Raw genomic sequence first — 144,179 nt, 5'->3', positions numbered from 1 at the left:
CGTACATGGACCTCTTTCTCCTTTTTAAGGCTGTTTGATGTTCACTGTACACTGATCTCGTCCATGTAGCACCTTTAAAAACATTTCACCTGTGCACAATGATTAGTAAGGAAGGAGGTCAGTGTTCCAGTGCTATGGTCCCCAACACCCTGGAGTTGCCCTAATTAAAGAGACAACAAACCCACAATATGGTTACACACGACGCGCTGAGTCAGCTGCATGGCCAGAATGTGGCAGGAGTTTCTCCTTCTGATGCCCCTGACACTCGCAGCCCCCAGGTGTGCTAGAGTCCAGATCCTCTTTCTACTGTGATAACCATACCTTCAGCTGTGAACACAAGGAAGAGCATCATTGTAGGGCAGTTGCTATGTAATCAAAACTACATTGAAATATTATATGATATTTTTCTCTGTCTGACTTACTTCACTCAGTAAGATGATCTCTAGGTCCATCCATGTTGCTGCAAATGGCATTATCTCACTCTTTTTAATGGCTGAGTAGTATTCCATCATATATATATATATATATATATATATATATATATATATATATCACATCTTCTTTATCCATTTATCTGTCAATGGACATTTAGGTTGCTTCCATGTCTTGGTAATTGTGAACAGTGCTGCTGTGAACACTGTGGTACATGACTCTTTTTGAATTATACTTTTCTGTGGATATATGCCCGGAGTGAAATTGCTGGATTATATGGTAACTCTACTTTTAGTTTTTTAAGGAACCTCCATACTGTTCTCCATGGTGGCTGTATCAATTTACATTCACAGACCCACAGATCTCGAAAGCAAACTTATGGTTACCAAAGGGGAAATGCAGGGTGGAAGGATAAATTAGGAGCTTGGGACTGACATATACACACTATTATGTATGAAATAGATAACCAACAAGGACCTACTATATAGCACAGGGAACTCTAGTCAATATCTTGTAATAACCTATAAGGGAAAAGAATCTGAAAAAGAATACATACATACATATATATACATATGCATGTTTGTATATATGTATGTGTATCTGAGTCACTTTGCTGTACACCAGAAACTAACACAACAGTGTAAATCAGCTATACTCCAGTAAAATTTTTAAAAAAGAAAAAAAAGAAAAAGAAAAAAACCTACATTGAACTAAAAACCTACCCAGAATCAGCACCTCTCAATGCACATTTAGGGAATTGCACACATTTTGTGGAATGGCACACCATGGAAGGACTGGCCCATGGAGAGGCAGGTGTGAAGCAGAGACCAGCACTATACATAAGCACATAAATCTTAGCCACTGAGCATCGCTGGGGTAGCACAGACGAGCCCCAGCTGTACTGCTGGAGGGCTCCATCCCCTTCCACACAAAAGCTATTTATTTAAGGGTGTCTTACTTAGGCTGCAGTTATGGTCACAAAGCCAAATGTATCTTATTAACCGAGACCTTTATATCATTTTAGTTTGAATTTGGCCATCACATTTTAAAGCACTCTAACTTATTAGCAATTCTAAGAAAAGAATTCATTTCCCCCTTGGCGTGCTGTCTTCCACTTAACATACTCAAATATCCCTTTTTAAGAGGGTGCGGAGTATGTTAGAACTTGTCTCAGACCCTTGTCAACAAATGAATATAAAATGCAGATCCCTACGCAAGACATCACAAAGGGCAATGATTTCCACGAGTTCTTATCTCAAGACTGTTTTTCTATCATTTTCATAAGACAAGCTCACACGTCAGCACTTCAGCACACCATGTACTTTCCATTGAGCTGCTTGCCCCGTGTTCACAAAATCAGTTACTTTTCAGTAAGATTCTTACTTGATCTGATTCTGCAGCTCTGAGTTTCCTTCCTGCTGCTTTTTGCTTTGCTTGCTTAAAAAAACTCTGCCATTTTTGGGTGATGTATCAGCAGGTTTTATCCTCACCACGGGTGAAACAAACATTTATCTGAGAAATGAATAGCAGCCTTGCTTCACACTTTGATTCTAGGGAATATGAGATGTTCTTGCGTAGTTGTTTTCATGCCAAGGATAAGCTTTAGTTTATGACAGATGTGAAACCCAATTACGCAATTCATAGTTTATTTTCATCAAGTACCTGATTCTGGACTTTCTTATAAATTAAGACTTCATAACCTTCAAACTCACCCCTTTTCCCCACTTGACATCCTATTTGTGAACTTACTATATTCACAGAATGCTTACATATAAAAATCATCCTTTCTCCTATTTACCAAGAAAGTGTATGGAGGTCACTGCTTCAATTCAAAAGTGACTTTTGCCTGTGTTGTTTGCCACTGGTCACAAGCGAATGTGAGAGACAATAAGACAGGAATAGAAGAACTGAAGGCACATCTACAACAACAACTCACCAGTGCCTGAGTTGCCCCACAGTTATGTCCACGTATCAGCCAGCCTTCCCCAGAGAAGCAGAACCAAATTCCTTCTTGAGAGCAGATTTAGTACAGGATTTGGCTCAGGTGATTACGAAGGCAGAGATGTCCCACAGTCTGCCGTCTGTAAGCTGCACGCCCTGGAAAGTGATGGGGGGGGGGTGTAGTTCAGTCTGAGTCTGAAATTCTGAGAACCAGGAACCCCAGTGTCTGAGGGCAAGAGAAGATGCGCGTCCCAGCCCAAGCAGCTTTACCCCTCCTCTGCCTTTGCGCTCTTCAGGCCCTGGAATGGCTGATACTCACCTACCTACACAAAAGCTCATCCCTTCCAGAAACGCCACACAAACATCCTCAGAGGTAATGTTTCCCCAGCTAGCTGGGCGCCCCTTTGCCCAGACAAGTTGACGCCTAAAATTAAGCATCACTGTCTAACTCTTGAGGTCTCTCCTACAGTAGAGGCTATTACTATTTCAGAAAATGCAAAAGAAGATCTTCAAACAAATGAATGCCTGTGAGAGATGAAGAGACGGGAGAGCATCCACTCTAACCCACCTCCTCATCTTCCTGGAACAAGAGCCACGTGTGTTGGGCCATCCTTTGGCCTCAGCAATGCATTCTGTGGTCAAGACATAAAGAGAGAACTAGGAGTGAAGCTCTTCTTGCTTTTAGATGAAGATGAAGTCTGTAGTGCCCTCTGGGGCAGTCTGTGTTCAAGCCCAGCGTGCTTTCACCTTGTATTGCTCTTTCTGTGAAGTAGTGAACAGGATTTCAGAGCCAGGATATCAGCCTGTTGGCCTAAAACGGCAACCAACATCACGGTTAATCATTCACACTTAGGGTAACCCTTTCAGAAAATTACTTCAATTGATTTTCTTAACAGCCTCGTAAGAGATGACAATACTATTTCACAACTGTGGAAATGGGATCACAAAGGTTAAAAAACCCACAAGTTTGTAACAGTCACATGATAAGCTGGTGGCATCATGACAGAAACTCAGGCCACCTGATTCCAACCACACAAGTGTCCTCTCTCCACCGCTGTCCCCACTGCAAGTGATGATGCCACTTCCTTTGAGAGGCGGTCCTGCCCTTTCCTTGTCTGGTTCTTCTAAGACACCTTGTACTTGTCATCATATCCATTAGAAATAGCAGTGGATTCTTTTTTTTTTTTAGACTTTAACTGGCTTTAATTATTGTAGCAAACCTATCAGGTAATTTATTTATTTATTTTTTTTTTTTCTGATCCATGAGTTCTTACATTTCAGAGCCTCAGTGATTACTTATTTCTATGCCTGACACCACCAGGCCACCCAGACGTTCTGAATCCAGAGCTCTCCCTCCAATTTAATAAGGGCAGCGAGGGCTTCCCTGGTGGCGCAGTGGTTGAGAGTCTGCCTGCCGATGCAGGGGACACGGGTTCGTGCCCCGGTCCGGGAGGATCCCACATGCCACGGAGCGGCTGGGCCCGTGAGCCATGGCCGCTGAGCCTGCGCGTCCGGAGCCTGTGCTCCACAACGGGAGAGGCCACAGCAGTGAGAGGCCCGCATACCGCAAAAAATAAATAAATAAATAAATAAAAATAAGGGAGGGCGGTGACCGCAGGTGGATGGGAGGATCCTTATCTTCTTGATAACTTCAAGGGGTTAGCCCTTGGGGAAATGTTACGTAATTAAGCTCCCTTCTGCTTTAGGAAACATTTTTTGAGATGTCTTTGATAACTGGCTGATTATTTGCCTGTGGGTCCTAGAGTTATATTTATAGAGGTAGGAGCAGGATCCTGTTTTGGAGTTCCGTACACTTTTAGTAGAGGAACAGGGCGGTCCTGCGAGCAGACGCAGGTGATGCTCACAGCCAGTGGGGCTGCTTGACACCAGAGTCCACAGTCTACGCTAGGACGCACCGTCCTTCCCAGCGTCCGCAGTGGTACAAGGCAGGGCCCCGCGGCTGAGGCTGGAGACAGAGCTGGCAGGGTGGAGCTACGACCCGACGGGGCCCCTGGTTCTCCCCACAATCTCACGCTGGTTTGTGGGCCTCGCACCAAACCTCACCTGGTGACTTCTTTATCTAATATCTTTTGTTATTAAAAATGTCTCTTGCCCTCGTTCAATTCGATGATAAACAATGTGAAATGGGTGGCCCTGGTAAATTGCATTAATGACTCAATTTAGGAAGCCCTTTCACTGCCCAGCCCTACTCCCCAACAGGCACACGTTTCCCCACGCTGTGCTTTAGCCCTGGGACCTGTTTCAGCCAAAAGGATGTGAGCAGATGTAACGTGAGAAGAAATTTGAAAAACTCTGGCTCGATCTGGCTTCCATCTCTGGCACCACCGCCATCCCCACAAGAACGTGTTCACTGACCACGGGAGATGAGAGACAGGTAGGGGACCCCTGCATCTCTCCCTGAGCCCAAACTAGATCAGCCAGACTCCAGACAACCCTCAGATTGATGACTAAAAGATGATTTTTGTCTTAAGCCACTGAGTTTGGGGTTGGTTTTCTTTTCTTTTTTAAAATAAATTTATATATTTATTTTTTTGGCTGCATCGGGTCTTCGTTGCTGCATGCGGGCTTTCTCTAGTTGTGGCAAGCAGGGGCTACTCTTCATTGTGGAGCACAGGCTCTAGGTGCATGGGATTCAGTAACTGTGGCTCGTGGACTCTAGAGTGCAGGCTTCAGTAGTTGTGGCACACAGGCTCAGTAGTTGTGGCACACGGGCTCAGTAGTTGTGGCTCACAGGCTCTAGAGCACAGGCTCAGTAGTTGTGGCACATGGGTTTAGTTGCTCCGCGGCATGTGGGATCTTCCTGGACCAGGGCTCGAACCCGGGGGCCCTGCACTGGCAGGCGGATTCCCAACCACTGTGCCACCAGGGAAGCCCTAGGGCTGGTTTTCTACGAAACATTTTTTTTGTGGTGTTCGCCAAATGGCACACAAGGTATTTAATTTCCTACTATTTTGTCACAGTTAAAAAGATGAATTTACCACCATTACCAAGAAAAATGTTGGATACGTTAGTTTTATACTAAGGTATAATATAGCACATTATGTAGCACCCACTCAAGTGCTGAGTTAATTATCTTGATTTTACTGATGAGGAAACTGAGACTCAGGAGGCTGCCACTCTTTCCAAAGCTAGAACAAGGATGAGATGGAACCATGACCAAGGCCTTTGGCAACACGGTATTTGTCTCTGGTACTGAAGGTGATTTGCCAACATTTAGGATTCTTGCCAGCCAAATGGTCCATCATAAAGAACATCATAAAATGTATAATTGTAATAAATCCATTTGAGCATTAGTCACACCCTTCAGGGCTCACACCTGTGATTATGACATAACCAGTCATTAAGTGTGCATGGTTTCCACTGTGATAATGGACATAGGGCTTTAGAAAAGTCACCGGGATGTCCTGTCAACACTCCATACACACACCCTCCTGGCTGGGCCACCTTCAGGTGAAGCACGTGGGAGAAGAGGATGCCCACTGCTGCTGCTCTCAGCAGGCTACCTGACCCAGGCCCGCCCTCCGGACCAGGGCCTTCGAGTTCATGGATCCAGGGGCCCGTGGAGACTTTACAGTGGGGGATGTCTGCCTGTGACCCCCTAACCTTGTATGTGGCATTATATTTGGGATAAATTACATATTTAGATGGAGAACGCAGACAGGGAAATGGTACATGCTTTGCTTGATACAAAACAGACAAGAACCCCCAAAATAATTTCCCAGGTAATATAATATAAAGATAAAAAATATCTCTTGTGTTTTCAAGGAATCTATCCTTATAGACAAAGTTTTATTTCAAACTCCTGTGAATTTAAGAGAGTCAAAAATCTCTCAAATACCACGGTGGATCTTTGAACTACCTCTATTCTACCAGCTCCAAACATCAAACAGAAGTATATCTCCACAGGAGGCCTGCAATGGAATCTACAATTAACCTACTTACAAGATCATTAATGTCATGCTAGGGTGAAATATTTGAGCATATTATAGCAATTTTTTTTAAGTTTCTAAAATCTTGCTGTTGATACAGAAAGAGAAGTAATTGAAATTCAGTTAGCCTCTACTTTTAGAAGTCTTTTAATTATCAAGTTGAAAACATGCACTGATTGAATCCTGTTCATTAGGGGCATGAATTTTCAGGACTCTCCCAAATTTAACAGGCACATAAAAAACCTTCAGGAAATACCATTCACAAATGGAAAATAACTGGGCAATATAAGTAGGCAATGTATAACTGTAGCAGTTTTAACACCGACACTGTGCCCACTCACCCTTCAGTTCTGGGATATCACTTGGTCCCATCACCTACACTGTCACAGGCTCTGGCTCTCAGGATCGGCTGTCTAGTCTGACAGAAGGAATGGGCGACCAGTCACTGCAGGCAACGCTGCTTCACACGTGGCCTGAGCCTTCGTGGATACAGACCATGAAGCGAAACATTTTCCATCTGACTCACAGCTTCTTTCCTTCACCAAGTTTCTCTTTCAAACAGAATCTCATAAAATACTATTTCCAAAATATCTAAGGAAACCCTAGGAATCAATTTTTAAAAGACAAGCAACCCAGTTTAAGAAGGTGAGCAAAAGATTGGACCAGGTGCTTCACAGATTTTATCAAAATGTGCAGTAAGAAAATATAGAAAAGAAAGTCATCACTAGTCATCAGCAGATGCAGATGCAAACCACAGGTGCACTCCACTGCCCTCTCACCCAAAAAGAAATATCTGGAAAGGATGGGAGCAGCTACACTTCTCATGCGATACAGGTTAACACAACCATGTGAAAAACCTCCTTAATAGCTTCTAATAAAGCTGGGTATAACGGGTACCCCCTACCACCCAGCCATGGGTGTATATGACCGGATTAGGCCTGATCTCCCTATTTCAAGGTCAGATGATTAGAATGCTAATTAAACCTGCAAAGCCCCCTTTACCCTGGGACATCATCATCTCATGGGGACAACACCAGGGTTCGAAGGTATGGGGGCCGACAGGCTGCCTATTACAGGGTTTTAGAAATAAAGAACTGAACGACTGGACAGTGACACGTGTAGGCTGGAGAGTTTACAAGACTTAAAACTCTAGGTGCTATGCAGTTGTGGCAGTGGTCAGTTATTAGTTAACTTTAAACTCGATTACCTGCAGTATTAAATATATGGAATGAGATTTCAAAGGTAAACAATAAAAGCAGCAAAAAAGAGGGAAAAGAACCAAACAAAAATCAAGTCTACCTTTTAAAAAGTAAAAAGAGAGCAAAAAAATGAGGGCATTTGTAAAGCACAAAATAAGATTTTAGAAATAGGTCACAATCGCAGACTCACCAATTAAAAGAAACTGTCGGGTGAATAAAAAGAACAATGTGGATATATATTATTTTCAAGAGATAAGCCTAAGACCTAAGGATACAGAAAATTTGAAAGTAAAAGACAGAAAAAGAAATTTCAGGCTAAACTAAAATCGTCTTTTGGGCTAATGATAAAAGCCTTCATTCACCAGGACAAGGCAGCAATTATAAATGTATATATACTAACAACATAATCTCATATTTTACAAAGGAAAAAAAGTGTTAAATCAAGGGAGAAACTGACAGATCTAACAGTAAAAGACTTCAAGACAACTTTCTTAGTAAGTGATAGTTAAAACACATAAAAAGTAATAAATATAAGGCTTGAAGTGAGAAGCAGATCCCTGGACCAAATAATTTTGAAACTAAACACTGTTCTTGAGAGCACATTTATAAAAACTGCACATGTATAGGGTCATAAAGCAAGGTGAAACAAATATCAAAAAGTCAAAGCAAAATATATTTTCTGCAATTAAGATATTAAATAATCATTTAAAATATCATTAATCTGCAAATCTGAAAACACACCTTTGAATAAATCAAAAGTTGAATATATGACAGTAGAAATGAATATGAATATCAATCTCAAATATTCTCAGAAACTTCTGCAAATTTCAGAAAATTACAGACTGTGGGGTATCATTTTTATGAAACTCAGACCCAAGAACACGAAATAACATACTGTGTAAAAAGCATAAAGCTGTGAAAGCAGAGGAAAGGTAACCAGGATGTACAGAAGAGTGTCTTCCTCTGTGGAGGAAGCAGGGTCAGTGGTGCTGGGAGCTTTACAGTCGGCCGTAACCTCCGTAACCTCGAGAAGGTTTTATTAGGATGTTTCTTTCACAACTCAAACATTCATGTTAAATATTTCTGTATTAAATAATAAGTTAAAATGACCAAAAATAGGGCTGCCCTGGTGGCACCGCGGTGAAGAATCCGCCTGCCAATGCAGGGGACATGGGTTCGAGCCCTGGTCCGGGAAGATCCCACATGCCGCGGAGCAACTAAGCCCGTGTGCCACAACTACTGAGCCTGCACTCTAGAGCCCGTGAGCCACAACTACTGAAGCCCGTGAGCCACAACTACTGAAGCCCGTGCGCCACAGCTACTGAATCCCGTGCACCTAGAGCCCGTGCTCCACAACAAGAGAAGCCACCGCAATGAGAAGCCCGCGCACCACAAAGAAGAGTAGCCCCCGCTCGCCGCACCTAGAGAAAGCCTGCACGCAGCAGCAAAGACCCAATGCAGTCAAAACTGAATAAATTTAAAAAATTAAAAAAACTTTTTTTAAATGACCAAATATATAAGAATTAATATTACCCAACAGAAATCATGAAGTTAAATAGATATTGCCACATGTGCTTTTAATGGAATTTGAAAAGCAAAAACGCGCCACAGAAACAGATGATGACAGGAGCTGCTTCAGAGCACTGTGCTCTGAGGGGTTCCCCTCCTGCGGAGACAGACCCCAGTCCCTCCACGGCCCATGTGGACAAGTGACAGCGAGTTTTCCATCCCATGACCTTGCTGCTCAGAAGAAAATGGACAGTGCCACACCCCCTGGTTATTCCAGGTCCTGGGGTTCCCATCCATACCTCCCAGTGGGGCGTGGGCTCTGTCAGGGAATCTAATGTATTTCCCCTGGGATTCCTGGTTTTTTCCTGTCCCCTGAAAGCTTCCTGCTTGCACCGCACCTCAGAGCAACGTCAGGGCACACAGGATCTTTCATGTTCAGGTGATTAAGCTCCATTTGTTGTTTGGCTTGTGTTTGCTTTCTGGAATGATGCCAGGTGCTGTTTTCTTCCCGTCTGTGGCTTTCTTGGGAGCGCTGTGTGGCTTGTATCAGAGCGGCTGACCTGACCCCCTGCGTCCTGGGTGTCCTTTCTCCGCCCGCCCCCTGTTCTGGCAGAGTCATCAGCATGGAGGTGGGTGACACTCACAAGTGGTCACCTGAGATAAAAGTCACCCCAGCACGAAGCAGGGTTCCCTCCTATGCTGGGGTCTGTCGGGCCCTTGATTAAAATGCTCTCTTGAAAGGAGGAGAAAGGAAAACCGGTTTGGGTGAAGCACAGACACACATACACGTCGGCTCACAGTCACACGGAAAAGTTTCCTAAAACACACACGCATTAGTTTCCTGTTTTTATGTGACAAACCACCACAATTTCAGTGGTTTAAGACGACGTGCATTTATCGCCTCACAGTTTCTGTCCAAGTCCAGGCCAGGGCCTCGCAAGGCTGTGCTTTCATCTGGAGGCCCAGCTGGGGGACCCAGTTCCATGCTCATGTACACGGTCGCCATAATTCACACCCTCACAGCTGACAGGCGAAGGCCTCGGCCTTCAGGTCTTAGGGGTCACCCTCGGGCACCTGCCTCGCGGCCTCCCCCACACAGCCTTGCAGCTCTCTTGGCTGAGATGGAATTTCACGTTATCACAGGAGTGACCTCCCCAGATCTCTGTCCTGTAACGTAACTAATCACCAAGAGACTTCTCATCCCCTTGCTGAACTCCACTGGTAAGAGCCAGTCTCAGGTTCCACTGCACTCAAGGTATGGATTACACACCAGGGGGTGGATTATACACCAGGAGGATGGGTCCTCTGGATAGACTTGCCCTAGGATCTGTCTGTCACTCCACAGATATTTAGTAAAACACTGCCTAACACCTAGGAGGTATGCTATGTGTTTAAAAAAAAATTTTTTTTAAAGGATGACCTATTCTAAGTCATCTAAGTGCAAATCAGAAAAGCGCTATTCTACTGAAATCACAATATGTGAGATTATTGTGCTTCCTTAAATTGCTGATTTCTCCCTTTATCTCCTTTGGAAGAATGTGACTATGATTTTTGTTATTTTCTTCACCACAAAAAAGGTTAATTATAGCAAATGCTTTATGTATCTTATTTAAAACACAGCCTTCACAAACTCACATCCTTGAAGGTATATCCCGAATTTTAAGTATCCCACTTTTATAAAACATTGAAAGAGCATTTCCAATAAATAAAATCTAATGAACAGACAATAATACTCCAGATGCTTTGGCCCTCTTCTGACTCTTTCAACATCCCTGGAGGTGTTCCATCGTGCGTCTGCTAAGATCTCATTTCCAAAAGGGTGACCCCAGGGCTCACCCAGACGTGAATCCGCCACGTGCATCCCGGGTCCAGGGGACCTTTACATCTTCCTCGTCCTTCTTACATAGTCCAGGTCTCCATGACAGTCCTGATCCGAGTGTGATTCTACTGTCGAAACAAAGACCACTGGACGATGCTGAATGTACCTCTATTTTCTATATGAGTCTCCGAGGGAGCGTGTTTCCCTCCTGGGCAAGCTGTGCCAAGGTCAGGACTGACCCCTGCCCGTAAATCAGCATTTCAGAAACAATACGTGTACTCGGTAGATGTGAGTTGTGGCTCAGATGCTAATTCCAGGGGTTTTACAGATAAACAGTTTGTTAAAGCAGACTTCCTGCGGAGAAGAGTCGCTCTGTTGAAGCAGCTCATTTCACTGTGAGGCCACTCCTCTTGCTTGTTTCCTCGTTGAAGCCTATTTCTTCACCCTGCTCAGATCCCAGAAAAGAAGGCTGTGAGCTGATATTAGAGTACCAGTGTAGGCAGAGGGGTAACTTTTTTCCAGTTGTTGCTGGTTTTGAGTATGTCACCTGGGAATAATAGTCAGGCTTCTTTGTGGGGTAGCTGCAAGGATTAAAGAAGTGTCACTACACAGAAAGCGGTGAGAATCCTGTTATCAAGTAAGCACTCAATAAATAATATCATTGTAAATCATGAATTTGGGAGTGCAAGTATTTTAAATATCGCAACATGCCAATTACAGAATCATAAGGAAAGGAACTCAAGTGACAATACATTTAAGTTGGTAGACGTGTTCCAGCAACACAAAAGGATTCCGTTCTACCCCCGTTGCTCGATTTTATTTTACGAGTGTCTCCATGTGGACGACTAGTGGTCAAAACAACCCAGGATCATTTCAAGAAGGAAAATATGCCCCAGGCTGTGCTCACAAATGGTTGCAACAGGGTTTTGGTCAATACACTTGTCAGTGGAAAGTGAGCTTCCCTCAACACCTGGTGTGCCGTCGGGTGAAAGCTCCCCCATCCCGGACAGATGAAGTCCTCTGTCTTTCCCGGGGCTGCTCAAGGTGACAAGAAAGTGACTTCCAGCAGGTGCACTCAGATCCCCAGAGAACGAGGGTCAGACTCAAGATCCAAGCAGTAAAAGAACGCTGTAGGAAAGTGAGGGCGGGCCTGGTACATGGACACAGCCTCTGAGGGATGGAGGAGAGAATAAAGCCACCCAAGTCCTATTGGATTGCCTGCAGGGGTCTGGATTCTACTGTCCGTGGCAGAGCCCTGGGGCGCTGGCTCTCACATCAAGGCGGTAAATGACTTTGATGCCGGGCCACTGTGGGTCTCCAGCTGCCAACCTAGGGAGCAAACATTCAAAGGAGTTAAACTGCTGGGAGTAAAATCCTTCACTGCATCTGCCCACCGTGTGTGTGTGTGTGTGTGTGTGTGTGTGTGTGTCCGTGTGCGTGCGTCTGTGTGTGTGTGTGTCCTTGTGCAAACTTTGACTCCTGAACAAATGTTTTCACTTCAAAGGGAGTTCATTTCCTGTGTAGATTTTTATTACTATTATTATTTAAGCAGTACAAATTAAACTGAGGAGAAAAACACTCACATTTCTTTTATTGTGGGAATTACTGTGATTTTATGTATATGTGTGTATTTCCAAGCTTATTTGGTCCTTTAGTATCTTTTCTCTTCACCACTAAAGGTCTTTTTTTGGAGGCAGGGGGCAGGGGGAATCCAAACCGTGTACAGGCTGCATCATATTCATTTACAAAAGCTGACTTTCTGGAAAATTCCATAAACCATTTCTACAGATGATTATCATGTGGAGATCAATGACAGTGCCTTTCTCATGACATAATGCCTGACACCACACTGTTCCAGAGGAGAAACCGTAGTTCCAGGTTGATGGGAGACTGCACTCCAGCCCAGCTTTACCACACAGATCTGCTTCTACAGTGACTCAAAGTCCCCAATGAGCCGTAGAGTGGAGCAAACTGTACAAGTAAAGGCGAACATCTCGTTAGTCCCTTGTTCAACTGCATCGACCTTGATCATGGATCTACTGTAAACATCTCCCTGTAGTGAAAGCTCAGCTTGCAGATGCTCTCATGTCTGTTTCAAGGAAGTGCTTCAGAGCAGACACAGCTCATCCTAGAAACAGTGTGCATTGCCATAAATTTTTCCTGACACACTGGCATTTCTTTCATCAATTACAGCTTCCGTGTTCTCAGTTTATATGCTCTCTTTATACAATAAAGTACACAAGAAGAATTTTCCTGCATGTGTTTAAGCACAAATGAAATCATCAAAGGAAATGATGCTTTATGACAGGACAAGTTTAAATAATTAGAAAACACCATAATAAAGCATATTATCACCAAATGCTTGACATATATGCTCTCTGAATTCATTTTTCACACATATATTTTGTTAATTGAAAATAACAATGCAACTTGTACATTGTCCTAAATAGTCTGCTTTTGTTTTACCCTAGACTTTTTATTGCCTGGCTCTGTTCCTACACTTAGAAGCTGAATAGGCTTTAAGACAATATTGATAATAAAACCCACCTCAATGAATTCACTTTCTATGGTGTTTATGAGTCTCCTTTTTTCACTTTAAACACCTTCCTGCCGTTCCTTCCTTCTCCAGTGTCCTGTCTATCACAATTCCACTTGTCATGCTTAAGGCTTCATGTAATGTCTTTCATTTGAAACCTGTCATTGACAAAGCATAGCTCGGGTGCCATCTGCCTTATGTGACAAATTTGAACCAAGCAGCTTCACTAAGGTATCACCTACCCCTGAACACTTATTATTTTCACCAGGTGACCTTGAAAATGTCCCAGGTGGCGTCTACACATTTCCACTAGCTATCCAAGTTGTGTGAATGAGTCTCCTCTTATGCTAAACCATCTCACACTAAACACAGGTGATAAATTGAATGAAAACACACTGCACCCCAAATAGCTTCATTCTCCATCGTATTCCCTAACCCTTTTGTGTGGGTAGGGTCTTGGGATGAGTCTGTCCAAAGGTCTGGCAGTAAAGCAGACAGGTGAAGCTTTTGGGCAGAGATATAAAAGCATCTCCCCAGCTATGTTGGCCCCTAAGTGGTTTCACTTTGAGATGGTGAAACCTCCACCATCCTGGAGCCCTGAGTGTCTGCTTGGAGTCAGGCCCCACTTGCCATATGGGCACGAGTGCGAAATAAATGTCTGTTCTTTCAAACAAAATAAAAACAGGTTATTAAGATTAACAAATACACTGTCAGTTAGTAATTCTCTGTTTCTTTGCATATATCTTTGGTAGGCATGTGGAGTGTGTATATATATGTAGGGTGTGTGTGTGTGTGTGTGTGTGTGTGTGTGTGTGTGTGTGTGTGTGTGTGTGTGTGTGAGAGATCTGGTAAGTAGGAGCTATTTACTTCTTGTACGGAAGAAGTTTAAGTATTTGAGCTTTATCACTTTATTCCTGAACTGAAGCAAAGGTCCTTTACTGCCATAAACAATATCAATAAAGAAAAAATAATAGAAGATTATTGTATTTAAATTCCAACTTTTTTCATTCAGTAAACGTTTATCAAGTGACCATCAGCAATGCACTGTCTAGAATACAGAAAGAACGAGAGAGAGGACAGTCTCCAGCTATAAGAACATATATCAAATACCAGATATATAAGCTACCACATAGAAATAAACGCCTCTCATAATCACCAGGAAACCGTAACTATAGAAGCAACACTTCTTAACAACTTTCTTCTCTAGACTAATTTAGTAAGAATATTTTCCACTAATTCTGTCTACACATGGAAATGGAGATGGAAACAGCAACAGAAGTAATCATGTTATATTAGAGAATTATTTTCTAGTTCTGACATGAGGCCCCAAATTCACTCCTATTTCTTTTTTCTTTTTTTTTTTTTTTCTTTTGCGGTACGCGGGCCTCTCACTGCTGTGGCCTCTCCCATTGCAGAGCACAGGCTCTGGACTCGCAGGCTCAGAGGCCATGGCTCACGGGCCCAGCTGCTCCGCGGCATGTGGGATCTTCCTGGACCAGGGCACAAACTCGTGTCCCCTGCATCAGCAGGTGGACTCTCAACCACTGCACCACCAGGGAAGCCCCACTCCTATTTCTAACTGTACCAAAAGTTATAATCGTGAAAAAACCCTATTAAATGGCACACAAAAGTGGGATAAAGTTAAAATTTGTTGGAGGAAAAAGCACCACGGCGAAGATAACAATGTGTGTGAAATTTTCCATTTTGACCAACCATCATTTGTAGAGAGGACACACTGAATCATTTCTCCCTTGACTGTGAACCCCAAAACACTAATTTTTGGAAGCTGGGTACAGACAGACATAGACATCTACAGTAAATGTTGGGAATATTGCAAACTGGACAGTTTCTTAAACAGTCACAGGGATACACTACAAGGGACTATATTTAGCTGTCTTTTTCAGTAATTATGTAATAATAGTATTTTAAAAATAGTCTCCCAGATGAATGGGATATTAAGCATACGGGTAAATGTAGAGGCTTATCATTTATTCCTCCATATTTAATATTAACTAAAGGTCTATATCCACCTTCCTCTTCCTGTAAAAGTAGTATAATGACAAGTACTTCACTGGGACTTTTTAAAAGTTCCTTGGAATAAATAAAAAATAATAGTAAATCAAAGTATTTAGAGTTTGATATTTTAGAGGAACTATTTCTCCAAAGGACTGAAGTATTCTTCAGTGCGCATTATGCTTCTCAAAACTATGAAATGGGACTTTCTGATTTATGTAAATATTGGGGAAGTACATAATTTGGAATAAATGTCCATTCTGCTAGACAAATCTGGAAAAATCAATATATTTACAATTTATATTTCTACTTTTTAAAGCTAAAATATGAGATTCCCGTTCTACTTTTAAGAAAACTAAGTTGACCACATAAACTGGGACGTATGGGAAAAGGAAAGCTATGGGTGGAGGATTAAACTATTCTAGGAAACAGACTCAGTCAGGGTGTGAGAAGAAGACTCGGATGGAGGGAGCACGACAGGCACAAATAAGAGGACTGAGTGTCAAGTGGACCCGGGAATGGATCCAGAAGAGGAAGCAAAGGAAGATGATACAGCCGAGGTTTCTGATAATTGAGGGACTAGAGGAAAACAGAAGGACTGAGTTTTTTAAAAGGAGATACAAAGGAAAAACTCGTTTATGGTGAAGATTAAAAAAAATGATTTTTAAAATGAAAAATGACAAGTAAATTCCTCAGGTTCAAACAGTCAGCAGGCCTTGAGAAATGTGGGACCAGAAGTTAGGATTCACTGCTAGAGGTGTGATATCCAGAGAACGGAGGGTTAATGACCAGAGATGGTGAGATTTTCCCAAAGATACTGGGGGGGCAGGGGGGAGGGGAGAGGAAGGGGGGAGGATGGGGGAGGGGAGAGGGGAGGGTATGGCAGTGCTTACATTATGCCCTGCAAATAGTGTGAGAGAAGGGACCCAAAACAGAAAAGGGTCCAGGAAGAATCCTTAGAAGTAGGGAGCAAATATGGGGCCATTTTGATCCTGACAAGGCAGAGGAAGACCTGTCAATACAGAGGGGCTGGTGAAGCTGAATTAAGAATGTAAAAATAAGACTGACAAAAGGATCTAAAAACTAGGAAAATATTTACAGCTGTTAAAAATGCAGTTTGGGGGGCCCTGGTGGCACAGTGGTTGAGAGTCCGCCTGCCAATGCAGGGGACACGGGTTCGTGCCCCGGTCTGGGAAGATCCCACGTGCCGCGGAGCGGCTGGGCCCGTGAGCCATGGCCGCTGAGCCTGCGCGTCCGGAGCCTGTGCTCTGCAACGGGAGAGGCCACAACAGTGAGAGGCCCACGTACCGAAAAAAAAAAAAAAAAAAAATGCAGTTTGGGGAGAAGGGCTAAGATTAAAAAAGAAAAGGCAAGGTGTCAGGAGTGAATAAAAGACAAATGATATAGAGTATAGAGTATCTTTTTGAGAAATTTAATAATAAAGAGAAGGAAATAATTACAAAAGTATCTATAAAACTCAGTAGAATTATAGGAAAACTTCATTTTTGGAAGAAGTTTTACATATTTTTACAGACAGAAATAAAAGATTAAAATTAAAAGTATCAATAATTGATGGCATAAGATCCAGGGGAACCCCCAAATTAACCTTTCCCTGGAGGACAAAAAATGGACAGGCTAGAATGGTTTACTGTGTATTGCCTGACTCTCCATCGTGAAACACTGGAAAAACTGAGAAAGTAATTGGTAGAAAGCAAGGACTAAAGTTTGCGACTTTGCGTTTAGCACTGTCACTGAGAATTTAAATCATACAAACACAAGCTGTGACTCCAGATAATTAATACCCTCCATTAAACATTTTTCTTAAAACAAAGAATAAATTATATCAGAATTTCTACCCAACTTTCATATATGAACCTTCTAGGAAAATCAGGGCTGATGAAAATACAATTTCTCTGATGTCGAACATTGTTATTTTTAAAGATAATGGTTGAGAAACTGTGTCCCTCCTGTCACAGCCACCTCCACACTGAAAGAAGCTTTCAAACATGACACTGAAATCCCTAGATTGAGTTTTTACTAAATTGGTAAGAACTGATGATTGTCTGGGGTTAACTGGCAATTACCACGGGCTATAAACTTACTCAGGAAATCATCAAAAGCAAGAAATTGCCTTGAGAATCGATCATTATTGTTTGGACATTGAAAAATCGTTTCTAGGTTAATGATCTTCGATATTTTTTAAAGCCTGAGAAAAAAAGGCAGTGAAGGTTAGGGAAAATACTTGGCAGATGGGCAATATCTGCCCCTGACCCAGAAGCAGAGATGCCAACCACACACAATTCCTGCAGCAGATACAGCAGCTCACTGGCCCTGGTTTTACCTCGCAGAGGAAAGCTGAGGGACAGGAAACGAGGGGACCACTGGCTTGAGGGGCTGACGCCACGGGAAATAAGAACAGCGAGAGGAGAAAACGCAGCAGAGACCCAGAGGGACTTCACACTTCGGTTCTGATTTCCTATTGGTGGAAGTATCTACTAGGTCATTTTTTTCCAATGCAGTTAAAGCTCTTATAAATTAATTCTGCATTTGTGCACCAGTAAAGTACATGTGAAAATGACAAACTTTATCCTGGAGCACCCTTGGTACCAGAAAATAGAAACTTATCTTTCCTAGATAGTAAAAAGAGCAAGATAAAGGAGGTTCTGTATCACCTAAGGTGCTGCAAAGCACATTTAAAGTAAGTTTCTCAACAGAACTGTTTTCCCTGAAAGAAATCCATGTCTTGAGCTTCAACTAACCATCATTGAGTGATGATAACCTAGTACGAAAGTATCTTTTTAATTTTTATTACCGCCTGAGTAATTAGCTATTACTTTTTAAGGTAACAATAACGTAATATCTTACAATGTATACTGAGGAGGGGGTTCCAGTGCATTATAAGTTAGGCAAGCAAATTATGTTTACTATTGCACGATCCAAAATATTCTGAAGTATCTCATAAGTACAAATATTTCTTTATCCAAGGCAACTAAATTATCAGATATATTTCTAGAGGCTGAGTTCATGTAACTGAACAGAAGAAACTAATTATAATTTTCTGCTTACATGAAATATGTAAAATAATCAACTAGAAATGTGAGATTAGATATCCACTTTAGTACTTGAATTATTTAATGTAATAAACTGAATGGAGGACCAAAGAGAAAATCTCTCTCCCGTTCAATCAGACGTTTCAGGTTGCTTTCTATGACCAAAATATCATTATGCACCACGTGAAGTGTACAGAAATAAGTAAACTGCTGTAACCTGCCGAACAAGGGCTCACTTATGTGCTAGAGAGACATGTGTACATCAAGAAAGGCAGTGAAAAATATGGTTAAGAGAACGAGCTCTGAACCATGCTTCCTGGATTCAAATACGGGCACAAAGCAGGTTCCAACGAATGTTCCTTGAATGAATGAATTACCTGAACTGTTGGAACGGAAAGGAGCGTATGTAACAGTTACTGGCTAGTACGTAGACATCAGTAAATATATATAATTTTGACATAAAGTTTGATTCACTGTTTTACCTGAGACATCTTGAGTCTGCCCCCGGTAACCAGTAGGTCCTTTTTTCCAACATCTTATACAAGACCAAAGAGTTCAATTTCCTCTTATTTGCTTCTCACTGACCTTTCTTTTACACTTTTGATCCTCGAGAGATGAGGAAAGATAATGAAAGTGAGACCGATGACCTTGTATTTAAGCATATGCTACAGAGCGGTATGGGGAATAGAAGAAAAAGAAATGAGCTTAACCTTAAAAAGATGAATCATCCCAGAATCCAAGGAGGACACTTTTGCGTGGACCCATCATCCAATCCTGGAAGTAATAAAAGTCTGCAGGCTGTGGGGTCAGAGCAAGACTGGGAAGATTTGAGCAAATAAACTGTTACTCATGAGAGTTATTTGCAGAGGAGATTTCCACTTCGGTCTGTAAACTACATTTTAGAAGTACCGGATGGTGTCCCATTTCGTGTTATCAAGTCTTTCTCGTTCCATTAATGCCGTTATTTTGTGGATTATTTTTTAGTTACTTCTATGGGATGTTCACCAAAATAGGTACAGAAACTGCTAGAGTGTTGTCTTCTCAATATACACCAATGGCATGCAAACATTTTACTATTAATGTTTATTTTTTACCCAAGATTTACCCTGGCTCCTGGGGATAATTAACAAATACGTTTTACCTCATCAGGACAAGGATCATTTACCAGCATGAAATGTCAAAAAAATCTATAATGTTCCAGAAAGAGAGAAAAGAGGAGAGAACTCTTCAGCACCAGTAATCAGACCATCACACATCTGGCAGCCAGGTAAACACCCTTCCAGGGGGAGGGGCAGCACTGATGAACCACCTTCACTGAGCAGAGACTTTGTGTCTGTCATTCCACCGAGTAATTTCATGGATTATCCATTTTAAACATGACAACAGCCCTGTGAGGGAATTTGTACCAGATTTCCCATTTAAAGGAGAAAATATTTGCAAATGACACAACAGACAAGGGAATAATCTCCAAAATATACAAACAGCTCATACAACTCAACAACAACAAAAATAAACAAACAACCCAGTTGAAAAATGGGCAGAAGGCCTTAATAGACATTTCTCCAAAGAAGACATACAGATGGCCAGCAGGCACATGAAAAGATGCTCCACATCTGTAATTATCAGAGAAATGCAAGTCAAAACCACAATGAGGTGTCACCTCACACCAGTCAAAATGGCCATCATCAAAAAAATCCACAAACAATAAGTGCTAGAGAGGGTCTGGAGAAAAGGGAACCCTCCTACACTGTTGGTGGGAATGTAAGTTGGTGCAGCCACTATGGAAAACAGTATGGAGGTTCCTTAAAAAACTACAAATAGAACTACCGGGATGGGGAGGGTGGGAGGGAGGGAGATGCAAGAGGGAAGGGATGTGGGAACAGATGTATATGTATGACTGATTCACTTTGTTATAAAGCAGAAACTAATTTAAAAAAAAAAGAACTACCATACGACACAGCAATCCCACTCCTGAGCATATACCCTGACAAAACTATAATTCAAAAAGACACATGCACCCCAATGTTCACTGCAGCACTATTTACAATAGCCAAAACATGGAAACAACATAAGTGTCCATCAACAGAGGAATAGATAAAGAAGATGTGGTACATATACACAATGGAATACTACTCAGCCATAAAATAGAATGAAATAATGCCATTTGCAGCAACAGGGATGCAGCTAGAGATTATCATACTAAGTGAAGTCAGAGAGAGAAAGACAAATACCATATGATATCACTTATACGTGGAATCTAACATATGGCACAAATGAACCTATCTACAAGACAGAAACAGACTCACATAGAGATCAGACTTATGGTTCCAAGGGTGGGTTGGGGGAGCGGAGAGAGGGATGGAGTGGGAGTTCGGGGTTGGTAGATGCAAACTATTACATTTAGAATGGATATAAACAACAAGGTCCTACTGTAGAGCACAGGGAACTTATTCATTACCCTGGGATAAACCATAATGGAAAAGAATATTAAAAAAGAATGTACATATATGTATAACTGAGTCACTTTGTTGTACAGCAGAAATTAACACATTGTAAATCAACTATACCTCAATAAGGAAAAATTTCCCATTTTACATCTGAAGAATCAGAGGTTCTGACATGGTAACTGATTTGCTGAAGGTCTCACATTCTGCAAGTAACAAAGACTAATACCTGTTATTAAAAATAAAAGCAGTAAGAATGGCAATACTGTTATTAGTTGCATGAATGTCTCCAATTTAGAGTTTCCTATGAGACCAGGATGTGTCACGCCTTCACACACAGTGTCTATTTAATCCTAAAATGACAGTGGGAAACAGTGATTTAAATAAATAAACAAAGCATTAGGTACATAAGCAGGGACTTACTGTGATCCCTGGAGCTGACAACTAATGGCAAATACTTCCATATGTGGGCCAACTGGATTGATCTTCCCCTCAAAAACAGTTCTCAAATGAATACTCGGAGAAATTGGTCTGCATCATCCAGTATAGTTAGAAAAACACGGTCAGTAAAGCCAGGCACAGTGGTCTAAAATCCCAGATACACCAATTACCAATTTTTAAATTCTGAGGAAATAAGTTAAATTTTCAGCACCAATTTCACACCTTTTTGAAACAGAGATATTATCTCTTAAATTCTCAGTTATTTATTTAGGTTAAATAACTAAATTTGTAATATATCCTGATATAGCACCTGTGATACACAACAGTAAATGGTAGCCTTTAGTGTCACCAAGCTGCCTGAAACAGCAAAGGCATTCATCCCTCGGTTCCCATTTGGAGGGGAGGGGAAAGAGTGAGTACAAAACACTAAATACACTTCACTGGGAAGCAGGGTCAAAAGGGTTCACTGAAGCCAAATGTATATGAGTATATAGATTATGCCCAGTTAAAAACATTAAGTAAATGCAGGGTATTAAAAGCTTTTAATTATATTTAATTATGTAAAACCTCACACACCTCACACCAGTCAGAATGGCCATCATCAAAAAATCTACAAACAATAAATCCTCGAGAGGGTGTGGAGAAAAGGGAACCCTCGTGCACTGTTGGTGGGAATGTAAACTGGTGCAGCCACTATGCAGAACACTATGAAGCTGCCTTAAAAAACTAACAATAGGGCTTCCCTGGTGGCGCAGTGGTTGAGAGTCCGCCTGCCGATGCAGGGGACACGGGTTCGTGCCCCGGTCCGGGAGGATCCCACGTGCCGCGGAGCGGCTGGGCCCGTGAGCCATGGCCACTGGGCCTGCGCGTCCGGAGCCTGTGCTCCGCAACGGGAGAGGCCACAGCAGTGAGGGGCCCGCGTACTGCAAAAAAAAAAAAAAAAAAAAAACACGGAATAAGCTATCGACCCCCACCCCTCCAAAACAGGGGCTACTCTTCATCGCAGTGCAGGGGCTTCTCATTGCGGTGGCTTCTCTTGTTGCGGAGCACAGGCTCTAGGCGCACGGGCTCAGTAGTTGTGACTCGTGGGCTCTAGAGCGCAGGCTCAGTAGCTGTGGCACACGGGCTTAGTTGCTCTGTGGCATGTGGGATCTTCCCAGACCAGGGCTCGAACCCATGTCCCCTGCATTGGCAGGCAGATTCTTAACCACTGCACCACCAGGGAAGTCCCTACAATATAAATGGTATTTTAAATCTCCGTGAAAGGACCTGGGAGGGCCCCGGTGCCATGGTCCCCTCTGAGAGATCAAAGGCGCATCAGTATATTAAACACTGGGAAGACCTGAAGGGAAGAAACATGTTTGAGTCCCATGTTCCCTGGCTTTTTATTATTGAACTCCACTTTCTAACAATAATATCTATCAACAAGCTGCACGGCACATTTTAGGAGAGGCTGGACTGGACGTCTGAAGGTCCCCTTAAACTGCCTTCCAAAGAGCGTCTCCCCTGTGTGCATCTAAACCCACTCAAGCGAAGGAAAATTATCACCCGGGCTCTCCACTCCCCAGACTACGCTCACGACGGAACCCGCAGCTGTCTTCCTCACCAGCCCTCCTTTGAAAGAAGGACTGGAATCAGCATCGACCCTCCTATGCTGAATGAGAAAGTCTCCTTCTAGCTTCAGTGACCGGTTTCTCCTCCCGTGCTCTAGCCCTCTGTTTGCCCTGATTTTCCTCCCAGCTCCGGGGCAGCTCTTTCTCCGCATCCTTTACCAACCCTCCTGTGTTCAGCCTTCGACTGTCGAAAATACTCAGAGCTTTGTGATAAGCTCCCTTACCCTCACTATCTCACTGTATCCTTTCACGTAAGTCATCTTGCACACGTTCATAGCTTTTCTTACAACAGCTCTGTCCGCGGCATCCAAATACCCCTCCAGGCCCCTCAAACCCAAGACGTGCAAAGAAATTCTAATGAACTTCACCTCTACACGTGGTTCTTCTCCAGGGACTCCTCCTTCAGCAAATGCTCCCACCGTTTCTCGAGTTGCATAAGTGAAACCCAGAACACTGGGAGTCGTGCTCCATACCTCCCCCCGTGGCCCTGTCCAGGGCTCTGTGCTTCTTACTCACCCTCCCACCCACTGCTCCTGTGAAGCCCCTCCCCTGCCACCCTAATCCCAGGGAACGCCCCCATTTTTCTCTGGCTTTTACGCCGTAGCTTCCTAACAGGTCTTTAGGAATTCTAACCCCAACCTTCACACTTCACAAACTAGTCTTTTAAAAACATACACTTGAACAAATAAACTCTCTTTAAAACATGCATCCTGTACTTTTTCTCAGACTTGCTAATGACTCATTTATGATTATCTGATTAATGTTCTTTTCACCATTAGAATCCATCCGAAAAGGGTACATATAGCATTTGATATGTTTACCTTGCTTAAAGCAGAGTTGCCCGGCTCCCAGTATGTTTGCAGTTAATATCCAATGAATTAATTAATAAAAATATACTCTTTAAATTCAGTACATATGTGTGTACCCATCAACTTGAGAAATAAGACTGGTTTCAAAAGGGCCCACCAATGTGTAGGCAAAGAGCCGAAGCTAAACTAGTAACTATCCTCTCGATAAAGCTGGAAAGAGCAGGCCAACCGCACAAGCATTAGAAAAAACGAAGAACCTAGGTAGGAAAATCACAGGTATTTAAGTGCCAGAAGGTAAAACAGGCCTCCTTCCTTTTCTGCAGATATCTCTGGTAGCATAAGATATTTATAACAGCCGATAACGACTGAAGACTACAGCATCAGTACAGGGGTGGTAATAATAGCAGCGGACGCGGAAGGCTGTTGCAAGGATTAAATCATCACACGTAAAGCACTTAGAACACTGCCTGTCAAACAAAACGCCTGCGCCACAGAGGAGTGGCATTAGAAGGGTCCCTGACAGCAGGGAGGCCACTACACCGCTTTCACCGCAACCTCAGGAAGCTAACTTTACTCACAAAACAAGAGGACGGAGACATCTGCAGGAAGAAACATATCTGGCATGAATAACGAAGTGCGCTTTAGATGTTTTCCTTTAACCAACCCGTAATCCTGCGAGGTAGTCTAGCCATCCCCAGTTTTCAGGTGAGGAAACTGAGAGTGAATCCAAAGATTAATTATTTTCCCCCAATTCAGGAAAGCAGTGAGCGGAGGAGCTCCACCAAATAGAAAATGTATGTTTCTGCTCCAGAGCCCAGGTTTCCACCTTGGGAACGAGCCCTCCGGTCTGAGGGGCCCCCTTCCCACTGGTGGGTTTCTTTGGCCACATGACTGCCACCCACAGAGTGAACACTGGGAGGATTTGCAGATCTGAGACCAGTTTATTTCCTCCAGGATTTCTGTTTCCTGATGAAGAAAATGGATGTTACGTTATCAGGACTTAAGCCGAAGGCATTCTCTCCTCATTATTAATGCGGCAACGAACTAAATGGTCTTGGAGAGAGAAGAGGCCAGAATCTCTCTTAGCATTTAACATAAAGCCACGTTTTGCTCCTAGATGAAAAACCAAGACTCTAGGACGGGTCTACCTGCACTCACGTCCCAGCTGTCATACCAGGCTGTGCGATACTGAATGTTTAAGATATAAATAGCAAGTTCTCATAAGTATTAGCAGGTATCAATGTTATATTGAGCACATGTCACGTTTTCCTGACAGCACGACCTTCTTAAAAGGGACAGAATCTGGATGCTGAGGCAAAGCCGGTGGCTACCATCCAGGTTGCTTTGTAAAAGGTAAAAATAACTGGTTAAAAGGGGAAATCCATGTAAAAGGGCATTTTCCTTTGGCAGATGTAACCCTTTTCATTCTCCCAGTCCCGTCACATACTCCCCCCAAAGGGACACATACTCCCCCCCCAAAATGACACTTTATTGCTTAGCGCACATGCATCAGCTTATCTTTTTAAAATGCTTTGACCAAGTGAGTATCCATGCTTCCCTAAGATGTAACTCAATTTACATTTGGGAAAAAGTGAGAATTGTGGGACTGAATTCTGAAAACGATGCTCACCCTTCTGCTGATCAACTCATGTAATATTTAATTATATGCTAGTTAATATATCAATGAACTGAAAAATACTTCCTCCTCTGAAATCTGAAAATACAATAAAAATTAGATATACTCTAATAAAAAATGTTGTGTTAAACAGTTAAAAACCTCGATATTTATTATTAATTTTCTGCTTTACCCAACAAGTATTATCCTAATGAAATAAATTGGTACAAGACTGTCATGTGTTCTTCAATGATTTTTTGATTAATGATAATTAATGCATCATTAAAACCTGTAATATCAATTTGAGATAAATTGTCAGATATTAATTAATCTAGTATTCATTACACTTGCATTAGTCATGTTATTTTGTTTTTTTTTTTTTTTTGTGGTATGTGGGCCTCTCACTGTTGTGGCCTCTCCCGTTGCGAAGCACAGGCTCCGGACGCGCAGGCTCAGCAGCCATGGTTCACGGGCCCAGCCGCTCCGCGGCATGTGGGATCTTCCCAGACCGGGGCACGAACCCGTGTCCCCTGCCTTGGCAGGCGGACTCTCAACCACTGCGCCACCAGGGAAGCCCAGTCATGTTATTTTGGATGTAAAATGTTCTTTTGGAGATAATCATTGGTAAATCTGAATTACTTGAAATACTTTAAAATCTCCATTCTATAAAGGTTCATAATTAACAGTTTTTCTTCTTTTGGATACATATGCACATCAGTGAATGAGCATGTATCTTTTATTACACTGTATCTCTCTAAGTAGTCTTAGAACAGTAGAGCTAATGTCATTAACAAGCAGTCATTCTTTGTAACGTCCTGCTGAGAAGGAAACTTTCCTTCATACATTTTAGATGGAATTTGCTATTCTTTCTTTGGAAGATGCAAGTGCTCCCTAAGTGTGTTTTCAGCACTTCATCGTGACTGGCAATAAGCATAAAGCCATGCTTAAAATGTGTTACATGTGGCTTCACTATCCTTCTATGTATGCGTTTTTGTACTTCGTGATGTTTTTAATCATTATAATAGGAGATGATTTTTTTGTGTCCACAAATTTGGAGGTTAAACCACAACATGATTTCAACCCTATAGCTTTGTGAAATTTTTATTTCAAATTTATTTTTTACATCAGAAACTCAGCATCAACTTACATTGTATAATTATTATTGAAAGAAACTATGTGAATGTATTTGTATTATAAATTATTAAATTTATTTAAACTAAAAAAATTAAAGAACAGTTCACCCGTTTCTCCCACCCTCATTCCCTGCTTTTGGCAATCACCAAACTGTTCTCTGTGTCTATGAGCTTGGGTTTTTGTTTATTTGCGTCTCGGTTTTTTTGATACACATATAAGAGATACCGTACGGTACTTGTTTTTCTCGGCTGACTTATTTTATTTAGCTTAATACCCTCTAGGTCCATCCATGGTGTCGCGAATGGCAATATTTCATTTTTTATGGCTAATATTTCATTATATATATACACACACCACATGGACACTTAGGTGGCTTCCACATCTTGGCTACTGTACGTAATGCTGCTATGAACATTGGGGGTGTAGGTATCTCTTCTGGTTAGTGCTTTCATTTGCCTTGGATAAACACCCAAAGTAAGATTGCTGGATCACATGGTAGTCCTATTTTTAATTTCTTGAGGAACCTCCATACTGTTCTCCATAGTGGTTCCTCCAATTTACATTCCCACCAGCAGTGTAGAAGGGCTCCCTTTTCTCCACATCCTGGCCAACACTTGTTATTTCTTATCTTTTTGATAATAGCCATTCTAACGTGGCTGTGCAATTGTAAATGGGATTCTTTTCTTAAATTCTCTTCCTGACAGCTCTCTAGTAGTATGTAGAAATGCAACAGAGTTTTGTTTGACTTTGTATCCTGCAACTTCACTGAATTCATTTATTAGTTCTAATGGTTTTTTGATGAAGCATTTAAAGTTTTCTATATATACTACCATGTTATCTGCACGTAGTGACAGCTTTACTTCTTTTCCGATCTGGATGCCTTTTATTTATTTTTCTTGACTAACTTCTCTGGCTAGAACTTCAAATACTATGTTCAGTAAAGGTGGGGAGAGTGGACATCCTTGCCTCCTTCCTGATCTTAGTTCTTCACCATTGAGTAAGATGTTAGCTGTGGGCTTGTCATTATTTGTTTTATTATGTTGAGGTACGTTCCCTCTACTCCAGCTTTGTTGAGAGTTTTTATCAGAAAGAAATGTTGAATTTTGTCAAATGCTTTTTCTGCATCAATTGAGATGATCATATTAAGGTCAAGAGTTCGTAATTTTGATAAAGCTTCCATCATCATTTTCCCAATTTTTGTTTATGGTTTTAGTGTCCGATCTTCGAACTCAGGTTTTAAAGATTTTCTCTTACATTTTTCCTAAAATTTAATAATTTTACCTCTTACCTTTAGGCCAAGAATCCACTGTGAGTTACTTTTAGGTGAGTGTGTATTTTATGGAATTAGGTCTAAATTCAGCTTTGTGCATGTGGATATCTAATTGTCCCAGCACTATTTCTGGAAAGCACTATCTTTTGTATTGAATTCCCTTGGTTCCTTGGTTGGCAATCATTGGCCATAAAGATAAAAATTTTTCTATACAATTCTATTCCATAGATCTAAATGTTTATATTGACGGTAGTACCACACTGTTTCCGTTACTGTAGCTTTATAATAAATGTGGCTATCTGAATATTTTTCATTTACACATACATTTTAGGATTAGCACATCAATTTCTGCAAAATGCCTGTTGCGATTTTTTATGGAGATAGACATTCTTAACAATATTGAATCTTCCAATTCATGAACATGGAATATGTCTCAATTTACTCAGATCTCCAATTTCTCTTAACAATGTTTTATAGTTTTCAGTGTACAAGTCTTGCACCTTTTTCTGAAATTTATTCCTATGCAATTTACTCTTTTTGATGCTAATGTGAATGGAATTCTTGGTGTTATTTCAGTATTGTTCATTGATAGCATGGAAACGTAACTGATTTTTGTACATACTGGGACCTTGCAGAATTTGTTTATTAGCTCTACAGGTGGTTTTGTGGATTCCTTAGGACTTTCTATATATACAGTCATGTCATCTGCAAGTAAAGACAATTTTATTATTTCCTTCCCACTCTAGATGCCTTTGGTCTCTTTTTCTCCCAATCTTGTTCAAGGAGAACCCCAATTTCAATGCTGAATAGGAGTGATAAGAGTATCTCTCCCTTGTTCCCAATCTTAAGGGGAAACATTCACTCTTTCACCACTGAATATGATTTTAATTGTAGTTTTTCCACAGATGCCTATTATCAGGTTGAGAAGGGTCCTCTGTATCCCCAGTTTGTTAACAGTTCTTTATCACGAATAGATGTTGAATATTGTCAAATTATTTTTCCATTTCTACTGATGTGATCCTGTAGTTTTGTACTTTATTCTACTAATATGATATATTACACTAAGTGATGTTCTGATGATAAACTAATCTTGAATTTCCAAAATGAATCCTGCTTGGTCGTGGTATATAATCTTTTTTATATGTTGCTGAATTTGGTTTGCTAATACTTTGTTAAGAAATTTTTCATCTATATTCATGAATGATGTTGGTCCATAGTTATCTTATGATACCTCTGTCTGGCTTTGGAATTACTGGCCTCATAAAATAAGTTGAGAGTGGTTTCTCCCTGTTTTGTGCTTCTTTTTTAATTCTTCTCAAATATTGCTGTTCCCCAGGGATCTGCTCCAGTTCTGTTCTCCTACTGTTTTATATGCCCTCCTTCAATAATCTAACCCACACCCATACTATCAGCTTGCAATTTGTAGGCTGAGGACTTCCAAATCTGTTTCTCCAATTCAAATTTTGCTCTCAGGTTCTCTATTTCTCTTCCCAGCTGCCTACAGGTTATTTGCATCTCAATGTTCACTGGCAATTCAAATACCCAACTGCCCTTTGTTAACGGAATAAAAGCCACCTATTTGTACACAGAGCCATAGACTTACTCACCACCACATAGTCAGTGAGCACACCACTACTTCCAAAATACCTCTTGAACTTTTTTTCTATTTCTCTCCTCTGGCACAGTCAGTATTTCTCATTGGATTAAACTATTCCCTCAACTGCTTTCTTTGTTCCTGTTTTTGGACCACTTTCAATACGTGTTTTAGCCAGGAGGCATCATTTGGAATATTAGAGGATGTAACTAGAATTTCCCTTAATTTCTAGATGAAATCTTGAATCAACAGAAAGGCAATGTCCTCCAAAGCAACATGCCTTTTACAGCCCCCAATGTCATACTCATAAAGAGTAACAGCAGGTATCCTATTGGTATTTACCCCTTTTCACCTCATCCCTTGATAATGTAAAAGCTCTGCCTAAGGTTAATACTGACCTTTTTTCCATTAAGAACGTATCCTCTCCTTAGTTACTTCCTGCAACTGTGGCACAAAATTTAAGGCTTTTCATCCAAACCCTTAGATCCACAGGGAAGTTATCAGGTATATATTAATGTCAGATTCATAACTGTAAATAACCTTATTGCAAGGTAAGTTTCTTTAATTTGTTCATTTGAATGTGTGCTCATACCATTTTCCTAAAATCTAATATAATCTGTAGAAACAAATAATTTTAAAAGAAAAATTGAAGAGCCAAATACAAATATATATATTATATATATATTATATATTTTATATATATTATATATTTATTATATATATATTATATATATATTATATATTTATTATATATATATTATATATATAATATATATATTATATATATATATGGAGGGAAAAGAGAAACGTGGCAAATAAGGAAATTATTTTCACACCCATAACCCTCAGAAAGCCAAGTGTAATACATTTGCTTGATACATGCATATTGTAGTTACAATCATAAACGGCAGTTATGGTGACATTTTCAGCCCTCTGCATGTACAATGCCAATAGCGCTGAGCTATAGACTTAAACTAACTGCTGTCAATAAAGGTGCCTGTTAAAAACAATCAGCTCACTTTACAAATGAAAACAACAGTTAATACCAATCACCAGTTGTCAAGGTAACAGCTGAATACTAAACAGAGGGTATTTTGCTCCTCTGGCTTCTACGATCTGCTTCCTGGATTGGGGCACAGGGTACAAAGTTCAACGTCCATGAGGGTACAAGGCTGAGGTCAGTTATGCTTCCTTTGGCATTGACACACCACCACTACAGTTACACTGCAACACTATTAATTATGCTGGATTGTCTCCTTGTCTAGTTTTTAAAGCAAATAATTACATAGCATTTATATCTTGAAACATTCTTTCTTATACTGCTAGTTAGAAAAGTATGCTTTCCAATATCGCAAGACTTCTCCTTCTTTCAAAAGTCACTTTGTTTAAAAATTTGAAAAGTTTTCTACATCCATTTCACTTCCCTATAAGTCACATATAAAATTTAAAAAATCAACACTAATGTTATATATAAGACCTAAAAAGAACCACTTTATGGTGCTTTTTCTGATTTATGATTTTCTAAACTTTAAAAATACATTTACAAAAGAATTTTTGTGTAACCTACTTTTCTCTGGTGTTATTTCATCTGTAGAATCTTTTTTTTTTTTTTTTTTGCAGTACGTGGGCCTCTCACTGTTGTGGCCTCCCCCGTTGCGGAGCACAGGCTCTGGACGCGCAGGCTCAGAAGCCATGGCTCACGGGCCCAGCCACTCCGCGGCACGTGGGATCTTCCCAGACCGGGGCACGAACCCGTGTCCCCTGCATCGGCAGGCAGACTCTCAACCACTAGCGCCACCAGGGAAGCCCCATCTGTAGAATCTTAAATTTTATTTTTATTTATTTTCTTTTTTTTAAAGGGAAGGAGAAAATATTTACTGTGCACCTACTGTTCACCAGACACTAGGCTTTGTACTTCACAGGTATTATCCTGATCCTCATAACAAAACTACAAGGCTTGAGTTATTATCTCCATTTTTCAATTGGAAAAACTGAGAATATGACCCCAGTCATGCAGTTGGGAAGATGTGGAACTAAAATTTAAATGTGAGCCTAATCAACTCCAATTCTGCATAGTAGAGCTGACAGCTTATTTCTCAACTAACTGACATTCTAGATTCCTGTCTGTCCAGCCTTAGCTCTCATTATCACTAACTGGTAATTATTAGATGTCCACCTGTACATAGTGCTTCCTGAACATACAGGTAAAGAGTTACACTGATGAAGATGGAGCCATTTTGTGTAAAGTTAAAAGTCTGGAATACACTGACATTCTCATGCTGTGAAAAAAGTACTTCTGGTTTTTTTTTGTTTATTTGTTTTTTTGACTTGAATAATTTTTTTCTTTTTTTTTTTAATACAGCAGGTTCTTATTAGTCATCCATGTTATACACATCACTGTATACATGTCAATCCCAATCGCCTAATTCATCCCACCACCACCACCACCCCTGCCACTTTCCCCGCTTGGTGTCCATACGTTTGTTCTCTACATCTGTGTCTCTATTTCTGCCCTGCAAACCAGTTATCTGTACCGTTAGAACCTTAAATTTTAATTGTGTAAATACGGCACACTTTGTAGCACTTGTTTACCAACGAGTAACATTTAGGCTCAGATTTTCTTATAGTAACTATACAAGTTGAATACATTATATAAATAGGCTTTTAAAATCTTGATGTTTGAAAATCTTTAGTAGGTAGAAAATATATTATATTTATTCATAACAATGTTGGCTATGTCTCTATGATGTGCTCATGATTAGTTATCAAAGAATCAGGGCAATATACACATTTGTAGAGCACGGATATTAGAAATTATGTAGTGTGGTTCTCTAAGAGTGGTCCCTGGGCGAGTAGCATCACCAGGTAACAGGTCAGAAATGCAAACAGCAGGCCCCCATCCAGAACTCTGGCATCAGACCTTCTGTTGGTGGGACCCAGCAATCCCCTTGAACTAGTCCTCTGGTCATGCTGAGGCGTGTTTAAGTGTAAGAACTAGTGAACTAGACTAGTGCTTCCAGACACCTGTCCACCGAGTAACACTGACTCGTGGACAAATCATACCAGCTAGCATCACAGAAAAGGATTACAGCCAGGAGCAACTCCTTAGAAAATATTAAACTTTAAGATGATATCTGAGTGGAATTTTCTGGTTATAAGAATGCATTCTCTTGATTAAAACAATGGTGACAGCAAGTCTCTTTTTAAGGTCGCTTTGTAGCAAAATTAAAAACCAGGAACTCTGTATTCATTCCTAACATCTCTTTCCTGTTGGAGGAGGGGCCACTACTGGGTCTGTGGTGAGTAAAGTACAGTCACTGTCAAGTGTTTTTATTCACAGATGCAGAACCAACCCAGCGTGACGAAGGAGCTGCGCTACGTCACACACCAAGTCCATGCAGAGCTGGACAGAACCCCCGACCTCTGCACCCTGAACCCAGCGCCACCGTATCACTGGGCTCTCTAAGAGCACAGAGGGCAGGACCAAATTTACAGGCATATCATTTGACAGGTTCTAGAAACACAAACAAGTAGAAGTGATGAATAATGTATACAGTGAGAAACAGAAGGGAGGGTGACAGGTTAGCAAGTCCTCATGGACCAGGCAGGGCTGTGCCGGCAAATGAGGCTGGTGGACTGGAGGGGGTGCAGTACCACCGCGCGGACACCCCACATACCCCGGCTCCCACCTTCCCTTCACACCGCAGCGTGCCCTCCTCACACGCGGCCCCTCTCCTCACACTGTGGAATAAAGACCATACAGTTCACAGGAAGTGCCTTTTTTTTCACCCTTAGCAGCGAGCATACAAAGTTTCACCTGAGCTGCAGGAAATCAATCTGGCTCTACGTACAAAGGCTGTGTCTCTCAGCACATTCACTGCTGTGCCCCTGGTTCATGTCGTGACCAGGTTCTAATTTTAGCCTCCCAAGCGCTCCACGTGCTCGCTCCCCCTCCCCTCTGGTCCTTCATGAACCCAACAGTCAGCGTCATGAGTTAGAACGTAGGTCAGATCGTGTCACTGCTCTGGACAAAACCTGCACTGTCTTCCCATTCCTCCGAGAACAAGAGCCAAAGGCCCCCTCCTGCCTGTGAGTCCCCGGGGGGGTCTGCCCCCTGCCTCCCCACCTCCACCCTACACCTCCCTGCATCACACATGCCAGCCCTCATGTTGTCAAACACACCTGCAACACTTTACATTCAGAGCCTTCGGCCTTAGGCTGCCCTGTGCCTGGAACACATTTCCCCCAAATACCTTCAAGTCATGCTCCCTCATCTCCTGTAAGGCTTTGCCCAGAGGTCAGTTTCTGCCACTTTCTCAAAATCCCACCCTATCTATCTATCTATCTATCATCTATCTATCTATCTATCTTAACATCTTTATTGGAGTACACTTGCTTTACCATGATGTGTTAGGCTCTGCTGTATGGAAACTTCCTCAACCATGGCACTCCCTATTCCTCTTTCCTGCTGTGTTTCTCTCTATGGCACGTACACCAACTAACACTCTTTACATTTTAAATTTTAACTTTTGTCAGTCTTCCTCTTCTAGAATTTAACCTTGTGACAGTGGTGATTTCTGTCTGCTTTGTTCGTTCACACCTGTAAGTTTAGCACCCAAAACAGTGCGTGGCACCTAGGAAGTAGAAAACACTCGAATTAACTATTGAATAAATTATCAAGATGTTTTTGTAAAAGAAAATTCTGCAACGATTTGCCTTAGAAAGAGCGAGGAAGGGGACATCTTTGTGCAGCTGGACTCAAAGGCTTAGAGTCCCCTGTACTTCCTACTGTGCTAGCAATAGGGATATTTTTAGTAACACTATCAGAATTCCTCGTCCTGTGCAAAATTCATTTCAAATCCTTTCACGGCATTAACCTCTTATACATGAACATTATTTTAGTTTGTTTCCAGTAAGGGTTGGTCAATGACAATGTGTCTACTGCTTGCTTTGAATATGCTACATACAATATACACTCACCATTTTTCCTGCCTGTCTCTCTTCCTCCCTCCTTTTCTCTTTCTCTCACCTCCTTCCTTCCTTCCTTCCTTCCCTCCCTCCTTCCCTCCTTCCTTCCTCAGGAGCTTCTGTAACGTTGCACTAAGTCTAGACACACAGAAAAATGTATCTTTTCAATGATCCTTCCCACATGCACCAGGGCATCCCTCATCCCTAACTGCTCTTAATCATGACTATGTTGCGGTGATTCTTGCTGTGGGGCTTCCTGTTTTATTCTACTGTAAAGAGGCTGATCTCTGAGACAGAAGCACACCCCCATGTGTAATCCTCCACAAAGTCTCAAAGGGCATCAGCTGGTCAGGGATCTGTGAGTGAGAACCCTTGAAGTCTCACCCGTATGGACCACCACTGCTTTAATCTATGAGGAGTGCCAGGTATACAGGATGAACATTTCCAGCAGATGTCAGGATTTAGAGCTTTAAGATGTACCCATTTTTCAACTGATTCTTCATGGACTGGTCTTGGAAGCATAATGAAGAGATCCCTGTGGAGTCTGCAGAAGGATCCTGGTATTAGTTTGCTCAGGCTGCCATAACCAAAGCCCTCGGACTGGGTAACTTAAACAGGAGGAATGAATTTTCTCAGTCTGGAAGCCAGGAGGTGCGGGCAGGTGTCACTCCTGATGAAGCCTCAGGCAGCCACCTCCTCACTGTGTCCTCACCGGGTCTTCCCCTGTGCACAGGCCCGCAGTGTCTCTGGGGGTCCTAACCTCCTCTCCCCGTAAGGGCACCACGCTGTCAGGTTGGGGCCCACCTACCGGCCTCATTTTAATTCAACCATCTGTGTAAAGACCCTGTCTCCCAATACAGTCACATTCTGAGGTACTGGGGGTCAGGACTTCCACAGGGGAACCTGAGAAAGACACAATTCAGCCCATCACAATCCTGAGGACGATTTGCCTGTAACTTTCACACGTTTTTCCTTAAAACAACAGACATGCATTCACAGCAGCCAGAGAGAGACCCTTAGCCTTTGTGAAGAAAGTGCACGAATTATATGAGAAGCAGCCTGAATCCTCTCGTTTGCAGGTCATTATAAAGATGCTGGTTAGGACCCCTTACACATTCCACTACCTTCCTCAGAATGGACACCTGGCAATAAGCCAGAATTTATTCACACAAATAAGGATTTTTAAAGGGCCTTCAGACTCCATGCCCTTGGCCTAAACTCATCTCTCAGTCCCACTCCCTCGGCTCCATCCGGGACTTTCTCTCTCATCCATCATGAGAAATGAGCTTTGCTCCAAATGAGCAAGATGTCGATTCTCGAACATGCACATACGTAACTTGAATTCACTACTTAGACTTCGATTTATCGCTCTTGCTCTTTTACCCTAAAATAGTAACACATGTGCTGAGAAAAGAGCTCACACGCTGAAAATTAAATTAACATACATCATGTTAAAATATTCACTCATATGAAAATATGTACTCATTCATATGAAAATATCCATGGAACGCCAACTTTGTTTAGCAGTGTGCTAGGAAGGATAAAACAGGTGAAAACGTAGTAAAAGTAAAACTTATAACAAAGACATAAACTCACCGAAAGATGGGTCTGGACTTTGCGCAGCTGCTGGTAGGGACTCTGCCCTCGGAGGGTCCTGTCCGGGGCGGCTGTCCTGGTTCACCTGCAGCAGCCATGGGACGGTCTGCCAGGATGATCTGTGGCTGGAGCTTCACATCCCATGGTACCTGCTCGACCTCTGGACGGGCTGAGACCACAGATCGGTGATGCAGTCAACAGACTCTAGCGAAGCCTCCAGACAGCAAGGCGCAGGTGAGTGTCTCTGCTGGCGACGCCCCGTGCATGCTGTCACAGCCAACAGGAGAGGAGTCAGGCCGTCCTGACGCCACGGACACCCGACAGGTGGACGCTCCAGGTGTGGCCCTCCCTGCACTCCACCCTGTGCAGCTTTTCCCTCGGCTGGTTTCAGTTTGTGCCTTTAGCTCTAATCAGCCTTAACTGGGAGTGGAACAGCTTTCCAGGAACTCCGGTCCCGGCCGATTATCCAGAGTGGTCTCCTGGCCGATGTTCTCTCTCACTTCACTGTGATGTAAAAGAAATAAAGTAATTTAAGTGGCATTTACAAAAGAGGAAGAATACAACAGGTAGGCGCAGGGTGAGAATGTGCTAGTTACCTAAGAGAGTTAGCGTTTCCCAGAAGACAGCGGGGCTAATGGGGAAGCTGTATGGGGAACAATGGAAGGAGGGTCCTTTCCAGCATACGGGGTGGGATGCACACAGGCGGTGGCAAAAAGGGGACAGCCTGTGTGTGCTTCGAGATCGGACAGCAGTGTGTCACATGTGGTAGGAACCTGCCCCATTTAGATGGATGTAACGTAACTACCCGGGGTGTGACCTCTGTCCAGTGGTACTGATTTTTTCTTTCTTTCTTTTTCTTTCTTTTCCTCCTTCCTTTCTTTTCTTCCTTGCTTTCTTTCTCTTTCTCTTCCTTCCTTCCTCCCTACCTCCCTTCCTTCCTTCCTTTCTTTCCATATAGTTCATTTACAAAGTTGTGTTAGTTTCAGGTATACAGCAAAGTGATTCAGTTATACATATATATATATACACATATATATATATTCTTATCCAGATTCCTTTCCCATACAAGTTGTTACAAAATACTGAGTATAGTTGCCTGTGCTGATTTTAGACTTCTGGCCTCCAGAACTGTGAGAGAATACATTTCTATTGTTTACAGCCATTAAGTGTGCAGTGATTTGTTACAGCCAAAGGAAACTAAACAGAGTCCAAGAAATGTACCTAGGATCCTCCTAAAGTCCTTGTCTGAAGACTGATCTGCACAAGCACAGGATGAAAATGCCCAAGGGTGGGCAAAGAACTGCCAGCAAGTGGTAAGCTGAGAAATTCCTAGAGGTCAGAGAGGGATGGCAGGGGATGGATGTCCAACCTGCCAAAGTAGAGAGATCTGGGTGAATACCTGGGCCATTTTGTAGAGACTCCAAAATGACAACTACTAGGACTGACAAATCAGGCAAATAAAAATACAGGACAGTCTACTTGAATTTTAGATAAATAACATTTTTTATAAGTATGTCTCAAATATTGGAAATGAAGTTTCACTTTAATGTCCCATTTTCTATTTTTAGTGTTCCACAGGACATACTTTTCCTAAAATAAATGCTTTGTTGTTTATCTGAATTACAAATGTAATTGGACTTTCTAAATTTTAATATGCCATCTCTTCAAACCCTTCCTACAAACGCTTAAGAACAAGCCAGAAACAGGCAATTTAACTACCTGCCAAATCAAAGCCCAAAATTCTATAGAGAAAGACAAGAAAATACAGATATTCAACAATATAATAAATGCAATACCAGCATCTGATGAAAAATAGTGCTGTAAACCCCCATCCAAAAAACAAACAAACAAACAAAATCTCATCTATAAACTGGATAAAAATTAGCTAATAAAAACAGACAAAAAATGGTAGAAATCTTAAAAGGAGCAGAAAAGTTCCTTAAAACAGGTATTGCAAAATACTCAGGAAATTGAAAGCAATAATGAAAATAAAGAGGAAAAAGACAGGAAATAAAGAGGAAAAATATACAGACATATATACATTAGCAGGCAGAAAAATGAACTTGAAAAGTATAATATGAAATGAAAGAATATGCTGGTTGAGATTAAAAGCAAATTAAACAGTATAAAAAGAAAGACCAGGGCACTTGAGGACAAAATAATATCAACTATACACACTGAAACACAGGAAGAAAAAACGGCAGCTAACAAATAGAGTCTGAGTCATTTATGGGATTATATCACCCTGTTTAACAGACATATAGTTGGAGTTCCAGAAAAGAGAAGAGAGAAGCCAAGAACTAGAAAACATATTTGAAGAAAAGTGGCCAAATTTTTCCAAATAAACAAAAACTATAGACCCACAGATTCGAAAAGCTCAACAAACTCCAAGCAAAATAAATATGAAGAAAACATTAAGGCATCATAATCAAATTGTGTCAGTGATATGTGTATTATATAAAAACATATTGCAATGTGTAATATTTACTACATATATTTAAATATTTCAGACCTACAGCAGTTTAGAAAAGAAGTGAAAAAAATCTAGCAGTCTATATATCTATAAGAAAAAATTAAGTACAAATTAGGTATGAAGAAAATTTCTCCCTTCATTATTTGTCCCTTTTCTATTTATTTTAGAATAGTCAGTGATCAACAGAACAGCAAGAATCTCACTTTCAGTTTGCAAAGTATAGAAACTGCGTATCATTAACTTGTCATCACAAATATTTTATTGTCACTAAAGAATAAGAGTTACAAACAACAAACGTAAGGTTGGGAAATATTCCGGAGTCTGTATAAGATACTAAAGCTCATTAGTACACTTGTAATAATTCGATAGTCATATAGAACAATTCAATATTTTATGAATATTATTTTTAATAACTTTGTTCCATGCATAATAAATAATAATTCCGTTAGAGAAGGTCAGTGTACTGGTTTAGTGAACAGACTGAAATAAATTGCCCAGACATATTCCAGTACCATCATTAATAAACCTCTTGACTTTGATCAATTCCTCGGTGCCTTAGTTTCCTCCTCTGTGAAATGGAAGAAATAATCATACCCATCTCATTGGGTTGCATGAAGATTAGCAGAATATTTAAATCTCTGTCTCTCTGTATGGAGCTGAAAACACCCATGCTGGTCATGATTCTCACATATGGATATTAGCCAATTGTATACACCATGGTCACTGTGACTGACTCGGTGGGAGCCAAGAACTCCTCCCCTGCACTCCCTCCCCCTCTCCCCTCCCCTCCCCTATTCCCTCCCCTCCCCCTTCCCCCTTTCTGCCCCTCCCCTCCCCCCTCCCCTCACCCCCTCCTCTCCCCTCCCTTCCCCTCACCTCCCCTTCTCTTCCCTCACCTTCCCTCCTCTCCCCACAGCCTGGTTAGGATAATTGGTCTTTAACCTCCTCCAGTCAGTGTCATCATATTTTAATCATGATTTAATACACCTTGTCATAATCTCAAATCCATATGTGGATCAATGGAAAATACCACCAAGGTGTTGCATTTGTTGTCACAAACAGAAAAGAGAGGCTTTCCTTGCCATCTAATAGGGTTAAATAAGATGATTACAAATATTCTAAACAGGACTCTCTCCTGCCCGCAATCCCAAACCCACCTCTGCAGAATGGAAGGACAAGAAAGAGTTCAAACACACGCTGGGTGACCTAATGGCAAAAATGAGCATCTTATTCACTAGCAACTCTTTTACAACAGATTTATTCAGTGCAGTGGCATAAATTACACTATTGGTGTGTATTACATAAAGAACCCCTTCAGATTTGCAAGAAATATGTGAAGAAAAATGGGCTAAGCATCTTAACTATTCATACAAGGGTAAAAATCAATTAATGTGAAAGTGGAAAATTGACATGCACAATATAATTTCAAAATGCAAATTAAAAGTGTAATGAAATACAGTTCAATGCATATTTAATTAGAAAGAAACTAATCCATACTAGCCAGAGTGTCTTGAAAGAATATAGATTCAGTTTATTAGTCACAAGATGGCAAAAACTTCAAAAATAATATAAAAATGTTTTATCTTATACAAATAAAAAGTGTACTCTTTGACTTAGTATCATATGTCTAAGAATTTAACCCAAGGAACTAATATAAAAGGAAATAAAGTTTATTAAAAGTAATATAAAAGGAAATAAGTTTAGTTTATTAAAATAATATATATAATAGAAAGCAAATTGGGAAAAAGACAATAGTCTAGACATTAAATTAAGGTACAGTCATTTGATAGAATATTATTCAGTCATTAAAATAATAAATATAAAACTTCCTTTGGAGCATGAAAAGTGTGTGTCATATGTTAAGTAAAAATATAAAATATAAACTTTCACTAATTACCACTATACATACAGAATAATATATATTTAACAAGAACAAAACAGGGGCCAAATATATTATGATTTGATTAGGAAGAAAGATAATGAATAAACGTTATTTTATTCCTTTAAAATCCACAAGTAAACAAAAATAAACAAAATATTTGTTCATGAGGGCCTTCCATGACTGTTTAATTCTCTGAGGTCTGCCTGTACTGTGGCCAGACCGCCCATGCTCAGGCTGCCTGTGTAAAATAGAGTTATTTTAGGCTTACCCCCTCTATGCTTATCTCGGGGTCACCTGGAAGTCTGGAACTGACTCTTGATCAAGGTAAGAGGAGGCGGTGTTATGACTAATACTTTGTAATGTGCTATTTAAAGTTGAAAACTTCGCTGGTGGCGACAAACTGTTCAAGTTCTTTCTGGCTTGCACCTGGTATTTCCTGTTACACAGCCTTGTTGACTATGTGATCAGGGGTGTAAAACATCCCCCTGGAGACTTTAGGGACGTCTTCCCAAACTAAAGTTCATCACACAATCGTGAGGGTTCAGCCTGCTGATGAAGTGTGCCCTGGGCAAACGAGAAGGCTTTGTGAGGTTGCACCTGGACCAGGACCTCACACCCTCCTGTACTGTGGCCAGACCGCCCATGCTCAGGCTGCCTGTGTAAAATAGAGTTATTTTAGGCTTACCCCCTCTATGCTTATCTCGGGGTCACCTGGAAGTCTGGAACTGACTCTTGATCAAGGTAAGAGGAGGCGGTGTTATGACTAATACTTTGTAATGTGCTATTTAAAGTTGAAAACTTCCCTGGTGGCGACAAACTGTTCAAGTTCTTTCTGGCTTGCACCTGGTATTTCCTGTTACACAGCCTTGTTGACTATGTGATCAGGGGTGTAAAACATCCCCCTGGAGACTTTAGGGACGTCTTCCCAAACTAAAGTTCATCACACAATCGTGAGGGTTCAGCCTGCTGATGAAGTGTGCCCTGGGCAAACGAGAAGGCTTTGTGAGGTTGCACCTGGACCAGGACCTCACACCCTCCCGAACGCTCTCCACTGCGCTGCCTGTGCCTTGAATAAACCCTTTTCTTTCTGTTTCATAGATGGTTTCACAAACAGAAACAGACTCGCAGACGTAGAGAACAGACTGGTGGTTGCCAAGAGGGCGGGGGGGGAGGGATGGACTGGGAGCTTAGGGTCAGCAGATGTAAGCTTTTATATATGGAATGGATAAACAACAAGGTCCTACTGTATAGCACAAGGAGCTATATTCAAAATCCTCTGATAAACTATAATGAAAAAGAATATATCTAAAAGAGTCATGTACCAGAATGTTCATTGCAGCCCTATTTACAATAGCCCGGAGATGGAAACAACCTAAGTGTCCATCATCGGATGAATGGATAAAGAAGATGTGGCTCATATATACAATGGAGTATTACTCAGCCATAAAAAGAAATGGAGTTTTTGTAGTGAGGTGGATGGACCTAGAGTCTGTCACACAGAGTGAAGTAAGTCAGAAAGAGAAAGACAAATACCGTGTGCTGACACATATATATGGAATTTAAGGAAAAAAATGTCATGAAGAACCTAGGGGTAAGACAGGAATAAAGACACAGACCTACTAGAGAATGGACTTGAGGATATGGGGAGGGAGAAGGGTAAGCTGTGACAAAGTGAAAGAGCGGCATGGACATATACACACTACCAAACGTAAAACAGATAGCTAGTGGGAAGCAGCTGCATAGCACAGGGACATCAGCTCGGTGCTCTGTGACCACCTAGAGGGGTGGGATAGGGAGGGTGGGAGGGAGACGCAAGAGGGAGGGGATATGGGAACATATGTATACGCATAGCTGATTTACTTTGATATACAGCAGAAACTAACACACCATTGTAAAGCAATTATACTCCAATAAAGATGTAAATAAATAAATAAATAAATAAATAAATGTTTTAAAAAAAGAAAAAGAATATTAAAAAAGGAATACATTGTATATATATGTATAACTGAATCACTTTGCTGTACAGCAGTAATTAACACAGCATTGTGAATCGGCTGTACTTCAATTAAAAAATAAAATAAATAAATAAAATTTAAAAAACCTTTTGGGTGTGTGTTCCATGCACTCTTGTGAGTCCTTTCAATTACACAGTTTGTTGCAATCTGTGCAGGTGGCAGACTGTATAATTTAAGTAATGGCGACACCTCTGTTTGGGAGAATAAGCAATGAAGAAGGATTGGGGGGTTCAGGAACCCAATGCCTCCCCCCATCCCTGGCAGGAACTCACACAAATGCTGCGCCCACTGTGGGAGGGTGCGTGCCTATCAGTGATGTGGGAGAGGAAGATCCCAACCCCGGGGCAAACAGCTAAAAGAACTTGCACGTCCACCCAGCTCTGCACCTTGGCTGCCTCTGTCTCTTGGGGAGAAAATGACGGTGAAGAGAAGCAGCAGGTGGGTTCTAAGGCCATAGACCGTGGCACATGGCTCAGCCTGTAACGCCCAAGGGAACTGGGGAGATAACTGTTTTGTCAAAATATGTCCCCTGTATGAACAAAAGTCACTAACTGTTTACAACAGGGGAGGGGATCAAGAGACTACAGAAACAGTAGGATATTCAGCTGCATAGGTTAAGCCACACTGGAGATAGTCACAACTCACTTCTGAACCTCTACTGAGATCAAATGTTTTGCATGGAAATCAAAGAGCCGCTTCCCCTGCGTGGGGTACTGTCAAACGGACAAGCATGTTAGTTTGTACTCAAGACCCTTACTTCCGGCAGCTTTGGCCATAATGTAGATACAGGGACCAATCCCCAATCTGTTAACGTCTGCAAGGGGAAAGGTAAATAACACAAACCAGAAAGGAGAATTGTCCAAACCCACCCTCAGATATTCAGTGGAATACTTCTTCCTGAGGCCACTGAAGTGTGCTGAATACAAGTCACTTTTGATTAGTTTGATTAGTTTCATTTTGATTAGTTTTAATAGTCCTAAACCTTCTCCTAACTCCATACTTTTGATCAAGATATGGGCAGTGTTGTGCTGTAAGAGGACCCTGCTGCTCCGGCTCCATGTAAGGCTTTACTGCTGCAGGGACGAGCTCGGGTGTGGGAAACTGGGAGGCTCTTTGCCCAGTTACTGCAAGGGGGGTGGGGGGCTAATGATGAGAGAAGATTGGGGTGATTCTAAAGAAAGGAAGTAAGGATAAAAGGGGTAAAAAGCACCTCAGAACATTTAAACTGAATCTTAAGTATTCAGTAGGTTGATCAAAGGCACAGAAAACAAATTTATGGTTAGGGGCAAGGGGGGAGGGATAAATCAGGAGTTTGGGATTCGCAGATACAAACTACATATGTAAAATGGATAACCAACAAGGACCTACTGTACAGCACAAAGAACTCTACTCAGTATCTTGTAATAACCTATATGGGTAAAGAATCTAAAAAAGAAAAAATATATATACATAAATAAATATATGTATATACCTATATATATATAAAACTGAATCACTTTGCTGTATACCGGAAACTAACACATTATAAATCAAATATATTTTAACTAAAAATGAATTTTAATGAATTTCAAAAATTTTAAATAGCATTAAAAGGACACAATACATGGTGTAAGTACTAAATTTTTCATGGCTCACTATACATCTCATTTTAATGATGAGATGATCTTACTGCATCACCAACTCTTCAAGCTCTGAAAAGACTGGGGCAGATTTGCTCACGTTACCCTAGTCTTAATGAATTTTCTAAAATCTGATTATAATACAAAAAGGAATTTATAATTCCTGGAGTAAAGGCCAATTAGAATTGTGTGGAAAAAAGGTAAAGAAAGAATCCTAATAACACACAAGGGAATCCCCATCAGGATAACAGCTGATCTCTCAGCAGAAACTCTACAAGCCAGAAGGGAGTGGCAGGACATAATTAAAGTGATGAAGGAGAAAAACCTGCAACCAAGATTACTCTACCCAGCAAGGATCTCATTCAGATTTGATGGAGAAATTAAAACCTTTACAGACAAGCAAAAGCTGAGAGAGTTCAGCACCACCAAACCAGCTTTACAACAAATGCTAAAGGAACTTCTCTAGGCAAGAAACACAACAGAAGGAAAAGACCTACAATAACGAACCCAAAACAATTAAGAAAATGGGAATAGGAGCATACATATCAATAATTACCTTAAATGTAAATGGACTAAATGCTCCCACCAAAAGACACAGATTGGCTGAATGGATACAAAAACAAGACCCATATATATGCTGTCTACAAGAGACCCACTTCAGACCTAGAGACACATACAGACTGAAAATAAGGGGATGGAAAAAGATATTCCATTCAAATGGAAACCAAAAGAAAGCTGGAGTAGCAATTCTCATATCAGACAAAATAGACTTTATTTTAAAGACTACTAGAAGAGACAAAGAAGGACACTACATAATGATCAAGGGATCGATCCAAGAAGAAGATCTAACAATTGTAAATATTTATGCACCAAACATAGGAGCACCTCAATACATAAGGCAAACACTAACAGCCATAAAAGGAGAAATCGACAGTAACACAATCATAGTAGGGGACTTTAAACCCCACTTTCACCAGGGGACAGATCATCCAAAATGAAAATAAATAAGGAAACACAAGCTTTAAATGATACATTAAACAAGATGGACTTAACTGATACTTATAGGACATTCCATCCAAAAACAACAGAATACACATTTTTCTCAAGTGCTCATGGAACATTCTCCAGGATAGATCATATCTTGGGTCACAAATCAAGCCTTGGTAAATTTAAGAAAACTGAAATTGTATCAAGTATCTTTTCCGACCACAATGCTATGAGACTAGATATCAATTACAGGAAAAGAGCTGTAAAAAATACAAACACATGGAGGCTAAACAATACACTACTTAATAATGAAGTGATCACTGAAGAAATCAAAGAGGAAATTAAAAAATACCTAGAAACAAATGACAATGGAGACAGGACGACCCAAAACCTATGGGATGCAGCAAAAGCAGTTCTAAGAGGGAAGTTTATAGCAATACAATCCCACCTTAAGAAACAGGAAACATCTTGAATAAACAACCTAACCTTGCACCTAAAGCAATTAGAGAAAGAAGAACAAAAACATCCCAAAGTTAGCAGAAGGAAAGAAATCATAAAAATCAGATCAGAAATAAATGAAAAGGAAATGAAGGAAATGATAGCAAAGATCAATAAAACTAAAAGCTGGTTCTTTGAGAAGATAAACAAAATTGATAAACCATTAGCCAGACTCATCAAGGAAAAAAGGGAGAGGACTCAAATCAATAGAATTAGAAATGAAAAAGGAGAAGTAACAACTGACACTGCAGAAATACAAAAGATCATGAGAGATTACTATAAGCAACTCTATGCCAATAAAATGGACAACCTGGAAGAAATGGACAAATTCTTAGAAATGCACAACCTGCCAAGACTGAATCAGGAAGAAATAGAAAATATGAACAGACCAATCACAAGCACTGAAATTGAAACTGTGATAAAAAATCTTCCAACAGGGGCCTCCCTGGTGGCGCAGTGGTTGAGAGTCCGCCTGCCGATGCAGGGGATACGGGTTCGTGCCCCGGTCTGGGAGGATCCCATATGCCGCGGAGCGGCTGGGCCCGTGAGCCATGGCCGCTGGGCCTGCGCATCCGGAGCCTGTGCTCCGCAACGGGGGAGGCCACAACAGTGAGAGGCCCGCATACCGCAAAAAAAAAAAAAAAAAAAAATCTTCCAACAAACAAAAGCCCAGGACCAGATGGCTTCACAGGCGAATTCTATCAAGCATTTAGAGAAGAGCTAACACCTATCCTTCTCAAACTCTTCCAAAATATAGCAGAGGGAGGAACACTCCCAAACTCATTCTACGAGGCCACCATCACCTTGATACCAAAACCAGACAAGGATGTCACAAAGAAAGAAAACTACAGGCCAATATCACTGATGAACATAGATGCAAAAATCCTCAACAAAATACTAGCAAACAGAATCCAACAGCACATTAAAAGGCTCATACACCATGATCAAGTGGGGTTTATTCCAGGAATGCAAGGATTCTTCAATATACGCAAATCAATCAACGTGATACACATATTAACAAATTGAAGGAGAAAAACCATATGATCATCTCAATAGATGCAGAGAAAGCTTTCGACAAAATTCAACACCCATTTATGATAAAAACCCTGCAGAAAGTAGGCATAGAGGGAACTTTCCTCAACATAATAAAGGCCATATATGACAAACCCACAGCCAGCATCGTCCTCAATGGTGAAAAACTGAAACCATTTCCACTAAGATCAGGAACAAGACAAGGTTGCCCACTCTCACCACTCTTATTCAACCTAGTTTTGGGAGTTTTAGCCACAGCAATCAGAGAAGAAAAGGAAATAAAAGGAATCCAAGTCGGAAAAGAAGAAGTAAAGCTGTCACTGTTTGCAGATGACATGATACTATACATAGAGAATCCTAAAGATGCTACCAGAAAACTAGAGCTAATCAATGAATTTGGTAAAGTAGCAGGATACAAAATTAATGCACAGAAATCTCTGGCATTCCTATATACTAATGATGAAAAATCTGAAAGTGAAATCAAGGAAACACTCCCATTTACCATTGCAACAAAAAGAATAAAATATCTAGGAATAAACCTACCTAAGGAGACAAAAGACCTGTATGCAGAAAATTATAAGACACTGATGAAAGAAATTAAAGATGATACAAATAGATGGAGAGATGTACCATGTTCTTGGATTGGAAGAATCAACATTGTGAAAGTGACTCTACTACCCAAAGCAATCTACAGATTCAATGCAATCCCTATCAAATTACCACTGGCATTTTTCACAGAACTAGAACAAAAAATTTCACAATTTGTATGAAAACACAAAAGACCCCGAATAGCCAAAGCAATCTTGAGAACGAAAAATGGAGCTGGAGGAATCAGGCTCCCTGTCTTCAGACTATACTACAAAGCTACAGTAATCAAGACAGTATGGTATTGGCACAAAAACAGAAAGATAGATCAATGGAACAGGATAGAAAGCCCAGAGATAAACCCACGCACATATGGTCAACTTATCTTTGATAAAGGAGGCAGGAATGTACAGTGGAGAAAGGACAGCCTCTTCAATAAGTGGTGCTGGGAAAACTGGACAGGGACATGTAAAAGTATGAGATTAGATCACTCCCTAATACCATACACAAAAATAAGCTCAAAATGGATTAAAGACCTAAATGTAAGGCCAGACACTATCAAACTCTTAGAGGAAAACATAGGCAGAACACTCTATGACATAAATCACAGCAAGATCCTTTTTGACCCACCTCCTAGAGAAATGGAAATAAAAACAAAAATAAACACATGGGACCTAATGAAACTTAAAAGCTTTTGCACAGCAAAGGAAACCATAAACAAGACCAAAAGACAACCCTCAGAATGGGAGAAAATATTTGCAAATGAAGCAACTGACAAAGGATTAATCTCCAAAATTTATAAGCAGCTCATGCAGCTCAATAACAAAAAAACAAACAACCCAATCCAAAAATGGGCAGAAGACCTAAATAGACATTTCTCTACAGAAGATATACAGACTGCCAACAAACACATGAAAGGATGCTCAACATCTTTACTCATTAGAGAAATGCAAATCAAAACTACAATGAGACATCATCTCACACCAGTCAGAATGGCCATCATCAAGAAATCTAGAAACAATAAATGCTGGAGAGGGTGTGGAAAAAAGGGAACACTCTTGCACTGCTGGTGGGAATGTGAATTGGTTCAGCCACTATGGAGAACGGTATGGAGGTTCCTTAAAAAACTACAAATAGAACTACCATATGACCCAGCAATCCTACTACTGGGCATATACCCTGAGAAAACCATAATTCAAAAAGAGACATGTACCAAAATGTTCATAGCAGCCCTATTTACAATAGCCCGGAGATGGAAACAACCTAAGTGTCCATCATCGGATGAATGGATAAAGAAGATGTGGCACATATATACAATGGAATATTACTCAGCCATAAAAAGAAATGAAATTGAGCTATTTGTAATGAGGTGGATGGACCTAGAGTCTGTCATACAGAGTGAAGTAAGTCAGAAAGAGAAAGACAAATACTGTATGCTGACACATATATATGGAATTTAAGAAAAAAAAATGTCATGAAGAACATAGGGGTAAGACAGAAATAAAGACACAGACCTACTAGAGAATGGACTTGAGGATATGGGGAGGGGGAAGGGTAAGCTGTGACAAAGTGAAAGAGCGGCGTGGACATATATACACTACCAAACGTAAGGTAGATAGATAGTGGGAAGCAGCCGCATAGCACAGGGAGATCAGCTCGGTGCTTTGTGACCGCCTGGAGGGGTGGGATAGGGAGGGCGGGAGGGAGACGCAAAAGGGAGGGGATATGGGAACATATGTATATGTATAACTGATTAAATTTGTTATAAAGCAAAAAATAAATAAAAATAAAATTTGAATAAAAAAAAAAAAAAGAAAGAATCCTAATGACAGAAGGGCCAAGGTCGCTAGGCTCAGCCACCAGTGAGGGGCCCGAGGTTGTGGACAGAGATGTGGGTAGAGCAGCCTGAGGACACAAAGAGGCTTTGGATGGCCGGACACCGGTGCCTGACACGATGCCACACTAGAAACTGATGAAAAGTTCGCAGGCACTATAAATAAATCGGGAAAGATGGTGAGCCAGTGTAAAGAATTTGAGGCTGAAAACTCGGCCTCTGTGCACCAGCGCCAAATCAGATCTCAGAGACCGAGTTCTGGGCGAAGTAGAAAAGAAGAGCTTTATTGCTTTGCGAGGCAGAGGGGTCCACAGCGGGCTCCTGCCCTGAAAAACTGTGTGCCCCAACCTGGGGGGATTTGGGGAGGAGTTTTCTAGCAATGTCAAGGGCAGGGTTCCCAGTAAGGATCAGGGTGTGGGCAGGGCATGCGTTCTTTTAATCTGGCCTCAGGTGGTCTCCTGATGAACTTCTCAAGGTTATCAAACTGTGACCCTCTCTGGAATGAAGAATTCTAACATCTTCCATTTGGTGGGGGCTTTAGTTCTGCAGAAGAGCTCAAAGATATGGTTCTGTGTATCCCTTGAGGGGATCCAGGACCCTGCCCCAAGGCTGCACTGTTGCTTCTTGGCTGCTCCTCCCTTGTCTCTGCATCCCCTCCCTCCCCTGATTAGCAGCTGTTTCAATCTGCCCTTTGGAACTCGGGGAAGGTCATGGAGGCTGGGGTCTGTTCTCTACAAACAAGAAACAAGGGACAGAAAGGCTTCCATGCCCAGGAGCCCCACAGGGTCCTGCTTGGTTTCAGATACAGGTAAAAGTGTGGCTTAAAATGTAGGGACTTATGAACAAAAGGTGTGTGTGGTCTGTGTGCTCTCTCACCCCACCAGACTGTATTACTGGGATGGACTTGATGTTCGAATGGAAGGTCTTTTCTCACCCCAATCATTGGGGAAGAGGCTGTCCTGCAAATATGTTCTTTGTTCTCTTTTAATGGAGCATGGTAATGAGAACTTTGACAATTATCTAAGCCCACTCAAGTGGCTAATTTAAAACAATTAGGAGAGACCAGGGTTGGACACCTGAGGTGCAAAAAGAAATTTTGATTAAAGTTCTTTTAGAGGCAGGGACATCAATACCCACAAATTCCTTGTTTAATGGTCTGTGAGAAAAGCTGAAGGATCCTGGAGACTTGCTGGAGATGAGGAAAATCTTAAAAAACAATGGCCTCCAGGACACAAGTAATGCACAGTGTGACATTAAATATTCAGACACGGGGACAAGCTAAGGGAGACCACAGGTCTGGGATCAATTTGGCTAATGCTTTCCCTCTATTTCTACTTAAGAAGAAATTCAAAGCCAATTTGCATTCATGTGAGATGAATGGAAAAATACACTTTTACTGTGTTTTCATGAAGATATTTAAATTTTCCTGCTTTTGCCAGAAATAATTCACCTTACAGCTGGAAGTCTGAAGTCTGTATCTTTGACCAACATCTCCCCCTTTCCCCACCCGCAGCCCTGGTAATCCCCATCCTACTCTCTGTTTCAATAAGCTCAGCTTTTTTAGATTCCACACATGAGATCATGCAGTATTTGACTTTCTCTGTCATATTTCACTTAGCATAATGCCCTCAAGGTCCATCCACGTTGCCAACAATGACAGGGTTTCCTTCTTTCTTGTGGCTGAATAATAATATTCCATATCACATCTTCTTTATCCATTCATCCACTGACAGACACTCAGGTTGTTTCCACACTCTGACTATTGTGAATAATGCTACAGTGAACACGGGGGAGAAGATACCTCTTCAATATCCCATTTTTATTTCCTTTCTATACACACCCAGGAGAGGAATTGCTGGATCATATGGCAACTCTTAGTTTTTTAAAGAGCCTCCATTCTGTTCTCCATGGTGGCTGCACCAGTTTACATTCCCACCAACAGTGTAGGAGGGTTCCCTTTTCTCTACACCCTCTCCAGCATTTATTGTTTATAGACTTTTTGATGATGGCCATTCTGACAGGTGTGAGGTGATACCTCACTGTGGTTTTGATTTGCATTTCCCTGATGATTAGTGATGTTGAGCACTTTTTCACGTACCTCTTGGCCATCTGTATAATTAAGTCTTTGGGGAAATGTCTATTCAGTTCCTCTTTCCATTTTTTAATCACCTTGTTTGCTTTTTTTTCTACTGAGTTGTATGAGTTCTTTACATATTTTTGCCATCAGAGATAAAGATTCGGTTGGAAAGCACAGTTATTTATTACATTATTGATATGTGTATTTCTCAATCTGGTCCCTAAGCTAAAAAAATGTTAGCCACATGACACCAGAAGACACTGATTAAACCAACTAAAGTTCAGGGCTCAGCAAAAAACGTGAAATGCCCTGACATCTCTTGGACAGGGGTGACTAGGGCATCCTTCTGACAACCAAAACTGAGTTATTGGTCCTGCCATTTCCAAAATCAGAGCAAGGAGCACTAAAATTGATTAGGTTGGTTGGTTTCTAGAGAAACCACATGTAACATCTAAGAAATTTATTAGCCCCTATTCATAAAATTACCAAGGAAAAAAATTCTAAATTTGAGTAGGGCTTTGAGAAACAGCAGTTTTGTCCTTTTTCAGGCCCTCAAAAAACCATAGCACAGGGACTTCCCTGGTGGCGCAGTGGTTGAGAATCTGCCTGCCAATGCAGGTGACACAGGTTCGAGCCCTGGTCCGGGAAGATCCCACATGCCGCAGAGCAGCTAAGCCCATGAGCCAAAACTACTGAGCCTGCGCTCTAGAGCCCGAGAGCCACAACTACTGAAGCCCGGGCACCTAGAGCCCATACTCCACAGCAAGACAAGCCACTGCAATGAGAAGCCCACGCACCGCAACGAAGAGTAGCCCCCGCTCGCCGCAACTAGAGAAAGCCCGCGTGCAGCAATGCAGACCCGACACAGCCAAAAACAAATAAACAAACAAACAAATAAATAAATAAGAAAGAAAGAACCATAGCACAATCAAGCCTTTGTACCCCCCTCTCCCATTGTCCCTTAAAAGCTGGCTGGAGCATTTGGCAAAAGCCTGTTGCTGCCACCCAGTGGCACCCGCTGGTATTCAGACTGGAAAGTAACCTGACGCAAGTTCCCGGACACCATGTGAAAACGACTGGGCTTGTTACTGCTACTCGGGGCTTAATTGAAATTGTTCCCATTATAAAGGACATAAATTGGAGACTTGAGATCCCTATCATTGTGGGTTATGTCGTATCATCAAACTACACGGAGGGAAATGGAGGGAAGAATTTAATGAAATTCATTATCTTTAAAAGAAATAGTGCATTCCAGAACATCCAATGGGGGGGGACCACTGGGGTCCTCAGCACGTGTATGAACAGGAGGCTGGCATCCCTTTGGGTCCTCCATCTCCCTGTGGACTTATGGAAGGATGTGACAGAGTGATCCCCTCCCTGTAACACATTATCAAAGGGTCCAAGCAGCACGGATTGTAGATGCTCATCAACGATCTAGATGACCAACCTACATTCCACCTAGAGAAGAGGGGTTCTGTTGACGCACTCATGATGTTACATTAACTCAAGAGGTACAAGAAAACCTTCCCAGTGGGCAGAATTAAGTGGTGGTCCTCACAACATCAGGGGACACAGACAACAGCAAAAGTGACTTTTGCCAGTTCTTGGGTACTAGCCAACGAGGTTGCAATAAAGTCCAGAAAACAGGCTTGACATACCTGGAAGGTAAAGAACCCCAATGCAAAGCGCTGTACATACCTGGAAGGTAAAGAACCCCAATGCAAAGCGCTGTACATACCTGGAAGGTAAAGAACCCCAATGCAAAGCGCTGTATTATGAAAGTCCTTTCAGAATCGTGGGTGGGTATCAAAATGCAGCATTTCCAAAATAACCCTCAAATAACCCACAATAACCCCAGAACTGCTGGTACTGGTTAGTCAGCCTGGCTTGGCTACATAACCAGAGAGACATACAGATCTCACCAGGAACTTTTAGCAAAATCTCCCAAAGCAAGATACACTGCACAAACGACGGTTCCACCTGGAGATGCCACATCCTCGCAAAGGAGGCCCTTGATGAGTAGGCCTGTTGCTTCCCTGAACCCCCTCCCCTGCCACTCTGGGCCCTTGTCTTCACTAAAAGCCTCACACGAGGATGCTCTGTGCACTCTTGTGAGTCGATTATCTGAATCTAGTTTTCAGTCTATTCAACCCCAACTATATTATGGACTAATAATAATGCCTACTTCATAGCATTGCTTTTAGGAGTAAATTAAACTATTTGAAGAGTTTAGAAAAAAGCTGGCACATTAGGTGCTCAAAAGTATTCTCTTTTATCACTGAAACAATGGCACCACTGCCACCGTATACGTATAATCACCCAAGGTCAAGGACCATACACACTTGGATATATACAGTCTAGCATGTCTATTTTTTAAATACTTCATAGTCACACATCAAAACGAAATCTCTTATTTTACCAAAAATATATTTCTTACTTCAATGGATAAGATTACCATATGTATGTTAAAAACAGAGTATTTTCATCCGACGGTATGAGCTTTATTTACTGATTTCAAGAAAAGTTAAATCAAGTTTATGGCTCTACTTTGGCCACATTTGCTCCACGAGAGCTCACACTCCTCCGTATGACCAGGTTACACATGTCATACAGGAATAAGACGCATCATGTGTTTTCATTTCAAAACAAATGAAGAGGTATTGATAAACTAAAAGGTAAATATGATCCAGAAACATGTGATACCACTTTTTAATATGCCTTGCTTTTAGTATTAATTTCAGATGAGGCCAATTTAGCATCATAAATATTTCTTCTTCTTTAACGATAATGATTCTCTGACCCCTAAGCTCTGTGAAATATATGAAAATTATTATACCAGAAATGTGAACTTTGTTTCAAATTAATATACATAACTAATGTGCTAGAAACTAATTTTCAAAGTGATGAAAATAATTTTATAGTATGTTACTTTTTTCTTTGACTTTTAATTAAATTTCTTCCTATAAGGATTTGGAGATCTGATTTGAAAAATAATTTAAAATGGGTTATTGTTATTCGTGAATTCTATTGCTACAAAATGGAAAGGGTCAGTGCAAATTTCCAATTAGAGTGAGCCTTAAATGGGCTTTCAAATATCAGTCTATGTCCAAAGTGAAGAGATACAGAGAATTTTTACAATCACGTTTTTGTTCATTTATACATGACATGGATACCTATTGCGTATTCTATGTGAATTTACAGGAAAAATTGCTTTAGATTTCAACAGCAATTCTCTTCGTCAATCTATGAAATTGACAATGGCATTTTGAGCAGGATGAGTGTGGTATATGCAATAAAATTTTATTGTTGTAATTGATAAGCCATACAATTCAGGAAAGGTTACCTTTCCTATTTTGCTTCGGAAAGAATCTTGAGATTTACAAAGAGAGAGGTTACACAGATTGCTAGCTAGGATGACCAATAATAACATTTCTAAGGTCCTGGAAAAGAGTATTTGTGAAAAGTAGATGAATTCGGATGACGTATAACGTTGGTCTTTAAATTAGCAGATAATCTGTATGTATGTTTCAGGGTGAGCGCACTGCCACGGCCCCACCAACATGACTGACAGCCTTGCTCTCAGCTCCAAATTCTTAGAAAATCAAATGCATTCGTTCAAAAATTATTTTGGATGCTGTATATATTTTATACACTATGTTACGTTCTGTGAGTATGGTGTGAACAAGACCAAGAAATGTTCTAGCCTCACAGAGTTTATTTTAGTGGTACAGACACATTTTAAAAAATAAAGGAAAAACTATCATTCCCACTACAGAAGGTGTGAAGAAGAAAACAGAATAAAGGTAGACATAGTGATGCAAGAGGAAAGGTCTATTAAAAACAGGTTGGCCTAAAGGGGAGAGGGTGGGGGAGGGATGGAGTGGGAGTCTGGGGTTAGCAGATGCAAACTATTATATATAGAATGGATAAACAACAAGGTCCTACTGTAGAGCACAGGGAACTGTATCCAATATCCTGTGATAAACCATAATGGAAAAGAATATTTTAAAAAAGAATGTGTGTGTATATATATATATATATATATATATATATATATATATATATATATATACATGTACACCTGAATAACTTTGCTGTACAGCAGTATTTAACACAACACTGTAAATCAACTATAGTTCAATAAAAAAAAATTTTTTTTAAAGACAGGTTGGCCAGGTAAGATATTTCTAAGGAAGCAATATTTAAGCAGAGTTCTAGATAAGAAGAAAGACCACCCTGGTCCAAACATGCAGACAGGGAAGGGTCTGCATAAATGAAGAGCAAGTTTAAATGTCCTGTGTTAAGGTTTTGAGTAAGTGGTGAGCCTGGTGTCTGCAAGACCTCAGGGAGATGGCCTTTAGTCTGGGAAGAATGAACTGTGGGAGAAGAGGTGGACAAGAGGGCAGAAAGGCATTCAGGGCCAGGCCACGTACAGCCTTGCACGACTGGGGAAGAAGTCCAGGTTCTATTTGAAATGACAGAATTCAGTGAAGGATTCTGAAGGGATGAGCGATGGATCTGACTCATTCTGGGTCCTGTGTGGAGGATGGACCCTGTACAGTAAAGCACGTCATCAAAGCAGCTCTGGGAGGTGGTGTGTGCAGAAGTCTAGCTGGGATTAGGTGGCCATGGTGGATGAGGATACAGTGATCCTACTAAGGATGCATCGTAAAGGCTGAGCCAACAGGACCTGCGGGTGACTCGAGGTAGACAAAGGCTTTGAAGGGTGAGACAGAGATTCTCGGCTTGAGCAGCTTGGTGGGTTGTGGGTGGATCGTGGTGGCCCTGACTCGCGTGGAAGGGCAGGTCTGCAGTGATGTGAAGAAAAGGTACGGTCCTACTTGGTACATTTTCGACGGTCAAATGAGGGTGCTGAATAAACATTCTGGAGCTCAGGGACAAGATGTAAAATTGGGATTCCTAAGTGGAGGAGGATGGCTTTCAAGCTCAGGGATTTAATGTGATCATCTAGAACAAGTGTTTACCTAGAAACAGACAAGGAGCAAAGACTAATCCCGGGGACATTTCTAAATACAGAAGTTGGGAAGAGGAGGAATTTCCAGAACAGGAGACTGAGAAAGTGCAATCAGCGCAGAGTCAGAGTAAAACCAGGAGACGGTGGCCCTCCAAGAGCAAGAGAAGAACGGGCGTCCGAAAGGGGGCAAGGCAACCATTCCGAACAGATGAGAACAGAGACCAGGCCACTAGGTTTGCAAAGAGGACCACTGTTCACGACAAGAGCAGCTTCAGTGTTGGGGGGAGGGGCTGACTGAGATGAGAGGAGAGAGGAAAGAGGGGGATGGAGGACCCTGTGAAGGAGCTTCCCAACCTTGGGGGAAGGAAAACGGAGGTGTGGCTGGAGGGGAACGGGGAGTCAAGGGAAGCTGTTTTCTGTTTGGTTGGTCGCTTGCTTTCTAAAATGAGAGCTGCTGTAATGTGTTTTGCAGTTGATGGAAATATTAAGAGAATAAAATGATGATGTTGAGCAGAAATGGGATAATTTCCAGATTAAAGACATCGTGTAAGTGAGAAAGAAGGTACAAGCCAAGTGCTTGGATACAGGCGTGGAAAGGTCCTAGGTTAGGAGCGGTGAGCATCACTAAGGGGGTGAGGAAGACACAGGGTAGGGTAGCACATGGCGAATGGGTGAAAAAGCTCTTATCTATTTGCATTAATGGGTGTTTCCTCAATGAAACACCAAGAGCAGTTTCAGCTAAAACTGGAAGAAGGTTGGAGAGTGTGGGGCAGGGGCTGGATGGAATGAAGATATGAAACAGGCCTTAAAAAGAGTGGCTTTTCAGAGCTGGTCCCCACACTCCTGAGGTTCCCTGTCACATGTCTGTGTTGTACCCCATCAATACAGTGCTTCTGTTCTGTGTCTGTCTCCTTATTCATTGTGACTCTTCACATACAAGTTACAACCACATACTTATTAGGTTTAGATCAACATATCAGAAACATGGGAATTTTATAGGAAACAAATTCACTTAGCAATAATTATTACCATGACTTGTAAGCCCTGAACCTTTTAATGACCCAATAGTTACTTACATCCTTATTATCAATGTCTGCAAAGTACAGAGACCTTCATTTTAAGAATATCAACTTATGTACAGATAGAGGGCAAAATATCCCTCATGGCAGTCTGGAACTAATGCCTAGGAATTTGGAAAACCAGCTTCATCAGATTAAGATTAATTACTTTCTTGCAGATGTTCACTGCTGTTCTAATTCTGTGAAAGTCTGAATTATAAATTTAATTATTTTCAAACATGATATTTAGTGACTAATACATCTAATATTAGCTTCTACAGTGTCTGACTTCTGTCAATTTGTCTAGTCTTTTCAAGGGACTTAAAGATAACCAAGAAAATTGAACATTGGTATAAATATATAGGTCTTTGATACCAGGTGACAGAAACAATTTGACTAAAAATTTTCCTGTTTATAGAGTTGCCTTTCCCCAGTTATGTTTAATTTTAACTCTGACAACAAGATATATCTACGAAAGTACTAAGAGCAAAATTAACAGTCATTAGAGAGGTCTTGCTTTTTGGTGTATTTACTAGAAATTGAGATGAATGATTATAATGATTGAAGAGCAAATCCTTCTGAACCAAATTTGTCAACTAATAAACTGATAAATATTTTGGTGATACATCACAATGCTCACGTTAATCAGAGCTTCACAGAATTCAATTATATTCTTGTAAAGAAAACTTCTCCCATTCCTACCAAAATATTATCTGAATATGCTTTGCAAAGCTTACACCCATTTTTAAAAAACCAGAATGTATGCTATTACTCTCTCATTCCAGCCACCAGTAACATTCACCCATGGGGACTTGAGAAGATAATTTATCTCATTACATTACAATATACCTGAAAATATTTATGTTTTTGACAAATTGTGCACTATTACTCTAAGGAAATCTCCTTAGAGAAGAAACAATTTTAATTAGAGGATTACATTCATAGGATTTTTAATAATTAAATTTCAATGCATAGAGAGAGAACCTCCAGGAATGGTGTCCCAGTAAAAGGGTTGTATAGACTCAACCACGTTAGATGAAAATTATAATAGATAACAATTATAGAACCAGATGAAATAAAAATTCAACTATGTAAAGGCAGGAGAAAGTATCCAAAATCAGACAGAGGCTGCAGGACATTTTGCTCTGAAAAAACACCTCTTAAAACAGTAAGAAATGTGTGAGCTTGAGGCTTTCGGTCCTGAATCTGTGGCTTTTGGATTACAGATCTCCTCAAACCCCCTTCAATGATGCAAATCAGCAGAAGAAAATTATATGATATCACTTATATGTGGAATCTAAAATATGATACAATTGAACTTATTTACAAAATAGAAACAGACTCACAGACATAGAAAACAAACTTATGGTTACCAAAGGGGAAAGGGGGTGGGGAAAGGGTAAATTAAGAGTTTGAGATTAACAGATACACCCAACTGCATATAAAATAGATTAACAACAAGGACCTACTGTATAGCACAAGGAACTATATTCAGTATCCTGCAATAAACCATAATGGAAAAGAATATGAAAAAGAATACACACACACACACACACAACCAAATCACTGTACTGCATACGTAAAACTAACACAACATTGTAAATCAACTATAGTTCAAAAAAAACACAAACAAACAAAATATAGTTTTACATGGGCAAAGTACCAGAAATGAGAATTTAGGATTGTAATAGCAGCTGTAAATTTTAAAAAATGTTTTAGCCATTCCAAGAAAGAGCAAAGTATGACACAAATCCAGGAAGAGAGTCGATAGAAACTGACTCTAAGTGGACCCACACATGAATTTAGGGGAAAAGACTCTAAATCCCCTATTATAAACATTTGAACATAAGAAGAAATTGAAATTTGAATAGCTATTAACATTATATCTATAAAAAAATAAACTTTACTAAGAATTCCAGACAAGTTGGGCTTCACAGATGAAATCAATCAAATATTAAAGAAATAATGTTAATATTACACAAATGGTATTAAAATTCTGTTGAAAATAGATGAAAAAGAAATCCTTCCCATCACATTTTATGAGGCCACTATTACTCTCATAACAAAGTTAGACAAAGCATTATAAAAAAGAAGATACAAATATCATACCCTTTATGAATATTAGATATAATTTTTAAAGAAAATATTAGCAAATTAAATTCAACAGTATATTAAAAAATATAAAGTATAATGGCCAAATGGAGGTTTTTCCAGGAATACATGTTAATTTAGCATTCAAAATAAATTAATATAACTCACCAAACTAATAAGATAAAAGAAACAATCCATAAAACTCCTAGAAGAGAGGGTAGGCAACACATTCTCTGACATAAATCATACCAATATTTTCTTAGGTCAGTCTGCCAAGGCAATAGAAATAAAAACAAAAATAAACAAATGGGACCTAATCAAACTTACAAGCTTTTGTACAGCAAAGGAAACCATAAAACAAACAAATAAACAAAAAAACCTAAAAGACAACCTACGGAACAGGAGAAAGTACTTGGAAATGATGTGACTGAAAAGGGCTTATCTCCAAAATATACAAACAGCTCATATAACTCAACAACAAAAAAACAAACAACCCAACTGAAAACTGGGCAGAAGACCTAAATAGACATTTCTCCAAAGAAGACATACAGATGGCCAAGAAGTACATGAAAAGCTGCTCAACATCACTAATTATTAGAGAAATGCAAATCAAAACTACAATGAGGTATCACCTTACACCAGTTAGAATGGGCATCATCAGAAAATCTACAAACAACAAATGCTGGAGAGGGTGTGGAGAAAAGGGAATCCTCTTGCCCTGCTGGTGGGAATGTAAATTGATACAGCCACTATGGAGAACAGTATGGAGGTTCCTTAAAAAACTAAAAATAGAATTACCATATGACCCAGCAATCCCACTACTGGGCATATACCCAGAGAAAACCATAATTCAAAAAGACACATGCACCCCAATGTTCATTGCAGCACTATTTACAATAGCCAGGTCATGGAAGCAAACTAAATGCCCATCGACATATGAATGGATAAAGAAGTTGTGGTACATATATACAATGGAATATTAGCCATAAAAAGGAATGAAACTGAGTAATTTGTTGAGACGTGGATGGATCCAGAGACTGTCATACAGAGTGAAGGAAGTCAGAAAGAGGAAAACAAATATCGTATATTAACACATGTATGTGGAACCTAGAAAAATGGTACAGATGAACCGGTCTGCAGGGCAGAAGTTGATACACAGATGTAGAGAACAAACATATGGATACCAAGGCGGAAAGCCGCAGGGGGGTGGGGATGGTGGTGTGCTGAATTGGGAGATTGGGATTGACATGTATACACTGATGTGTATAAAATTGATGACTAATAAGAACCTGCTGTATAAAAAAGTAAATAAAATAAAATTCAAAAATTAAATAAATAAATAAAAATAAACTAAAAACAAAAAGAGAATTTTGTAAAGACCAACATAAATGAAAATCTGAAGGTGCAATGTCTTGTGAATACTGCAGATGAATCAGAACTTCTCAGACAAGCTGTAACAGCTTTTGCCTGGTCATCAAAGAACCATGGGGTCTTGCGTTAATCTGATGGAAGATTATGCATTTTCTCTTGACTGATTCTGGACGCTTTTCATCTAGTGCTGCTTTCAGTTGGTCTAATTGGGAGCAGTACTTTTTGGAATTAATCGTTTGGTTTTCCGGAAGGAGCTCATAATAGAGGACTCCCTTCCAATCCCACCATATACACAACATCACCTTCTTTGGATGAAGACCAGCCTTTGGTGTGGTTGGTGGTGATTCATTTCACTTGCCCGACGATCTCTTCCATTCCACATCGTTGTACAGTATCCACTTTTCATTGCCCGTCACAATTTTTTTTACATCATAATGTTTTCATTACATTTAAGTAGAGAATATCATGCGGAAATACTGCCAAGAAGGTTTTTTTCACTGAACTTATGTGGAACCCAAACATCAAAGCAATTCACATAACCAAGCAGGTGCAAATGATTTTCAACGGTTGATTTGGATATTTTGAGTATGTCGGCTCTCTCCCGCATGCTGTAACGTTGATTGTTCTCAATTAATGTCTTGATTTGATCTCTATCAACTTCAACTGGTCTACCCAACCGTGGAGCATTGTCCAGCGAGAAATCTCCAGCACAAAACTTCACAAACCACTTCTGACATGTTCGACCCATCACAGCACCTTCTCCATACACTGCATAAATCTTTTTTGTGTGTGTTTCAGTTGCGTTTTCACCTTTCTTGAAATAATCAAGCACAATATGCCGAAAATGTTACTTTTTTTCTTCCATCTTCAATATTAAAATGGCTACACAAAAATTCACCAGTTTTGATAAGTCTTTTTTTAAATGCACGCTGATGTGACAGCTGTCACATACAATCTAATGAAATTATTTCAAATGAAGTTAAAGACAACTAACTGCTACCAGAGCCATTCTACTGGAAAAACCTTTTGGCCCGCCCAATATAAGTTCAATGCAATCTCAATCAAGCTTCCAGTAGGCTTTTTTGAAGAAACTGACAAGCTGTTTTAAAACTCATAAAATAATGGCAATAACTTACAGAAGCCAAAGCAATTAAAGGAAGATGAAGAGGATGAGGAGGAGAAGGAAGGGGTGGCGGAGGGGGACACCAGTAAAGTTGGAGAACTCACGTTACTTCATTTCCACACTTATTATAGAGTACAGTTATTCATTAAGTCAGTGTGGTACTGGTGAAAGATCACTGATTTAGAGCAATGGAGCATAATATAGAGTCAGTACTAGACCCACACATATATGGTAAAATAATGTTTGACCAAAGTGCCAGGATAAATCCATGGAGGAAAAGAAAATCTTTTAAACAAATGGTGCTGTAACAACTGAGTTTCCCTATGGGGAGAAAGATGAGACATGACTTCTACTTTATACCATACAAATGTGAGTACTGATCATGTATATCATACGAGATATAACTATAAACTTCTAAAAGAAACATTGTGACAATGGAGTAGGCAAAAATCTTTTAGAGTAAAAAAAATATGAGTTAAAAATTATTAATTGGACTTTTTCCAATGATTAAAAATAAACAAAAAAGTCTTTCCTATCGTAAGACACCATGTCACAAATGAAAAGACAAGGCATACACTGAGAGCAAGAATTTGTAAATCACAGCTGATAAGGAATGTGTATTTACAATGTACAAAGATCTCTTGAAACTCAACACTAAAACCATCAACTCAGTTGGAAAATGGATACAAGATCTGAACAATTTATATAAGAAGATGTAAAAATGGCCATTTAGCATATGAAAAGATATGCTATATTCTTAGTCAAAAAGAATTTGTACATTAGAATCACAACGTGATACAGCTACACAATTAGATGACTAAAATTTTAAAAGATGATAATATCAAGTGTTGGCATGAAGGCATTTTTATTTATTTTATTTTATTTATAATTATCAGGTAAGTGGGTAGATAATAGGTAGTATATCCATACAATGGAATATTACTCAGCAATAAATAAATAGAAAGGAGCTCTTGATATATACACAGTATAAATGAATCTCAAAAATATTATGCTGAAAAAATGAGTACATATCATATGATTCTATTTATATGAAATTCTAGGTAAAGCAAACTAATCTATAGTGGCAGAAGACAGACCAGTGGTTTCCTGGGGCAAGAGGTTTCCTGGATTGGGGGAGAAACTACAGGAGGGCAGTGGGAAAACATCATGGCTGGTGGAAATGACCTCAACCTTGATTGTGGATTTAGCTTCACAGATGCGTACACCTTCAAAACCCACCAAATTATACACTTTAAACGGATATAGTTACTTGCAGATAATTTATATTACAGTTACTTATGAAAATTAGCAAAGATTCATGGAAAAGAGCCAGTGGCTTCCAGATGCAAATAAAAATAGAAATCATTACAGGCAAGATTAGAGAAAAAAATGTATATACATAATTTGTAAATAAATGATAAGGTGACCTCAAAAGATATTCAAACATAAATCACCTCGTGATAAACATAAGGGAAACAAAATGGAAATAGGGGTTCAGAGAGAGAGAGAGGGAAGATGCTAAATATTCAACTGTTAAACACGGTCTTGTCGCACATTTTTATGTGAATGATTGTGGGCGTTGAATTGCTCTGGGTTTTGGATCTCACTGAATGCTTTTGGAAGACTAAAAACCAAACTGCAACTATCTCATCTTGAATTAAAGTGTTTATATGCCACATTTTTAAAAGGATAAAGAGGTACATAGTTTTTCAAACTTCACTGATGCCAAATGGTTTGAAGACCACTGCCTAACGGGAAGGAAATTTGTGCTATTTAGAGCTGCCTTCTTATGATGTTGCAGGCAGTGAGTACTGCTCAAGGGGGAGTATCATTATACTTGAGTATGCATAAGCCTGCATCAAACAACATACATTAATTACACTTTTTTGAATCACATATAAAATAAAAATTCCAAATTATTCATTAATAAATAAAAGCACCGGGCCTCCCTGGTGGCGCAGTGGTTGAGAGTCCGCCTGCCGATGCAGGGGATACGGGTTCGTGCCCCGGTCTGGGAGGATCCCATATGCCGCGGAGCGGCTGGGCCCGTGAGCCATGGCCGCTGGGCCTGCGCATCCGGAGCCTGTGCTCCGCAACGGGAGAGGCCACAACAGTGAGAGGCCTGCATATCGCAAAAAGGAAAAAAAAAAAAAAAAAAAAAATAAATAAATAAATAAATAAAAGCACCACAAGGCAGGGATCTTTGTCTTGTTCAATGAAGTACCCCAAGCACCCAGTGCATCTCCAGGCACATGTTAGCTGCCTAATAAATATTTGCTAATAAATTGAATGAATAATATGAAACTAGACACTCAGGAGGATTAAATGCTTGTTTGGTATGGCGCACTACACAGGCATTCAAATTTTAGCTAGAAGATCGTTGCTGAATAGTTATCAGAAGATAAAAATCGTAAAGTTAATGTTGAGACTAGGACGACTATTGCCAAAACTGAGACTGCGTTAGTTAGCTAAGGCAGATCTAAGAGGCTGCTCCCCTGGCCTCTCATTTAAGCTTCTTCTATTCTGGCACGCCCTGTTTTTGCAAAGAGGGACAGAAAGTTACAATGTGTCTAAAAGTTTGTGCTCAGGTGTACTATCAAATTGCCTGCTCATATTCCACTGGCTGAAGCAGGGCACATGACCAAACCCCAAATCGAAGGGGCATAAAAGTAATACACACCATATAGCAGAAGTGAAGAGAGTGAGTCATTGTGAACAATAGTACAACCTACCACAAGCATAAGTGCATGTGCACTTAGCAAAAGACCCCACATGCCTGGTACTTGGGCCGATGTGCCATCTAAGCATGTAATTATTACATGGGTGCCACCAATCCTTGCCCCACTTGTCTATGCTTTACTAACTGACCCACCTGCCTTTGAATTCATCCACATTATTTTTTTTTCTTTTTTTTTTTTCACGGCTGCAGTAGTCGTGGCACGTGGGCTCTAGAGCACAGGCTCAGTAGTTGTGGCACACAGGCCCAGTTGCTCCACGGCATGTGGGATCTTCCTGGACCAGGGCTCGAACCCCTGTCCCCTGCATTGGCAGGCGGATTCTTAACCACTGAGCCACCAGGGAAGCCCCACATCATTTTTTTAAACAAATTATTAACTTTGATTGGTTAGGATCATGTCTTCTTGGCCTACAAGTCATTCTGTATTTTTAGGCTGATTGGGCTAAAAAGATGTGATCCGCTCTGATCCAGGAGGTATTGATTTATGACCAGGGGACATATTCATTCCACGATATTGGATGCTGCTAATACTTCTCCTTTGAGTCTATCACACTGAATTTTAACTCCAAACAATGAAGCAGAAACAAATGCATTTTATTGCTGGCCATATATAACTAACTACTTAGGGTCAGAGTTAGAACTGATACAATTACTGTACACATTGCATGGCCTCCACCTCCCCCCCCCCATCCGTGTGAGCGCTAGCTTCTGGGTTTCCCTACCTGGAAGGCTCTTCTTCCATCTCTAAGCTACATTTCAAATGCTGCTTCATCTGGGAAGGCTTCTGGATTTACTTGCAGCCTAAAAGAACTTGCCTCTCATGGAATTGTCCATAACGTCTTTTGTAACTTGCTCATGGCACCTACTGCTTCTCATCTTGTATTCTATTAATTTTATCCACCTATCAAAATGTAAATCCTTTGAATCAAGAAATGTGCTTTTTAAATTTTTTACCAGTTGTCTTGCTTTATTCACAGAGTACCTACACAGCACAGAGACTGAGGTTCACAGAGCACCTGAACAGCATAGAGACTGAGGTTAGAAGTCCTGACACTGGACTGTCAAGGCTGAAATGTCTACCCCTTTTTAGAGTGTGATCTTCGGCACCTTTTCTGACTACACAGTACCTCAGTGTTCTCCCCTCTAAAATATGGGCGATAATAGTACCTAGCCCGTAGTGTTGTTGTGAGGATTAAATTTACTTATACAGGTAAATTCAAGTGAAACAGTGTCTCATAGAGAGTGAAAGCTCAAGTATAGTTAGCATTTATTACTTTTCATACAGCAGACACTCAAAGCATAGTTAAATATGAGTAAATAAGTTAAATGCAAAATGTTTAAAATTTTACTATGAAAATGTTCAAATGAATAAAAAACAGAATTATCTAATGGACTTCTATCTTCTGAACAGTTTTCAAGATTTTTCCATACTTGGTTAATATCTCCCAAACCTTTATTTACAAAACTATTATAAAACAAATCCCAGACATTATAGTTTAAACTGGGTACATTTTTTTTTAAAAAAAGCTAAATCATAAAATAATGATGAATAAAAATAAACAGTAAGTAATAATTGTTTGGCAGGAAATTAGGGAATATTATCAAATCTCTTTTCTCTCAATTATCTGATATTTAAAGAACATATGTTTGCTTCAAATTTTTTGACAATTTTTATTTCACATTGTCACACTGAGTCTATAATATAAAGCCATAAATCACATAACCTTTGAAAATAATCATAAAAAGAAAATAATCATAAATTTGTTTTAAAATTCTGAATCCTATACATATAACTATTATTTAGTAATTACCATATGCTCTCTAAATCTACACAGAAAAAACACAAGAATCAAATCCAGACACAAATACAGATGTGCATACACACACATACATGTACATAGTATGACTTACTAGATTTTAACTTCCTTGAAAGCAGGCATGCTTCTTTACATCTTTCACAGTACTAAGTATATTATTAAGTTAATCATATTCTATTATAAATTGAACTCTGCAGAAATCAGACATTTTTCTGTTCATAATATATATATTAAATTAAAACATCCTGCTTAATGATTTTTTCATATTTTAACATCAGATTTATTTGGGGGAAAGTGGTCCTAGAATTACGGATGACCAGTTAATACTTAAAATCCTCTGTTCTTTCAACCAAGAATTATTTATGCCTAATTTGTCTTCAAAATCTTTTAAAAATTTCATAGACTAAATGAACACTGTATTGTTCCCTAAATGGCAGTAAAATGATACAATACACATTTATTGTGTGATTTTTGGAATAATGTATGAAACTTATGATTATAGATATTTCCTAACAATATATTGGGTGTTGAAGGTATTTTTAAATTTTGTTTCCTTAAAAAGTAATAAAGTTAAATATTAAAATAATATATATATGAAAGTGTGAAAATGATGGTGCATATATGACTTCTCCAAAGACTTTTCCTGCTGGGTAATCAATTCTGTCCTAAATCAATTATTTTTTAACATATGACGGGATACATAATAGTTCAAAATATTTAGAGAATGGTATAGATGCACATAAAATCTACCAACTTCACGCAGCAGAAAATAAATCATTAACTTCGTGGTTAATCAACCTACTTTCCGTAAGTCACCAGCTTTCTCAAAAGATTACACTTCTTTCATTGGTTAGCTCATTTATGTTTCTTATATCAACATGGGGCCAGGGGCTAGGCTACTGGTTCTATTTGTTTTGTGCCTACTCACCTGTGACTGGTAGCTAAGTATAAATGCTGTGTCTCGAGACCTGCTGTGTCCAGAACTGACCCTTCATTTTCTTGCCTGAGAAACTGAGGTGGACAGTGGACATATTTAAATTGGATTGAACAGTGAAATTCACTTTGTTCTAGCGACACAGTGAAACAAGTCTATTCATCTGACCACACACCAAAGACCTTCTGAACTGCTCTGAACTTAACCACTATCAGCAAAATGTTCTGTGGAGACTATGTAAGTATAATGGCTATTTCTGTAGAACTTTCCAGTCCTTTGAGATCTGAACCTTGTTTATAAAATTTCATTTGCAGGACTTGACATTTCCAACAGGAAATATTGGTGTTCTAATTTATCTTCATTAAAGTTTTAATTAGTAGATGCTCAGTGTAACCCTTAAACAAAGTTAATACTCTTAAATGTCAAATTCGTGCTAATTTTGAAGTAATGTATTGTTCTCTAGAGGCAATTTAGTGACGCCTACTTTCTTAAGTAACCTGACTCAGAATTCTAACTGAAGTTATAACAAGATGTTTTTGTCTCCATATTTATTTTCTATAAGGAACTAAAAATAAACCTGATTGTTAATTTTTATTTTAAATCTATGATATCTTCATAAAGTACAGCTCATTTTTGACTAATTATCTGTTGAATTTAAGCAAATGCAAAACTCAGTTTAGTCATTTTATTTTTCTTCCTTGTACGAATCATTTTGACCCAATTGCTCTAATAGTCCAGGAACTTTGGAAGAGCCTACATAGACCCTGAGTTATCTAAATATACATTGTTTGAAAAGATATCCATTTCACATGGTCTTGGAAATTACACATAAATGTGCTGTGTGTTGATGATGATGGTCTGGAAATCTGTATTATGAAATATGCTTTCAGGAAGCCTTTAATTTTTAATGCAAAATTTTTATGCAAAAAATACAGCATAACTATTTGGTTAAACTTTGGCACAAAATAATGTTATTTACTCATTTACGAAGTATTAATTCCTAGAAAATTTTATTTACTTATATTGTTTTTCAAATATTGAATGAGGACCTAAAATGCGGCTAATTTCCATCACTGTTGGCTCAAGAATCTTAATTTTATCTTGAGATTTCAGGATCTCATTTGCAGTTGAAACTTACTTTTTTGTCTTATTAATTGTGAGGCAGTTACATTTCACCACAGAAATAAAAGTCATTAGGTAATTTAGGCCAGTACAGTAAATGATTTAGTTTGTAAAAATCAGGTTGCTTTCTCCCAATTATTACTTCCCAATAATTGTACTTGAATGAATAGAAATTTTCTCCCTTTTTATTCATTCTAGTGCAATTATTTGGAAGTAATTAATACTATATTCTGTGTGCCATGTATGGTTTTTATATTAACATTTATATGCCAATGTATCAAAATAAACATTTATAGAATATTTAAATTATATTTCAGGGATTATTAAAAGTTACCAATGATAACAAGCTTTTAAAGAAATGCAATGATTTGCCATTATTCTGGAACAGATAAAGAATACCAGAGATTTAAAAAGAAAAAAAAATCAGAGATTAAAAAGCTGGATTGGGGCCTCCCTGGTGGCGCAGTGGTTGAGAGTCCGCCTGCCGATGCAGGGGATACGGGTTCGTGCCCCGGTCTGGGAGGATCCCATATGCCGCGGAGCGGCTGGGCCCGTGAGCCATGGCCGCTGGGCCTGTGCGTCCGGAGCCTGTGCTCCGCAACGGGAGAGGCCACGGCAGTGAGAGGCCCGCGTACAGCAAAAAAAAAAAAAAAAAAAAAAAAAAAAAAGAAAAAAAAAAAAAAAGCTGGATTGGAGCAAACCTGAAAATTCACTTTAAGTATTTTTTGTGTGTGTGGTACGCGGGCCTCTCACCGTTGTGGCCTCTCCATTGCGGAGCACAGGCTCCGGACGCGCAGGTCCAGCGGCCATGGCTCACGGGCCCAGCCGCTCCGCGGCATGTGGGATCCTCCCGGACCGGGGCACGAACCCGTGTCCCCTGCATCGGCAGGCGGACTCTCAACCACTGCGCCACCAGGGAAGCCCCCACTTTAAGTATTTTGATCAGCTATTTCAGGGACAGATGTTAGGTTTTATGTATTATCTCAGCAAGTTTTGATGATAAAATGGTTTTACATAATCAATATTATTATATTTTAGAGCAATCATTTATATTCTTAAGATATATGGTCCAATTTGTAAAAATTTGGTATTAAAGAGACCAATATTTGAGGTTAAGTTCGTCTGTTTAATCTCCATTCTGGGTCTGGCATCCTTAAGCAAAAGATAAGCTCTTCCATGGGCAGGAAAGCAAAAGTCCTCATATCACAGTGCAGATAATTATTGACTGGGTGGCTTCTTAAAAACAGACTCCCAGCCCCTCTGCTCAGCAGTTCTAATTCAATATACATGACATCTGAATTTACCCCCTTCGTATAAATGCATGACTATTTTTGAGAACACCAAAGTAATGTGTTATGTCAGTTACAACATATAGAAAATTTAAATATAAATCAAGCAAGAGGCAAGAATTATAGAAAGGTAGTTATATTTCTATAAGAAATAAGCATATGCACTCCTTTAAAATTACTTTCTAGAATTATGGAGTTAGATGATCCTCAATGATTAAGGTAATTTAAGTAAGTTAGTTACACTGGGATGGTAAATTTACCCTTGACGCACGCAAGTATTTTACTATGTGCTTAGCTGTAAAACTGTCTATTGAAAGCAAGACTTAATTAAAGGATTTTGGCAAGCTTGGAATTTTTTTTTTTTGTTTTTTTTTTTAAGAAGATGTTGGGGGTAGGAGTTTATTAATTAATTTATTTATTTTTGCTGTGTTGGGTCTTCATTTCTGTGCGAGGGCTTTCTCTAGTTGTGGCGAGCGGGGGCCACTCTTCATCGTGGTGCGCGGGCCTCTCACTATCGCGGCCTCTCTTGTTGCGGAGCACAGGCTCCAGACACGCAGGCTCAGTAGTTGTGGCTCACGGGCCTAGTTGCTCCGCGGCATGTGGGATCCTCCCAGAACAGGGCTCGAACCCGTGTCCCCTCCATTAGCAGGCAGATTCTCAACCACTGCGCTACCAGGGAAGCCCTGGAATTGTTTTGATTTATTTATTAGCCAGATATAAAGCCCCCTTCAGGAAGACGTTATTATAATTTACTTCTTGGAGCAGAGGAAATTTCACTGCAGTGTTAAAAAAAAACTTGCCCAAGCCAGCATCTAAACCAGGTATCTCTCGGTCATTGTTACTCAAGCTCTTATCCACTAAAATATACTGCCTCCTCCAAATATATTGCCCTGATTCTTCTAGTGAAATTGTTGGCTGCTGTTGTCCTGTTTTGTCATCAACTGATCCCCCCCTTTTTTTGTACAGAAGCATTATATTTACTATAGATTTCTTTATTGGGTTACACCCTTCCTTTTTGCCTCTAAGGAAACTTTAGTCCTATTCCTTTTCCTTTCCTTTTGACAGCTTTCCTATTTCTACCATATTTACTGACTAACAGAAAAAAGTTAAGCAGAGGCGTATCACAAGCAATATAACATATGGAATGCATATTCAGAACGTGAATTAACATTGTCTATTACATAGAGAGAAACTATTCCTATTAAAATTTCCTGAGTCTCTACTAAACTTCAGGAGCTTTGTGTGCCTTGTCTAATTTAAGAGTCACAGAAAATCTTTTTACAAAAATACCATTGAACATGCAAGGGTTTTGCCATTCTTCTTGGAGGCTCCAGATACTGTGCTCAGTGGTTTTACATGTATTATTTTTAGGTTTCACGGAATCTTCAAGGAAAGTATTATTATCCCCATTTTCCATATGAATATACTGAGGCTTAGAGAAGTTAAATAATTTTCCCAGCAGAAAGAGGGCAAACACGCCTAAGTGTGATTATCCCACATAATACAGAGTTTATGTTATGAAGGAAAGAGCAGATCCTTTGTGAGCCCAATTAAGAGAGGATGAGCACCAGTATCTTCACAAAGATGCTCTTTCTCATAAATGTGTTCCCAGAATGACTCAAGAACAGTCCAACATCAGCAACTGAGGCAACATCTAGCATGGGCAGCAAGACATCCTGCATTTTAGCCCAACTAATATGAAGTACCTGCGCTGCTGCTTAGGTGTTAATGGCAGGTGATGAAGGCAGACACTCAGTAAATCAGAAGCAAATTCCGGGCTTTCAATCCAGGAGGGACTGCAGGCTGAGCAGGCCTCCCGTGGGGGCAGAAGCTGTTGAGGGGAAAGATCTTTACTTTTTAAATTTTTATTGGAGTATAGCTGATTTAAAAGCAAGATCATTTTTAAAGCAGGTTTTTCCTATTGAAAGGGATTCCTGGGAGAAACATTCCAACCAAGAAATCTGATTTTGATTGCTTATCTGCAATACGACTCACTGAACAAATATTAATAAAAGGTTATTCATACTGTAGATTGCTTTTTACTATCACAAGACTGCACTGTCTGAACTTTACACACTAGGATTCAACAAAAGTTATGAATCATACTGGTTAGGGCCTCCACTTTAACTGAAGCTTCTGTTGAACTAATACGTTATTTGATTGGAAAATTAATTGCAGTCACTTTTTCCTAGTTGTGATATGTAAGCATGTTTGTTAAAATTTTAAAACTCCCTTTTAACAGCTATAGATTGCTTTTGTGGTAAGGGCTGGGCAAACATGACTGTAGAATAATAATTTAACAAGCACTCAGGCCAGCTTTACCCTGAGGATCCATGACTGAGGACAATGTACTTAATCTTTCTGCATCTCAACTTTCCTACCTGTAAAACGGGTGTTATCATAGCACCTGTATTAGAAGAGTCTCTTGAGAATTAAGTGGCAGGTAAAACACCAAGAAGACCAGGAGCATAAATAGCACCTGGAAAGGTGAACTATTATTAACAGCTTTATTAAGTAGTTGTGCCAAAGCTTGAACCCAACTAATGCAAAAGCCCTGGCTTTCAACAGCCCGATACACTGCTTCTGGAAGAGAGGTTGAGTTTGCACCCATTACACATATTCATAGAGACATATATATGTATATTCATATATGTGTGTGATTGTTCCTACACATATTCATAGAGACATATATATATGTATGTTCATATATGTGTGTGATTATTCATAACATTTATGCATACATTTGAATAACATCAAAAGTTTCATGGGTGGAAATATATTCTCTTAAACTCAGCCTAACATTTACCTATAAATAGTTTCTACCATGCTAAAACATTTCACAATCCTACTTCCTGCATCAGTTATGGCCAAATTCTATTTTTTATGGCAAAAGGCCTCATTGTAGGAATTGTATCCAATTCCTTTGTATCCAGTTCCTTTCCTCCAAATCTCTGGCTCCATCCTAACTGGGCTTTCACCCAAAGCCCCTCGCCTGAAGGGTCTGACAGAGGTAAGCAGCAACCTCCATGTTCCTGACCCCATACCCGACTCTCATGCCTTTTCTTGCTAGATATGAGTGTGGCCCGAAACAGTCTCCTTTTGCCAGGAAAGCCCTGGGGCTAAATTCCGGAAACTTTTCTCTTTCCAACTTATAGCCACTCCTTTGGTCACTGCGCCCAATCTGACGGTTTTAATGACAACGTACACACAGAGTCTTCTTTGAATATGTACCTCAACCCAGCATCTATGCCCAAACCCCAGATTCGTAACCAGGTGTCTACACAGGAAGCGAAAACTCTATCCCCCTTTTAGGTCAAAGGGGGGGAAAATAGTAAAAACTTGGGCTAATCGGAGTTAGCCCTGATTCCTCTGTCTCTCTCATACCTTACAAATAATCCATCAGCAAAACCTTCTGGCACTACACATTCACAGTATTCATTATATGACCACCTCTCATCACTCCCTCTCCAACTGCCCTGGTCCATGCCAGCAACATCATCATTTGCCGACTTCATGCAATAGCCTCCTACCTGGTCCCCTGCTTCTATCTTTGCTCTAGCTTCTATGTCTTGGGGACACAACAGTGAGAATGATTGTCAGAAACATGCATTCTTTTCACACATTGATGGTGGTGTAGGAACCAGCATCATCCTGGAGTGAGCTACAGCGTAGGAGGAAAAGCATTAAAGAGGAGCTTGTGAACGAGCTTTTGGTCCTGGTTTACCAGTTCTTAGAGTCTTTACCGTAGGAAGAAGGATAATAAGGCTTCAATGTGTAGGGTCATTTCCATTCTCCAAAGTGCTTACAGTATACGGATCACAGGGTCTATGGAAGATAAGACACCTTTCTAACATACCTCTCTGGATATGCTGACTTCTTTTAGATGCCAGAGGTTTCCAGATTTTGACGTTATACACTGTATTAATGTCACATTAATACACCGTGCTCACTTCAATAAGCATTATGGCAAAGCCAGAACCTGCTGCAAATGTAAACAGCACTAGGGGCTGTAACACCCAAGGAACAGAAAAAATATGGTTGATGACAGATTAATTTTTCCAAATTAATCAACCCACTTAAACAGTACAAGAAGAATGTCATTGGATTATGACAAATCACTCTCAAAAACTGTACTTCCTTTGTTAAGTCACGAGGTTAAAGACTGCAGAAATGATGTTGGAGCAATTAGGCTCAGAGTGATTTAAATGAGTCACACCCTCCTGGGATGAGGGGAGCTGGGGAAAGCAGACAGAGAGGCGGCACTAAGAGGGCGTTACTTGCTGATTTTTCACTGCTGGGGCACCACCTCTAGACCAACACCCAGCCCTCCATCGACCACAGATTTCTGCTATCAGCACGAATTCCTTTTAATCATTCACCAAAAAAGAAAGGATTATGGGAATATTTTTAAGTCTTTCAGAGTTCACGCTGTCAATCTCCCTGCCTCAGCCTCTTTCGAATTGCCTCCAGGAATTCCTAAAACTCTGCTTAGAGTTTGCAGACATGCCTTTCTCATCCAGGGAGTAGAAAAGACTGCTTCTTAAGACCCATCTTCTTCTCCAGCATCCCATCTTATCACAACACGGAGTTGTGACTATATTCTTTCTCAGTTATACTTTGATGTATAACCTTCAGACATTCTGGTAATTATGCTCAAAGGAACCAGGAAAATAAAATGTTAACAGACAGTGACATGTATCATGTACAAAACACAAAAGTAATTCTAAGCTATTTGTGCATAAGATACCGTGTTTTACATTGTCCTGTTATGGAGAAAGTGGGAATCAATTTCACTCACAGGCTACTTTGGACTATCTTTTCATCTTTTTGTGGCAGTCTGTAATAAAGCAACTGAATATCAATGTATTTTATCATCCTATCTCTCAATTGCAATGTTTGTACTATTTTATTTTTAAATGAGTGAGAATTGATAGCATGGCAGAAATATTTTTTCAAGTTACTAACAAAAAGCACTTTAACCCCAGCAGACACATTGTTCTTAGAAATGTGTATTAGTAATGGTTTAAAAAATATACGAATCCTATTGTATTTTATAGTTGGGTGACTCTTGTGTTCTTGTCATCACTACAATATTAATCTGCTTGAATTACTGTTCAGCTCTTTAGAGATACTGAATATATGTACACATTCTGCTAAGCTTTCATTTAGTTGCCAGGCTCAAAATGTTGTTTTAAAGGGTAAATGAAAAAATAGACAAGGGTGCTGAAAGATAGAGACACTGGTACCTGGGGCCACACACCTTCTGTGTACCTTTCTTCACCTGTTTACCGACTACTGTGTGTTTAATCAAGCATTTAACTCAAAAAAAAAAAAAAGCAAATATTCATAGTGAATACAGTAGTCCTTTCAAAGCAAAAAAGAGTCGGATTTGTGAACCCTCACTGACATGTCAATTACTGGTTTTGAAATGGGAACTTATGGTGCAACCGTGGTCACAACTGAACATACAGCAACTTAACTGCCAGCAGAAGCTCCTGGAGATCTCAGGCCCCTGCAGCCCTTATTCTGTGTTACTCCAGACACTGCCTGATAGGGTGACCATGTACAGACATGCCAAGTCTTCCTTCAAGGAGCTGACTTCTTGATTTAGTGCACTTGGTCTTTTTCTTATGTATAATAATACTGATTTGGAGTAATTTGAATGCTTCGAAGATGGAAATGGTTTTGGAAAATGTTACTTTAGTTATTTAGCAGAGCGAAATAAGTACAAATAGTAACCCTGTCAGGGAGGAAGAAATTTTCCTCTATCCATCTAGGTTCTTCTGGCTGGTCTAAGAATTAAACGGACATGAGTGAGACAGATGAACAGGAGAAAATCATACAAAAGTTGAAAAGCATGTATACATGGGAGAGACCCAGGAAAACTGAGTCACTTGCCAAAATGGCTGAAACCTTCAGCTTAAACAACATCTTCAAAGATAAAAGAGAATGTTGGGGGGTAGGGGTTGGGACCTCAAAGGGGAGGAAGGCAATTCACATGGAGAAAGAAAAGCACACGTTTGATAAACACGTGTCTGCTGGGCCAGCAGAGACAAGGGGCACAGAAGGGATTTTAACAGACTTTGCAGGTCCCTCCCTGTCTACACACCTGGTTCATATTAAAGTGACCTATGCTGATGGTTCTCTCTCTCACCCTCTCTCTCTCTAGCTACCTATCATCTACCTTCATATTGATACATCCAATCTTAATTCAGCCCCACATTTTAACCTTCACCATTATTTACAAATTCTTTCTCACACAATAAAAACGGTAACTATCAATATCTAAAATACATGTGCCCATGTGTTTAACTCCATCATACACGTACATGTAGTTTAGAGTGTGCTAAGCCATAGCCCCGTGAGAAAGGAGAGGACGTTGTTTGGGTTCTTTCCATCCTTAGCTCTCCAGTCTCCCAACACTATTTTATGAAGTTACTTAGGGCACGTCCCTTCTCCCAGCCCACTTAACTGTGGCTACCAGGTTCGTGTGTAATTTAGACAGATTTGTTGGCTACAATCTGCATTCCCTGTCAGGTCCCCTTACTTCGTAGCTGATTTTGTTAAGTTTAAATTTATGTGTGGTAAAATGTGTTCTTTGTGGTATATACACTCGTAAGCGTTTTGAGTCACGTATCCAATCCATTTCCTTATAGAGACTTCCATCACCCCAAACATCCTCCACCCTCCCGGTTTGTAGTCAACCAACACCCCAGCCCTCAAACCTGGCAAACACTGATCTGTTTACCTTTTCTCTACTTCGACCTTTTCCAGATTGTCATAGAAATGGAATCACAGACTATAAACCCACCTGGAAATGGCTTCTTTCACTTTGTGGGGTGCATTTAACAGTTATCCAAGTTGCTGCATGGATCACTAGCTGTCTTTTTATGGCTGAGAAGCAGTCTTGAATGAGTATACCGCTGTCTGTTTATCCATTCAGCTTGAAGGACAGATGGCTTGTTTCCAACTTTTGATAACGACAAGCAAAGCTTCTAGGAACACTCAAGTTAAGGTTTTCGAGTAAAGTTCCCATTGCTTTAGATAAATATCTAGGGGTCGGATTGCCAGGTTATATGCTAAGACTGTGTTTAAACTTTATAAGAAATTGCCCAATTGTTATTCCAAAGTGGCCCACAATTTTGCATTCCGACCAGCAGTGTATGTAGCAGTATCTCACTGTAGTTTTATTTTGCATTTTTTAATGTAAATGATATCCGTAGTTTTTCATATGCTTATTTATTATACTTTCATTGGAAATGTGTCTGTTTATAATACTTACCTATTTTCTAAGTTGGTTTTTTTGTTTGTTTATTTTTTATTGGACTTTATGTATTTTAGATAAAAGGGCTTCATAAAAAATGTGATTTACAAGTATTTTCTCCCATTCTGTGACTTGTCTTTTCATTTTGTAACAACATTTTTCACAGAGCCAAAGTTTTCAATTGTGAAGTTCAATTTATCTTTTTTTCTTTAGAGATTGTATTTTTGTTGTCATGTCTAAAAAATTTTGACTAACCCAAAGTCATGAGATTTTCTGCTATATTTTCTTCCAGATATTTCACAGAGTTAACATTTCTATTTAGGTCTATGATCAATTTGGGGTTAATTTTTGTATAAGGTGTGAGGTATAGGTCAAGCTTAATTTTTTTTTTCATATGGATGTTCAGTTTTTATAGCACCATTTCTTGGAAAAACTATTCTTTCTCCATTGAATTGCTTTTACAACTTTGTCAAAAATTATGTATTTATATGGATTTATTGCTAGATTCTCTATTCTGTCCCACTGATCTTATTTTCTATAACATTAGCCAATACCACAATCTCATTATTACTGTGACTGCATAATAATTCTTAAAATCAATTAGCATTATTCCTTTAATTTTGTTTTTCTTTTTCAAATCTGTTTCAGCTGTTCTGATTCCTTTGACTTTCAGTATGATGAAATAAATAGATTGATTTTTGAATGTCGAATCAGCCTTGCATTCTTGGAATAAACCTCACTTGGTCATGCTACGTATTCTTTTTATATGTTGCTGCATTGGAATTTCTTTTATTAGATTGGGCTTTTTTTTTTCTCTCTCACTGCTGTGGCCTCTCCCGCTGCGGAGCACAGGCTCCAGACGCGCAGGCTCAGCGGCCACGGCTCACGGGCCCAGCCGCTCCGCGGCACGCGGGATCCTCCCGGACCGGGGCACGAACCCATGTCCCCTGCATCGGCAGGCGGACTCTCAACCACTGTGCCACTAGGGAAGCCCTAGATTGGGCATTTTTGCATCTATGTTAATAAGTGTTACCCTTCTGTAATTTTCTTTTCTCGTAACAGTTTTGCTTTGGTATTAGTGCAATTTTGGCTCCATGAAATGAGTTAGAAAGTGTTCTCTTCTATTTCTTATGAGACTTTTTAAAATTGGTTATTATTTATTCCTTGAATGGTTCGTAAAAATCTCCAGTGAAACTAAGTACCTGAAGTACTTCTTGTTGATGTGATGCTAACTATGAATTCGATTTCCTCAAGAGATATGAGGCTGTTCGGGTTGTTTTTCTTGAGTGAATCTTGATAGTTTCCGTCTGCCAAGGAATTTAAATTGTCATATTTATGGACACAGAATTGTTCTTAGCATTCCTTTTGGTAGTGATGTGTCAGCTATTTTCATATTTACAGTTTGTATCTTCTCTGTTTTTCTTTGTCAGTCTGGCTGGAGTTTTATCAGTTTTGTTGTTGTTCAAAAAGCAAGCTTATGATTGCCTTGATTTTATTTTTCTCTTTTTAATTTTATTGATTTCTATTCTTGTCTTTATCACCTCCTACCTTCTGTTTGCTTTGAGTGTAATTTTCCATTATTTTTCTAATTTCTTATGGTGAAAGGTTTAATTTTTAATTTGAGAACTTTTTCTCTAATATATGCATTTGATGTTATAATTGTTCCTTTAAGCACTGAAAGAAATTGAGTATCATAAATGCCAGACTTTCATAATGAATGTAGATGGTTGACTGTTTCTCCTGCCTGGTTTTGATAAGAAAAAGTCCGTGAAGTCTTGAAAACTGTTATACTCTGTGATCAACTTGTTAATGTTGCACGGTAGAAACAATTATAGATCAACAATTTTTAAAGCATTTATTATGAATTTCTAATATATATGAGAAACATAAAATAAATACAGCTGTGAAAATTTAAAAGACTAAAAATTTTAATTTTACAACTCAATGAAATTAGCATTTCTAATTTTATAGAAAATTGATTCTTGAAAATGGTAGCATCCCCTGAAACTCTCAGAAGAAGAATCAAGACCTAAGTGGGGTTACAGGTTGAAGTTAATGGTGATAATGAGGAAGAAGAGGAATAGGATTAATAACTACTACTGATTGACATGATACCTCACCATTCTTCATAAATAACTCAAGTAAACAAAGTACCTTTGTAACTCCACAATGCGTGAATCAGGAGTGCTTAAGTAACTTGCTACATTGTACAGCAAGGAACAAAGATGATTTGAGACCCAGCCAGCCTGACTCTAGCAAGATAGAAAAGTTCACCAATAAGGGAGGTGAGAGGAGTTCCTAACTTTTACTGGCTACCCTTTATTCTTCACAATGTCCAGAGAAGGTCACTATCAGATGTTTCCTGGGTACAGGCTACATGATATTTGTCACAGTTTTTCACCAACTTGATAGACGTTTCCTTTCATGCCCCTCCTCTTTTAATCAGGAACATGGTAAACCATGGAGAATAAAGATGCTTCACATAGAGAGATGGAGGGGTTTTAGTCAGCGGCACAGAACACGGACAATTTCATGGAGTTTCTAGGAAGAGTTAGCCCACGTTAGGTGGGGGGGCCTCTTAACTCTTCCCTGAGGGGTCCTCAGAAAAACAAAGTTTACCATGAAATCATCGCCATATGAGTATCCCTTTCACATGGACCCCACTGGCGATGGTATAAGCAGATCAATCAAAGGGAAAAAGTATGGATTTACTTGATTACAAATCAAAGACTGAATAATTGAGTTTAATGTAAAATAAAGACAAACCTTTATAATTTGTAGTCAAAATGGCTCGTAGTTGGTTGCAGTTTCCATGGTTAGATAGTTCTTTGGGAATGAAATAAGTACAGACTGAGAAAATCGACAAAGCGGGTAACAGAGCAAAGCAGAATGAAGACTTTCAGTGAAAGATGGGAAGCAAGTGCTAAGAGGTTTTTTAAGTGAATCTCTGACACTGTTAATTTAACTTTTCTGATTAGATAAATGAATGCACTGTTATTTATACTTTATTTAACAGGTACTTTTGGAAAAAAACACAATTTTTTTCAGGTAGTTAAATTAAACTTGGACTACTTATCAGAGAGAAAACAATATATACCTTTACTTGATTCCTACTTTGTCCGTTTAAACTCTACAGGGCTAGTTTCCCCTGGGTCCTGTCTTAGTCAGCTCTGGCTGCTGTAAGAAAATTTCATAGGCTGAGGTAGCTAAACCAACATTTGTTTCTCAGAGTTCGAAGGCCTACAATGCCACGATCAAGGTGCCAGCAGATCCTGGCCCTGCTGAGGACCGTCTTCCCGGCTCACAGGCCTCCTTCCCACCATGTCCTCACGCGACAGAGACACTCAGCTCCGGCCTCCTCTTCTTATCAGGATATGAATCCCATCGTGGGGCCCCCGCCCTCAGGACCTCATCCAAATCTAGTCACCTCCCAAAGGCTCCTTCAAACACCTTCACACTGGGGATTAGGGCTTCATCGTATGAATTTGGGGGACACAAACATTCTGCACATAAGAGATCTCATGACTTGGCTTTTGCTCTTTGGTACTTAAATATTCATAAATCACTTCCACTCACAAAAATGTATAGAAATTAAAAATATCTAGATCTGTGCAAGGTAAAAATTTTGAAGATGTTTTTTAATTTTATTTATTTACTTTTTTTTTTCTTTTGCGGTACGCGGGCCTCTCACTGTTGTGGCCTCTCCCGCTGCGGAGCACAGGCTCCGGACGCGCAGGCTCAGCGGCCATGGCTCACGGGCCCAGCCGCTCCACAGCATGTGGGATCTTCCCGGACCGGGGCACGAACCCGCGTCCCCTGAATCGGCAGGTGGACTCTCAACCACTGCACCACCAGGGAAGCCCTATTTACTTTTTTATTGAAGTATAGTTGATTTACAATGGTGTTAATAACTGCTATACAACAAAGTGATTCAGTTATACATATATATATATACAAATTCTTTGTCTTATATTCTTTTCCATTATGGTTTATCATAGGATATTGAATATAGTTCCCTGTGCTCTACAGTAGGACCTTGTTTATCCATTCTATATATAAAAGCAACATTTCTTCTTAATTAAAGCATCTCTCCCTCACCTACTCCTGCCAGCTTCAGGTCAAAACCCTGCATTAGTAAACAGGATGAGACTGAGTTTTTTATCCTTCTGGGGGTGGCCCCCTCCACCTGTGAGTCCCCTGACTGAGGCACCCAACACCCCCCGGATTGGGGAAGAGTGTGTACGTGGGGGAAAAGTTCAGGAACGCCTTGGGTCTTATTTAACAGGTATTTTAGTCACTGATGCTCTGTGGCCATAGAGACGTCTCTCTGGGACCACTGTGGTTTACAGGACACCTCTCGCTGGCAGGAATCTTCTGAAGTTTATTTATCCGCCTGTTCTCGGAGTTCCTATTACTCCCCCTGAAGAAAGATGTGGAGCCAGATCCCTTCAAAATGACTTGTGACGAACGTGTCCTACTTTGGGGCTCCCACTGGGTCCCCAGTACACATGCGCACGCCCTACATCCCCACTATCTCTGGAATGGAATAAACACTTGGAGCTGAGGCATCCCCAGTAAAGCCGCCCTCCTCACATTGGGCAGCTGCTTAGCCAGAGTCTCGGCTTTAGCCTTATTTGCAGTGTGTGTCACTGGGTGCCCAGAACTCTGTGGACATATTCAAGTTCTCCAGGCAGCCCCCTTATTGAAGACACCCCCACCCTGTACCCTTCACCCCGGTTCTCATGGCAGCACAGGAAGGTCTCAGAACACCCTCACCTCGACCCAAATACTCCCACCTATAATTTCAGAGCCGCTTCATCTCCTCCAGGTTGCTGAGTGGCTAAGATTTACAAAACTGGTTTCTAGAACCTTCTTTGCAACCTCCGCCCAGGTGGTCCACCCTTCACTTTGGAGTGTGGATGCTGCTGGCAGCCACTGTTTTGCCAGTAAATTAGAGCCTCAGGGAAATGGAACTATGAAGGGACCAAAGTTAAAATCCTACAACAGTGTTATATAAACATCTTGACTGTTTGCCACTTTTTCCCTATTGTTTGTCTATCAAATGAATCTCTCTACCAATCTTCACTTTCCAGAAAGAAGATTAATATATGTCTCATGTGGTACAACCCATAACTGATTCGCATCTAACACACCCATATTTTATTTGGTAGAAATTTTCCCTTTAATATAAGACACCATATGAATGTTGATAGATTTTGGTCTCCTCAGCACGTGTTCTCAGGTTTTGTAAAGTATCTGAATACTAGTACTGCTTTACCTCTTACGCTTACATTTCTGTAGCTATTACATTTTTTTAATGAAGAAAAGTAACATAAAAGCATATCAAATGCAAATTAAGCAGATTATGGCACTGTACTTAAGTGCATACTAGGAAAATTACAGGTGCGTTACCAATGCTTCAAAGTGTAAAAGTAACCAAGTATTACTTTAAAAAATAAAAGGATTGGATTCCCCCCTTGAGTAGGTGGTTATCATTTCCTGAATGTATCCTGGTATCATTGTGGGGTTTGACAAATAGCTGACAGATTACTTTGAAGATTAAAAAAAGGGGGACACCTTTACCATATAATCAGATGGCCATCAATATTTTCTGAATTTTTCCCTTCCTAAACATTAGATGACTTCTGAGATCTATTCTTCACAATGAGGTCACTTCTTAATTGCTATTTATCAGAACCTTCATCAACTTTTACAAGTAAAAGCATAACAAAATGTAAATCCAAGAACCCAGGTACTCTTGAGAAATTTAAAATTACCTTTAAATACTTTAAACAATTTAAAAGCATTTTAGCTATTAGTAAAGTTAATTAATGTCTCCCTGATGTTGGATTCCTTACTATGATGACATCAATGTATTTCATTAAGGAAGTAGAAAGCTGTGAACCAACTGATGTAAAACCAGTCAAGGTACAATGTGGTCCTCTGCCTCCTTCATCCCCAGAGCACATGATGGCCTGAGGCACAACTAATGTCTATAAAGAAATCATCTAGTAACGAATGTGATTCCATATTTCTACTTTTATTATGATTCCATATTTTTTCCATGTTTATTGTGATGCCATATTTTTTCTTCAGTATAATTCTTTATTTTTGTTTTTTGTGTGTGTTTTTGGGTTTTGGTGTTTGGTTTTGCTTTGTTTTAGATTTATACATCTTCACTCACTGAATGAAATAGAAATGCTTTGCAGGATACTTATTTAAAACAGTTCAGAGCAAAAATTGCCCTACACAAACTGGCCATTAGTCTAACTCTGTAAAATATATTAGTCATATGTCTACCAAAATTAATTGCAAAATTCTAAAACTTTTGTTTGGGTTAAATTTCCCTCAATAGAGAAATATAAATTTTCTTCATTTTATAGCTAAACAACTTAATTTACGGATTATCCAGCCAAAATTTTATTTAGCTGAGAATTGTTTTTTTAAAAAACCCATATTCTCTGTGCTAATAAGGCTGCTTCCCACTAGCTATCTATTTTACATTTGGTAGTATTTATAAGTCCATGCCTAGCACAGGGAGATCAGCTCGGTGCCTTGTGACCACTTAAAGGGGTGGGATAGGGAGGGTAGGAGGGAGATGCAAGAGGGAGGAGATATGGGGATATATATATATGTATAGCTGATTCACTTTGTTATAAAGCAGAAACTAACACAACATTGTAAAGCAATTATACTCCAATAAAGACATTAAAAAAAATAAAAATAAAAACATAGGCCCTTCCTGAGACTATACAGATAATTCCAGAACAAAATTTACGATATCTAGAAAACAGGTCACACTGCTTAACACGGATGCTTAATTTGTATTTTCAACATATATTTATAGGTAAAGCTTTACTGTGAACAGTATGTTCATCAGATCAAATGCATGGATGTAATTAAATTTCTGCTTGTTGATACTTGTTTTATAGCTCTTATTAAAAGTAAATGTAAATAAAGCTTGTTTGGAGATTAAAAAAAAGAAAAACATATTCTCTTGCTTTAGTTTATATTAACTCAGAGAAAAGAAAAAATCTCATACCAGCTAGAACCAAGCATTATTATAAAGGTAAAATCTGTTGGGGAAAGAACATCACGATTTTTTCACAGTAGCCTTTCAGCGTTTTAAAAGGAAGTAAATGGTAGGCCAAAGAAGCCATTCTTTTTCTCATTAACATCTCAAGAACATGCAGTTCACTAGATAACATTATCACTGATTTCTGTTAACGAAAGCTAAAGAATTCTTATCACCAGGAGGCTGTTTCTATTTGTGAAACAGATTATTGGGCTTTGAGAGTGCGGGTTACTAACCTCTAAAACTATCAAATTAGAGCCGAGTGGCTGAGATCCCCAGTCATCTAAGAGCTGCAACCCCATTCCACAGAAATTGTTCTAATAAACCCATGAGATGCAATTCTTCACACATTAAATGTCAACATAATCTCTATCTTAAAAGTGAAATTCAGGACTGCATGTGTTCCTTGAGTTTGAGCTATAGATCCTATGCTGAATTTGCTTCCTAGTTAACCTTTAAAAAGTTGAAGTTATGCTATGCTTTATTCCTCTAGATTATGTTATGGGCATTAAGATATTTTAACTTTTTATAAGGGACATAAACAAATATGAAAGTAGCATTAGGTTTTTGAAATATAAGAATAATAATCAACAAAGAGTAAAAAAGAAGCAGCATGAGAGGTAGGATGTACAGGGAAAGCACTGGGTCTAAAGTCAAAATACTATTATTCTGGTCCACCAATCATTAAGCCAATGGTGTTATATAAATATTGAGTCATCAATTTTTATATGTAATGTAGAAATAAGAACACTTGCCTTGCCTGACACAGCTCTGTTGATAACTTCAAATCAAACAAAGAACGTAAAGGCGCTGTTTAAACTGCAAAGTAGCTATACAGCAAGCAAGAAGTATAGAGCCTCCCTCACCTCAGAAAACCATGTTTGCAAAATACCCTTACACATTGTCTTATTGGGGATGTGGATATGTTTATTAGATTTAAATGTGATTTCAGGTCTTTTTAAATAATATATTATGGATGAAAATTAACAGAATGTTAGGACACATTATTAATTAGACTATTCATACGTAAGGTTGAGCAGTATTTTTATATCTGCTGCACGATATTTTTATCTTCAAAGATAAGACAAGAGCAGAAGAGACTCTAAGGTATCTCCTATAGAGTGGTACATGAGGAAAAGACAGACTACCAAATATGTAACACATGATTCCATTTGGAAAAATACAATTATATGTAAAGATAGGAAAAGCACAAGAAGAGGATGTGGCAGGTATTTCCTTTTGTTATAGACATTAAATATAATCTGTAGACAATGAGATCATAAATGATGTTTTAACTTTTTGTCAGAGATGTTCTTATTTGCTAACTCGATTATATTGAGTGAAGGTTTATTATTTAATGATAAAAAATTCCCACTTGAATTCCTTCAATGTTCAGAAGGGAGTCTAGCAGTTAGGAACATAGGGGTTGGTTTTTGAAGTCTGTGAGTCTGTTTTGTAAATAAGTTCATTTGTAACTTTATTTTTTTAGATTCAGCATGTAAGTGATGTCATGTGATATTTGTCTCTCTCTGTCTGGCTTACTTCACTTCGTATGATAATCTCTAGGACCGTCCATGTTGCTGCAAATGGCATTATTTCATTCTTTTTTTGGCTGAGTAATATTCCACTGTATATGTGTGCCACATCTTCAAAAACAAACTTATGGTTACCAAAAGGGAAACATTGGGGGGAGGGATAAATTAGGAGTTTGGGATTAACATATACACACTACTATATATAAAATAGATAATCAGGGCTTCCCTGGTGGCGCAGTGGTTGAGAGTCCACCTGCCGATGCAGGGGACACAGGTTCGTGCCCCGGTCCGGGAAGATCCCACATGCCGCGGAGCGGCTGGGCCCATGAGCCATGGCCACTGAGCCTGTGCGTCCGGAGCCTGTGCTCCAGAGTGGGAGAGGCCACAACAGTGAGAGGCCCGCGTACCACAAAAAAAAAAAAAAAAAAAAAAGATAATCAACAAGGATGTACTGTATAGCACAGGGAACTATACTCAATATCTTGTAATAATCTATATGGGGAAAGAATGTAAAAAAGAATGGATACATGTATATGTATAACTTATACACTTTGCTGTACACCTGAAAGTAACACAACATTGTATATCAACTATACTCCAATATAAACTAAAAAATTAAATTAAAAATAAAGAAAAGGGGCTTCCCTGGTGGCGCAGTGGTTGAGAGTCCGCCTGCCGATGCAGGGGACACGGGTTCGTGCCCCGGTCGGGGAAGATCCCACATGCCGCAGAGCGGCTGGTCCCGTGAGCCATGGCCGCTGAGCCTGCACATCCGGAGCCTGTGCTCCACAACGGGAGAGGCCACAACAGTGAGAGGCCCGCGTAACGCACAAAAAAAAAAAAAGAAAGAAAGAAAGAAAGAAAAGAACACGGGGGCTGGAATCAGACCGAGCTGGGTCTGAATCTGGGCACCATCGCTCACTAAGTATGTGATCTACGAACAGAAATTGACCTCTCTAAACCTCGTAGCAATAGTACCAACCTGGCTTGTGTGTATTTTTGACTGTTTAATTCCTTGGAGTTCAGTAGTGTAAATTATCACGATTTGGGGGACATACTGGAAACTCAATGGGTGCTGACTTTTGGATTGAGGTACTAATAGTATTGAACTACTTCTGCTCTTCACTTGACTTCCTTGCACTGATTCAGCTTCATTGGGCTGAATCATTCTTATCATGATCTGAAAAGGGTATCCAGGTGGTATCTTTTTCTTTTGCCCTTTCTTTTAAATTACAGTTTGCTGGGTTTAAAACTTTTGACTCCTAAATTGTTTCCTCTGAATTCTGGAAAGACTGATCAAATGCCTTCTAACATTTAATTTTGTGGAAGAGAATTCTGATCCCAGTTTGATTATTTCCCTTGTAAGCAAACTTGAATATGTTGTCTCTTAAGTGTTGATTTTTTCATTAATATTCCCCCATACGGATGGTCCCTTTTCATCACAAGAATGTGATTCTTTCATTGCCTGAATTTTTTCTACTTTTTCTTTTATTATTGTTTTTCTTCCATTGTTCTGCTCTCTCCCAGCTGTATACACATTAAATATAATGTCCTAAATTATGTCTCCATATTTTATTGTTTCTTCCATAATTTATAATCTCATCGCCATGTCTTTTTTCCATGTATTCTGAAAGACCCTGGACAGAATTATCAAGTAGCGATAATCTCCTTACAGCCCTCCTTAGGTGGCATCAGTCACATGAAATTCTTCTATGATCTTTTACACTATGAAACATATTCTTGCTGGTAACTTCAGTGACTTTCTTGATTTACTTATAGAACAGTAATAACCCATTGCCTTTTATTTATCCAGACCGAATGTTACTTTCACTTTCCTCATTGTATCTTATCAAACGCTAACTTCCCCAAAACAGCATCAAAAACACTGCGAGGACGAAGCACATCTACGGGGAAGGTCTACCTTGATGATCTTCATAGCATCTCAGAGAGGAGGGGGAACAGCAGGGTATTTATGAGGCTTGGGGGGTTTGGTTTAAGTGTATCTTTTGAGGAGGGGGTGTGGCTCTGACTGGGAATGAGCAAGTTTGTGATGTAAGAGTTTAGGATGGGAGGACACGTGGAAACAAGGATTCCATGGTGACTGTTCATTTTCTGTTGCTGCTATAACAAATTACCACAAGGTAGTGGCTTAAAACAAATGTATTCTCTTACAGTTCTGGAGGTCAGGAATCTGAAAACAGTTTTACCAGGCAAAAGTGGGGCTGTCAGCAGGGCTGGCTCCCCCCGGAGGCTCTGGGAAGGATGGCCTCTTCGGCTTTTCGAGCTGCCAGAAGTCACCCACATCTCTGGACCATGTGTCCCTCCTTGATCTTCAGAGCCAGTATTGTGGCATCTTGCTTTCGGCTTCCCGTCACCTTCTTCTCCTGTAGTCAAATCTCCCTCTGGCCCCCTCTCATAAGGGCAGGTGGGATTATATTTACAGCCTGCCAGGTTAATCCAGGATAATCTCTCCATCTCCAAATCCTTCACTTAATCACACCTGCAAAGTCCCCTTTGGCAGGTGAGGTAACATTCGCAGATTCCAGGGTTTAGGAATCGAATATCTTGAGCCTTCAAGAGGAAGCAGTCATTTGACGCCATCGGTTTTACTCCAGTGAGGTTGAGTTTTGTAGTCTTCTACTACATATTACTAAGATAAAGTGTACAGTACCTGTTATTAGGATAAAGTTATCATCAATTGCGTCTTCCTACACAACTGTTTCCTCAAAACATACAGTCACGTGAGGGAAGACACTCTTGGATGGTAATCATAAGAGGCTGTGTGGGTGAATCCAGGCTCCTCCATGCTTTTCTTCAACTCCTTGACATCCACCTACTAAGCTGTAAAGATTTTACAGCAACTAATTTAGTAATTGGTTTGTAGTCATAAACGCTTCTGCATCAATCTGAAAATATAACTCAGCCTATCTTAATATCAGTAGCTGTGGTAGACATCAGATCATTAAGGTTTATTTTGATTATATGATAGATACATATTTCCTTTGCAAGTGTAACCCAGGTGTAAGCTGCAGTCCTCCTGTCCTTTATGACTCAAATTAAGTTCCCAAAAATTCTTCTCCCGGTTACTCCTTCTCCCTAAAGATTCTTATCTGAGGCCAGAGGAACACAGGGAACAAAGATCAGTGGTTCTCTCACTCACTGTAAGCGATGTTTCCATTCCTTTCTGTTCATGTGGGAGACATCCAGCCAGCCCACGTGTGCTGTCCCGTCTCAGTGGCTGGTGGCCCATCATGGGACAACCCTAACTCCTTCCCTCCTGCAAAACACCATCAATAGAAAGCCATCCCCACCAACACTGTGCCTGGCCCCCGCCACGTCCCATGCCAGCCCCACTCCCCGTGGCCGGCAGCAGACTGGCAGAACCCCGGGGGCTGCCACTCTGTGTACCCAAAAGCCCCACCACGAGGGAGGGGTGGGGACGTGCAGGCAGCAGCTCAGACACTCAGAGGGACTGGCCCACACATACGAGCTGGATAGCTGGCCTCCTGCCCGCTCGAGGACATGGTCTGGGTGTCCTGGATCTGGGGCTGGAGCTGGACGTGCCAACTGCCCTGCCATGTGCCGGGCCAGGGTGTCTGCTCTGCCTGGCATCGTTCTTGTCCATAGCGGTCACCAAAAGAGACAGAAAACAACGGGGGATCATGATAACAGGGGGGGTCTACACCAGGGTTCTACTGAAGTTCAATATTAGACATTCTGTTCTTAAATGAACTTTGGTGACCCAGCTAATGGGAATCTATTTTTGGCTGTCTTTCTCTAATTTCCTCAATCCCTCCTTCACACACACACACACACACACACACATACACACAGACGCCCTTTTCTTGTTCTCTTAGAATTGGTATAAGAAGAAGAACTTATGCTTTTAGGGTTTTGGTTTTACCCACAAGGTCCTTTGCAAATAGAGGTATTTTTCAGTTGCAAAGATGAATAAAGGGCCTCAATCGTACATGTTATTTTACATCAGTTTCAGCTCTAAGGGAAAAGGCTCCAGCCAGGGAGTTAGATCTGGATTTGAGTGTCAGCTTCACGACACACGACCCGCATGGCTTCAGACAACTTAGCCTCAGAATCTCCTCATCTGTGAAATAAGCTTAGTATCACCAGCTTCACAAGACCGCTGAGGTGATTACCCAGGAAATGCAGGTGAAAATGCCCAGAGCACAGCCTGCTTGTATGAATAATGAATTTTTAAGCTGCTGGATGAGAGCAGATGTCTCTGGGTCCATGTATTTTTCTGTTTAGTATTTTATAAACATTCCTAGAGCCCACTGTCTGCCTAAGGCGCTGCCCTAAGCGCTCTGAAAAGCAAGAGAAGCAGTGTCCCTGCCCTTCAGAAACTGAAAATTTAGAGGAAAAGGCAAATGCAAACAATGCAAGGCCGTGGTCAACAGAGGTGCAAAGTAAACCACAGGTAATACTCGATAAAACCTGGAAAGACCCCACATAACAGGTGGAATTTGAGTTGAGTCCAGAGTTTGGCTGGAATGAGAGTAATTCTGCATCACTATCCATTCGTGTGACTTGTCATACCATACCTCTCCCAAACTGTTTCCTGGAAATCCAAACATTCTTCCTTTATTCACGAGAACAGTCCAATCTCTAAATTTGCACAACCACTCACATTCAGGTCCGTTTTCCACAAAACAAAGGGCGCCCAGTTAATGAGACTTACTACTCTTGGAAACCTGGTACAACTAGGAATGGATATTTTCTGCTGTGCTCCTGGCACTCGAGCAGGATGTCCTGCAGCTCTGGCACCAGGAAGAGGGTAGACAATTCCTGGGGCGGCAGGTTGGGGTGGGGTGTCAGGAAGGACTCCCTGCACAGAGGGCCCTGGAGCCATCAGTTAAATCCTGAACAGATGTTCACAGTGGAGTCAGAGGATGCGAGCGTGTGTGGAGATGGGCACGGGTGGAGAACAATCCAAACAGAAGGGATGGAAGGGACAAGGCCACAGAGTCACCCAGGGCTGGGGTGTGGGCTGCGTGTTGTGTATAGGAGCCGAGAGGCTCAGGGCGAGAAAGTAAGACACGAACCTACGCAGACGGTCAGGGACCAGTCCTGAAGGGCACTGTGCACACTGTTAAAATATCCGATTGAGGCCCACAGTCATCTATTCTCAGTCATGGGAACGAGGTGCCACGAACACTGAAAATACTCCCGTCAAGACCAACGAGCCAAAGCTCGAACGTCTTTTTCTATTCTATACACTCACGTTTTGCCCAATATATGATATTCTCATCCCGACCCATGACCATATACTCTACTCTGTTGACTGGACGCCACTGCAGTGTCCTCGAGGCTAGCACACTGGGATGTGTTTGTAAACCTAGGTGCTCCCGGGGATGTTTCTTTCATGTGAAAATCAACCACCCCGTGGGCCAGAGCAGAAAACAGAGAAGCACTGCTCTGGGCAGGATGGACTTAGGCAGAGAAGGACACAGGACGTGTCTGATCTTGGGAAGGACCATTCTGGCTGAGGGAACAGCTCGTTGGGTGCGACCCGGGGGAAGGGGTAAAGGGGACAGTAGCAGAGGTTAAGACAAGGGGGCCCTGGGGAAGGTCCTGTGGGGAGAGGACGGACGGGGCTGGACTGCAGGACACACTCGTGGAAGATGAGAGAGGGGCGGTTAACACACTGGTTACTCAACCCCTAGGGCTGGTCACGCTGAAGCCACTGAAACCGTTCAGGAAGCTCTTGTCAGACAGAAGTCAAAGGAGAGTGGGGTTCAGGGTGTTTGGAGATCCAGGGACCAGTGCCCCAAAGGTGAGAATGTGCCCTATGGAAACGGAGGCCCAGGACTTCTGCAGGGTTTCCTCACAGGGCTCCAAAAACCCTCAGTTCACTAGAAATCTAAGAATCTCCATTACACCGAAACAAAGCTGAATTATTCGCTGAAACCCACATGCTGGCAGGTGCCCAGTCAGTCCAGCTGATATTTCAAAGTCCAAAGTGTTTAGGTTCTCAGGTTGTCGGGATGAGGGTGACTTAAAAGCCAGATGAGAGAAAGGACTACAATGTGGGTGTTGAATAAGAAGCAACATAGGTTTATGGACCCCGGGCCCCTGGGTCACTATGAATAAATGAAATATGCATTATCCATGTACCTATTGATATGAGATGAGGAACTTGTTTTTATCAACTTCATGAGCCATCTATACGTGACTTTTCCAGTCTGTATTCAGTTCCAGACAATAATTTTGAAATTCTTCTGTCAGTTAAAGAAATCCGTTCATTATTTACTCAGGGGGTAGATTCTGGAACCAATTCTAAATCTACAAATCACTCATGATCTCCTGCAAAGTGAGTTCATGACGCAGTTTATTCTGTCATTTAAAAAGGGAGTGTTTTTTATTCCTCTGTCAAAACCTAAATTCACAAATGACTAGAAGCAAAGATTATATTTTGATTACCTTGTGGTGAGAATTCAAATGGAAATGACAGACACTGGAACTTATTTTGCCTGCGACAAGTGATACTATTTCTAAATCTGACCATTTTCAAGGTAAAAAAATAATTTTATCATATACATATTATTTTCATGTCACATTGGAAAGTGTCCACTTTTTCAAAATTTCCATTCTGCTCTAAGATGTGAACAAATTAGGAACACGTACATTAAAAAGGACTTTGCTTTAAAAGGTATACACACTGAGAAATACCTGACACGACAGTCTCTTACTCTTTCAAAAGGTTAAACTAACGTGACTGGGTTAACTTAAAATACACCTCAGAAATTAATAAGTTAAATTACACTCGGTCAACAAGCAAACTGCATTCATCAAGAACACACAGTTTGCTTCAGTTCAGGTGTGCATTATACCTGCTAGAGGTTCTGAATTAGCCATGCCTACAACCTCTATCACTTCTTTTGGTTTCTTTCTTTATGTGGCTGTAGAGTGGAACTCCAATCAGATTATTTCACTCTCTTGCTTAAAAAAACACTCGATGTCCCTTGGTAATCATGTGACAGCTCACCTCTGTCTTTCCTTCTCGCCCGAGTCACTGTCAAGCCAGACGTGCCCCATTAACTAGGCCCATCTCGCACCCCACACCCTCTTCTCCAGGACAATTCTCATTTGTCTGATTTGTTTGTCTCTCTTCAGTTTTCTTAATACAAACAATAAATATGATCAGTATAATGATTTCAAGAATCTGCTTAATTCATGTACATTCTGTATTTGTAAAACAAAAACAAAAAGAAAGTTTATCATATTAATTATATATAAAGCCAGGTCATTTGACCAAAAACTCTCATTAATGAATTTTTTTAAAGCAATCATTTAACTTAAGTGACATCACCAGTGAATGAGAACATTTTTAAAAGATGTCTCACTGCATAGAAAATCACACATAGTTTTGATGTACCCTCTGCAGACAAGGGACATAAAATATAACTAGAAGGATAAGGAATGAAGCCACAGAACAACTACTTGTACGGCAGCAGATTATAAAACAATACTGTACTTGACATAGGCAAAGCCCCAACTTTAAGAACTGTATCAACAAATGAACTTATCTATGAAATAAAACCCGACTCATAGACATAGAGAACAGACTTGTGGTTGCCAAGGGGGAGGTGAGGTGGGGGAGGGATGGACTCAGGGTTTGGGATTAGCAGACGCAAACTAGTACATACAGGATGGATAAACAACAAGGTCCTACTGTAGAGCACAGGGAACTCTATTCAATATCCTGAGATGAACCATAATGGAAAAGAATATAAAAAAGAATGTATATATAACTGAGTCACTTTGCTGTACAGCAGAAATCAACACAACATTGTAAATCAATGGTACTTCAATAATAAAAAAAAAAAAAAAAAGAGGGGCTTCCCTGGTGGCACAGTGGTTGGGGGTCCGCCTGCCGATGCAGGGGATGCGGGTTCATGCCCCGGTCTGGGAGGATCCCACATGCCGCGGAGCGGCTGGGCCCGTGAGCCATGGCCGCTGGGCCTGCGTGTCCAGAGCCTGTGCTCCGCAACAGGAGAGGCCACAACAGTGAGAGGCCCGTGTACCGCAAAAAAAAAAAAAAAAAAAAGAACTGTATCAAATAGAAAAATGTAAGATACTGATGAAAAATAAAAGGGCAGCGAGTGGTAGGGAAGTTTAAGAAGCTCTCAGTGTAGACTGACGTCATCAGGGAGCCTGGTGTTGGGTGTGAGGATACACAGAATGCAGCCAAGCACAAAATTGGAAAACAGTCCAAAGAAAATAGAGGAATACATACCTACAGGTACATTGTAATCACTTGAAAAAAGTTTTATGACCCAAAGCAATTAATCAATCAATTAATTTTTTCAAATAATTGTTTAATTCAGGGGACAAAGTTAAAACTGGTAACTGAACTGTTTCCATAGCTTAACTGGTCAGTTCAGTCAAAATGGTCCCTGACGGACTGTGATTGTCAGCAAACTCCCGGTTTTGAGGTGACCAAGTCCTGGGATGTCAAGTACAGCACGGTGGCTCCAGTTTTCTTTTTTTTTTTTTTTTGAATTTTATTTATTTTTTTATATAGCATGTTCTTATTAGGTATCCATTTTATACATATTAGTGTATATATGTCAATCCCAATCTCCCAATTTATCACATGCAGTTTTCAACACTGTCTTATATACAGGAAAGCTGCTAGGAGCATAGGTCTCAAATGTCCTCATCAGGAAAAAGGGACATGCAAGGTGAGGGGTGTGTTACTTCACCTTACTGTGGGGATCACTTCACAGTGTACACGTGGATCAAGTCACATTGTGCACCTTAAACTTGCACAATGTTACATGTCAATTATATCCCAATGAAACTGGAAAAATATGACCATTAAAAGACAAAGTCAGCATCCCAATGAGAAAATAAGTAAAAGGAAGACTAAATACGTGTCTTACATGGAATAATGTTGCTCACTTGAGCTTAACTGAAGTATAATTGACATAAAATGAATATAATGATTTAATACTCTATATAAATGGGCATGAATGACAAATACTATAAAACTATTTCCTGAATTACTGAACATTCACAATGTTTTTTTAAAAAAACATTTTTAGTGTATTCGTTTAAGGCCAATTGATAAGGAGATCATTTTAAGTGGCAAAGGATATTGGAACTGTAATAAATAAATAAATAAATAACTTTTGCATTATACTGTAAAAATACATTGTACTAGTAGTCTATATAAGGATTAAAAAAACTTTGAAGAAAAAAACTGCGGACTCTTATTTCACATACAAATTGTGTCTGATAAATCACTATAGACAGTTCTAACTTTATGTATAACTTTCAGAGCTTTTTTTTTTCTATCTTTCATTTGTTTTTTTGTGCAAAAGATAAACAGTTTCATTTTGTAGCACATACTCCAGTAGAAAATTGGGGGATCCTAGCCCGGCCAGGAATTAAATGTTCTGTTTTGTGATGGACATTTCCACACTCGGTGCTGAAATTGCCTAGATAACTTACACATATTTAACAATATGTCCCATTGTTTTCAAATACATTTTCTCTTTTATACTTTAAAACAGTCCTTTGGTTGAGAGCACACAGCAAGACTAAGGTCACCAGGCATTGAATGTACTGCCCCTCCAGACTTGTCCAAACTAGCCTTCTAACTCCTGAAACAGGGAACTAAAGTATCTCTTTCCCATGCCTCAAAAAACCTTTAATATTTCCAATGAAAAAAAAAAAAAACAGAAAAAGCTACACAGACAAAAAGGATTTAGTAAAAGGCAGTGATGAATAGCAGAAAAGAAATTTTACATTTAAAGGCATGGCTCTTCTTTCAAAAGTTTAAATCTTAAATTTCTCTAGGGTTATAAGATTCAAAACAAAATGACTGAGGTGAGGAGAACTCAATCAGGAAATTTATTTTAGAATCTGATCTCTGAACTTAATTTAGTAAATATAAGAAGAATCATAGTCTATTTTCCTAATAGAATCTCAGCCAATGAGACTGGCTAGTGAATAAGGGAGATAAAATTCATGATGTCTCCTAATAAATACCTTCTAGAATCAAGGGTTGACTCAAGAGAACTTAGTCTCTGGATCATTGCCAATAAGCTTGAAATATTAGAAGCAAATTGGACATTGGTTTGTGAACACAGGCACGGGCATCATAAGATGCAAACTGTGTTCGTATTTTAATTACATATGTCTGTCCGTCTAGGATTTAAGAAGAATGTTTCACTAACTTGGTTGTACTTCTACGTACGAAAGTATGTCCATATTACAACTACTCTACGGTTTCCAGTCTACTTCAAACAGGCAGCTTCCTGCTTATTAACATCAGTCAAGTGGAATACGAATGGAATTGAATTCTTAGTTTTAACTCAAGTGAACAGTTTTCTTAATCCCCCAAAAATCTTTTCATAGATATTTTGGCACTGGTATATGCATATTTCTTGGACTAGAAGTTAGGTCCAGTCTTTTGCTCATCAATTAATTAATTTTCTGCTGTTAGACGATGGGCCCTGGAAAACTTCACCTTCTGGAGAAGAGCTCGGTGAACCTGCCTGCTGAAGGCCTGGAGACCCGTTTTCTACAGGAAGACATTTTTCCCAATGTGTCTGAGCAAACTCACGACACACAGGGGAGAGCCCCCCTTCTTAATACACGTTGGTGGTCTGAGTGCCATCCTACAGAGCCCAGTCCCGCTGGCTCTCTCTCAAATAAGAGACTCGAAGCCTCACCTATGTCTTCTGCCATTTTATTACTAGCACGAGGGAGAACTTAAACAGAGAATCATCAGGAGTTCATGTCTTCCTCTGTAGCTGCGGGCTTTGCGAAAAATCTCTGCCCCATCTGCATCATGAATCCCTAATCCAAATTCAAATGTGTCAATTTCCTCTAATATGATTTCAGGGCCCCTGAATTGTTAAAAAAAAAAAAAGCTGTGGTGGTTATCTGCCACTTATAACTCATTTAAATGGGATGAATCCACACAATTCATCTCTTTTCAGTTTCTATAAAATTGTCTCCAATTCCTAAGAAAATGCTTACTGTTAACTAAGAAGACATGTATTTATTTGATTCTTACACTTTTCTACTATTAGTTCTAGTTTCTCAGTTTCCTAGATGAACAATAGATGCCAATGCAGGAGAAGCCAATAGACTATAAGGAACACAATTAAATCTCTGCAATTGACATACAATTAACACATCTGTTTAATAGACCTGTGTGTATGTCTTACAGTAATTCAAACATATAGAAAGTACTTTTGTTTTTATTTATCTAAAACAATGTTGAAACCTTTGGTGTGCATTAGTGTAATCCCTTTCTCTCTGACTCTCCCCATCAGGTGCAGGGAACCATCTTCCCAGCTCCCAGTTTCAACCCCATGATGGACGCCCAAATGCTAGGGGGAGCACTCCAGGGATTTGGTAAGCCTGGTGATTTCTAGCACCTTTCTTGGTCATTTTCTCGCAATTGCAGATCTGATCTTGACATGTTTTTGCCTTAGATTCTTAAATGCCTAACAACTAAATGGAATTCCAAACCAAAAAACTTAATCTGGGATAAACATCCTTTTTTCGCCCTTGTTTGTTTTCTAGCCTGTTTCCTTTGAGAATTCCATGTCCAGCCAAATCAGACTTCCTGCTGCTTCCCCAGGGGATCTGCTTTTCCACATCCCTGCAAACTGGCCCAGTAATCCCCCTGCCTGGGAGGCTATATTCTTCTCCCATCTACTTGGAATTCAAATTCTGTTCCTTCAGGAATCCCTTCAATTGAGCCTTCCTCTTTGAACTCTTCTTTGCCCTCCAAACTCATCAGTCATCCCAAGCCCAGCACCTGCTTCTGCACTGTCCTGCCTCTGACCCCACCTCCACCAGGCCTGTCCCCGCCCACACCCCCGTCACCTGCTGACTGGCCTCTGAGCTCCCAGGGCGGGAGGCTGGGTCAGGTGGTTGTAAGTGCATGTCCAGTGAATGAACTAGAGTTTAGGAAAGAAATGTAGAGAGAAGTGGGAAATTGTTGAGTTCTTTTTAAAAAGATTTAATCTTTAAGATATGATATGGAGCTGTTAAACATCCAACCTGTCCTAAGGAGACTTCTGGTGAGCATGGAGATGAACACTGACAACAGAAAGGAAACGTTTGCATGAAACATAAAAAGCCTTTCATGAGAAAGCAAGCTCTCAGCTTTGAAGACAAGGTCATCTTTACACGAGCTATACTGTGTGTGTGTGTGTGTGTGCGTGTGTGTGTCACTAGCAGGACCCTGGAGGAAAACAAAAAAGGACTTTGAATATGCTCTAAAGTCAACATTAAGAGTCCGCAATGCTTATGCCTTTTAAAATATGAATCATGGCAAGAAAAATCTGGACAGAGTAACAAACAGTTATAGATTAACTTTTTCTTCAGGAGAATAATTTTTGCTTTAAAACTATAAATCAAAGCAATCTATTCACTCAAAAATTTTCTTTGTGCCAGTTTCAATTTTCCTGTCATTGCAATTTTAGGGTCAGAATTCAGATTCATTTTGACCCTTATAGGTTTTTGCTTGTCAGTGTTTTAGCTGAAGAATTTCAGGGGGTTTTGCGTTTGATGGCACACCTCCGCTCTAGTATGACAGAGCAAGAACACAGCTCAAGATGCTGTGAAAGTCTATCCATCCTGATGCCCCTGGCAAAGGGCAATCAAAAGCGACAATTGCAAATGTTTTCCTTGGCTACTGTGGGTTTTTTCCAGCTTTGCTGAGACACAAATGACCTATAACATTGTGTAAGTTTAAAGCGTACCATGTGATGATTTCATAGACGTATATTTTGCTAAATGGTCAACACAATAAGGTTAGTTTACACATCCTTCTTCTCACAGAATTACCATTTTTGTCATTATCGTTATGGTGAGAACATCTACTCTCTATTCTCTTAGCCACTTTCAAGTATGCAATACAGTATTGTTAACTGTAGTCACCATGACGGAGGTTAGATCCCCAGAACTTATTCCTCTTATAACTGGAGGTCTGTACCCTTTGACTGTCATCTCCCCCTTTCCTCCATCCCCCAGCCCCTGGTTGTTTCTATGAATTCAGCTATTTTGGATTCCATGTATGTGAGATCATACAGTATCTGCAGTTCTCTGTCTTATTTCACTCAGCATAATGCCTTCAAGATCCATCCATATTGTCACAAATGGCAGGATTTCCTTCTTTTTGTGGCTGAGTAATATTCCACTGTGTGTGTATCATATTTTCTTTATTCATTCCTTTGTTGATGGGCACCTAAGTGGTTCCCATGTCTCAGCGATTGTGAATAATGCTGTAATGAGCATGGGGGTGGAGATAACTCTCCAAGATAGCAATTTCATTTCCTGTGGATAAATACCCAGGAGTGGAATTGCTGGATCAGATGGTAGCTCTATGTTTAATTTTTTGAGGAACCTCCGTAACGTTTTCCATAGTGGCTGCACCAGTTTACATTCCCACCAACAGTGCAGGAGGGCTCCCTTTTCTCCACATCCTTGCCAACACTTTTTATCTCTTGTCTTTCAGATGATGGCCATTCTGACAGGTGTAAGGTGGCATCTCATTGTGGTTTTGATTTGCATTTCCCTGATGATTAGTGATGTTGAGCATCTTTTCGTGTACTTCTTGGCCATTTGTACATCTTCTTGGGAAAAATGTCTATTCAGGTCCTTTGCCCATTTTTTTCAATCAGATTATTATTTTTTTTTACTATTGAGTTGTATGAGTTCCTGATACATTGCAGCTATCAACTCCTCATCAGGTATATGATTTGCAAATATTTTCTCCCATTCTATAGGTTGCCTTTTCACTTTGTTGATTGTTTCTCTTGCTCTTCAGAAGCTTTTGAGTTTAATGTAGTCTCACTTGTTGGTTTTTGACTTGGCTACTGTGTTTTACATAGAAAAATCAGAAAGCAAAAATATTCTCTGACGCAAATGGAAATGAGTAGTTTTAACAAAAATTGTCTTAAGTTGTGTAAGAATTCACCAAGGAAAAGCAGTACCTCCCAGGTAACAATCTCTAACAGTGCAGTCCACTTGCCAAGTCCTAACTGCAACAAGCTACTTCCCTACCCACACACTCTTAGAACAACTGTGTTTATTTTATCTCAGTTAACATATATAATTTCCAGATCATGCCTGTGAGATCCTGGGCAAGGGGAACTATTTTTAACCTATATGCCTAACTCATGGTAAAGCTGCATACAAGACAAAATGAATCTTTGTGAAACACTGGGTGCTATTTAGACTAGGCCTCCTCACCTGTCCCAGGCCTTACTCACCACCAATATGATGTGAGCTGTAGGGTGTGTGTAGACCTTCTTTACAGAAGTGGAGGGAGTTTCCCTCTATTCCTAGCGGCTGAGTTTTCCTTTATTTCCCCTAGAAGCAGTCGTTGAGCATTTACTAATTTATGCTCATGGTGACTTTGTAGAAACCTTTCACTAATAACAAGAATCAATTGTACATCATAAAAACCTATAAGACTGCTATGGTTCATCATGTCAGATTTTTCTGTTAAACCCTAGGATAGGAATTATCTAGAAATTCCTGCCCCTAATAGGACAAGAAAGAGAAATAGATATGATGATTCTAAAAAACAAATCAAAATTCTCCGAATTTGCAGAGGACATTATTAATATATCTCAAAATCCAAGGTAATCAAGCAAAAGCATTATTAAAAATTATGAGAGTTCAATAATTTTTCTGGATACAACGTCAACATAAAATTCAACATCATTTACTTCATTAAGCAATTATGTGTTAAGAAACAAAGCAAAAATAATTAGCTTGAAATATCAATAGAAATGCAAATATGAATAATTTCAACAAAATCAAGTTTCTTGTTATTTGCAAAAACCCTACAAATCTTTACTAAGTCTTTTAGAAAAGAAAAACACATAATTAATTCAACAGATACATCATGTTAGTGACAGAAAGACAATTTCTCTAAATTGATTCCTAAGTTTAGTTATTTTAATTGAAAATTTAATAATATTTTTGAGATCCATATGATATTACTCTGAAATATCTCTAGAAGGATAAATGAGCCAGAATTGCTATGAACTTTGAAAAATGGAGAGTAATTCAGAGAGGTAGGTTGTGGATAATCCCAACAGAACAACAACGAAAACCAGAAGGCCACAAAAGTTACAAAAGTGTGACGATAGCAAAATCAACAGTGGATCCAATTGAAAAACCTTCTATTTATTATTAAAAATACGTTCATCTGGACCGCCCATCACGCAGTCAGCAGATCCCTTCAGAACCACCTAATGTCCCTTGGCTCCGGCGCTTAACCTGGGCCCCGTGAACCTGATGCTCTGTGCCTTTCTCTACAGGCTGCCTTTGCTCCCAAACCCGAAATCCCAGGCTCTGGAGCTGATCCTCTGCCTCCCTCCCTCCATTCTGCAGCTGCCGGACCATTTCTCTCACCTACATAAACACCTCGCTCCCGCTCTGGGTTCTTCCAGGCACGGCCATCCGTGTACGTCCAGTCCCTCGCCCTCATTCACTGGATGTTTTCACGTGCAGCTCATCACCCTCCCAGGATCCGAACACATCCAGGATGGCTTTAACTTCCAGAAAGATGATCTGCTTAACATCCTAGCACTTCAACTCGTTTTTCTCCTCATCTCCATAGTTTGTCAAAGAAAAAGTACACCACACAGAATTCAACAGGCAGGGAAGCCTCTATGAAAGAGGAGAGAGACTGAACTCAGCTCCTCTGAAACAAAAGACAGGCGAGGTCTGAGCCCTGGGATGTTCTAGAGGTCACAGGGGTGGGGGCCTCGGTCAACACCATGAGGACTTCTGAGACTGCTCATTGGTACTTAGGGTCCTGCCTGCCACAGAGGCTGGGAGACAGTGGCTCTATCTTTCCTGGCAATTGTATTTCAAAGGGATGCATCCCAAGTCCTTGAGAAAGGAATTTCTGGACATTAAAACTGGCAGGTGGTTGGGAGAAGATTTATGTCTTGAGGGGAAAAGAAAGAATTTACAACTCCAAGTTTTCTGAAGTAAATGCTCTCAGAAAGAAAGAAAGCAAGCAGGAAGGAAGGAAGGAAGGAAGAAGAAAGAAAGAAAGAAAGAAAGAAAGAAGAAAGGAAAGAGGTCAAGGGCTTCTCATCAGGAGAAGTTTGTCTGAGCTCTGGTCACGCTGAGAGGATGCTAACACCTTCTTGGTTACTCTACCACTAACACTGCAGCTAAGGTTCCCTGAAGCAGCTGTGCGTTCGGGCGTGTTTTCAGGCTCATGGGTTGGTGCAGGAGGAAGCGGGGGCCTCAGAGCCCAGGAGCAGAGCCTCTGCTATGGGGAGGGGCCGCCCACCCCTGGGCAGGGGCATGGCCCCCCCCTCACAGCCCCTTCCCCAGGACTCTTCCTTCTGTTGGGGTCTGGACTGAGGCATGAGGCAGATGCACCCCTGGGCTGAGCAGCTGGGGTCTGTCAAGTGGACTAAACTGGAGTCTGCTTTCCCCTGACACTCCGAGGACAAAGCTAGTGGCAGGAGCTGAGCTCTGCTGAAGAGGTGAGAGGACCACATCTATCACATCTCCTGAGGTCAGGGAAACCTCTCCGCGCACATGCACAGAGAGGCTCCTCAGGGGGTCAAAAAAGGGAGGGGGCGCTACCCCATAATATGTGTTGTCAGATCTCCTGTTAGCCTCAGCGCTGGAATCCATCTTGGCAAAAAGACGTGCACACATACCGGGAGGGCCCTGAGACAGGTCGGATGTGGGAAAAGAAGGGAGATGATTGGCCAGAGGAGAACAGAGACCTGGGAGACCTGTCCCATGGAAGTGACTTAAATCAACTCTCCTCATTCAGGACTCCTGCACTCTTCTCTGGATGTGTATTTGTGCTTTGCTTCTGCTCTAAATAAATCGCTTCTTTTTTTGTCTTTGCACATACCGTGCTTCCAATAAACTCTGTGCCTGCTTTACAATGTCTCTTTGTGGAATGCTTTCTCCAAAGAAGACAAGGACCGGGACCCTCTCACCTGCTGACATCAGGACCACAGCAGTTACTTTTGTCTTAACGTACATTTGTTGTAAGTCATATCAAACCGTACAGTAAGAAAGACACATGGCCAATTCAAACAGGAATCAGCTTGGCGTTCAGGAAAGCCTTTGGCTGGTGGGGTAGGAGGGGTGGTGGAAGAAAGACCACATTCTTCACTCCTCTGTATTTTTATTGAGTCCTTTTGAAGAAAAATCTGTAGTTGTAGCATCAAGAGGAGAGACGGGAGGTACCTCGCCATGTCAGGGGCTTCCCTGTGACTTCCATTTGAGCTAGAACTGTTCCCTGCCTGCTGGAAGCATCACAGGGACAAGCTTGCATGCTGGCTTTGATGCCTGGACACTGAGTTCTTCCTACCTACAGGGTAGCAGTCTCACGACTCTCCAAATACGCCTCTTTTCCAGGCTGTGACAAGGACCTGCTGATCGACATCCTGACCCAGCGCTGCAACGCCCAGAGGCTGGTGATTGCGGAGGCCTACCTGAGCACCTTCGGCAGGGTGAGTCCCTCCTTCCCCACCCCTTTCCAAGGAAGTTCCTGAGAAGGCTCAGAACTGGTACCGTTACCCTTTTCAGCCTCCGATTACAAAGGCTTCTGACTTCACCAAACAGCAGAAACAGTTCTGCCCCAAATGTGTTGCACAGAATGTCGGAAAGAGACACATCAAATGTGCCTGTGATCCCACCAGCCCTTTCTCAAAATTGTTCAGCTTCATGAAGTAAAAGTTCTGACAGCCCGACACCACCAGTTGGTCCAGTTAGGCTAAAAACACCCCTGCGTCAAGCTCTAGGGAAGGTGCACAAGGGGCTGATAATCCAAGGCCCCCAAATAAGAGCTTTTCCTGCATTTCTCCGGAGGTCCTCACCCACCTCTGTCAACCCAAGCAAATTCCCCACTAGCTTTTCTTCCCACAGCTGCAGTTAGAGCCCATTAGAAAAGAAGGGCACTTAAAAATAGTTTCAGGCAATAAAACTACCCACCGTGCTTTAAAGTAATCACACCCAATTTCAAAGCGAGTGCCATTAAAGCTTTCTTTGGTTACGCATTTAAAGCACAGACTCAGAACAAAAACTCTTCAGGCCAAAAGGACCTGGAATAGCAATTTCCTTGTCAACTGAGCTTTATCGATGAAACACCATCATAAATCTTTTTCTGTAACGTTAGTCCTTAAAAACTTAATCTCCAAACCTCAGTCTCAACAACTACAGTACGCAAAACAAAGGTATACCTCTGCTTTAGAATGAATGACGAGTCCAAAAAGCCACCACTACTCATGAAATTGGCTGCATTAAGCCGTAGTTGGAAACCAGTTTTGCTTTTTTTCCGGGTAAAACTGTTACTTTCCTTGTGTCCCTGTGACACCAGTGCTAGTTCTCTTTTGAAAGAGACTGTAACAGCCATACAAGTTGCGGCATTCGGAACCCAGCATTGTCTTAATATGCAAACTGCCATGAGAGAGGTCATGTTTCAGTAAAGTTTTAACCCAAAACTTGGCATACACCTGTGCTTTTCATAGATCAGGTTAACTTAGGTAACAGCACTACTTTATCACTCTCTACAAAATTACTCTAAAACAGATTAAAATAATTAAGAAATGAGGTGCTTACAACACATCAAACAACAGATCCTCCAGGGTAGAGCACGCACCACACGCCCAAGGTCTCAGAGTGGTCAGATCCCCTGTGCTGAGGTCCCTGGGCACCGAGGAACTTAGGGACCCTTAGACGAGCTGATAGGGGCCTCTCTGCTCTGAAATGCCCCGTCAGACATCAGTTACCGGGTCTCATAGTCACTTTTCTTGTCGCGTGTCCCTGGCTCACACTGTCCTGATTTGGGCCTTCACCATGTGGTACCCAGATGGATGTGGAAATGCCCCTCACCCCCAGAGCTGCTGCCCCCCAGCCCTTCCCCTGGGTACCCCCCAAATTGAAGCCAGAAAGAGTCCAAATCTAAAACTCCACTTTCCTGCTTTAATCCCTGAGCGTTAATCTCAATTCCCCTCACAAATACCCATCTGGGCACCGAATTCAACCCACCTGCCCACAGGCTCACCGAGTCCCCCAGCCCCTCTCTGCTCCGCACCTCAAGCCAGCTCACCACCTCCTGCTTCATCTACCGCATCAAAGGCAGGCCCTGCGGTCTGCAAACTGACAGCAGGCTGCCCGGCCCGCCTGGTGCTCCGTGTACTCCAGGGCCGGCAGGCCACCCTACACATGCATCCCTGACACCATTGCACCACATTCTCTCCAGCTGCTGCCCCATCCTCTCCTGCAGGCGCCCAGGTCAGGTGGTCATGCTGTCCTCCTCCCCACCAGGTGTTCAGTTTTACTTACCTCCTGACGCCTCGACCATCACCTCCTGGAAATCAGGGACCGTGTTACTGGCTGCCATCCTTCCCTCCAGAGTCCTGCCTGGGTCTGACACAGAACAGGCACTGCATTTATAGAACTCCACTCTGCCTCTAAAAAAAAAGGAGAAAAAGAAAAACATCACTTTAGAATCCAATAGTTAAAAAGAACATTCATAAATTGCCTAAATTTCCCTTTTCCCTCATTCCCTGCTCTGGCTTCCCCGGGTCACCCTGCCTGACCTTGGTGAGGGCTCCTTGACCTCCCCCACTGCTCACGTTCAGAATGATTTCTTCCACCTGGACAAGGTGTGTCTTCTGCTAGCCTTCCCTTTCTGTGGGAGAGTTTATAGATTTCTTGTATGTTAATCATTGATATTCTTATATTTTTATTAATGTGAATAATCAAGATTAGAGGGAATTATTTTCTTAGCTACTGAGTAAGGTACAATTCTAGGCATGTTCCATAAATACCTATTATTATATAATTGACTCCTGTCTAACAGCTCCCAAGTTCAAAAAGGGGGGTAATAGAAATGCTAAAGGAATTAAGAAAAATTTCGATAGAAATGCAGATCACTGTAACAAGCAACTAGAAACTATAAAGAGAAGCCAATCAAAATTAGCTCAATTGCTGAGACAAAAACTGAGCTAAAAGCAATGAATAGCAGACTAAATAATGCAGAAGAACAAATAAGTGATCTGGAAGATAGAATAATGGAAATCATCCAATCAGAACAGCAGACAAAAAGACAAATAAAGAAAAAGCAACATACGAGGTCTATGGGATAAAGTGTGCCAACCTATGCTAAATAGGGATCCCAGAAGGAGAAAAAAGAAGAAAGGGGATTGAAAATGTATTTGAAGAAATTATGGCTAAAAACTTCCCAAATCTAAAGAAGGAAATAGATATCCAGGAACAGGAAGCACAGAGGGTCCCAAACAGTATGAATGCAAAAAGACTCACACCAAGGAATATCATAATTGAAAGGGCAAAAGTGAAAGACAAAAAGAGGATTCTAAAGGCAGCAAAAGAAAAACAAAGAGTCGTATACAAGGGAACTCCCATAAGGCTATCAGCTGATACCTCTGCAGAAAATTTGCATGCCAGAGGGAGTGGCAATATATATTCAAAGTCCTGAAAGGGAAAAATCTGCAAACTTGGATACTCTACCCAGCGTGATTATCATTTAGAATAGAAGGAAAGATAAAGAATTTCTCAGACAAGAAAAAGCTAAAAGAATATAGCAATGTTAAATCCATCCTAAAAGAAATATTGCAAGGTTTTCTCAAAATAGAAAAGAAACAACAAGCTATAAGAAAGGGAAAAACATAACAGGAAAGGCAAATATATAAAAGGACTGAAAATCACTTAAATAGGCCAATACATAGATTAAAAACAATCAAAAATTTTTGTAAAAGTGATTGTAACTACAATTAACAGCAAAGGAATAAACATGAAGATAAAAATAGGATGTCAAAATTACAAAATGTGGGAAGGCGAGTAAGAAAATGTAGATCTTTTAGAACATGTTTGAGCTTATATGACTATCGGTCTAAAGCAAGTAGATATGGTTAAGGGTTAACATACTTGAAAATCAGGGTAATTACAAATCAAAAACATACAAGAGATTCACAAAAACCAAAAAGAAAGTAGCTCAAGCATAATACAAAAGAAAATAATCAAATCGCAAAAGAAAAAACAAAAAGAAACAAAAAAGAAATACAAAATCAACTGGAAAACAAGGTTTGAAATGGCAATAAATACATACTTATCAAAAATTACTTTAAATGTCTATAGACTAAATGCTCTGTTAAACAGACACAGAGTAGCAGATTGGATAAAAACAAGAACCTACAATATGCTGCCTACAAGGACTCACTTTAGGGCACAAGTCACACAGATTACAAGTGAGGGGACGGAAAAGATATTTCATGCAAATGGAAATGACAAGAAAGCAGCGGTAGTTATACTCATGTCAGACAAAATAGACTTTAAAACAAAGGCCATAAAGAAAGACAAAGAAGGACACTATATAACAATAAGAGGATCAATACAAAAGGATATTCCACTCATTAACATATATGCACCCAATATAGGAACACCTAAATACATAAAACAAATGCTAACAGATATGAAGGGAGAAACTGACAAAAATACAATACAGTAGGAGACTTTAACACCCCACTGACATCAATGGACAGATCTTCCAGACAGAAAATCAATAAAGCAACAGAGACCCTAAATGACACAATGGAACAGTTTAACTTAATTGACATCTACAGGACACTACATCCAAAAAAATACCAGAATACACATTCTCTAGTATACATCACATACTAGGAACAAAACAAGCCTCAAAAAATTTAAGAGGAGAGAAATTATTTCAAGACTCTTTTCTGACCACAACAGCATAAAACTAGAAATCAACCACAGAAAGATGGGGAAAATATCACATGGAGACTAAACAACATGCTACTGAAAAACCAATGGGTCAATGATGAAATCAAAGAGGAAATCAGAAAATACCTTGAGACAAATGGTAATGAAAACACAGCCTTACAAAATCTATGGGATGCAGCAAAGGCAGTTACAAGAGAGAAGTTCACAGTGATACAGGCCTTCCTCAAGAAACAAGAAAAATCTTAAATTAACAACTTAACCTACCACCTAAAAGAACTAGAAAAAGAAGAAAAAACAAAACCCAAAGTTAGCAGAAGGAATGAAATATTAAAGATCAGAGAGGAAATAAATAGAGATAATCAATAGAAAAAAAATCAGTGAAACCAAGACCTGGTTTTTTGAAAGGATAAAAAAAAATCAACAAACCTCTAGTCAGGCTCACCAAGAAGAAAAGAGAGAGAACCCAAATAAACAAAATAAGGAATGAAAGAGGAGAGGGCTTCCCTGGTGGCACAGTGTTTGAGAGTCCGCCTGCCAATGCAGGGGACACGGGTTCGTGCCCCGGTCCGGGAAGATCCCACATGCCACAGAGCGGCTAGGCCCGTGAGCCATGGCCACTGAGCCTGCGCGTCCGGAGCCTGTGCTCTGCAATGGGAGAGGCCACAACAGTGAGAGGCCTGCATACTGCCAAAAAAAAAAAAAAAAAAAGAAATGAAAGAGGAGAAATATCAACTGATACCACAGAAATACAAAAAAAAAATTGTAAGAAAATACTTTGAACAGTTATATACCAACAAATTGGACAACCTAGAAGAAATAGGCAAGTTTCTAAAAACATACAACCTGCCAAAATTGAGCCAATAAAAAACAGATAAATTGAACAGACTGATACTAGAAGTGAAATAGAATCCGCAATTAAAAAAAAAAAAAAGGGGGGCTTCCCTGGTGGCACACTGGTTGAGAATCTGCCTGCCAATGCAGGGGATACGGGTTCGTGCCCCGGTCCGGGAAGATCCCACATGCCGTGGAGCGGCTGGGCCCGTGAGCCATGGCCGCTGAGCCTGCGCGTCCGGAGCCTGTGCTCTGCAGTAGGAGAGGCCACAACGGGAGGTCCGCGTACCGCAAAAAAAAAAAAAAAAAAAAAAAAAAAAAAAACTCCCTGCAAACAAAAGTCCAGGACTGGATGGCTTCTCTGGGGAATTCTACCAAACATACAAAGAACTTATCCCTATCCTTCTCAAACTCTTCCAAAAGACTGAAGAGGAGGGAACACTCCCAAAGTCATTCTATGAAGCCACCATCACCCTGATACCAAAACCAGACAAAGTCACTACAAAAAAATAGAATTACAGGCCAATATCTTTGATTAATATAGATGAAAAATTCCTCAAAGAATATTAGCAAACCGGATCCAACAGCAAATAAAAAGTAGGACTTATTCCAAGGTCACAGCAATGGTTCAACACATACAAATCTATCCATGTGATGCACTATATTAAGAAAAGAAAGGACAAAGTCTCAATAGACACAGAAAAAGCATTTGATAAAATTAAACATCCATTTGTGATAAAAACTCTCACCAAAGTGGGTACAGAGGGAACATGTCTCAAGATGATAAAAGCCATGTATGACAAACCCACAGCCAACATAATAATCAGTGGTGAAAAGCTGAAAACCTTCCCACTAAATTCTGAAGCAAGACAAAGATGCCCACTCTCACCACTTCTATTCAACATAATATTGGAAGTCCTAGCCACAGCAATCAGACAAGAAAAAGAAATAAAAAGCATCCAAATTCAAAGGGAAGAGGTAAAATTGTCATTATATGCACATGACATGATACTATATAGAGAAAACTGCAAAGACCCCACACAAAAACTATTCAGCAAAGTAGCAGGATACAAAATTAATGTACAGAAATCTGCTGCATTTCTTTACACTAACAATGAAATACCAGAAAGAGAAAATTAAAAAATCAATCCCATTTAAAATTGCTTCAAAATAAAGAAGATACCTAGGCATAAACCTAACCAAGGAGGTGAAAGACCTATATGTTGAGAACTATAAAATGATAAAGAAAACTGATGATGATTCAAAGAAATGGAAAGATAACCCATGCTCTTGGAAGAATTTATATTGTTAAAATGGCCATACTCCCCAAAGCAATCCCTATTTAATGGGATCCCTATCAAATTACCCATGACATTTTTCACAGGACTAGAACAAATAATCTTAAAATTTATATGGAACCATGAAAGACCCAGAATTGCCAAAGCAATCCTGAGAAAAAAGAACAAAACTGGAGGCATAACCCTCCCAGACTTTGGACAATACTACAAAGCTACAGTAATCAAAACAGTGTGATATTGGGACATAAACAGATATATGAATCAATGGAACAGAAGAGAGAGCCCAAAAATAAATCCACACACCTACGGTCAATTAATCTTCAACAAAGGAGGCAAGAATACACAGTGGAGAAAAGACAGTCTCTTTAACAAGTGGTGTTGGGAAAGCTGGACAGCCACATGTAAATCAATGAAGTTAGAACACTCCCTCACACCATACATAAAAATAAACTCCAAATGGCGTAAACTTTATATATAAGACATGGTACCATAAAACTCCTAGAAGAGAACATAGGCAAAATATTCTCTGACATAAATCCTAGCAATATTTTCTTAGATCTTTGCCTTAGTCTCCCAAGGCAAAGAAATAAAAGCAAAAATAAACAAATGGCGCCTAATCAAACTTAAAAGCTTTTGTGCAGCAAAGGAAATCACAAACAAAACAAAAAGACAACCTATGGACTGGGAGAAAATATTTGTAAATGATGCAACAGACAAGGGCTTAATTTCCAAAATATACAAACAGCTCATAGAGCTCAATATCAAAAAAAAAGAAACCCAATCAAAAAATAGGCAGAATACCTAAATAAACATTTCTCAAAAGAAGACATACACATGGACAATATGTATATGAAAAGATGCTCAACATCACTAATTATTAGAGAAATGCAAATAAAAACCACAATGAGGTATCACCACACACCAGTCAGAATAGCCATCAATAAAAATTTACAAATAACAAATGCTGGAGAGAGTATGGAGAAAAGGGAACGTAAATTGTTGCAGCCACTATGGAAAACAGTATGGAGGTTCCTCAAAATACTAAACATAGAGTTACCATACAATCCTGCAATCCCATTCCTGGGCATATATCTGGAAAACATGAAAACTTTAATTTGAAAAGATGCATGCACCCCAATGTTCACTGCAGCACTGTTTACAATAGCTAGGACATGGAAATAACCTAAATGTCCAATAACAAATGAATGGATAAAGAAGATGTGGTACATATATACAATGGAATATTACTCAGCCATAAAAAAAGAATGAAATAATGTCATTTGCAGCAACATGGATGGACCTAGAGATGATCATACTAAGTGAAGTCAGTCAGACCGAGAAAGACAAATGTCATATGATATCACTTACATGTGGAATCTAAAAAATAATACAAATGAACCTATATAGAAAATAGAAACAGACTCACAGAATAGAAAACAAACTTATGGTTACCAAAGGGGAAAGAGAGTGGGGGAAAGGGATAAATTAGGAGTTTGGGATTAACAAATACACACTGAATATATAAGATAAACAACAAGGGTTTACTGTATAGCACAGGGAACTATATTCAACATCCTGTAGTAACCTATAACTGAATCACTTTGCTGTATACTTGAAACTAACACAGTATCATAAATCAACTATACTCCAATATAAATAAATAAATTTTTTTAAAATTTACTTACCACTGCACAGTGACAAAGCAGCTTGCACAAGTGTTTTTATAATAGATTATAAAATTGCCCAAGTATTTCCACAATGAATATCAGTGAGGGTAAAATGAAGACAACCTCTAAGTTACACTTTGTACAGGCCTACATCACAGAGTGTTTCAACAGCAAGTATTTTTTTATGATAATAGAAAAGGCATAGAAGCTAAAAGCATGTAACACTATTCCTCTGAGCATAGTCAGACAGACTGCTAGTCACCCTTCTGTGTCTTGCCCGAGTGCACACAATTAGAAAAAGGCAAAAAGAAGAAAGGAAAAGGAACCGCCATGCTACTTTCAGTTTCAATGGAGCTGTCGGAATTGCTGCGGCGTGGCCCACCTGCAGCCCCCAGGAGCTCAGAGCAGCTCGGTTTGAACAGCATGTACTCCTTAGCCTAATGCAGGGCCAAGCTGTGAGGTCCATAGCGTCCCTTTAGGGCAAACAAGAAAGCAGAGGCAGTCCAGCTGGGGAAAGGCACACTCCAAAGGGTGCATTGGCAAAGCTATGTCTATCCCTCCCAGAGAGAATTTAAGACTCTTATCTAGAGAATGTGTTTGAAGGCTCCTCTTTGAACTTTCAAAGTTTAGCTACTTAAACATATTATTCAATATGTATCTCCGCAAATGAAAGTGATAATGTTCTTCTGATGTCCTGAAAAACCACTGTAGCACTCTTTGCCCATTTGCAGTGCAAGGGCACTGTAATTCCTGAGTTCCAGCCCCTCCGTGAAATCAAAGTGTGTGCAGATGGGGACTGTTGCTTGTTTTTCCTTGAGCAGCCAATGCCTCCAAACAAACAACTGAGGAAATACGAGTGGACTTATTCGTTCATTATTTTATACCAATGTTGTGTAGCCGGTACCGTGCTATGGCTGGGGAAACTGCCATGAATAAAACAGACCAAAAGCCCTGCCAGGGTCTTTACCCGGTGAGACAGAGAAAAATTAGTAAAACATGTCCCGTTAGAAGGGACTACTGCTCTGGAGAAATGATGAAGCCTGGTGAGAAGGACAGGGAGTGTTGGCGGGCCAAGTGCACAGTAAGTCCCCCACATGCGAACGAGTTCCGTTCCCAGAGCACGTTCGCAAATCCAACTTGTTTGTAAGTCTAGCAAAGTTAGCCTAGGAATCCCACTGACACAGTCGGCTATATAGTATGTACTGTCATAGGTTTCTAATACCCTTCACACAAAGAATACATACAAAACAAAGAAACACAAAAAATAGAGAAACGCTTTTTAATCTTACAGCACAGTCCCTTGAAAAGTACAGTAGTCCAGTACAACAGCTGGCACACAGGGGCTGGCATCGAGGGAACAGGCAGGAAGAGTTACTGACTGGAGGGGGGAGAGGAGGTGGGAGATGGTAGAGCTGAAGGGTCCTCAGCAACAGGAGACGGAGGGCAGGCTGCAGTTTCACTCCCGCCTGACGCTGATGGCACAGGTTCTGGGTCCTTGCTGGATTCACTTCTATCTACCCTCTTGAAAGAACGACCCAGTGATGTCTGGGTAGTAGCTCTTTTTTTCTCGTCATAGATGACACGGTAGCACGGAATTGCATTCTGAACGGCTGCTGCAACCTTCGTGTACCGTTCTACGTTCAGGTTCTGTGCTTCAGAAACTAACAGCGCCTCCTCAAACAGAGAAAATCCCCTTGCCGTTTCCTGCGGCGTGAACCTCTTCGATTCTTCACTTACTTCTTCTCTCTCTTTTTCCTTTCTCTGGGCACAGTCGCATCTCTGAAAGTTCACAACGTGAACGTTCGTATGTAGAAGACTTACTGTAATTGTAAATGGCCTGACGATGGCAGGCGAGCCACGTGCTGGGCTAGAGAAGGAACATTCAAGCTACAGGGAGGAGAAAGCAATGGCCCTGAGGGGGCAGGTCTGCTGTGCCAGGAGCCACCAGAAGCCCAGGGAGTGGAGGGGGGTCGGGAGCAGGGAGAGGAGGGGCAGGAGGTGAGGGCACAGATTGGCCAAGGGGACATCGTGTGCCTTGGTGACCATCGCATAAAACACCTGCATGTTTGCTTATCCCGAGCTCAGCTGCACAAAAGTAGCTGTGACTCATCCTGGAGTTTGGAGTGGGAAAGGGTGTTTCTGCAGGGGAGTGACTAACTGACGGGCATTTTTCCAGGAGGTGTTTTCCAGTCAGGTGTGTGTGGGGAGGACAGGTGTAAGGGCAGAAGGGGACTAAATCAGAGGCTGCTGCATTGACGTAAGGAGTCATGACGGTGCCGAAGCCAGGGTTACGGCGGTAAAAGTGGGACAAAATCGTCAGTTTCTGGATGTAAGTTAGAGACCATAGAATTTACTGACAATGGATATTGGTAACGTGTGAGAAATGCAGTGTAAAAGGCAAACTTCTGGGGTGCAGAGAGCGAACGAGACAGAAAGAGGGGAGAGAGGAAACAGCTACTATCAGCCATGTTTAATCCGCAGCAAATTACCTAATATTTGGGGGGGGGAGACATTTTGAGTGCCTCGTACCTCCCAGAAAATATCTTAAGAATTCCACCTGAGGGCTTCCCTGGTGGCGCAGTGGTTGACAGTCCGCCTGCCAATGCAGGGAACACGGGTTCGTGCCCCGGTCCGGGAGGATCCCACGTGCCGCGGAGCGGCTGGGCCCGTGAGCCATGGCCGCTGAGCCTGCGCGTCCGGAGCCTGTGCTCCGCGGCGGGAGAGGCCACGACGGTGAGAGGCCCGCGTACCGCCCAAAAAAAAAAAAAAAAAAAAAAAAAAAAAGAATTCCACCTGAGTTAAATATAATCTGTTAATGCCAATGCTATGACGTGGGTACTGTTAGAATTCTCACTGTACAGACGGGAAGCAGACACAGAAGTGAGGGCACCTACCTGTCACCTCACAGCTGATGCTCGGCCAGGACCGGAACCACACGCCACCCCCAGGCCTGGGCACGACCGGTTGGTATGACGCCTGGCACTGCCTGTTCCCCCAAACTTCCCTGACTTCCTCGAGGTACCTTATGAAAGCAGTCTGCTAGAGCCATGTACGCACGCACGCGCGCACGCACGCGCACGCACGCCCACGGGCGCTCCAAAGCAAAGCTCCCCCGCGCCATCTAGCGGCCGCGCTGATCCCTAGCAGCAGTGGAAACCGCACAGGTGTTCAGGGTCAGCGCCCAAAGCGATCACAGGTGAAGTAAGGGAAGATGCTGTTATGAATGTTTGGGAGGGATACGGACCCAAAAAGTGACTGAAGATCAACTGGAAGACTTTGCAGTGCCCAAGCCATTGCCTTTATCTTTTACGTTTAATCAGTAAATTCAGGGCTTTCTCCTCCCACATTTATTCCTTTATTCTCGCACTTGTTCACACGTTCATTTATACATTATATACCACGTACTCTGCACATTTGAGTACTCAGCACTGTGCCAGAGTGAGATGATGGATTTGGGGACATTTGTGAGAAAGTCCATGTCTGATAGACGTTGGGGGCACATAAATGCATATAATATGGTCATTAAATGTAGTGTAATAAGTGCGAGAGTGGAGCAGCCGTGGCAAAGAAATAATCAGCTTCCCCGAGGGTCAGAGGAAGGCTCGCAAAAGTGATGATAATTCTAACGTTTCTACCTTTCCATCAGCTGCCAGGACCCTTTACTCTCTACATAAAAGTCTATTCCATTGGTCTGTTTGCATTTAAACCTTCAAGGCACTGCGCTGGATTTAATTTTTTGTTTTTTGTTTTTTTGGGTTTTTTTGGTATTAGGACAGCACTAGTCACATAAAATAGAGAAGTCTTCTTTCATCTGCTGCTTTCTACAAGATTTTGTGTAGAGTTGATTTTACTTCCACCTTAAACGTTTCATAGATTTTTTTTCAAAGGATTTCACCTGGGTCTAGAGATTAAGAGTGTGGGTTAATTGTGAATCCAGTTTTTCAAAATAAATATAAGGAAATTTCGACTGAGTTTGAAATTCTCCTTGAGTTTATTCTGGTAATTTGTGTCTGTCAAGGAACTGATCCATTTCAACTAAATTTTAAAATATAGTGGTGTATCTTTGAATTATGGTTTTCTGCAGATATATGCTGAGGAATGGGTTTGCTGGGGAGAAGGTAGCCGCTCAGTTCCAAAGGCCATCTGCTGGTAGAATTCTTGAGGGAAAATCAATCTTTTCTTACAAAGTCTTCCACTGACTGAATGAGACCCACCCACATTGTGGAGAGTAATCTGCTTTACTCGAAGCCCACTGATGTAAATGCTAATCATCTAAAAAATACCTTCACAGGATGTGGTCCATATATACAATGGAATACTGCTCAGCCATAAAAAAGAATGAAATCATGCTATTTGCAGCAACATGATATGATAGAGATTGTCATACTAAGTGAAGTGAGTCAGAAAGAGAAAGACAAACACCATATGATATCATTTATATGTAGAATCTAAAATACAACACAAATGGCATTATCTATTAAACAGAAACAGACTCACAGACATAGAGAACAGACTTGTGGTTGCCAAGTGGGAGGGGGGTGGAGGAGGGACGGATTGGCAGTTTGGGATTAGCAGGTGCAAACTATTACATATGATGGATAAACAACAAGTCCTACTATAGAGCACAGGGAACTATATTCAATATCCTGGGATAAACCATAATGGAAAAAAACAGGAAAAAAGAATGCATATACATGTATAACTGAGTCACTTTGCTGTACAGCAGTAACTAACACAACATTGTAAATCAGCTATACTTCAATTAAAAAAAATTTTTTTAATACCTTCACAGAAACATCTAGAAGAATGTTTGACCAAATATCCGGGTGCTGTGGCCCATCCAAGCTGACATAAAATTAACCATCACAAATGGCATCTGAACTCTTATCTCCATGCCACTTGTCCTTCCTTGTGTAACTGTGTCTTGTGTCCTCTGATCCTGTAAGGCCATTCTGATATCTTATCTAAATTCTTAGAACTCTCTTGAACTACTGCTTTAGGATCTTATAAAGTGAAAAATGAAGATCAGAGCCTTTGAAAGCATTAGCTCACATTTTTACTTACGCTACGTCTGGGTTTATGGGATGCTGGTCCTCTTGAAAACAGAAACCCTGTGTTATTTTTCTCCAGCTCCTACCACCATGTCTGGGAAAGAGTAGAAATAAACACCCATTGAATACACTGCCATCTTTCCTTCAAAAGAGATGTATTGAGCTCGTTTGAGCATGAGAACAAAGCCTTCACAAGCTCAGATGTTCATGTCAGATTTATCCATTGCTATCACCTGTCTCCTAATAGCACCGTCAGGACTATTTGGTAAAGGGATTAGAAACAGTCGATGGTGAACAATGAGGGAATTAACTAGACTACCAGCTCCATGAAGAAGCGACCTTATAAGTCTTATATCTACTCCAAGCACCTGCCACAACTCCAGACACCTATTAACTGCTCATTAAACAAATTGCACAGACCTGGGTGAAAATTCAATAGAGTCTCTGTTACCAATTACCACCTTGTGGATGATGCTTTTATTTGTTAAAAAAGAAAACCCACAGTATAGGAAACGTGCTGCCGATTATACTAAATAAAATGAAAATTATGACTATTTCGTTTTTATTGTAACAAAGCTTATTTATTATGCCTTATTGAATTATATTATTGAACCAAGTCAGAACTAAAATGTTGTGTATTTCAACATAAAACTGAATATACACTATACATTTTAGCAAGAAATGGTAAATTCTAAATATCTTTCAGGTATCTTTGTAACCCTACAAAAAATAAATTGAGCGTATATGTTTTTAAACATCCACTCTACATGAGTAAAAGGAAAGTCACATTAAAACGATCAATTTCATGCTCTTGTACCTGCATTTCAAGGCCAAAAATCCAGCACCTTATTTTTCCTTCTAAGCATTTAATTTTCAATATTTTCAGTAAGTATATTCATGTGACTATCTGAAGAAAGTTCTAAGAGTACTTAATTCATTTATACAAGCTTTTTGGCAATAGTAAAACCAGAAACTCTTTGCTAAAAGACATTGCTATAATGATAAAATAAAATGCATATTTTCTTTAAGGACTTTCTTTCATTAATTCCACACAAGAAAACTAAGCACTCCCAACTAAAATGCTTTCAGGTTTCAAATTTTATTTATTTTCATAATGAGATGAGAAGAGGGGTCGGGTTGGGATTAGGGAAGGAGTATCCTTCTGTGTTTACGTGACTAGAATATCCATACAGATGATGTCTCATGCAGAGATGTCATCACATCAGTCATTTTCAAACCCTCAAGTCCACGATCTCATGTAATCCATGTACACACATGTGAACTAAAACCAGACTAGTTATTACGTGAAGTGACGTGGAAAAGGAAATCATACTAGAAGACTTTCTGCAATTATCCCATTTCTCTCATAAAACTGGTAAGCGATATAATGAAGGTATTTGTTTTTCCTCCACAGGACCTGGTTAGTGAGCTGAAGGAGAAGCTTTCCGATCACTTCAAGGAAGTCATGGTGGGCCTCATGTACCCACCGCCCTCCTACGATGCCCACGAGCTCTGGCATGCCATGAAGGTAGAGGTCGGATGAGAAAATATTTCCATAGTGCGAGACCTGCCCTATGATGCTGCTATGTGGGATCAGGGAGGGGAGGGAACTTCTGCTCAAAGAAGAAATGAAAGAAATGCTGGGGGGGTGTCAGGAAAGGGGGGACCTCCAGAGCCCAGCAGTGGAATCAGTCGATTCTCCTGTTGTGCAAACTCAGACCCACCAACCCCGCTCTGTGCCAGTCTGCCAAAAGGAAAGCTTCCGGGGCTGTTTGGATTTGTCTCTCCCCAGTATATCTTCACACATTAAGAGGAAATATTATAATTCATGTGAATCTCTTTACACTGTGGTATAAATTGGGCTCATAAAGTAATGAGTCAGCAGTAATACTGAGTCAGAGACAAAATATAGATGACATCTATACTTTTGTGACCCTAAATTAATCCTTTACAAAAACTATTGCTCAAATGTAGCAAAATGTCACTTCTGAAGAATTAGAACAATTCTCTCTTACAGTAAAGAAATTAACTACAGATTTGTTAGAGGTTTGTTGGCTAGGGATGGGAGACAAACGGCTTTTCACATCTTTCCAAACGCTGACATGAAACACCTGCAGAGCTGCTACAATCATTCCAATACAATGCCTGCCAATGACCTGATTAGCCTGGTCTGGGAACAATGTGTGACTCGAAAAGGGAGAGGGAAAAAAATTACAGAATCTGGATCTTGGCCATCATATTTGTAGATCAGAATAAGCCTTATGTAAAATATTAATTTCAACGAATATTTTTTACAATTCCATATGTGGAATTTACTCAATTAAAATTCAGTGAGTAGATATGAATCCCAAAAGTACTGATTTTTTTAATATTTAAAAAAATTTTATTGGAGTATAGTTGATTTACACTGTTGTGTTAGTTTCAGGTGTACAGCAAAGTGAATCAGTTATCCATGTGCATACATCCACTCCACTCTTATCTGTTTTTTTAGACTCATTTCCCATATAGCCCATTACAGAGTATTGAGTGTTGCATAATGTCAATCCCTACCTCTTGCAAAATGATGTGAAGTAAGTCCTATGTTACTGTTTAGATGAAACTGTTACATTGTATCAATGTCTCACAGAATGGAAAGGATTTCTGAAGCTTTCTGAAACAGATGCGTTGTCTTTAAAATCACCATCAGAGAAGAGTTTATGCCTATGGCTGAAAGAGACTACAGAAAGTACCCAGTCCAAATGTTTAGGCAAACGGTGCAGAAGTCCACATCCGGGGAGAGGCAGGGAGACGTCTCTGAAACATCTTTGCAAAATTAGAGACCCAGGATCAAATTCGAGCTTGCCCAAGAATTGATATTCTAGCAGGAAAAAAATCAGTGTCATGAGCATTGTTTAAACATCGTTTCCCACATTATTTAGAAATGCCCATGCTGTTTCACACTATGAAGGAACAGAGTTTTAGATAATATTATCTTTTGGGGACCAAACAGCTAGTAAGTAGCAGAGGCAGACTGAACTGGGCCTGTCTTTACCCCAAGCATACTTCCTTGCCCCCTGCCACCTCTCAGAACACCAGGGAGGCTGGATCCCTTTACTGCACAGAGTGCACTGTTATTTCCAGCACAGATGCCTTTATATTTCTCTTGCTCTGTCCTTCCAGGGAGCAGGCACTGATGAGAACTGCCTCATTGATATATTAGCTTCAAGAACAAACGGAGAAATTTTCCAGATGCGAGAAGCCTACTATTTGCGTAAGGAAATACACATTTGTACATATGTTTTACGCTCATATAAACTTTATATGTTTCAAATAATGTGTAAAATATTCCAGTTTATGTATTTTAAAGAATTTTCTAAGACACTCATGTGTGAAATATCACTCACTCAAGACTAATTAATTCACTAAGTAGAATCGATGATTAGGGTACTAAAAATGAAACAATTCCCTAGACAATCAAGTGAAGCAGACTTTCCAGGAAAATAATTACTAGTTTCTATGAGGTGGGTGTTTACATTAGGACAGCAAGTACCGGGCACAGTGGCTCAGGGAGCATCGTATCTCTTACCTAGGAGGGACCAGGTATAAAGACAGAACAAAGCAAAGCACGATGATCACTCAGCGAATTCTACAAATATGGGCAACTACTTCAATTTACGTAAACCTCATAATCACTGCGATCCACCTCAGAATCAGGTTTTTACGCATCTTAAAAGTGGAAAGGTTAACTCTTTACATTTTTTAAAAGGCTTAATGCCTTAAGTTCCATTGCGTCATGTATCACGTGACATTGAACTGTCAAGAAAATGTCCCAGACAATCAGCTCTATTGCATTCAAACAAAAACAAGACTTTCCCAAGGGGAGTGAAGTAAGACCCTTCACTGAAAATATCAAGACAGGACAAAGACTTGGGGAGAGCCGGGCTGGGCAGTGTGCTAAGGAAAGAGAAGGCAGAATTCTGAATTTTAAAGATTGCAGAATGCGAAATGACTCTCAATGTTGTTTTTCAGTTTTGGAATAGACATAGTATTTTTTTTAAGAAAACCGACCTGGGCCTATGTTACCACTGCTGTCAAATTACTTGGGTGGACTGTTTATTGGCTTCATGTGAGTAGAATGTGGTAAAAGACAAAGAAATGTCAGCAGATTAGATGTCTCCTCACTTTCTACTCATATGGGGGAAGTAGCGCTGACCTAGGCAAGCACAGTGATACGTGGTTCTATCATAAACCAACCCTCCAACGTGGGCGTTCTCGTACCCAGAATACAGCCGTGACCTGCAGGAGGACATTTACTCAGAGACCTCGGGACACTTCAGAGATACGCTGGTGAACTTGGTCCAGGTATGAAACTCCAAAATTCACACCATTTTGCACTATTAAAAAAAATAGGTATGTTTCGTTTTCAAAAAATAGGACAGAAAACTCCAGTTTACCCCAGTTTAACAGTGAATTCTGTATAATAACAAGTACTGAATGCCAGCTAAATTCAAGGCACTATGATAGAAACTTGGGTTGGATATAGAAACAAACAAATATGAATAAGACACCATCTCTGTTCTCAAAACAATCTACTATAAGTAAAATGGTTATAATTATCAATAAATGCATAAATAATTATAAATTACAAGGGTGTTAACAGGTTTAAAATACTACAGTTACAATTAGTAGAATGAGAACATGGCCTAAGGCCCCAGGGACCCAGGACCACACCAACAGGTGAATAGTCAGAACCACCAGATGAGAGTACAATATACATGGGGATCCAGGAGCCTCACTCATGACTTTAAATTAGGAGAATCTGGATTACTGAAAATAAAAACTAGTTTTCCCTTCTTACCATCTCTTTATTTCTGTAATTCCATCTTCTCCTTGAGTTTGTGTTGACCAAATCAATCAGACACACCCTCAGTACTGGATGAAGTGATGCAGGAAATGGGAGAGGATTCAGCAGGAAACAAGGGGCTTGAATTTAGGCAAGAAAAGCTATTTCGGTTTCTCTGTGTTATCACTCAGATTGTTGACTAGCCATCTTCTAGCAGGGAGAGCAGTGGATGGAACTTTTGATGCTCCAGCCCAGGTTATAGAACTTATAGAATGAAAGAAAACAAGGGAACATCAGGTCAGGAAAAAAACACAGAAAATCTCCCAACCACTCCAGAAAACAGACCCAGAGCCATATGCTAATTTTTCTTTCTGAAATTGCAGGTTCAAACTTTTACCTAGAGAGAGTTCTTTTTTTTTTTAATTCTACAAAGTTTTTTTACAAAAACAACTTTATTTCTCAAGTTAAAGTATTGTATACTTTACACAAGAAAGATAAAAATTAAGAATTCTTTCTACCCTGTCTAGAACTAGTCTCTATATAGAAAATAATTAAAATGAGAAAATGACTATTGATAATGATTTTTTTTTTCCTTTAAAATATCAATGGCAGTGTGCAAATTTAAGTGACTACTTCATTTTCCTTCTTTTCTGATTGGGCAATTTTGCTATCTTCCTCATTCAGGGTGGATTAACACATCCAATCAAACACAGGTGTGGTTTCTTTCATGTGTGTTTATTGTGATTAAAAACTTTATACTGTACTTCATAATAGTCTCTATAGTTTAAGAATGAATAAATATATCAGCCAGATTAGAACACAAACTAACAATTCCATGCATTGCCAGGCAACAAGAATTTTACATTTTTTTACTCTTTTTTTTGTGCCCAAGTTATTGTCAGTTTTGAATTAGGAATAAAGAAATCCAAAAGGAAAGATTCCAGAGGAAGCAAGTATTAGCTGCCCCAGACGGAGGAGAGCTTGGTGCCTAGGGCTGGTTGGATTTCTTCAAATTGTTCAACTGAAAACAATGGCCGAGTGCTGAGCAAATCTATTGACCTTTCAATTAAAGTAAAAATTCTATTTGTAAAAACAAAATCAAGAATTTGCTTTCTTGTTTAATTTGGTTTGCTGTGGTTTAATTTGGATGTGTATGGCATGGCTGCATAGTTCATAAAACTGCCTGTATCAATTCATCAAGTCCTATTCTGAAGAGTCTAATCTCTGGGATGAGAACATCAATAGAGAATAGATATCGTCCAACTTGAGACTTCTGTGTAAGGTGTTGTAAAAATAAGCTTATTTAAATTTGTGACAGAAGTTGAGTCATTATAGGAAAAAAGTTTTTAATAATCATTATTAATATTAAAAATAATCTTACTTGGCAACATGTCAATTGAATATTTTCTAACTTTTCAATGTTGTAAGATTAACTAAAACATTCTCTCAATTTAGAAGGGTCTTCATCTTTTGGTTTTCTAGGACTGATGCTCCATAATGTAAATTAAAACAACAGTTTCCAGTCAAAAATTCGTGTTGGCATTAGTACTGCCCCTAATAAAACCAAAAGTCCTATTATAAATCCATGAGTTGCATCTTAATAGCAAACACCTTTTTATTTTCTTAGTATCCAAAAAGAAATTTATTTCAATTTATTAAAGAAATATATAAGCTCTCTAGTAAGACAAAAAATATTTCATTAGGATTATTTTGCATTCCACTAGGCCTATATCACAGTCCAGCCTCTCCTTCCAAATTTGGCTTCTTTTCTCTCCCATCCATGGTTGATCCCCAGCACATCCCATAATAACAAGAATCTGTTTTGTAAATAAGTTCATTTGTATCATGTTTTAGATTCTACATATAAGTGCTATATGGTATTTCTCTTTCTCTGTCTGACTTACTTCACTTAGTATGATCATCTCTAGGTCCATCCATGTTGCTGCAAATGGCATTATTTCATTCTTTTTTATGGCTGAGGAGTATTCCATTGTATATATGTACCACATCTTTATCCATTCATCTGCTGATGGACATTTAGGTTGCTTCCATGTCCTGGCTATTGTAAACAGTGCTGCTATGAACATAGGGGTGCAGGTATCTTTTCAATATGTGTATGTGTATAACTGAATCACTTTGCTATACACCTGAAACTAACCCAACATTGTAAATCAACTACACTTCAATAATTTTTTTTTAAAAAGGCAAAAAAATATAACAAGATACCTGCAGGTCTCCATCTCAGAGTCAGCTCCCCAGGGAGCTGACTGGCTGCACCCCGTCCCTGGGAGCTCAGATGGGCTCCGTGGCTGGCCTGACGTCTCACGTCTGCTGAGTGAGAGACTAACCTGAAAACAGCCTCAAGACACCATACCTCCTCCTCCACTGTTAAATGTGATGGCTCCCACCTCCAACCCCATCTGATTGAACTCCAGTTCTACTTCTATCTGGTAAAATTCCAATGATCAAGTACTCAAAGAACCTCTCAGAATCTCTGCACATCAAAGGTTATGCTACAAACCCCCTAAAAGTAACTGACAGCCAAGAATCAGGATCGCAGTGTGTTTTTATAAAGCAAAGCTCTTATATTTCAGGAAAAAGCACACAGTTCTGAAAACTAAACTTGAGAAAAAATAAATCACAAGGGGAAAAAAATCAGTGAATGATATTTTCCCTTGATGTAATAGGGCTATCTATCTTATGCACAATTGCAGTTCCTTTTCCCTGAAATTAAACAATGCTTTATTTTTGATAGAGTATAAATTGAGAATGTGTATTTGTATACATAATATTATTTGTATAGACACATTTTAAAATAATACACAATTTATTTTATCACTGGGTTTCACCTAATTTGGATTATGACTTTACAGGATAAAGTATTACTTCTTAAGTTCAATTTCTAGAGTTGGAACTTAAGTGTGTGTGTGTGTTTAACCTTGAAATAGCTCTTCAGAGCAGTAAAATTGTCCTTTCAACATAGAATATAAAAATTGATGGTGAAGGAAGACCTAGATTTTATAAGAAGCCAAGGGAAATTAATGAGGTTTACTTAAATATTATGTATTTATAAGGTTTCATAGTATATTCCCCTTAAAATGTAAAACACAATTTATGAGTATAAGATAATACATATTTCAAAGAAAGCACTTAACTCATAATTGAAAATGGAAGTGAAAAACTTATATTTCAAGATCAGGAGTCCCATGTAATGCTTAGTAAAATGTATAATTTCTCATAGATGTTTAAATATTTTGAAGTCTGACCAGTGACTTCTGACTTCTACATTAATGGCTCTGCATTTTGGACCTCCTGGTTTAGGCTTTGGATCAGTAAATTTCCAAGAGTGAAAATGATGTAACGTTAACTAGAGAATTGAAGAAGTCCAACACTTCTGACCCCTATCTGTGGGGTACACCATTTCAGAGACTCTGTCTAGACATCTTACAAAAAGAGGTGATGAGTTCCAGCCAAATAACTGAGGGGCACTGTCACGTGACCAAGTTCCTTCTACCCTCCAGTTGGGATCTTTATTCTCTCTGCCCCCATCTCTCTCTATAGATAGATGTTTGATAGATGGTAGATGGTAGATACATACATACATATATACATAGAGAGATGATAGATACATAGAGAGATGATAGATACATAGATAGATACATAGATAGATAGATAGAGATAGAGATAGGCAGACTGGTAGATAGATGACGGACAGATAATAGATAGACAGGCAGATAGATAGATACTCTGTGTAAAACAACCAGGTATATATCTGTGTATCTTTTGCTCTTGGCTCTAAGTCAGCTGTGTGTCCTTGGGTTTATCATTTTGCTTTCTTGAGATTCCAGATATCTACCCTGTAAATCAAAGGAAGTGAACCCATTCTGCTCCATTCCCTCCCAGTACCCATATTCTAAACTTCTTCAGCAATTACAGTCACATCCTCCTCCCTCCCTCTGCAGCGTCACTTCCAGCATCAGGGGAAACACCACCCATGGCTTTCATCGTTTTGACATCATGAACATTCAGATACACCTCTTTTTTGTCAATTAATAGAGATTGAGGGAATTGGAAGCTTTAAGGTATGCATGAAACGTGAAGTGTTTAAATTACTGTCACATTTTCTGGGAAGAAAAGAGCTTTTAATCTATAAAGAATTTTCCAACAGGGCTGTTTCTCATAAGACAACCACGCAACCAGAACACGTTCTTCTTGAAAACTAATGCCAATCACTGAACGGACTCACAGCACTTCTTGTGGTTTTATTACAGCAGATTTACAGGAGATCTAAGCATCTGTCACGTAATGGGGAGGTAGTCACGCAGAGATCAATTAATCCATGCGTGCAAATCACCCTGCACATGACAAATGCTTCCACAGACAGAAAACATGGAAACCGTCCTCACCTTGGCTGTCAGCAGTCTCCAAGGGATGCTTCCTCAGACTCATGCCCTGAGGCCTCTGGGGATCATCTGTAGCCACTTTGCTCCAAATACTTCCAGCCAGATTTTAATTCCTTTAATTTCTTCCTTTCATATTTTTATTTTGTCCCTAACCCCAACTCTCATTTATGCCGTTTCTCTGGCATTTACATCACCTACCAGTCTACTGTCTTAGGCTTTTTATATGACAAAATCCACTTGCTGGGAAAAGCTAAATCACACATTAAACTGATTCACATTTTTTTAATCTACCAGTCTGCTTAAAGTGCTTTTGGCAATTAACTGCACAAAGAGGTAAACAGATGGGCACCATTTCAAGTTAAATGTCCAAAAATCAAATCTCTCACAAAAATTTCAGAACTGCAGAAAATTCTTGAATATTTCTCACAGACTTTGCATGCGTAGGTGTTTGGTTAGCTACATCGTTTGATTGGAAATCACAAAAAACACTTCAACGATCCAGAAAATCTTCCCATATCTACTAACTGGTGTTTAAATTCTGCCATCTAAAAGGTATTTCTTTAACTTCCCTTCCTTCGTTCAGTACTGACTCAGTGAATATTTCTCAAATGTGCCAAGGACAATTGGGAATTATCAAAAGAGACAAAGACCCCAGTCTTCAGAAGCTTGCATTCTATCGGGGGACGCAGACAGCTAAGGAGAAATCTAACAAATTGGTGCATTTCACAGCATGTTAGGTGATGAAGGATACGGCAGGGCAGGGGAGGGGATGGCGGGTAGGTTACGATGTTGCACAGCTTGCTCAGGGCAAATCCCATTGAGAAGACGAGACTTGACCAGTTAAGCTGGTTAACTTATATCCCTTTTTCTGTCTCAGCTGGATCAGAACCAAGTAACTTTTCATGATGGTTTGGCCTCACCCTTGCTCTCTCTGGAGCCTAAGACTCCCACTAGTGGCCGGCTGTGTTCCCCACAGGGTTCCAGCCAGCGCGGTCTGTCGCACAGCCCTGGCCTGCTGGAAGGGTCTGCCCTGCTGCGGCCATCAACCACTGCACCTGTCCGGCTCCGCTGCCGGCTTGTCAGCCAGCAGGCAAGTTCCTCCATCAGGAGCAGAAGAGAAATTTGGGGCCCATTCGTGCTGCTTCGGGACTGAGATGAATTCAGGAAGGGGTCTTTGGGGCCTCGGCTGCCCCATCTTGCTCCGTCACTGAGTTCATTTCCAGAGTCCGAAAAGACAACAGGAGCAGAAGGCAGTGTACTCTGTGTTCTTTCAGCAAAGTCAAAAAAGCAAGAAAAAGCATTTCCTCCAGATCTGGACCCAAAGGAGAGGAAAGGTTAACTAAACTGTCTCATCACGTGTCTCTCCTGCCTCTTTCTGCCCTCATAACCCTCAGGGACCAGAGGGTCCTGCATTAGGGGGCTCTCCTTCCCTCCTGTTTGAAAGCACTTCTCTTAGGGCAGCTTGGCCATGTCTGTTCTTTCTTCATATGATAAAGAGGCAGGAGTGAAACAAATTTACAAAATCCTCTCACTGCACACATTCTGGATTTCATGGTTATTTTCCTGTTGCCTATATGAGATGTTACAAGTCAGAGACTGAGCACTAACTCACGCTTTCTCTCTGCCTTTTCCTTCTGACGATGTTAAAATCCCGTCTCTACCAGCCGGCCAGGCAGTGGGCGCTGTTTGAAGGGGTGGGCGGCAGAGGTACTGCCCAGGGAACCGGAAAAGCGAAAAACTTGTCAACTCCCTTGAAAGATTACCTTGGCTACAAAGAAAAAATGAAAAGTGCCCACATTTTTAAAAAGACCTGCATTGCATAACCCAAGAAATGTAGACTAACTCCGACTAACGATAGAACTTTCTTAGGCGTCTCCAGTGTGTTTCGTGGCTCAAAGATTTGTGTCCCGGTTACCCTACTAAGTTGTCAATTCAGAGCACTTACAGAGGGAAACCTGTGCTTACTTCACAGGGAACCAGGGAAGAAGGGTACACGGACCCTGCCACGGCTGCCCAGGACGCCATGGTAACGGGCCAGCCCTGGGGCGACCGCGGGACCTTGGGCACGCCAGCCTGGGGCCGCGGTGCTACCTGACGGCCTGTGATGTTTCAGGTGCTGTGGGAGGCCTGCCAGCAGAGGACAGGGGAGCACAAAACGCTTTTGCAAATGATCCTGTGTAACAAGAGCTACCAGCAGCTGTGGCTGGGTAACTGCCCTCTGTTCTCTACAGCTACCCCCTGATTAGAGAATAAAAAGCAAGTAGGTAATTGGGAAAGGGGGGTGTTATATATAAAGAGAGGAAAGCCAGTTATCTCAAAGGTACCTCTTTGGGGTTATGTTTATACAGACGTGCCTCATCTAATAACATTGCTAAGGATGAAGCTCCCCTAGAATTTTATTTTGCCAATAATTGAATCACATAACCTTTCAATACTAAACTTTTTAAAACCACCTCTGTTTCTGATGGAGAACTTACTCACCTATATTACCTATCTCCTGTTAGGTACATCATATGTTGTCTTAAAAAGAATATGGGTGGGCTTCCCTGGTGGCGCAGTGGTTGAGAGTCCGCCTGCCGATGCAGGGGACACGGGTTCGTGCCCCAGTCTGGGAAGATCCCACATGCCACGGAGCGGCTGGGTCCCTGAGCCATGGCCACTGAGCCTGTGCTCCGCAACGGGAGAGGCCACAACAGTGAGAGGCCCGCGTACCGCAAAAAAAAAAAAAAAAAAAAAAAAAAAAGAAAAGGAAAAAAAAAAGAATATGGTGAACACAGTCCGTAATGAACCAAGGTCATTATTACTGAAGTCGTGATTTGTGTGAAGCTGCCTTACTGGTCCTACAGGTGCTTTGTTCGACTTTCCCCAAACTGCTGTAACTTTCTGTCTCCCTTATTTTTTTAAATACTTTTTTGATTTTTTTCTACTATATATAACACAGAAAAGTCCATTAAAAAATTTTAAAAGATGGCCTACTGCAACCCAACACCCACCCCTATACTTTATTTACCTTCACTGTGTATAAGCAATCAAATCCATGTTTGCATTTTAAAATTATAATATTCATAAAATCTCCTTTGAATTATATCGATTTGTTGAAGTTTTCCAGGAATTTCAAACTATTTCTGGGCAAGACATAGTAGATGCCATTAATGAATGTTATGATGGATCCTTTCAAGAGCTGCTAGTTGCAATTGGTGAGTAACAATGTGTTTGGCACAGTGAATGCTGATTAGCTCTGATTGAATTAAAGATGCACGAGCAAGCTCTTGATTGAGTCACTTTCCCCTGAATTTAATTATTTAGACAGAATGTTAACTCTGTAGAGGAAACATGCATCGGCTACTGATACAAAGCACTAAACTGGCAAGCTAATAACTTTCATGAACCCATACCCTTCCTAACAGCTGTCAACTTGCACACTAGGAAACCTTGAATTCTCAGGTAATTGGGATCTCACACCTTTAAATTCATCTTGTACATACTAACTTCCTTTCCCTTGAAAAGAAGGTTATGGTTTTACCACTATTCTAAATGTTGACATTTTAATACAATGTACAATGAGGGATCCCACAGAGAACTCACAAAATATCAGTCTTCCAGGATTGTAACTGGAAAAAAAAAAAAGCATTCTCATTGTTTCCCAAATTTTGAAGAAAATATGTACCGTCACTCCCAAACTTTCTTCTTTTCTCTCTGATTTTTCCTAGTTCTCTGTGTTCGAGACAAACCAGCCTATTTTGCTTACAGATTATACAATGCAATCCATGTAAGTATGAGCCACGTATTTTTAAAATTTCTCCAGAAATCATGTCTACTTTCTCAAAGGACTAGTTTTACCTCAATTATTTAAATATTGATTCCCATATTTGAATTTGTATGCAAATATATTAATTTCAAAGCAAATATGCTCCAGTGAAGAAATATACACCAAAATGAGACCCATCAAATAAAGATAATGCTCTGCTTTCTGTATCAAACAGAGGTACCTAAGAAGTATTCCTTGGGGCCTCTCCCCCCAGGGAGATGTGCTTTAGCATTTCTTAGCATCTGGAGAAACTGGTAGGTCCAAATGCTTTTACCACATATGAAGAACACCCCCTCATACTCAGGCAATTACACAACATATGGCATCAAGCAGAAAATGTCAAAACATTACAGACTCTCAGAAGGAAATGGCTGCATTCCTGAACTTTAAAAACACAAAACGTGAGTGGTTATTTTTAAACATAAAGTATTATTTTAAAAAACACTTAAAATGAGACAGCTAGACAACAATAAACTCTAACGCTATTTTTGTAATTAAGTGAGAATGTTTTTTAGTTTTGGGTGATAATCAACTGCACATCTTTGGTGCATTCATTTTCAAAGAAACAAATACTTATGTGCATGAGACAATGAATATCCCATCCCCAATGTGCACAAAAATATTTAGAAAATGAAAAGGTCTCATACAAATCACTATACATGTCATAGCCCCGAAAACTCAAAGAAAATCATTAAAAAAAATTCAGTGGTACAATAATTTTAAGGGAGTGTTTTATCCTCAAAGTAATTGTTATACACCAACTTCTTAGAGGTAGCAAGCAAGCTTGGATAATATGCTAATGATCAAGAATATTTTATTTAGTTATTTTTATTGATGTACAAGGATTTTTTATTAGGTACAAGAACCCATGTATCCTCAGAACACAGGATGAAGATCAGTGCTCACAGTCCTCTGCTTGTTTTTGATTCTATTTCCAAGAATAAAGGTGGATTTGATTAACTATATATTTAAAAGTGTATTGGGCAAGGATATTGTATGACATCAACCGTTTCCTTCTCCAACAAAGAGTGAAGCTTCACTTGTGAATGACCTTGGGAAAATAATCACATTATTCTGATTCCAATGACGCCCAAAGTGAGGGCCAATTATCCTAATAATAAATAAAAACTCTACCCTTGCTGTGTGTGTCAATGCAAAAAGAAAGGTATGTGTACTCACGAACAGTTTGCTGGTACAGCAGAGGAGTGTATATTCCAGTAATCAGAGTGTTCATATACAAGGGCCTCCTGCCAATGTCAAGTATTGTTCAAAAGATGTCTTCACCAGCTCTCACCAAAGAAAATCTGTTTTTCTCCAGTTTATTCTAAGTGAATGATACACAACTTAAATATGGGAAGTTGGCTGGATCATTCATTTTCATCACTTCAAATTATGGAAAAGTTTGTTAGTAGGTCTATACCCAAAACATTCAGACATCAAAAATTAGCTGCTGCTTCCTGGCCACTGGATGTCACCAGTACTCCATTTGAACAGACAAGTTGAAATTGCTTTGTGAAGCGGTATTCACTCCGGACCTAGTACACAGAAAGGGATGGCTGTGTATTTTTCAGTATTGGAGGTTAAATCAGCAAATATTTTGAGTACCTGGAATTCTTACATTTACAGTTTTCCACAATAAGCAGACGATAAAATAAAAATATAATTGCCGTCTTAGAAACGCTGACGTTCATCTAACAGAGTTGGGACCCACATCCCAACCCAGGAAGAATTTTTACCTAGAAAGAGCACATGATCAGATTTGCATCTTAAAATGCAGTGTTCAGGAGACAGTGGGGAGGTTGACCAGGTTTTAAAGGGAGGATTATAGAGTCTCAGACATAGAAAACAAACTTATGGTTGCCAAGGGGTAAGGGGAGGAGGGATAAATTAGGAGATTGGGACTGACATATACACACTACTATGTATAAAATGGATAACTAATAAGGCCCTACTATATAGCTCAGGGGACTCTACTCAACACTCTGTAATGGGCTATATGGGAAAAGAATCTAAAAAAGAGTGGAGATATATATATATATGTGTGTGTGTGTGTGTATGTACATGTATAACTGAATCACTTTGCTGTACAGCAGAAGCTAACACAACATTGTAAATCAACTACACTCCAATAAAAAATGATTTTTTAAATAAAAGGGAGGATTATTGCAGAATCAGGTGAAGTGATGAGGGCCAGCATCAAGGCTATGACTCTGGAAATAGAGATTAGAGGGCACTTAAGAAGCAGAGTAGATGGACCACTTGACTGTGTGTGTACCATGTGGGGGCCCGGGGGGCGGGTCACAGAGGGGAGGCGGAGTCTGAGTCGATGCCCGTGGGTGGGGATGCCAGGGCTTGAGGGATACAGGACCAGGAGCACACGGCCACAGAAAAGAGGATGAGTCGATTTTAGAGAGACTGACTTTAAGGTGCTGTTTCCTTATTGTTTTTCTCCCCTTGGCTGTGTCTTTTAGGACTTTGGTTTCCATAATAAAACCGTGATCAGGATTCTAATTGCCAGAAGTGAAATAGACCTGATGACCATAAGGAAACGATACAAAGAGAGATACGGGAAGTCCCTCTTCCATGATATCAAAGTAAGTCTCCTACACGTGATTTCTTTGCACCCATATTTGATCCTTTTTGAAACTGAAACAAGAGCTGTAATTTAAGTAACTTCACGGTGGAATCTAAAAAGTTAAATATTCTGGCTGGGATCATCTACATTAGTAGGTCAGGCAGCCTTAGCGCAACAGGTGAGAAAAATCCCTTCACCTCGGTGACAAAACTTATTCCTCTTTGATGTGTTTTAAGCAAAAGTCATTGGTTTGTCATGTAAACTATTCATCCCACGATCATGTGATGAGGATCTGCAAGCTAAACGTCCAAGAATGATCAGCACCAGGAAGAAAACGTTTTGCAAGAAGAGCCCATAAATTGTGAAGAGCTTTCTGAGATCAGCTCTCCTGTGTTGTCATAGGAGACGGCAGCCAGTCAGATCCCATCACGTGGGTGCAAAATTCTGCACATTGCCATCCCATGAGCCCTTGAAGCTCATGCCAAGAAGCAACGACTCAGAAGTCAACAGGCCGGTAGTTTCTTCATTCTGATACACCTAAGCTTTAGCCTGGATTTTGACAAAACCTAGCAAAGAATTATCAGAATATGTAGGACCATCTATGTAATTTGGGGCACCCCATGGAAAATGAAAACGTTTGACCCCTCATTCAAAAAAGTATAAAGAACTTCAAGATGGCACCCTCAGAGCATTACCCCAAGCACAGGGTCCTAGAATGTATCTTAATGTATATTTTGCACATAGCTAAATCCTGTTACCTTGTCCACGTTGTTTCCATTGAAATTTTCAATTGCATAAAATAGCTTTTTAGTTTATTGAAAGATACGGAAGAAACTTGACAACCCAAGGAGCAAGAGATCACACAACCCAGAAGACCTTGTAGGCCCTCAGGGAGCTGAAGTGCTTTCCAAGAGGAAGGGTTAATGGAGCATTTAAGAGACATCTTCCTCCTTCGTCTTTGATAAAACTCTCCTTACAGCCACCTTCAAAACCTTAAACTTTTAGTGGTGCTAAACATTTCTCATTGAGAAATGCGTGTCATAACTCATTTTCTAAATGAATAAACTACTTCTAATACCTATACAGCAATTAATGACAGCCACCTCAAAATCTACTAATATTCACATATGATTAATGCAACTTTACTATGTGCATTTAAGGCAGTGAATTATAATTACACAACTTTGTGTATGAGAACATGCATGTGAGAGTTGACTTTTAACAAAGATAAGTTTTATAATTCCTTTTATTTATTACTATCATTTTTTTTGAAAAACTTAGAAACTATGGAAGCATGATAAAAGGATTAAAATGGCCCTAATTCTCCACCACAGATAACCAATAACAAAATTTTTTTGTACACGTTTTCTTTTAAAAAATGTTTTACTACTTAAAGAAATATTTTTATTAAATCATGGATCCCACTGTAGAAGTTCTAAAGTACATAAACTGCCCCACATTATTATTTATTGCTTTTTACTTTTTCACTATTATACATAATATTATGGTGTATATTTTGGAGCCTAAATCTTGGTCTCATCAATAATTGATCATTATTTCCTTAGGACAGATTTCTTGAAGTAGACTTTCTGCATTAATGGCTATAAACATTTTTAAGCCATCTGAGGCATATTGCCCAATCTGCCCTCCAGACTCTACACTGATTTACAACAATAAATGAGGACACCTCTTTCAAGTTGAGGAGAAGATGTGATTCTACTGGAAGTTATTCTTCTTATAAAAACACATTAGGGGGCTTCCCTGGTGGCGCAGTGGTTGAGAGTCCGCCTGCCGATGCAGGGGACACGGGTTCGTGCCCCGGTCCGGGAAGATCCCACATGCCGCAGAGTGGCTGGGCCCGTGAGCCATGGCCACTGAGCCTGCGCATCTGGAGCCTGTGCTCCGCAACGGAAGAGGCCACAACAGTGAGAGGCCCGAGCACCGCAAAAAAAAAAAAAAAAAAAAACAAAACACATTAGGGTTCCATCAACTTTATATAAACTTCGTTCTATTGATTATAACCATGGTATTATTTTTCAGTAACTTCCAGGGAATAGTTCTCAGGGCATATTAAATACTTAGATGAAAAAAATAAATAATTTTTGTGATGCTAACGGCCCATGGTCTTTCATTCTATAGTTCAGAGGAATTATGCTTCTTTTTAGAAATACTATGACATTGTATTTCAAATACATTACATTTTCTTCTTTTCAGCATTTCGCTTCAGGGCATTACGAGAAGGCTCTGCTTGCCATCTGTGCCGGGGATGCTGACGATTACTAAATAAAAAGAAGGATTTGGAGGATGCACTCATCTTCAGAGACACGTCAAAATACAGATTATGTGATTAATATGCATTGGTAGTAGCATTATTACAAAACTATAGAATCATATTTCTCTCTTTTCTCTTTTCTCTCTTTAAAATTATTCCAAGAATAATTATTATCAATAGGTTATTCAAAAAAACCTATTGACAAAAGTGTATGAGATTGGATTTGCACATATCTAAATCAGGAATTTGTTAGATTGCGTGTAACAGAATAATAAAAGACATTATTGCATTGACATATGTTATTTAATGTGAACCGTCAATTCCCTACAAGGAGTGGGTCTGCTTACAGCTGTCCCAGCATGCTGTGGGAGATGAGGGAAACGGGGTGCATGGCCATCCCCTTCCCTACTCAAGACTCTGGACAAACGCAGTAAAGCCAAAGTGAACATCTCAGTCCCCTTTAAATGAAAATAAAGGTATAAAACAGCAGAATACAGCCAGATATGTACTTGTCAAGCTTAGCTGTGTAAGAGACTTAGATGGAAAAATAGGCACGTGTGTGCGCATGCATGTGCGTGAGTGCTGTGTATTTGACAACCCCTCTGGTAAAGGCAACATCTCTGGCTATTGCTGTTCTTGGCGTTAGTGCCTAGCCAGCCACTCACCCCGGCAACGGCAGCAGAGTCCCTGCTGCTTGTTTGTCTTCAATCCTCAACATCAGCATCAAAGCCTATCTGGGAAGTAACTATGATCTGTGCCATTGGTCAAGGCCGTTCCCTTCTGTGTCTGTAGATCTGGTAAATTAGGAGCAGCAAAGAAAAAGTACTCACTGAGTCAGATTTGGGGGGAGAATCGAGTTTGACGCCACTGTCTAGCCAAGAGCAAAAGCAGGGACAGAGATGGGTGAGTCCAAGACGGAGGGATAAGCTCCCAGGATACGCAGGGGAGGACACACAAATGCGGTCACAGAAAGCAGCAGTTGAGGAAGGCGAGCAAGGCAAATGTGGACATGCAGGCAATAAATCTAGACGTACTAGTGACGCTGGCGGATGTGCTTTACTCCACGTGGAGCGCTCTCAATGGCTCACAGCCTAGTCTCTGTAGATGTGTCCCCACTGGCCTCAGGGACATGGAGAATGTGCTCAGAACCTGGGGTCTGCCTGGGGGAAGAATGCAGGACATTTAGAAACGTGTAATAATTAGTCATCTGAAACTACTTTTAAGAGTTCAGCTCACTGCTACAGTGTATGATGTTGTACAATTTTAACTTGGGTTTTATTTCTGCCTTTAAGAAAATCATTAGCATTTCAAGCCAAAGTAGTAATTATTTGAGACATTTAGCATAGCTATTACACAAGCTAAAACTCTTAGAAGAAAAATGTTAGAATTCCTGATGAGAACTTAGATATCTAACGAAAAACTTTCCACCCTAAGATATCTTTATATACGCTATTCAGTAAATTGTGAAATCTATACCTTAGTTAAGTAATATCTTTTACGTCTTTAGCGCAGCGTGAAAATCGAATCAAAAACAAATCTGGACTTAGGTAAGAAGAGATTTATTGGAAAAGACCATTGCAGTAAGTGGAAAAGCCTACTGCAAAGGGAAAACACTATGACCGTGGGATGTGCAGGGGTCTCAAAGGTCAGCAGAAAAAGATCTTCAATTTATAGGGATTAGTAAACAAGGCTGGAAATGATCAGGTGAGGGGTATGGGGGTGTGTGTGGTGTGATTGCACAGTTCACCTCACAGTGACCTGGGGTTGGGGCAGGGACAGGTGATCTGGGGACCCCTCCGGGCAGCTTTCAGGAAGAGCCTAAGGGTGGATTAAAGTTCAGGGACTTGTGGGGCAGATGGGAGAAGCCTGACTAATATTTGGTCAAGTTAGCAGGTATTTTGTCCAGTTGGTCAGCAGGAGAAATCAGTTCAGCTAATCCTTTTTGAGACAAAGCATGAGAATTTGGAGGGTGTGTTGAGGATGGTCACAGGGAACCAGGGGTTGTTTGCAAGCCTCCTCTTAGTCACGCAGGAACGGGCAGCGACCCATGTCCTGAAACACAAAGGGTGGCGTTCTGGCTATCTCTGTCTCCTAGGCGCACAGGACTCAGGAAAATTGGACACGGTCAGGGTCGTTCTTTTCCCCCAAGCTTTCTGTCGAATGCTTCACTTAGTTGTTTAAATGCCAACACAACGTTGTCACCTTTGTCATCGTATAATTCACTTAGTGAGATCCTGTACGAGATGAAGTGTTTCAATTATTATCATTTTTTTTGTACTTAAAGACGTTCAGCTGCTTATAGGAACTTCACATGCAGGGGCGTTTACTCTACCTGATGGTCTGAGTGACAAGCACAAAATCTGTGATTAACTTAAACACATCGCCCATGTTTAACCTATAGAAAAAAAGAGAGTAACATTGTAGGAATACATTTTGTTTTGATGGGTTCTCAATCTACAGCCAAGGAGAAGATAAAGTACCACTGAATTGCTGGCCCTTCCAGAGACAAAATAAAGCCAGACGTGGAGATACCTCAGGACATACCCCTGTGCTTTGCAGCCAGAGCCTTACGCTGTTCCATGTAGCCCTAAATTGACCAAACTAGTAAAGAGGCTAATCGTTTGGCTAAAAAAGCATGGCTTTTAGTGCTCTTATAGAGAAGCCCATTACTATGACCAAAGTTGTTATTTTACATGTTAAAACAGCGCCAAATGTGAATGATGTCACCAAAGACAGCAGAGCAGGCAGGAGGGCCCATCCCTGCACAGAAACATCAGAAACTCAAGCAAAAGCGGCCAGAAGGGTGGAAAATAAGCCAAGGTTTAACTCAGAGTCAAGAACAGGTTAGAAAAGTAGGAAAGCGCTGAGACATTTTTGTTCACCCTTTCCCCACCCTCCTTCCAGCTTAGCGTCAGCCTTGTTTCCCAGTCCCCGAGTCCCCAGGGAGCAGAACCGGCCTTGTTCATCTGTCTGTCCTGACCTGTCTGGGAGCTGCCAGAAGGACTGAGGTGAGGGGCTTGTCTTTGTTTGGCTGAGCTCACAGCTCAGTCAGGGAGGGAGACAGTGAGGCAGCTGCCGAGGGTGAAAGATGACAGTCGAGACTGTCGATTGAAAAAAACGTACAGCGTGAGAGTTGTGAGTTAAGCTTTATCTGGGGCAAAATGAGGACTAGAGCCTGGAGACAGCATTTCAGAGAGCTCTGAGAAAGTGCTCCAAAGAGGCTGGGGTCAAGGTCAGTATACATGTGATTTTGGCGAAGGGGGAGTACATGCAGTCAAGCACATATTTTTTGCAGAAGGTTTCTGCCGGTCACGAGGAGCAGACGTCACCAAGAAAGATTTTAGTGCTTTTCTAGATATGAGGAGATGTAAGAATTGGGCTCACAAAATTGGCTCCTGAAAATATCTAACTATCTGAAGACCTGTTCTGCCCGTTTTCCCCAGAGCCCAGAGCGGCTGCCTCATTCCTGCTCTCCACCCTGAACTCCCCTCAGGGGGTGCTGAGGGTCAGCAGCTGCAGCGGCGGCTCAGGATTTGATCCTTGCAGAGGTAGATGGCAAGTGCCAATTTGTAGGTGACAAGACAAAACAACTGAGTAACGAAAACCTCTGAGGAAACTCTACACGAACCCACATGCGTCGGGGAATTCAGACAGCCATGCAGATGCCTAGGGCAGGACACATACTTAGAAAATACCTGAGAAGACCCCAAGCCTTCATTACTGCTGGTCTCCAGGATGAGTGCAGGCAGGACCTGGGGGTAGGGTGAGTCATAAAAGGCTTCAGTGTTGCAGGAGATCCCAGCACAGAGCCAATCTGCAAAGAACAGAAGGAAGATTTTTCTTTCCTTTTCTTCTTCTCCTTCTCCTCCTTCTTCTCATTTTCTTCCCGTTTCTCCTTCTCCTGCTCTTCCTCCTTCTTCTTCTTTCTCTTCTACCTCTCTCTGTCTCTCCCACTCCCCCTTGTGTTCAAAAAAATCTCTGTCCAAACACTAGCTGAATACAATCTAAGGAAACAAGGACTTCAGGGACTTCCCTGGTGGTCCAGTGGGTAAGACTCCGTGCTCCTAATGAAGGGGGCCAGGGTTTGATCCCTGGTCGGGGAACTAGATCCCGCATGCATGCCACAACTAAGAAGTCCGCATGCCATGACTAAGAAGTCTGCATGCCACAACTAAGACCCAGTACAGCCAAAATAAATAAACAAAAAAAATTTTTAATTAAAAAAATAAAGAAACAAGGACTCCAGAGGCCATACATGGTGAAAAATATACACAGAATTTTATAAAAATAGTTCAGAAAAGTCACTAAACCAAACAACGCCACAGCGGATCCCTAGAAACATAAACCCTGAGAAAGGAGACAATTCCAGAATTACCACGTTATTGTATTCAAAATGTATAGTGCTCAAAAAAAATTTATAACACATAAGAGAAACTAGAAAGTATACCCATTGACAGATAAAATTGCCAGAAACTATCTCTGAGAAACAAAAAAGAGCATAAGACTTATTTTAAAAAATATCAAAATGGCAAAAGTAAGTCCTTCCTTATCAGTAATTACTTTAAATGTAAGTGGATTAAATTCTCCAATCAAAAGATTGGCAGAATGAATTAAAAAATACATAATCCAACACTTTACTGTCTATAAGAGACGAATTTTGGATACAAAGATGTTGAAAAGTGAAAGAACAGAGAAAGATACTCCATGCAAATAGTAAATAGAAGAGAGCTGGGGTGGCTGTACTAATATAAGAAAAAAATAGACTTTAAGTACAAACTGTTACAAGAGACAAAAAAGACATTTTACGTGGATAAAAGGGTTGATTCATGTAGAAGATATAACACTTATCTAGAAGATACAATAAATATATAGACCGCAAATAACAGATCCCCCAAATACATGAGGCAAAACACTGAGAATCGAAAAGAGAAAGTGACAGTTCTAAAATAGTAGTTGAAGGGGACTCTGGGAGTGTTCACGCCAAGGAGTACTTCCCAGAACCTCTGCTGCCACTGTCCTTGTCCCCACAGTGAGCCACAGCCACCCCCTGCCTCTGCAGGAGACCCTCCAACACTAGCAGGGAATCCTACTAGACAAGTCCAGTGGCTCCAGCACTCACACAGAAGATGCCTGCTCATCATTCACTTGTCTGAGAAAATTTCACCTCATGTATTGTCTCCCTCACTGGAATGCCAGCTCCCTGACAGCAAAGGTTCTTTTCACCTCTGTGCCTCTAGACTAGTCCTTAGAGGAGTGGCTGGTATATAGGAGGTATGCTTGGCACATGGAAAACTCAGTGCTCACTGAATTGCTGCATTCTGAAGAGAGTGATTTTCCAAAAATAACTAGAGTCTAAATGGCAGCTATTCGATACTGAAACTGGGTCATCAGTAGCCATCTACAGTTTGGCAGAAAATACGTTTAAAAATTAATCTAAGATATCAGGAAATTCGCTCAAGCCTCTTAGATAGCCTCATCCACCAGAGGGCAGACAGCAGAAGCAAGAAGAACTACAATCCTGCAGCCTGTGGAACAAAAACCACATTCACAGAAAGATAGACAAGATGAAAAGGCAGAGGGCTATGTACCAGATGAAGGAACAAGATAAAACCACAGAAAAACAACTAAATGAAGTGGAGATAGGCAACCTTCCAGAAAAGGAATTCAGAATAATGATAGTGAAGATGATCCAGGACCTCGGAAAAAGAATGGAGGCAAAGATTGAGAAGATGCCAGAAATGTTTAACAAAGACCTAGAAGAATTAAAGAACAAACAAACAAAGATGAACAATACAATAACTGAGATGAAAACTATACTAGAAGGAACCAATAGCAGAATAACTGAGGCAGAAGAACAGATCAGTGACCTGGAAGACAGAATGCTGGAATTCACTGCTGCAGAACAGAAGAAAGAAAAAAGAATGAAAAGAAATGAAGACAGCCTAAGAGACCTCTGGGACAACATTAAATGCAACAACATTCACATTATAGGGGTTCCAGAAGGAGAAGAGAGAGAGAAAGGACCCAAGAAAATATTTGAAGAGATTATAGTCAAAAACTTCCCTGACATGGGAAAGGAAATATCCACCCAAGTCCAGGAAGTGCAGCAAGTCCTATACAGGATAAACCCAAGGAAAAACATGCCGAAACACATAGTAATCAAATTGGCAAAAATTAAAGACAAAGAAAAATTATTGAAAGCAGCTAGGGAAAAATGACAAATAACATACAAGGGAACTCCCATAAGGTTAACAGCTGATTTCTCAGCAGAAACTCTACAAGCCAGAAGGGAGTAGAATGACATACTTAAAGTGATGAAAGGAAAGAACCTACAACCAACATTACTCTACCTGACAAGGATCTCATTCAGATTCGATGGAAAAATCAAAAGCTTTACAGACAAGCAAAAGCTAAGAGAATTCAACACCACCAAACCAGCTCTACCACAAATGCTAAAGGAACTTCTCTAAGTGGGAAACACAAGAGAAGAAAAGGACCTACAAAAACAACCCAAAACATTGCAGAAAATGGTCATAGGAACATACATATCGATAATTACCTTAAACATGAATGGATTAAATGCTCCAACCAAAAGACACAGGCTCGCTGAATGGATACAAAAACAAGACCCATCTATATGCTGTCTACAACAGACCCACTTCAGACCCAGGGACACATACAGACTGAAAGTGAAGGGATGGAAAAAGATATTCCGTGCAATTGGAAATCAAAAGAAAGTTGGAGTAGCAATACTCATATCAGATAAAATAGACTTTAAAATAAAGAATGTTACAAGAGACAAGGAAGGACACTATATAATGATCAAGGGATCAATCCAAGAAGAAGATATAACAATTATAAATATATAGGCACCCAACATAGGAGCACCACAATACATAGGCAACTGCTAACAGCTATAAAAGGAAATCAGGGCTTCCCTGGTGGCGCAGTGGTTGAGATTTTGCCTGCTGATGCAGGGGACACGGGTTTGTGCCCCGGTCTGGGAAGATCCCACATGCCACGGAGCAGCTGGGCCCGGGAGCCATGGCCACTGAGCCTGCGCGTCCGGAGCCCGTGGTCTGCAACGGGAGGGTCCACAACAGTGAGAGGCCCGTGTACTGCAAAAAAAAAAAAAAAAAAAAAAGAGGAAATAAACAGTAACACAATAATAGTGGCAGACTTTAACACCTCACTTACACCAATGGACAGATCACCCAAACTGAAAATAAATAAGGAAACACAAGCTTTAAATGACACAATAGACCAGATAGATTTCATTGACATTTATAGGACATTCTATCCAAAAACAGCAGATTAAACTTTCTTCTCAAGTGCGCACAGAACATTCTCCAGGATAGATCACATATTGGGTCACAAATCAAGCCACAGTAAATTTAAGAAAATTGAAATCATATCAAGCATCTTTTCTGACCACAGCGCTATGAGATTAGAAATGAATTACAGGGAAAAAAACATAAAAAACATAAACATATGGAGGCTAAAATAGTAGTTGAAGACTTCAATACCCCACTTTCAATAATGGATAGAACATCTAGACACAAAATCAGTAAGGAAAGAAATGACTTAACACCCTAAACCAACTAAACATAATAGATGTATTTCAAAGACCACACCTAGCAACAGCAGAAGATTACACTCCTCATAAGCGTATCAAACGTTCTCCAGAAGAGACCATAAGTTAGGCTACAAAACAAGTTTCAATACATTTAAAATTACAGAAGTCACACAAAGTCTTTTCAGACACATTTCAGAGCACAGTGGAATGAAGCTAGAAATCATTAACAGAAGGAAAATAGGAAAATTGACAACTCTATGGAAATTAAACAGCACACAGACAATGAGTCAAAGAAGAAATCACATGTAAATTAGAAAACAAAGACAAATGACAGCAAAAGCAAAGCATACCAAAACTTATGGGATACATGAAGCTGCTCAGAAGGAAATTTATACCAGTTAATGCCCAAATTAAAAAAGATGGAAGATCTCACATCAGCAACCTAATTTTACACTTAAGGAACTAGAGAAAGAAGAGTGATCTAAAACCTAAGCTAGCAGAAGGAAGGAAATAATAAAGATTGGTGTGGTGGAAAACAAAATAAATAATAGAAAAATAGAATCAGTGAAACAAAAGTTGGATCTCAGAAAGGATCAACGAAATTGACAGAATCTTTAGCTAGAAGAAAGAAGATGCAAATAAAATCAGAAATAAACATAGGGAAAGATGCTACAGAAATAAAAAGGATTATATGAGGTTATTATCAACAAATAACATTACAACAAAAAATTAGATAATCTAGGTTAAATGGATAAATTTCTAGAAATATACATATTACCAATACTGATTCAAAAAAATAGAAAATCTAATAAAGCCTATAGTAATTAAATAAACTGAGCCAGTTATCAAAACCCTCCTAACAAACGAAAGTCCAGATCAGCTGGTAGTGAATTCTACCAAACACTTAAAGAAGAATTAACACCAATGTTTTTCAAACTGTTGCAGAAAAACAGAAGAGGAAGAAATGCTTCCTAACTCATTCTATGAGGCCCATTTTACCCTACTACCAAAACCAGACTAAGACATCACAGGAAAAGACCAACTTCTCTTATGAACACAGATGCAAAAATCCTCAGTAAAGTACCAACAAACTGAGTCCAAAAGTATATTTAAAAGATTACACACTATGACTCAGTGAGATTTACCCCAGGAATGCATGGATGATTCAACATGAGAAAACTAATCAATGTAACACACCACATTAATAGAATAAAAGAAAAAGCCACCAGATCAGCTCAGTTAGTGCAGAATAAGCATTTGAAAAAAAGTCCTTTCATAAAAATACTCAGCAAACTAAGAATATAACGGAACTCTCTCATCATGATAAAGAACATTTATGAAAAGCTCACAGCTAAGGTCAGATTCAATGATAGAAGACTGAAATATCCTCCCTAAGATCAGGAACAAAACGAGGATGTCTGCTTTCACCATTGCTAATCAACATTTTACTGGAAGTACTAGGCAGAGCCCTTAGGTAAGAAGAAGAAAAAGAAGGCATTCAAATTGGAAAGGAACAAGTAAAACTCTTTTTTCACAGATGGCATGATCCCATATGTAGAAAATGCTGAAGAATCCACAAAATAACTATCAGAGCTAATAAACAAATTTGGCAAAGTCACAGAGTACAATATCAATACTCAAAAACCATTTGTGTTTCTACATGAAAGCGAGGTACTTTCTGAAAATAATATTAAGGAAAAAGTTCCAACTGCAATAGCATGCATAAGAATAAAATACCTAGGAATAAATTTAACAAAGGAGGTCAAAGACTTGTACACTGAAAGCTACAACATTGCAGAAAGAAATTAAGGACGACCTAAAAACGGAAAGATATCCTGTGTTTATGGATTGAAAGACTTAATATTGTTAAGATGTCAATAGTACTCAAAGTAATCTACAGATCATTGCAATCCTTATCCAAATTCCGACAGCCTTTTTTGCCTTTTTGGCAGAAGTGGAAAAGACATTCCTCAAATTCATATGGAATTACAAAGGACCTTGAATAGCCAAAATAGTACTGAACACAAAGAGAGTTGGAAGACCCACACATTTCACAGGCTATAGTTATCAAAACAGGGTGGTACTGGCATGAACACAGACAGATAGACTAACAAAATAGAACTGAGAATTCAAAAATAAACCCACACAGCTGAGGTTTGACGAGTTACCAACCCATTCAGTGGAGAAAGAATTCAACAAATGGTTCTGGGGCAACTGTAAATCCACATGCAGATGAATGAAGTTGTAAACTTATCTCATACCATACACAAAAATCTATTCAAAATGGATCAACAATCTAAATATAAGAGCTCTTAGAAGAAAACATAGGGAGAAATCTTCATGACCTTGGATTTGGGAATGAATTCTTGGATATGACACCAAAAGGATGAGTAACAAAAGAAGAATTAGGTAGGTTGCATTTCCTCAAAATTAAAAATTTTGTGCATCAAAGGGCATTATCAAGAAAATAAAAGATAACTTACAGAGTAGGAGAAAATATTTGCAAATCATATATCTGACAAGAGCCTAGTATTGGAATATCTAAAGAATTTTGACAACTCAACAACAAAAGATAAACAACATAATTGTAGAGTTATGGAGGGCAAGGACTTGTAGAGTTATGGGCAAAGGACTTGAATAGAGATTTTCCCAAAGACTATATACATCTCTTTCATAACATAAAATTAAGCTCAAAATGTTTAGCATTGGGCTTCCCTGGTGGCGCCGTGGTTGAGAGTCCGCCTGCCGATCCAGGGGACACGGGTTCATGCCCCGCTCCGGGAAGATCCCACATGCCATG

The 144,179-nt window shown here is 40.2% G+C and overlaps 1 protein-coding gene and 1 long non-coding RNA gene across 2 annotated transcripts; one reads left to right on the top strand and one right to left on the bottom strand.

Moving 5' to 3' along the window:
- Positions 1-67,260: 67,260 nt before the first annotated feature.
- ANXA10 (annexin A10) lies at positions 67,261-133,814 on the top strand (the record flags this gene model as incomplete). The annotated part of the gene is made up of 12 exons (XM_082625259.1): positions 67,261-67,278; positions 96,636-96,717; positions 102,730-102,824; positions 117,338-117,451; positions 119,083-119,173; positions 120,185-120,264; positions 127,121-127,174; positions 127,262-127,355; positions 128,250-128,345; positions 128,859-128,917; positions 131,428-131,550; positions 133,746-133,814. The coding sequence occupies 12 exons, from the start codon at positions 67,261-67,263 to the stop codon at positions 133,812-133,814; spliced, it is 975 nt and encodes a 324-aa protein (XP_082481385.1).
- Positions 133,815-134,812: 998 nt separating this feature from the next.
- On the bottom strand, positions 134,813-138,264 carry LOC309806482. The gene is made up of 3 exons (XR_014294397.1): positions 137,499-138,264; positions 136,136-136,198; positions 134,813-134,963 (listed from the first exon to the last, which is right to left on the bottom strand). It is a non-coding gene; the product is annotated as an uncharacterized lncRNA (long non-coding RNA).
- Positions 138,265-144,179: the final 5,915 nt, after the last annotated feature.

The sequence above is a fragment of the Mesoplodon mirus genome, assembly GCF_964341445.2.
Source record: "Mesoplodon mirus genome assembly, chromosome: 1".
Taxonomy (NCBI): domain Eukaryota; kingdom Metazoa; phylum Chordata; class Mammalia; order Artiodactyla; family Ziphiidae; genus Mesoplodon; species Mesoplodon mirus.
Note: the sequence above shows the minus strand (reverse complement) of the source record. Positions and strands in the feature narration are given on the sequence as shown.